The sequence below is a fragment of the Caretta caretta genome, chromosome 9 (assembly GCF_965140235.1).
Source record: "Caretta caretta isolate rCarCar2 chromosome 9, rCarCar1.hap1, whole genome shotgun sequence".
NCBI lineage: Eukaryota > Metazoa > Chordata > Testudines > Cheloniidae > Caretta > Caretta caretta.
Genome location: NC_134214.1, coordinates 28629422 through 28763688, shown reverse-complemented (window position 1 = coordinate 28763688; position 134267 = coordinate 28629422). Strand labels below are relative to the sequence as shown.

The window sequence follows — 134267 nt, the reverse complement described above, 5'->3', positions numbered from 1 at the left end:
ACATGACGTGAAGGCAGACAACTAAATATTGAAGTGCTTGTATATAAATTCAAGAAGTCTAAATGCTAAGATGAGTAAACTTGAATGCCTGGTATTAAATGAGGATATTGATATAATAGGCATCAGAGAAACTTGGTGGAATGATGATAATCAATGAGACACAGTAATACCAGGGTACAAAACATATAGGAATGACACGGAACTCTACTTCTCCCTGCTGCAAGTTCCCTCCCAATGGAGCTATCCTGCAGGACCTAGGTTCCCCAGGGCTGGGTTCTTCCAGCCCCAGCATCAGACGAACACACACACACACACAGAGCACTTCTGAGAGAACCAAGTTAATCAGCACTCTCAAGCTGCCCCCTCATAGGCCCTTGGATTCAGCAGGCTGGGTGGAACAGCACCTCCAAGCTGTCACCCTCATATGCCAGGGGCACAAAACCGGCATAGAGTACGCCTGAGCAGGCTGGGTCGAGCAGCACTTCCAATCTGCCACCTTTACGTGCCCCTAAACTCAGCAGACTGGGTCGAGCAGCACTTCCAAGCTGCCACCCTCATATGGCCCAGGTTCAGTATGTCTCTATCCTGACTTTCACGTTACAATTGTTTGGGTAGTAACCCACAGGATTTTGGGGCGCTGCAGGGATCTTTAGCTTAAGTACAAGGAGCATTGCTGCAGAGCGAATGAGGAAGCCAAAAAACACCCACGAGGGGCTCAGAGAGAGAAGCAACCAGTTTAACCATGAAAGTTATTTATTGCCAGGTAATAACCATAGGGGAGCCAAACAAACAAAACAGTTACAATATTAAATCTAACTTACATTTGATTATAAAAGTCAGGTTTAGAAAACTATAACTGATCACACAAGTCAGGGCCAGAGAGAGAGAGAGAAAGAGAGAGAGAGATGGGTTCTCACCACTCCGTGAAGCTTGAATCAATTGGGGGTCCCAGGTGATGGTGGTAGCTGAGAGTCCGGAGTGCTGGAGACAGGCAGAACCCCCAGCATGATCAGTCAGGAGAAGATGAAGTCCCAATGGAACTGATGCAGATTTTGGATCCAGGCATCAGAACACTTAACTTGAGCATGGGTAGGGTTTTTTGTAGGGAAACAACAGTGGTTCAAGGGAGAACACTAGATTTGTTTATGGGTAAACTGGTGGCTTATGGGAGTATACCAAAGTTGTTTTGTTCAGGCTAGACAATAGGAACTGATCATTCCTGGCTATGGACAGTGTTCCTTGGAGGGAGCTCACAATGCATTTAGGGAGCTTCACTATTTTGGATACCAATAAAGGATTTATTACTAGAATTGGTTTCATAACTACTGAGCTGGGTGGCGTGGGTTCATTAACATCTGGAGCCAGAGATCCCCCATCATGCAGTGCTTCCCTACTTTTCTGGTCCCAGAGTTCAATGTGGTTCTTGCCTTGGAATCTCTGTTCTCCATTCTGTATGCTACTAGAGATGCCTCCCTGTCCCATCTTCTATGCAAATGAGGCTAGGGGAGTTTCCTTAATCCTGTCTCCCTTGTCCCAGGGGTTTAGTTGTCTCCCACTGCCTTTTCATTGCTTTTTGTAAGTCTTTCTTCTGATCAGTTTTGATTCAAGCAGAGGCTGTAGGGGGGAAGGTCTTTCGTGAGTCAGACAGGCTGGTACTGCACCCTGGTTCCCCAAGAATACAGAGTTGATAGGTAACAATGTAGGAAAAAAATTAGAAAAGCTAAGGCACAAAATGAGTTTAAACTGGCTAGAGACATCAAGAGCAAAAAGAAAACATTCTACAAATACATTAGAAGCAAGAGAAAGACCAATGACAGGGTAGGCCCATTACTCAATGACCCTGTGAGGTGTGAGGGTCCCAGAGCCTGGGCTCCAGCCAGAGCCAGGAAGTCTACAGAGCAAAGAAACAGCATGGCAGCCTGAACCCCATGAACCCGAGTCAGCTGGCACCAGCCAGTTGTGGGTTTTACTTTGCTGTGTAGACATACCCTAGACAATAAAGGTACTAAAGGAATATCAGTGAAGATGAGGCCATTGCAGAGAAGCTAAATGAGTTCTTTGCATTGGTCTTCACTGCAGAGTATATGAGGGAGATTCCCACCCCTAAGCATTCTTTTTAGGTGACAAATCTGAGGAAATGTCCCAGATTGACATGTCAGTAGCGGAGGCTTTGGAACAAATTGATAAACAATAATAAGTCACCAGGACCAGATGGTATTCACCTACAAGTTCTGAAGGAACTCAAATATGAAATTGCAGAAGTAATAACTATGGTATGTAACCTATGCTTAAAATCAGACTCTATACCAGATGACTGGAGGATAGCTAAAGTAATACCGATTTTTTAAAAAGGCTCGAAAGGCAATCCTAGATATTACAGGCCAGTAAGCCTAAGTTCAACACCAGGCAAATTGGTTGAAACTGTAGTAAAGAACAGAAATATCAGAAACAGAGATAAACACGATTTGTTGGGGAAGAGACAACATGGCTTTTATAAAGGGAAATCATGCCTCACCAATCTATTAGACTTTTCTGAGGGGATCAACAAGCGGACAAAGGTGATCCAGTTGATACTGTGTACTTAGACTTTCAGAAAGCCTTTGATTAGGTCCACACCAAAGCCTCTTAAGCAAAGTAAATACTCATGGAATAAGAGGGGAGAGTCCTCTCATGGATCAGTAACTAGATAAAAGACAGGAAATAAAGGTTAGGACTAAATGATCAGTTTTCACATGGAGAGAAGTGAATAGCTGGGTCCCTCACAGATCTGTACTGGGACCTGTACTGTACAGAATATTCATGAGTGATCTGGAAAAGGGGATGAACAGTGAGATGCCAACATTTGCAAACAATACAAAATTATTCAAAGCTGACTGCAAAGAGTTACTGTCATAAATATAAAGGGAAGGGTAACAACCTTTATGTATGCAGTAACATAAAATCCCTCCTGGCCAGAGGTACAGACAGAGGTACAGAATCATTTTACCTGTAAGGGGTTAAGAAGCTCAAATAACCTGGTTGGCACCTGACCAAAAGGACCAATAAGGAAAGAAGATACTTTCAAATCGGGGAGGGGGGGCGGAGAGGTTTTGTTTGTGCTCTCTTTGTTTGTTCTCTTTCGGACAGAGAGAGACCAGGGCAGGAAAAAACATATCCTAAATACATACCTGAAATGAGCATCTAAGATTACAAAAGTTGTAAGTAAACCAAGGAAATGCATTAGATTATCTTTTGTTTTATCTTGTAAATTTTCCCTATGCTAAGAGGGAGGTTTATTCCTGTTTTTGTAACTTTGAAGTTGAGCCTAGAGGGTGTTAAGGAAAAGTTAGCACATGTGACTCCATTTTGGTTTGGGGCCCACCATTGTTTAAATGCCAGCACATCATACACCAGGAGGAGTGATCCGTAGATACTGAATCCCTGTGAAAATCCTCCTCCTTGTTTCCAGCCTGCCTTGACTCCCAGTATCTGGTTTTTGTCAGTCTCTAACTCCCTGTCTCTTGGCCTTGATGTGAGGCCTCCCATCCTGATAATAAAGGTTACTAATGCGTGGCTTTAGGACCATGCTGTGTAATTAACATACTGGTATAGCACGAGGAATGCACCAAGCAGGGACAGGTGGTAGATAAGACAAGGGTTTGTTTATTGGCTAAGGTTTCCAATGCACGAGGGCAACATGCTTTGCTAAAAAGTATATAACCTTTGTATAATCTGTATTCAGGGTCCCCTCCTGGCTAGCAGGGGGGCACCACGCTCGAGCGTAATAAACTTGGTGTTTTTTGGGAACTCTGCAGTTGTGGACTTTGTTTATGTGCCTCAGCCTAGATTTGAACTGTGCGTGACCTACCAGGTGTAATTCGTAGCATTTGTGTGCGTGTCCTACCAGGTGTAATTCGTAGCATTTGTGTGCGTGTCCTACCAGGTATAATTCGCAGCAGTTGTGTGCATGTCCTATCAGGTGTAATTCATAACAAGGGGAATCCTCTGTGTTTTGAATTTTTTTATCACCCTGTAAAATTACCTTCCATCCTGATAGTACAAAGGTGTTTCTTTAACTTTTTTCTTTAAAATAAAGTTCTTCTTTTAAAAACTTGATTGATTTTAGTGCCCTAAAAATAAAGGGTCTGATCTGTACTTTTATTAAAGGCAATTGGTTGGTATATTATTCTCAAGCCTCCCCAGGAAAGGGAGTGAAGGGAGTTGGGGGGATATTTTGGGGAAATAGGAACTCCAAGTGATCCTTTTCCTGAATCTTTGTCTAAATCACTTGGTGGTGGCAGCAATACCATCCAAGGACAAGGAAAGGATTTGTGCCTTGGGGAAGTTTTTAACCTAAGCTGGTAGAAATAAGCTTCGGGGGTCTTTCATGCAGGTCCCCACGTCTGTACCCCAGAGTTCAGAGTGGGGAGGGAACCCTGACAGTTACAAAGGGACCTCACAAAACTGTGAGACCGGGCGACAAAATGGCAGATGAAATTCAACATTGATAAGTGCAAAGTAATGCACATTGGAAAACATAATCCCACCTATACATACAAAATGATGAGGTCTAAATTAGCTGTTACCATTCGTTCTTTGAAAACATCTGCTCAATGTGCAGCAACAGTCAAAAAAGCTAAGCAGAATGTTAGGGAGCATTAGGAATGGGACAGATAATACTGAAAATATAATGCCATTATATAAATCCATGCTACACCCACACCTTGAATACTGCATAAACTTTGGGTTGCCCCATCTCAATAAAAGTATATTAGAATTGGAAAAAGATACAGAGAAGGGCAACAAAAATGATTATGGGTATGGAACAGCTTTCATATGAGGAGCAATCACAAAGACTGGGGCTGTTTACCTTAGAAAAGAGACAAATGAAGGGGAACATGATAGAGGTCTATAAAATAATAAATGGTGTCAAGAAAATGAATAGACAAGTATTATTTCCCCCTTCCCATAACATAGGGTTACCCAGTGAAATCAAGGCAGGAGTTTTAAAACTAACATAAGAAAGTACTTCTTCACACAACACATAGTCAACTTGTGGAACTTGTTGCCAGGGGGTGTTATGAAGGCCAAAAGTATAACTGGGTCCAAAAACGAATTAGATAAGTTAATGGAGAATAGGGCCATCGATGGTTATTTATCAAGATGGTCAGGGATGCAACCCCATACTCTGGGTATCCCTAAACCTCTGTGCCAGAAGCTGGGCGTGGATGATAGAAAATGAATCACTCGTAATTGCCCTGTTCTGTTCATTCCCTCTGAAGCATCTGGCACCAGCCCATAGGCACTGACTCCGTGGGTGCTGTGGAGCTGGAGCACCCACTAGGAAAAATCAGTGGGCGTTCCGCACCCACTGGCAGCCAAGCTCCCCCCACCCCCTCCTCGCCTCCTCCTTCCCTGAGCGCATCACGTCCCCGCTCCTTCCCCTCCCAGCGTTTCCCACCCGCTGCCTAACAGCTGTTTGGTGGCGCTTAGGACTTTCTGGAAGGGCGGGGGGAGTGGAGACACGGCATGCTTGGGAGAGGAGGGGGTAAAGAGGCAGGACAGGGACTTGAGGGAAGTGGTGGAATTGGGGCGGGGCGAGGGTGGTGCAGGGGTGGCCAGGGGTGGGGCCAGGGGCAGGGGGAAGGGGTCAAGCACCCACAGGGCAGAGGGGAAGTCGGCACCTATACACCAGCCTCTGTTAGAAGACAGGATACTGGACTAGATGGAACATTGGTCTGATCCAGTATGGCCATTTTTATGTTTTAAAGTACTTGTCTCTTGCAGGATTGGGCCTGTTGACAATAGTTTCGTTATGGGTGCACCAAGAAGTGACACTGAACTGAAGCTGGCTACCACTGCTGACACAACTGTAACTGAATGAGCTGTAATTTGAATCTAAAAGCTATCACTGTAATTGATTAATGTTGAGGAGAATACAGACACAACCAGTTTTTTGTTTCACAACACAAGACTAATGCAAAATAAAAAAAAGAAGAGAGAGGAGGGAGAGTGGACTTTTCAAAAGCTTTTTTGGCTGCATACTGTATAATACCCCCACCATTCAAGGATACATGAGATTTCAATAAAGAAACTCAAAGGATGATTTCTGAGGTCATTAAGGAAATAATGCTATTTAGTGAAACAATGGGTCTTTTGGAAGGGGGATCTATAATGTAACTGTCACTGATAAATCTTCCTGCTAGCTAGGAGAAAGTCACAAATACAAAATTGTGTTTTTTCAGCTGTTTATACATTAAAGTGTTCCACTGGTTCATATAATGATTATCAATTGGACAAGCATTCTAAGTAGTGAAATTAATGCATCAGAATTTGTTGATTGTATAAGGTTTTCCACAATAACTTCAGTTCTCTGTTACAGCCAAAAGGAACATTGACAACAACTAAAGTCAGACTTTTTTTTAAAACTAAAAATTATTCATGCAATGAATGGCTTAAACAGCAACTCTCAGGAAGGACAGTTTGAAAACTGAATTACTCTGCCTTTTAGAAGCCAATTTAGATGAATCAGGGAGCACACTGATGTTTCAAATAAGAAGGTTGCTTTCTAGACATAATCCTGTTCCCACTGAAGTTAATGGCAAAATTCCCATTCATTTAATGGTACAGCATCAGAGTCTTCAAATGCATCTCCACTTTATTAGAAATGTTCAGGTCGCGGATACTCCAGCAAATTTCAACTAGCATTTGTGCCTAGATGCATGCAAGAAAGGGTATGTCTAGATGAGAGATCAGAAGTATGTCTGCATATTTGTCACAGCCTTTTTAATAAAATATCACAAAGCTGTCACAGTAAATTTAGTAAAAGTCAAAGGTTACTAATTTTACCATGACTGCTCCCTGAGTTTTGATAAAAATTACTCTCTTCCTCACCCAAGCAGGGGGCTGGTCATCTGCAGCAGCACCCTTTACCACTGGCTCCACAACCTTAATCCTGGCCTGGTGCAGAGGGGAAGCCCCAGAGGTATGCAGAGGGGTTGCTGGTGTCCTGTGAGGCTGGACCCAGCACCCCACACTTACCCCCATTGGCAACTCCTGTGGCACCCATGTGGGCTGGACCCAGTGACCTGCCCCGGGCATTGCAACCTGGCTCATGGGGTTACAGTGCTGCTCAGGTTTGGCCCACCCCGTCATGAGGGAGGGTGGGTCAAGCCTGAACAGTGCTATGAGCAGACAGCTGGCCCCAGCCCTACAGGACGGGAGCAGCAAGAGCCACTGCTTTGGGGTGAATCATACACACAGAAAAAAGTCAGACAAATGGGAAAATCATGCTCCTCCCTGCTGACCCCCATGACTCATCGGCAGCCCTAATGAGGCTGCTTATTAAAGATGGTCAGAAACATTCTGAGAAACATTTTTTCCATAGGAATTTGCTGATTTGTCAAAATCAGAACATTCTGTGGAGATGGTTTCAACAAAGTTCAGATGGAATCCAGGCAGGGTCTGACAAAACCCTCTCTCCCAGGTGGGGCCTGCCAGGCAGGCAGGTTTCTGTCACAAACCTGCCTGGTTTCCTGCCAGTTCACCCGCCTCCTCGGTGGCTCTCCTGACGAAGAGGGGGAGAGCCTGGCCTTCCTGGCTCCTTAGCAGCCCACCTGGGAGACTGATGGGGAGTCAAAAGGGAGCCCTGGGTTCTTGGCCAATCCCAGTCTCTCTGGTGGTAGGGAAGAGGAAGAGCGGAGCCCTGGAGAGGGAGCAGTAGCCCCCAGGACCTGGCTTTCCACTTCCAAGAACCCTGGGCCGCCATCTCCTCATGCCATCTCCTTCCCCACTTCCATTTCTGGGAGCACTTCAGAAGGAGAGATGGCAGTTTGGTGAGAACATGGCAGGTAACCTGGGCCCCCTCATTGGGATACTTCTGGTTGTGGCTTTGCCAGGATCCCAGGGCTTATAGGATCTGGGTCCCTGAGGCAGCCTGCCATGTGACTATCAAAAAATATCAAAAACCTCCATGAATTGGAATTAACTTTCTCTACCCTTCTCTACCGCTTATCATGCTAATTATGATTACCTTATGCTCTCCTCATCTGTTTGTTGTAACCACCTGTTGTGTTTCATCTTACAGCCTCATCTTGTAAACTCTTTGTGGCAGGGAATTTATTTTTAGTATATATTTGTACAATGCCTGGCCCAACAGGACAGGGGCCTCTAGATGCTGTTGTGATAGAAATAATAATAATAAAACGGTAGCACAGGCATTGACTTCTGTTATTCCTGGTGAATACTCCACCCCCACTCCGCCCCAAGGCCCCACCCTCACTTCTCCCCTTCCACAGAGGCCCCGCTCTTGCTCCACCTCATCTCACCCCGCTCTGCCCTGTCCAACGTCCCTCCCTCGGTCCGCCTCTTCCCACCCCCACTCCACCTCCTCCTCCGATGCCCCACCCTTGCATTTGCCACTCTCTCCTCTCAGGCCCTTCCCCCAAGGCCTCCCCACCTGCCCGCCACTTGCTCCTTTCTGCACTCCCTGAGTGCCTCTCGTGAGCAGAACAGCTGGGCGGTCCGCCAAACAGCTGATCATCTGCCAGCCCTAGGGCCCACCCAAACAACCAATCAGCAGCCAGCCCCGGGGCCTGCCCAAACAGCTGATCAGCAGTCAGTCCAGGGGCTAGGGTTGCCAGGCGTCCAGTTTTTTACCAGAACGCCTGATCGAAAAAGGACCCTGGTGGCTCCAGTCGGCACCGCCCACCATGCCGTTAAAAGTCCAGTCAGCAGCGCAGCAGAGGCTGGACTCCGCACAGCTCCTGAAAGCAGCTATCAGGTCCTTGTGGCCCCTCGGTGCATGGGTGGCCAAGGAGGCTCCACACGCTGCCCCTGCCCCTAGTGCCGGCTCTGCAGCTCCCATTGATTGGGAACCACGACCAGTGAGAGCTGCCGGGGCAGCAACTGCAGGTGCGAGGGCAGCAGACGGAGCCTCCCTAGCCACCCATGAGCCTAGGGCCCGCACTGCAGGGACCTGGCGTCCGCTTCCTGAGAGCTGTGGTAAGCGCCACCGGGCCCCCACACTGTTGGATTAGATTCCGTTCTGTTGTGTTTCCCTCACTCGCCATCTTTGATTTATAAAAGAACAAGTAGTCCTCCATATTGGGAACCCTCCTTCATGGAGCATTTGGTGCCTTTTTCCAAAGAGTGGGAAAGGTAGGGTCATGTGACAGCCTAAGTCTGCCCAGCAACTGCAGACTACTTACGGGTGGGTGCACCCATCACTCTGGGCTGTCCATCAGAGTGGCAGTCCGTCTCCCCCCCACACACACAGCCTGCTGTTATCAGCCCCAGAGCAGACCAGGATTTGGGTGAACCCCCTGCCCCAGCCTGGCGCTCTCTCCCACACCCCAAACCCCTCATCCCCAGCCCCACCCCAGAGCCCGCACCCCACCCGGAGCCCTCATCCCCATCGTGCACCCTAACCCCCTGCCCCAGCCCAGTGAAAGTGAGTGAGGGTGGAAGAGAGAAAGCGACGGAGAGAGGGGGGATGAAGCGAGCAGGGGTGGGGCCTTGGAGAAGGGATGGGGCAGGGCAGGGGTGTTCGGTTTTGTGTGATTAGAAAGTTGACAACCCTACCAGGGGCCTGCCCAAACAGCTGTGGCTAGTGGGTGCTGAGCATCTGCTATTTTTTCCCAGTGAGTGCTTGAGACCCGGACCACCCACGGAGTCAGCACTTATGGATAGTAGGACTGTAAGGCCAAGCCCCCCGTCTGGAATGACCAGTGTAATTGGATGCAACACACAGGAGTGCCCACTGCACCCTATAAAGGGGTGTAGTAGATTTCACAGCTGTTTAGATCCTTCCAGTGCTCTGAGGCATTGTACTTGTCATTGTGCAATGAATTAACTGTAGCACATCTATAGCTCCATATAAAAATAAAACTGCAGGATGCAGGGATCCAGAGTCATTTTCAGCTCTATTATTTTTAGTAAAGTGTTATTGACACTTTCTTCGGAAAATACATGAGAGCAACTGAAGCATCAGTTGCAAGGTTGCTCCCAGCTATAACTGGCATAGTGAAAACTCTCTTAGTCAGACTCATTTACAAAAAATGGAAGTAAAATAATGGTGGATAAGGACCAAATTATCATTATTTAGGCCAAAGAATTTATATTATTGAGTGTGCGGTGAGAGGGGGAAGAAAAATCAGGACTTAGGTAAATTTACTTTCAAGTTTTAATAAATGAAAAATATCTCATCTCTCCCTTCGTTAATCTAGTCCATTTCATACACATAATTCCCACAAGATGGCACTGCTGTGTACTTTTTCCCTCTACCAATACATTTATTGCCTAAAATCTGTCTTTGATGCCAGTGGAGAAATACCTCTAAGTATTTCCTTAAACCAGATTTCTTTTCTTATTTTATCAGTAGCATACACTGTCTTATTTCTATTTGATCAGTGACTACGTTTCCATGCTAATCTGTGCCTTGTAGTAATTAAAAAGTAGGAATCCAACTGTCAGGGTTCCTTCCCCACTCTGAACTCTAGGGTACAGATGTGGGGACCCGCATAAAAGACCCCCTAAGCCATGAGCTTCCCACAGGCTTCTCATGGTCCCTGCCAGGAAATTAGTTCCTGCATCTGTAAGGATGTCAGAGGGCCAACCTATCCTGGCAAAGATGTCTGTTAGTGCCTGGCACACACTTTTAGCCCTGGTGTTGCTTAGAGCTACTGCTTCCGGCCATTGGGTGGCAAAATCCATGAAAGTCAGTATGTACTGCTTTCCTCTGGGTGTCTTTTTCGGAAAAGGACCCAGAATATCCACAGCTACTCACTGAAATGGAACCTCAGTGATGGGGAGTGGCTGGAGAGGGGCTTTGACCTGGTCTTGGGGTTTTCCCACTCTTTGGCATACCTCACAAGATCGGACATAGGTAGAAACATCCTTGCCCATTCCCTCCCAGTGGAACGACCTCCCCAAATGGTCTTTGGCCCTGTTCACCCCAGCATGGCCACTAGGATGATCGTGGGCTAAGCTCAAGAGCTTTTCCTGGTACTTAGTTGGAACTACCAACTGTCTCTGAGGATGCCAGTTTTCCTGGTGCCCACCAGAAAAAGTTTCCTTGTATAAAAGTCCTCTTTCTACAACAAACCAGGATCGATTAGAAGAGTTGAGAGGCGGTGGGTTGCTCCGTACCTCCGTCCAAGCTCTCTGGAGGCTGCTTAGTACATCTGCAGGTGAGGCCAAGTTTCAGCACCCCAGTTTGAAAATGCTGGCCTCTCTGACTGGTCCCTGGTCATTCAATACAGTAGTGCCAACAGCTGGATTAGAACTCAGGAATATCAACTTCGAGCCCCACACTGAATCCATAGGACCAGGCTGCCTTTTAATTTCTGTTACTAACACTCAGATGAATTATATTACAGTTTGAAAACAATAATAATGTATTGCCAACACTACTAGGATGCCAAGACAATTTTCCTTTAAAACTCACTGGTATTTTTGTGAGAATTATGTTTACACTTCGATTGTCAAACAAATAAATAATGCAAAGGAACTCGGAATCTTATAGTTTAGGAATTCACTACTTCTTCCTTATTTGAAGTTATGGGGATCACATGGAGGCACACTGGGAACTCCGAGAGGCAATGTGCAGGGAACAAGCATAATGCCTACTAGAGTAACATGTAGCATGGCCATTTCAACATCCTGTGACAGTATGCAATATGTGTTGCCCTGGAATGGAGTTGAGAGGGATGGATTGTGGCCCTGTCCCCTTAAGGCTAACATCATGTCAAAGATATCAAATCTGGCTGATAACTTTGTCCATGCTCCTCTGCTCTATTACACTGAGAGTTTCCTCTCGAAAGGTATAAACTAAGAGAGGTTACTGTATGGGTTTCATCAAGATCCTGTTCCACTTGCATATAGAACGGCATAGTAGCTGGTGACCTGCTGCACCAGCAGTTCTAGTTCCTGTTGAAGAAAATTAGACTTCCTCCTCCTCTTAAGAAGATGAGTTTAGAAGTTGTATTTGCTCCTGGAATTTCTCTAGATTCTAGGGCCAGCCTCAGAAGACATGTAAATCCCAGAAACCTCCAAATCGGCAGAAGACTTATTTACTGCCACAAAAATAGAGTTTTGGACAGTTTCCATGAGAGTTCTCCTCTTGTGTGACAGAATCCTGAGGAAGCATTCTAGCTTGTCTTTGCACCTGAATAAAGATGTGCATATGACTTTCCTTTAATTAGGTGAAAACTGACTGCTGACACAATTTTGAAAGTGAAATAGATCATTTGTCCTAAATTCCACTTAGATGGCCTTACGCAGTGGCACAGTGTAGATATCAAGAGAGCAAAGTACCATCCCAAGTGCATATCCCCTCTCAATGCAGTGGACTGGAAAAATGCATGGGAAAGCTGAGAAGAGTAAAATAAGGATATTAGCTTTTACTATATTAATCCATGGTGGAAATATGTTCAAAAATGTTGAATTTAGCACTGGAATTTAAATAACAGTGTATTGGGTATTTTGACCAATTTTTATTAATTATTAACAGTAGGTCTCATGATGTGCTAGATGCCTTCCAAATACTCATGAAGGAGGGTTCCAAAGATCACATAATCTAAAAACAGATTGACAAGGAGACAGATTAGAGGAAAAGGAGCAATAGGCAGTTCATGTATAATTCAGTTCTGTTCACTGAAGGCCACAGATCAGAAGTGGGTCTTTAAGCAGGATAATGGCCTTGTGGCTGAGTATCAGAAGGTTGTACCACACATTGGATAGCATCACACTTCTGCATGGATGACGTTATGGAGGTGTGTCATAGAAGGTGTGTCTTCAGCACACCCGTTTGTGTCCTCTTATGGCTCTGCAGGTGCATTGCACTCAGCCCCACTTGGGCCTTTTCAGACAATTACCCAGATCAGTTCAACCCCTCTTTCTGGGGGCTGGTTTATTCACTCATTCTTCAGAGGGTAACTCCACTTATTTAGCAGCTCAAGTTCATACTCACTGAGTCCATGTAGGAATCCTGGTCACTTTGCACCTCTGTTCAGGAGGTCCCAGCCCTCGTGATAGAGCTGAGCTGTATTTCAGACAATCCCTCTGTCCCCCTTATTAAGACAGGAGCCTCTCACCTCTCCTCAATGGAGCTAGAGTTGCACTTTAGGCCAGCTGTAAAGCCTCAGACTGATTGGGAAAAGGGCCAACTGGAGGACAAGCTGTCTCTCCATCCTCAGGCTGGGAGGGTTCAGCAGCAGATCTTCCCCTGCTACTGTCTTCTTCCCACTCCCTACTGTGCTTACAAACTGCTGCAAAAGAAGAGGCAGGATTTATACTTGCCCTTTCTCATTCCTTTTTGGCTGGGTGAGAGGGAGCCTTGCCATACCCTCTCTGCAGGACTCTAGGTCTCAGGTCCTTAAAGATACAGTAACAGGATTCCTTCTAAATGCTACTTCTTTGGGGACCCCTTTCCATCCTCCCCATATCTCCCTAGGTTTTGTGTATCAGACAACTCCAAACTCTTAAGGGCCATGACTTGTGACTGAGGGGACTGACCAGTAAGCAGTACTGCCCTTAACGGGCTGACTACCCTGTAACGATGTGGCCTCTGGCAGGACACAACTGAGTATCAATTCAGGACAAATTGCTTAGAGTAGGACAGTCACAATCCAAGGCTCGGGTCCTTTGCACACCAAACCAGGCAAATGGAGGACTTTGGTTTTTACCCCACTGGCTAACCATAAGTCACACAAGCAATTCCCTTTAGATACTCCAGTTCCCCAGTATCACCACCATTAGCCACTTCTTATGGGGATGAATGGTTATGAAAACCAATACCCCAGTAAAGGAAAAAAGGTTCTCCCGATCCCAAACGACCAAGCCCCAGACCAGTCAATAGACAAGTCAGATCTTACCCACAAATCATGCTGTTGCCAATCCTTTAGAATCTAAAAATCTAAAAAGGTTTATTCATAAAAAGAAATATAGATGAGAGCTAGACTTGGTTAAATAGAATCAATTACATACAGTAATGGCAACGTTCTTGGTTCAGACTTGTAGCAGTGATGGAATAAACTGCAGGCTCAAATCAAGTCTCTGGAGTACATCCACAGCTTGGATGGGTCATTCAGTCCTTTATTCAGAGTTTCAGTTTGTAGCAAAGTTCCTCGAGAGGTAAGACACAGGACTGAAGACAAAAATGGAGGGGTTTCCAGGACCTTTTATATCTTCTGCCATGTGGAAGGACACCCCTTTGTTCTTACTATGGAAAAAAATCACAGCAGCAAGATGGAGTTTTGAGTCACATGGGCAAGTCACATGTCCATGCATGACTCAGTTCTTTTACAGGGAGAGCAGCCATTGCTCACATGCTACCTTGAATGTTCCCAGGAAGATTTCTCATGTGGATTGGAGTCTCCCAAGGTCCATTGTCAGTTAAGTGTTTCTTGATTGGGCACATAATCTGCCAATTCTTCTCAAGAAGCTGACCAAATGCTTCACTAATGCTACTTAGAATCAAACACATTGAGATACAAGTACATAGCCACTATTTGTAATTTCAACTACAAAATTGATGCATGCATACAGATAGCATAATTATAACCAGCTGAAGGGTTCATGTAGAGTTCATGCACCTGGAAACATTCAGGGCACACCCTGAGTGTTGTGTAGGAGCAGTGCCCACACTGCTCCATCCAAGGACATGGACCATGGGAAGTCGCCCAGAGGACATGAACCGTGGGAAGCTTCCTTGGACTGGGCTCAAGGCCTGAGAGCAAGGACTGTAGTAGATAGAGGCTGGTAAATAAGAATATTAATCAAAGTCATATTATTTCCTTTGTTGTTTGCTTTTGCGGTTGGAGTATGTAATGCGCAGGGGGGAGAGAAATAAAAGAGAGGGTGGAAAAGCTGACAGGCAGAAGCCCGTCGGCAGACCAGCCTGCTTGCTTGCCTAAAGCTTTGTCCTGTCTTGTCATTGAACCACAACAACCAGCAGATCATAACCTTGTCATAGACATCTCACACGACAACCTTTATACAATATTTGCTGCAAATATTTAACAGTGGTTGCAACAATGATCTATACGGTCACAGTTCATGTCAGTAATATCACATACCCCCATACAGGTGATTTTGCAAAAAACTGAGAACCAAGAATACAAGGCTGGAAAACTGGCAGAGTGGATGAGACTGGACAATTCAAAGCCTGTCAAGGGAGGATAAATAGGGAGATACAGAGCCACACATAGCTTTGAAGGTTGTGACCAAACCCTTGCATGTTATGTGGTAGCAGAACTGGACCCAGTGGACGAAGCTGATCATATCAGTAAATAAAAAGGAAAGGAAGCTCACAAACTTTTATTTCTCATTTATTTCTTTATTCTCTTATCTCAAAGATGGAAAGACCTTTTGTATATTGCCAGAGAGAGAGAGAGAGCTGGTAAAATATCAGGACCCAATTCTGCTCTCAGTTATACTGAAAGGGGTCTTTTCACTGGTGTAATTGAGAGTAGAATCCAGCCACAAAAGAAATAAAGAGCCAAAGAAAAATTAACAGTACAAATATCAAATGACATAGGGCCTGATCTTCAGCTGATCTAGATCAAGGTAGCTTCACTGATTTCAAAGGCGCTACGTTGATTTATACCAGACGAGGATCTGGCCCTAGTGTTCCGTTGTTGATTTTGATGGAATAATGGAAATAGAAGAAAAAAATCTAGTATACTTTAATCAGAATTTGCAATGTATGAAGATGATAATGGCCTATCAAAATGACACTATACTCAAGGAAATGTTCTTCAGGCATAACTTATCAGTTAATTTTGAGATACTATAGGCCTTTCTGATATAGGCATGTTGTAGAACATTTAGCACATATTGGACCTGATCATCCACTCTGTTATACCAATTTTATACCATTGATTTAAATGGAGCAATATTAGTTTGGGATTTGTGAATGGAGGTCAGACCCATCCTATTTACTTTGCAATGTGGACTACAAAAACTGTACCAGTCTTGGTATGGATAAGTATGCTATGGGCCTGAATCATCACTCCACTCTGGATACTTTTGAGCCACTATAGTGATGCCAGGTAGCCACAAACCCAGATAAATTGACTGGCCATCTAAGCAGCACAAAGTAGCTGTAGTGTATTGGTGAGCTGGACCCAATATATATGTGATTTATATTTGTGCACCCCCAATTTTAAAAACATCCACATTAGAAGACTGAAAAGCAAGCAGGTTAATAAGCAAGTTCTATATTAACAATATAGAACAATAACAAGGTAACACTTTGTCTTTACATGCCCTGCATCCACATAGTGCCTTAATCAGAAACACATGGGCCAGATTCTGAGTTAGCGTTAATCAGCATAGCAGCCTCTGTGGACTTCAGTGGAATTTTCTAGTGACTTCAGTGGGATTATTGCAATTTATTCACTTCAGTTGTGGTCAGTGCTTACTGGAAACAGCTAAGGATTCATCTTCACTTGTTTAATAAAGCAACATGAGAGGTAAACTGAAATATAGCAAATATTATGTGTTACTGATGTTGTTTTTTCCGAACAGCAAAAGGATGTGGTGGACCAATGCCTTTAGGCGATGATTCTGATGTAAGGGTATTTGCGATAGATTTATTCTATAAACTAAGCTCATCTGAAGCAGTCCCTTCAAATTTGCTAGCTGAAAATTAAGGTAAAGTAATTAATATTTTAATTCATGTTTCTTTTTAAAGAGTTTAACAAGAACATTAAAATTAGCAGAGCACTAATTTTAACCTAGTCTGATGAGTATTTCTGCTAAAAATAAATAGAAAAGATCAAATGCAATATTCTGTCTTCTTATAGCAGAAGACATACTTCTGGGATTTAGTGATGAATATAAATAAATATGATCAAATTATTAACACCTTAGTAGAAAAGAAAAAATATGTAAATATTGTTTAATTACATGAAAACTACATGGGACTTTTGTTAATTATTGTACTGAATAACTCCATTCTCCTGTTGACTGCCCATAGTACATCCAAAAATAGTGTCCCTGTATCATGGATAATGATCCAGAAAACAGAAATAAATAAATTCTACTTAATAGCAGAAATTAACAGTACTTAATGTCATGTTATTGACTATAAGGGGAATCTATCATAAAAAGCCAAATTCTGATCTCCATTATACTGATGTAATGCTGGTGTTAATTGTGAGCAGAATTTGCCCCATTACTGTATTGCAAAAATTGCTATATAATTATTAAAATTAAATTAATATGTCTTGGCACTTGTGTTTTAGTTGTCATCTGTTAACCTTTAGTTTCCTTTCTATTTAAAATGCACCTACACTTTGCATCAAGATCTAGATTATATGGTAAGAAAGTTTAATATGCGCAAACTGATTCTGAATCAGTAGTTTCCATTTATTATTAGTGCTCAGATTTGTAGGGGGTCCTCAGTACCACCAGATCAGCTCAAATTTTAGCATCATAAAGGAAGACATGCACACAGTCTATATTTCACACTAGTAACCATCAAAAACATGATGTTTCCTGGTTTACTGTAATTGACTTTATTAACAGCATTTGTGGTATTCTCTATATTTGAAGGGCTAGACTGTGGCTTTTAAGCCACATCTCTGCTTACAGAGCTGTGCAGAGCCAAAATGCCCCAAAGGAGCATTGGAAAGGATTGGTGGATGGTGCACAGGGCCGGCTCCTGGCACCAGCGTTCCAAGTAGGTGCTTGGGGTGGCAGTTCGAAAGGGGCAGCATTTTCTCCGGCCGCGGCGGCAATTTGGCGGCAGCTTATTCCCTTTGCTGCCGTGGCGGCAGCTTCTTCCTTTTGCCGTCTGCGGTGGCAGTTCTTTTCACTGCTTGGGGTGGCAAAACTGTAGAGCCGGCCCTGATGGCGCAGATTAGCCCTCTTGGGTATTGTGAGCGATGCAGAGGGGACTGGGCCCCTGGAATTCCTTACTTGCATACGATCTAGCACGGAATGGAGAATATAATGACCGTGGTAATATTAATTATGGTAAAACAGTAAATGTCACACATTTTTGCCTTTTTTCTCTTTGTGAATTGTCTATGATTTTTGCAAATTTATTCATAAATCAAAAATTAGTTTCCAAATGCCTGTGGTAAATAATGTGTGCTCTGTTAGGAAGCTGCTGTAAATATTCAATTATGATATTCAAAGTCTGAGAGGTGCTGATCATTTTTGATTGGAGGAATAAGTCACAAGTAGTATCTTGTCCAGAGCTTTTGTCAAAATGAGATACATGGGTGAGATAAGAGATTGATGAAGAGACATGTCACCAGACATGTCACCTGCTGTGATGATGTCTTAGAAATGATGTTATGACCTAAACTTTTGCATTTCTAGGGTCTGGCCTAACCTCTTACATCACCTTACCGAAACCCAAAGGCCCACCTTACCAAGTGAGGGAAAACAATAGGATTTGGTTTATGGCCCCAATCCCTAAACCATTGTCTGATATGTTGCACCACCCATAGAAATAACAAACGAACAGCTAAAACAGTGAGAAAGCTAACATAAAAAGGGAGAGGTTTAAAATATATGAAAAGAAACACCCATCTGTACTACCTGCACACATTCAGATGGGATGTTACAGCAATTTCAGAGAAATAAAAAGAAATGTTATCATATCCCCATACATACATGCAAAGCCTATATACACTGTCCTGCATGTATACAGGACATGCGCAAGACATACCTCAAAGTACAGAGACAGGCATATTTGTTTTTCAGCATTGTTTTTGAGAAAAAAACATGTGCTATCTTAAAAGAACTGTATGTGAGAAATACACATTTTTGCTTATTTTCTGATTTGCTGTCAGAGCTACACATTATCTAACTTTAGACTAAAGCTGAGTAATGATGCAAAATGCAGGCTTTGTTTAAATTTTTCTCTGTAAAAGAAGTGATAACATTTTTGACTGTTCTTACCACACACACAGTCCCCATTTTGTAAATTAAACCTGTAACTCTACCATAATTTAAGTTACCCATAGACAGAAATACAAGCAAGCATCTTATTTTATTGTGTTTTCAAATAATAGAATGTACTTTTATAAAAATGATTAAACTTGGATTTAATAAGTAAAATATAAATAGTGTTAAGAGCACTATAGAAAGCTTCTTTTAGTAGTTGTGTAGCAGTAAATACAATCAAAACATTCTCAATGTATCTTAAATGCTTTAGCAGCACATATTTTGCATTATTAATGTCTTTGGCTCATTTAGCAAAATACATATTAAAAATATAAAACATGAGCCCCAGAGGTACAAACTTCTCACAAACACATATCTCACATAAAAATACATACTGGACAGATAATTCTTTTAAAAGGAAAACTGTGAATACCAGGAGGCCAGACTGCTCACAAGAAAAAGCTGGCTTTCTTTCTGATTTTTCAAGGTTGTCAAAAGACCTCATTGCAAGGCTACATCTAGCCTAATACTTTTTGTCTACAGACACTGAGTCAGTGTGGGATTACGTTTTGGGTCCATAAACTCTGAGCAATGCACACAGGTTTACAGACCATCTTCCTCTGCTCACCCCCTCTCTTTATACAAAGGTCTCATTGGATTAACATTTCAGAAACATGGGGAGAAACTGCACACCAGTTTTTGTGCAAAAGTTAATGCACATACAGATTTTACCTAACAGAGAGGCTTTACCAATTTTGCAAATACATACAGGGCCCATATGAACATCAAGAGCAAAACAGTACAAGTACACCCAAATAGAAACACAGGAAGTCAAGTTAGACATAAACATCCACATGAGTACAAAAATGCCACTTGTAGATATACATGGTTTTATAACAATGACTTCAGAAAAATAATAAATTTACACAAATTAATTTAAAAACAGTTGCACCAAATCCTTTGGTTTCCCTTTGCAGGTAAGCAGGGTGTGTTTGGTTAACACTTAGATTGGAACATTCCTTTTCTAAAAACATCAATTTTTTCATTTACAGATCGTTTTACAAATATTTTAAAACACCTTTTTTCTTTCTTTTTACATGTTAACTTTTTCATGATTTTAGCTGTATTTCTTCATCATTTCTATTGGTGGTGCTGCTTATCAGTCTATTGGTTTCTCTCCCTAAGTAAAGTGGGCCTTTGGGTTGGGGTTCAAGTGGCAGGGGTTAGTCCAGACACTGAAAGAGAAACAGTTTAACGCTATTTCCAAGACATCGTCATTTCCTGTGAAATCATAGCCAATTACATCACTTCTAGTGAGGATGTCATCCTTATCGTCTCTCCCCATCAGTCTCATTTTGTCATTAATTAGGGGAAAGATACTACTATTGCATGATATCAACAAGCATAACTGAGAATCTGGTTTCCAGTGTGAATACTTGAAATTTCAAGTTAGAAATTTCCTCTCTATGAATATTTGCTGATATTTTCTTGAAATTGGTTATTTCCATCAATTATTCTACTAGTGAATACATTCACTAAAATATTCAAAAGGAAATGTACACAGTGGAGGTTATGAACAGAACTGAAATTAATTCTGTTTTTGTGATTTTTCGCTCAGTTTTCTGAGGTATTCACTCAGCTCTAGTTTACCTTTAAATGAAGAGCGCTTAATATCTACAATAAGGAAGTTAGGTGCCTACGCTCTTTGAAAATCCCATGAGGCATCTAACTACATTTAAGCACCTAACTACATTTAAAAATCTGGTCCTAAGTCCCATTTTCAAACATTAATGAGACTTTTAGGCATGTAATACGCTACAGCAGCACATTACAGTGCTGCAACTGTACCACTATAGGCCTTCAGTGTAGATATACACTACAGTGATGGGAGAGGTTTTCCCGTCACTGTAGTTAATCCACCTACCTGAGAGGCAGTAGCTAAGTTGACATAAGAATTCTTTTGTCAACCTAGTGCTGTCTACACCGGGGTTAGGGCAGCATAGCTACATCTCTCAGGGGTGTGAATTTTTCATACCCTTCATAGATGTAGCTATGCTGATGTACGTTTTCAGTGCAGACCAGCCCTTAGGCACCTTTTTTGATTTTTGACACTTAGCCACTTTTGAAAATGTTTACCCTTTGTCAAGGTTCCCTCCCCACTCTGAACTCTAGGGTACAGATGTGGAGACCTGCATGAAAGACCTCCTAAGCTTATTCTTACCAGCTTAGGTTAAAAACTTCCCCAAGGTACAAATTTTGCCTTGTCCTTGAACAGTAAGCTGCCACCACCAAGCGTTGTAAACAAAGAACAGGGAAAGAGACCACTTGGAGACGTCTTCCCCCAAAATATCCCCCCAAGCCCTACATCCCCTTTCCTGGGGAAGGCTTGATAATAATCCTCACCAATTTGTACAGGTGAACACAGACCCAAACCCTTGGATCTTAAGAACAATGAAAAATCAATCAGGTTCTTAAAAGAAGAATTTTAATTAAAGAAAAGGTAAAAGAATCACCTCTGTAAAATCAGGATGGAAAATACTTTACAGGGGATTCAGATTCAAAACACAGAGGATCCCCCTCTGGGCAAAACCTTAAAGTTACAGAAAATAGGAATAAACCTCCCTCTTAACATAGGGAAAATTCACATAAAACAAAAGATTAATTAATCCGCCTTGCCTGGCTTACCTATGCTGATTGCAATATTGGAGACTTGGATTAGGATGCGTTGGAGAAGATGGATTTCTGTCTGGCTTCTCTCAGTCCCAAGAGAGAATAAACACATAAACAAAGAGTACAAACAAAAGCCTTCCCCCCCCCCCCCGCCAAGATTTGAAAGTATCTTGTTCCCTTATTGGTCCTTTGGGTCAGGTGCCAGCCAGGTTAGCTGAGCTTCTTAACCCTTTACAGGTAGCAGGATGTTGCCTCTGGCCAGGAGGGATTTTATAGCACTGTATACAGAAAGGTGGTTACCCTTCCCTTTATATTTATGACACCCTTTAATATGTTATCTATCTGGAATATAGAAATATAGTGTTGTTTAATCTTCTCTGTATATTTTAGAAGAGAAATGAATGCCAGCAACTTCAGCAAGGAATGCGACTTTGAGCATGCTGATACCATAATGAAATATTTCCAGATGGTGATCTACATACCTACTTTCATTCTTGGTTTGATTCTCAATTTGCTAGCCCTATGGGTTTTCTGCTGCTTCTGGAAGAAATGGACAGAATCATCAATCTACATGATAAACCTTGCTCTTATGGATCTTCTTCTTCTTTTCTCTCTTCCTTTCAAGATGTACTACTCCATACAAAATAGGCACTGGTTCTTGTGCACATTTATGGAATCAGTCTATTTTGTCACTATGTATGGAAGTATTTTCCTCATTGCCTGCATTAGCTTGGACAGATATATTGCTATCAGGCACCCTTTCCAAGCTAGGATTTTCCGATCCCCTAGGAGGGCAGGCATGACATGCTGCTGCGTTTGGGTTGTAGTTTGGCTTGGCAGCATCCCCATGTATAACTTAAAAAACACTGACAATTTCAGATGCTTCCACAATATGTCAGATCAGACATGGAGCATGCCAGTCATCCTTTCTGTTGAAATCTTTGGATTTCTCATCCCATTTACTGTGATGGTTTATTGTTCTGTTAAGATCATCCAGACTCTTCTAAAAGATAAAAACCAACAAAAAAAGAGGGCTGAGCAAGTTACCAGTGTATGGATCATTGCAGCCAATCTCACCGTGTTCATGGTTTGCTTCACACCAGTCCATCTGGGGATCTTTCTGCAGTTCCTGGTAAGGCAGCACATCATTGTGGACTGCAGTGTGAAACAAAGCATTAGCCTCTTCATTCAGGTGGCAATGTGTTTAGCCAATGTCAACTGCTGTCTGGATGCTATCTGTTACTACTTTACTGCAAAAGAATTTCGCAAGAAAACTTACTTCAGGACTTAGCAAAACCTTTTTCTGTCTCTCAGGCCAGTACTGGATGATTGAACTTCATGCTAGAGAATAATGTCATTTTCTCAGCTAAAGCTTGTCAAATAGATTTCTCGCAAAACTGAAGTTTATTGCTTTTAAATAAGATTACCCAAGTAATCTTGTGTGTGTGCACGCCTGTATTTGGGGGGAGTGACAGAATGTGGGCATGCATGCAAATGTGTCTGAGAGCACATATGCGCATAGAATAATATTGTAAGCCTTGTAAAACCTAACATCTTTCTTTTCTTTGAAACAAAACAAAAAGAAAATGTAAAAATAAAGAACAAAAACAAGATGGCTCAGAGGCATAATAGGAAAGAATTTTATCATCTCAAACTGTAAGATGTCTGTTAAAAATCTGAAATAAACTTGCTAAAGTAGAAGAACCCTTGTAGTACAAGTGTCCATTGAAATCTCTCATTCATCCTAAATCGACCTTTACTGAAATAAACAGAAACTGTTAGGGATGGATCAAGAGCAGAACTATTTATCTGAAGCTCTTCTCCATCTTTGGAGGTAACTGTGAGCACAAACTAGACATGCATTTTGAGTGTGCGCTGCACTTGGCTGATTAAAAAAAAAACTTAAGAGTCCTGTCAAAAAGTAATCATCATGACCAGTATAAGTTATCTGGTCCTGGCTTCATATAGTGACGGTTTTCAGAATATCCAACAGGAGCAACATTAGTTTGGGATTTGTGAATGTCTCATTATCAGAACTTTTCAAACCAGAGTGGGATGTTTCTGCAATTTTGGCATGAATTGTCCATGTGAAAAAATGAGACTAGTGCTCTTAATGAAACACCATATAAAAGGAATTGTGGTGTAATCTAATGTATTTATACTTAAGGGCCTAAGGCAAAGATATAGAACAATACATACAAGAAATTTGCTGCCTGCCTTCGCATTGTTTAACTTTGATAAGAGTATTATAAAGGCATATGACTCATGCTGCTAAAATCAAAGGGACTTTCACTGATGGAATCTATTTTTCATGACCTTTTAACCGCATCATAACAATTTGCTCTTCCTGACTATTCACATAAGAAGTTTCTAGTCCTTGGAGTAAATCATTTTTTTTCAAATTTGAAAAGAAATTGATTTCCGTAAAAGGGCACAACTGTGCTGTTTTTAAAAGAAAATTGTATAGGCAGTTGATCAGTTGTATTGACTAATGCATATGTGCTGCTGCTGTGTATATTTATGCCTGTATTGGATGCATATACGTTTGACCTAAGATGTGTTAGCCAATAATAGGAGAATGACTATAACTAATACATACAAAGAGCTCTATTGCACACAAAGGGCTCTATTGTAACTTGTAATTGGGGCAGACGGGAGAGTTTCTCTGCATTGGCAGATCCCAGAAACAAAATGTGGCTTTCTTAGTGCTGCAGTTTCAGAAACTCCTATTCTTGAGGATATTATGAGTCATTTCTGTCTGCATCAGCCATGTCACTTAGCAAATTGTCAGCTAAAGATTTTTGTGGGCAATAGGGTATTCTTCCTTTTTAAAAATTAATGCCTATTTTTATTTTAATTATAGCATTAGAAAACCATATCTTCTTTGAATTTCTTGGGATGACTCTCCAATGTCATAACACTTGTGGGCTCATTTGCATCCTTCAGACTGAATTACTGCTTTCAATGCCTGTACTGGACATTTTCTTTTGAAAACAGTTATAAAAATTAGTCAGATTGCATTCTCCAGGATGAAAATGGGGACTTACAATTGTGATGGTAGAACACAATTGAATCGCCAGAAATAAACTCACAAGAAGGGAAGAAGAGGCCACCAACTCCACAAATTTCAGACAACTAAAAAATAATTTCTAACTATAATCTCCTTCACCCTATCCACTTTATTCCCTGAGAAATCCCATGAGTTCCATCACTCCTCTTTCAGACTGTGTAATTATCTGACAACTTATATTACAATTTAAATAATTTAGCACTCTTTTTAAATAAAACATAACATTTTAAAAGTTACAGTCATAGAACAATATTGATCCTTCTTTTAAAAGTTTTGTTTATTTTGAAAATTAAATTGAGAACCATCTGTTTGAAAATTCTTTTCTTATTTTGCTTCAAGAAGATCTTTCCTAAGTGTTGCTGGTATAAGTAGCAAAGATACTGGAGGCTCTTTGTAAGCAGGAACAGCAAAACTGAAGAAAGCCCGTGTTTCTCAGGATAAATAAATAAATAAAATCCTCTGGCAGCCAGGAAGGACAATCTCTGACGCGAAGCCAATGATCAGAGCTACTGCATCTGGTGTCAGAGCCACGGCAGAAGGGTTCTGGTTTGTAGATGATTTTTTTACTTATCACCAGAGCAGCAATACCTGTTAGGTTTAAGGGGGGTAGGTGTACAGATTCAGCAGGCAAAGGAAGGAAATATTTGGTTGCTCTCATAGTTACAGGGAGAATCTTAACTTCCGGAGCTTGCCATCACCAGAAAGAGGACAGGCTGGACATCCATATATTCATACCACTGGCCAGAGAGTCCAGGTTGCACTCGGTCCCCCAAATGCAGATGGAAGTTTGCAGGTTGCAGAAGTCCATAATCAGAGGAGCCTCTTGGGGAGATTAAGAGAACTCTATGTACAAGGATCTGCAAGGATTGTGGTCCTATCTGTAGTGAGAATTCAATTTAATTTTTAAAATTAAAAAAATTATGGAATTCTATGTTTATTGTGTCTGAATGTTTTGCTGATCAGATTTGCTTAATTTATGAATAAAAATATAGTTTTCCTAACTGCTAACTCTACAATTTCAGGGCATGATCTGAAAGTCAGGCAGAGTTATTTCTTTGTTATTCATGATCATCACCAATAAGAAAGATTTTGCTGACCAACAGTACTTTTATATAACTCCCTTGTCTTCAAATTATGTCTTCAATCACACATGTAGATGAAAGCAGAATGTGGCCCCGATTTATTTCAAAATCCATAGCAGTGCTGAGTATTTATGACCAATAGGAGTTTAGAATAGTCAAATCTTTTCATCACTAACTTAAGCAGATCTGGTAGTACTATTCAGCAAGGAGATGCCATTTTTGCATCATCACTTTTCAGAGATGAACTGCACTTTTAGAAAAATAAAATCAAGATCAGTCTTTGTAGCTAAACTTTCAATTTTTTTAGTTATTATTTTGAGTATAGCTTCTTTTAATGTAAATTGTTGTTAATTGTTGAAAAACTTATAAAAAAATAAAATAGAGAAGCTCCAACCCCTGAAATCTACAACTATTTTAAGCATGTCATTTTAATAGAACATATTTGATAAGATGTTTACAGCTCTGTAAAGTTTCAGGGTTTTGTAGTTGTGTGTGAATTTTTTTTTTCTGCTTGAACCCCAGACACACCATTTCCCATTTTGCAGACAGAGACAAACGGAACTGGCTGCCCACAGTAACCGGCTGAGATCAAGACTCACAGAGGCAGACTTCTAAAGTACAAGAATACCTCTTTTGCTCAGCTCAGCAGTCTGAAAATTCGTAAGAAACACTTTTGAATAAACTTTGACATTAAAAACAAAAAAACACACTGGTCTTTCTGAGTCAATGCTTTTTCCCATTTGAACTTTCAGGTTGCTCTGAGCAAAACGAGAAGAGCTTTTTCTTCTAATGTTTATTCCTAACACATTCTGCCATATATAGTCACACTAGGAGCCTAAAATTCTTGGACAACAGAAACTCCCACTAGGGTCTGTGCCAGGTGTATTAAGATGTTAATGAGGTATAATCCAGATGAAAAAATCAGGTGATGACAGAAAAAAAGTAAGGACCCATTTAAAATTTCACATTTCAACTCTGCTTTCGCCTGCAATCTTGAATAAAAGTTGATTCAAATAACTAAACACTTTAATAACAGTCTGTATTTGATCTGAATTCTTTTGGATAAGATTACTTCTGGACTCGCTGTGATAATGCTGATGAAAAGCAATTTTATTTGTACCTAGTAGTGTGCTTAATAGATTCATTTACAGATTTTAAGGCGAGAAGGGACCATAATGATTGTTTAGTCTGACCGCCTGCATGACAGACCAAAGAATCTCACCCCTTAATTTCTATATCAAACCTCTGTTTGAGCTATAGTATATCTTTTAGGAAGATTTAAAGACTTCAGGAGATGGAGACTCCACCATGTCCCTTGGTTAGTTGTTCCAATGGTTAATCATCCACACTGTTAAAAATGGTTTCAGAGTAGCAGCCATGTTAGTCTGAATTCGCAAAAAGAAAAGGAGTACTTGTGGCACCTTAGAGACTAACAAATTTATTTGAGCATAAGCTTTCATGAGCTACAGCTCACTTCAGCTACAGCTCACTTCATTGATGAAGTGAGCTGTAGCTCATGAAAGCTTATGCTCAAATAAATTTGTTAGTCTCTAAGGTGCCACAAGTACTCCTTTTCTTTTTACTGTTAAAAATGTGTCTTATTTTTAGTTTGAATCTGTCTAGCTTTAGCTTCCAATCCTGCATTTCATTATACCTAGTTCTGGTAAATTTGAGAGCCATCTGCTATCAGAAATCTCTTCCCCTTATTAGTAGTTGTTATACTTAACCTTTTCTTGGATAAATTAAATAAACTGAGCTTCTTCTCTCATAATGAGGCATGTTTTCCAGAGACTGAATAATTTTTAAGCTCTTTTCTGAGCCCTTTCCAATTTTTCACAATCCCTATTGCAGTGTGGATACAAGAGATGAACATAGTATTCCACTAATAGTCTCAATAATGCCATATACACAGGTATTACCACCTCCCTACTCCTACTTACTTATGCAACTAAAGGTCAATTTATGCAACTAAGGGTCATGTTCACCCTCGTAGCTATAGCCTGATACTAGGTGCTTGTGTTCAGTTGGTTATCTGTCATGACCCGAACCCCCTCCCCACAAGTCCTTTTCAGTGTCACTTCACTGCATTCCAAGATACAGTCCCCGCATCTTGTAAGCGTGACCTACATTCTTTGTTCCCAGATGTATTACTGTAGCATTTGGCTGTAAAACGTATGTTGTACAAATGAGCCCACCTTTCTCTGTAATCCGGATTGGTCCGTCTCACTGACCTGTTCCCAGCATTATTTACCACTTCACCAGTTTGTTTCATCTACACATTTTACCAGCAATGATTTTATATTTTTTCCAAGTCATTGATAAAGATATTGAATAGCATAAGATCAAGAACAGATCCCTGTGGGACCCTACTGGAAGCCCCCCAAATGGATGATGATTCCCCATTTACAATGACTTTTTGTGATCTATCAGTTTTTAATCCATTTAAGATGGGCTATATTGATTTTGTATAGTGCTAATTTTTTATATTAGAATGTCATGTGGGAATAAGTCAAATGCCTTACATAAGTCTATTATATCAGCACAGTTACCCTTCTTAACCAAACTTGTGATCCTGACTACCTGACCTCCTCTCCACCCATGTGCCATTCAGCTGAGACACTTTTGCTGACTACTGCTAGATTTGATAATCTGGGGGCAAGGTGTTCTTAGTGGAGGTTCCCTGACTCTAGAACTCACTTCATCAACTGGTCAAAAGAGCCAAAGAGTATTGATCTTCAGAACACAGTGAAAGGACCATCTATTTTCTCAGGTATTTCTATCTGAGGTTGGTTATTGTGTTGAGAGTGTATCGTTAATGGTGGATGACTTCCAATATTGACACTAGTTAACAAGTATTTTTGTGATGGGTGCTTTTACAAGGTAAATAAATATGTATAATGAAAAGGGGCACTGTCGAGTACTTTAGGCCCAAACAAGTGTATATTTTATATATAATGTATTTATATTGCTACATTCCTCTCTTCTGTTCCTTAGGCATACAAGTTACATTAATTCTTGTTTTATTAATGCTTAATTCTTAAACTCCCTGCCTGACTCACCTCTTCATTTTATGACCATGTAAGTGACTTAATTCCACTATGCAACTCATGTGGTGAAACAGTGTTTTAAGGGAGGATCTAAGTGTGTGTCAAAGGATGGATATCTTTTCCCTACCTAGCATCACAGCATCCTTCAAGCTGAAAGGTGCTATTACAAAGAGAGGTGCTATCTCTGTTGTCTTTGCTCTTTACACAACAATATGAGGAAACCACAGGCACACAGATTGGTTCCAAAGAACCGTGTTTATTAACTCTATACAAACATGCAAGGCCTAGTTATGTGTTTAAGTAATATGCACCTTGGCAACCTTCCAGCAACTTTTAAAATACAGAGTCCAGTTAGTGCCAGTAGAGGGCTCACAACTATTTAAAGGTATACTACCCTGTTCCTACAGCCTACAGCCATTAGAGTGAGAACTGTGGGAAGCCTCCCTTATGAAGAAGGGAAATGTCACCATTACAGAAAACTTGAAAGTGGCTATTATAGAGTGAGGTGAAGAGTAGCTATTGTTACACAGAAAGGGAAAGTGGCCATTACAGTTTGTTGATGATGCCTCCTAGAGCCCAAGGCCTGCAAGGTCACACTATTGCCAACTCTTGCCACTTTGGGGGGAGTGGTTGGATTTCAGAGGGTCTCAGAGCACTTCTGGCAAAGTTCAGCCGTGCTAGAAGCTGGTGCAGTCTCTCCCCTCCACTGGCCAGTCTCACAGGAGGGTTGGGGAGAGGTACAAGTAAAGGACCTGCAGCTCAGCACAATTTCACCCCTTCCTCCCTTCCTATGAGAAAAACGGAGAGGCTGTCACCCCTGCAACACCCAGCCTAGGGAGAAGCAGAGTGGGTGAAGAGCTTCTTCTGGAGATGCCCCTCCCAGTCTGGGAAAGTGGAGATAGGGCCCTGCTGCAGCCCCCAGGTCTGGAAGAGGGGGCTGAAGCACTCCAGAGGTGAGGCTGGGGGGAGGCTGAATTGAGGGGGGGGAGCAGAGTGGTCAGAACTGAGAGGGGGTGAAGTGATGGGAGCACAGAGAGGCTGAACTGAGTGGAGTGGGAAGGGGGGGCAGCTGAACCGATGGGGGGTCAGGATTAATACACCTAACCAGCACACGTGGGAGAGTGCGCAGCTCTAATTAGTGCGGGCAAGGGCACTTCAAGAATCAAAATGGAAAGACCAAAAACACAACACAGGACTGTTTGGTTTTTTTTCAAAAATCACATCATATTTGGGCCAACGGTCATTCTGAGACATGCTACCAACTGCCTCAGACCCACGTGGCAGAGGAATGCGCCCAGCCAATGAATGGGAAGGGGGCGGGGCGCGAGAGGCTGGCCGCCAACCAATGGGGTGATACCACGTGGAGCCAGAAAGCGCGAGGCGAGGGGCGGCGGCGGTTAGCTGTTCACAGTTGGCGCGTCTAGCAAGCAGAGGCGGACGTAGGCAGGCTCGCGGTTTTGAGGCGTCCCCCGTTCACGAGGCACCATGGTGGGGAGCGGGAGCCTCAGGGACGCGGGGTTTGGACCGCAGGGTGCCGCGGGGGCGGAAACCAGGCAGTCAGCTGGAGGGAGCTGCAGGCGGGGTTGAGGGGGATGCTCTGCGTTTAGGGAGTCGCGGCGGCCGTCAGGTACAGCGAGAATGGGGAGGGGAGCAGCTTCCGCGGGCGTGAAGCGCTTGAGAGGAAATTGGGGAAGTATGGGCAGTCAGTGGGACGGTAGCAGAGTACGCAGCCGCGAGAGGAGGCTGTTGGCCTTTGGTGGTTGGCGCCTCGCGCGAGGCAAACGGGGAGTCTGGGTTGTGTGGCGCGCTGTAGCATGGTATGGGAGGACTGAGGCCGGAGCGGAGCACGTGAGGGGGCCACGAGGGCAGAATGAGGGGAAAGTGCGCGTGTACGGGTATCTGCGCGCCAACCAAACGCCTGTATTCTGCGCTTCGGGAAAGTGCCCCTTTTCCCTACATGGGGAGGACCGCGCGCGCAGCCAGTCGTGGGAGTCTGCCCGACAGCCAATGGGGTTATTCTACGTGGGGCCTAGAGGCGGTTGGCAACTTGACGCCTCCTGAGGCTCTGGATGAGCACGGTCCTGGGGCAGATTCGGTATTTTGAGACAGAGGTTTTTGCGTCATGGTGGGGAGCCATTAGGGCAGAGATCGCGAGGACTTGAAGCTGGGCCAGTGGTGTTGAAAAGGGGTTTGGAATAGAGTAGTGAGGGGAGCACTTGAGCATGAAAGCTCTTTGGGGAGTTCAAGGATCTGGAGTGAATGAGGTGGCAACTGGGGTGAAATAAAGGAGAATTTGAAGAGACAAGGAAGCTATGGTGGGGCCAGGTGGAGAAGAGGGGCACAGGCACAGTGGAGCCTGCTTTTCTCCCTCCCAAAACCTATGTACTCCCTGATAAAGGGCCTTGGGGCCATTTAGCTGTTGGAGGAGGCTGATTTAAAGGTGTATGGGTGTGTGGTACAGAAGTGAGTTATGAGGTGATAGTTGTAGGATTAAAGGGTGCTCCTGAGCAGGTAAAGTGACATTCAGGGAGCTGAAGGATAACATTTCTAGATAGAGTAAGAGAAGGAGATTTGCTGCCCGGTGGGGAGGGGAGAATATTTCTGAGCAAGTAGTGGTAAACATGCATGAGATTTGTTTAGATACAGCACGGAAAGTTAATGGGAGATTAGGAGATTTGGTTCAGGACCCTCAAAGGATCCAGTAGTGGAGCCACAGAATAAAGAATTGCCAGGCAGATGACCAGAAGGAGATTTAGTGTTCATAGTAATTTTGATTAAGCTAAGAAAGGGTAACTTGTTGGGTAGATTCTGATATCCTTTATCTAATGCATCATTAGACAAGAGATTCAAGGTTTTGGGGATCATTAATATATACATTTCTTCCCTGAGTATATAATATTATTCAATGAAAAAAACATGAAAATTAAAGAAAGGTGTAAAGGAAGCTAACAGGAACACTTATCAATGATAATATGCATGCAGCATGCTGGAGGGGAAAGATGAGATAATTTAGTATTTGTACAGCTAATTTCATTCATAAGGGTTAAAACTGGAAGATGGAGGAAATTTTGCGCAATACTTTATTATTTAACCATTGGACCAACTTACCAAGGTTCATGGTGGATTCTCCATCACTGACAATTTTTAAATCAAGATTGGATGTTTTGTCTAAAATACATGTTTTGGGAATTATTTTGGGGAAGGTCTTTAGCTTGTGCTGTGCTGGAGGTCAGATTAGGTGATCACAGTGGTTCCTTCTGGGCCTAGAGTCTGTGAAATGAATCCGTTTGTTCCCCGTTTTGTCCTCTTTTACAGCGTGAATGTATCTCTATCCATGTTGGTCAAGCTGGTGTTCAGATTGGCAATGCATGCTGGGAATTATATTGTCTTGAACATGGAATCCAGCCTGATGGTCAGATGCCTAGTGACAAAACCATTGGAGGTGGAGATGATTCATTCAATACTTTCTTCAGTGAGACAGGGGCTGGTAAACATGTGCCCAGAGCTGTATTTGTGGACCTTGAACCAACTGTAGTTGGTATGTATATGAAGTTAAGAGATCTCTTACTTAAGAGTACTTCGCTATAATTTGTTTTTCCATTTAGTTTTTCAAATGAAATGAGAACGGTGCACCTTTTAGATTGTGATAGTCTTAAATGGACACTGTAAACTTAAAAATACATTTCTGTCTGCATATTTTTACTGTTAAGTTAATAAGACTATTGTATTTAAAAGAGGCTGAAATGTTTTCCCTTTTAATTTGTGTGGATAGCAAAGATGAGGAAACACACTTTTTAAAAAAAAAATTAGGAAAATATGAAAATCCACAAAATATTGGTTGGGGGTTAAGAGGCAGGTATTGTACTGGAAATTATATTGACTGTCCATTAAAGTACTTTCAACTCATGTAGTAAAAAAAATCATGTTTGAAATGCTGTTCTTATGTACTTTTTAGAAACCATATGTCCGAAAATGCTTTTGATGCAATGAGTTTTGATGCAATGAGTTGTTTGCTGTTTATTTTGTCTCAGACATAGCTGGGAAGATACACAGTTGTAAAGACCTTTCATGAATAAGGTCATTTGAAGTGCACTGGTGGCATCTGAGGAGCATGTAAATGATACCTTGTTTATGAAGGTGATTACTACAATGCAGTAGTCTCCAAACTTTTTACACCCAAGATCACTTTTTGAATTTCAGGGCAACCCAGGATCTGCCCTGCCCTTTCCCCAAAGCCCTGCCCCACTCACTCCATCCCCCCTCTCTGCATCACTCTCACTCTCCCCTACTCTCACTCACTTTCACTGGGCTGGGGTAGGGTTTTGGGAGGGGGTGCAGGCTCTGGGCTGGGGCCAAGGGGTTTGCAGTGTGGGAGGGGACTCTGGGCTGAGCCTGGGGTAGGGACTTGGGGTGCAGGAGGGGGTGAGAGGTGCAAGCTCTTGGAGGGAGTTTGGGTGCGGGAGGAGGCTCTGGGCTGGGGCAGAGTGTTGGGATGCAGGAGGGAGTACAAGGGGTTGGGTTGCAGGAGGGGGTACAGGGTGTTTGCTCTGGGAGGGGGGTCAGGGCTGGGGCAGAGTGTTGGGGTGCAGGAGTGGGTGGCGGTGCTGGCTCTGGGAGGGGGGTCAGGGCTGGGGTTTGGGGTGCATGAGGGGATATGGGAGCTGGCAGTTGGGGTACAGGCTCTGGGAGAGGAAACAGGGCTGGGGGTTGGGGTGCGGCCTCCTGCCGGACAGCACTTGCCTTCGTGGCTTCCACTAAGACAGGCTCATTGCCTACCCTTGGCCCCATGTCACTCTTGGAAGGGGCCAACATGCCCGTGGAGGGAGGGGGAGCGGGTGGAACGAGGCTCCTTGCATGCTGCCCCTCTCTGCACTCACCACGCCCGCAGCTCCCATTGGCCACTGCTCCCTGTTCCTGGCCAATGGGAGCTGCAGGCAGGAGCAACGTGCTGAGGGAGGACCCCCCCCCCAGCGGGGCCATGCTGGCCACTTCGGAGAGTGGCATGGGGCCGGGGCAGGCAGGGAGCCTTTCCTAGCAGCAGCCCAGCTGTGCTGCTGGAGATTGCAATTGACAGGGAAATCCTCTAGGATCCACCAGCTGATCGCCATTGACTGGTTGGTGACCCCTGCTATAGTGGCTAATAGACCAATTATCAGACCAGATTGTAACTTGAAATAAAAACAGTTTGTATTTTTAATGCATCTTTCATTTGAGGATTTCAGGTTACTTTACAAAAGTAGGTAAGTAGTGGAATCTCCATTTATAGAAGGCTTTCCATCTAAGGCAGGGATGGGCAAACTTTTTGGCCTGAGGGCCACATCTGGGAATAGAAATTGTATGGCGGGTCATGAATGCTCACAAAATTGGGGTTGGGGTGCAGGAGGGGGATTGGGGCTGGGGCAGAGGGTTGGGGTATGGGAAGGGGTGCAGGCTCTGACTGGGGATGTGGGCTCTGGGGTGGGGCTGAGGATGAGGAGTAGGATGCTGTAGGCTGAGATTGAGAGGTTTGGAGGGTGGGAGGGGGATCAGGGCTGGGGCACGGGCTTGGGGAGAGGCTCAGGGGTGCAGGCTGCGGGCAGCGCTTACCTCAAGCAGCTCCCAGAAGCAGCAACATAGCCCCGCTCCAGCTCCTATGCATTGGGGCAGCCAGGAGACTCAGCTTTCCACACTACCGCCTCCCCAAGTGCCACCGCTGCAGCTCCCATTGGCTGCACTTCCTGGCCAATGGGAGTGACACTTGGGGAGGGGGCAGTGTGCAGAGCGGAGCCTCCAGCTGCCCCTACATGTAGGAGCTGGAGGAGGGCCATGCTGCCGCTTCTGGGAGCTGCCCCCGACCCTGCTGGAGCAGGGCAAGCCCCAGATCCCGCTCCCCAGCAGGAGCTGGAGGGCCAGATTAAAATGGCTGTTGGGCTGGATCTGGCCCCCAGGCCATAGTTTTCCCACCCCGATCCAAGGCATAGAAAGGAGTGACTAGACTAGGGTCAGACACGGTTAATGGCTAAATAGGTAGAACTTGTGTGTCACAGGAATGTTATGACCCAATGCCTTCAGCCTCCTGGGAAGCACACCCTCATCTGGGTTATTTCTCTTGAGCTTGGCTTCCTAATTTTTTTATTTTTTTTTCAATAAAAAATATTTTTAAGGATCTTTATGGAACACATCCTTTGAAAAAGCAGCTCCTTAGAGCTTGACTGATACAGGAAGCATTGATTTCCTTTTGAAATGTCACTGCTGCTGTTTCTCCTTGCCACAAGATGGAAATCACTACTTCTTAGCTCCTCCCTGGTGCCCTACCCACATCAACGCAGTAGTAATATATTGCTTTTAAAATCGGACTGAAATACAGCATTGGGAGCTGTTCTAGGAATCCCAGTTTGCCTTCCTCAGTTATGAAGATTAAGTACAGTGGCCTGGATGAGAGGCAGATGCAGAAGTAGTAAGACAAATATAGGGGCAAATATAATGACCAGTTTTGGATCCCCTTGCTTATATAAATCTTCTAAGATTATCACTTAAAAAAGAAATATAAAAATCTTCTTTTCCCCTTACCCAAATTACTTCCATCCTTTAAAACAATGTGATTTTTTTAAAAAAAATTTTACTGTTGTCACAGCATTGAACTTCCATGGTTTAATGTATATCTAACCGACTCCATTACTTAGCGTAACTATTGTCCTCCATGCTCTCTAAAACGATTACATACTGTTTGAGCCACTTACAAAATAATAAAAAAAACCTATTCTTAAAACCCTTCAAACAAACTGAAGTAAAATGTGAGATTTTTCTCTCATTAGAATATAGAGCTGTGTGTGTGAGGGGAAGTACAAAGTAGGTGTACCAGAGTTTGCAGTTGAGAAAAATTGGGCTTTGCATCTCCTATTCATGTTAATAGCATCTTTTTTTGTCCATTTGACATCTATGCTGAGCTGCAGGCAAAGTTCAACTCGGTCTCTATCAGCTCAGTCTCTACCAGCAATCTAAAGACTTGGGATGGCTCCCAGGGTAGGTCCCAGAGTTCCCGGTGGTCACAGGGAACATCTGCCACAACCACCTCTTTGTATGTACATCGTATCTCCTGAGCAAAGGTACTGAAATTGTCAGGTCTTTACAAGAGGTGTGTATGTATATATGTATGTGTGTTTATAGCAGGGGAGGCTCTTTATGTCCTCTTCCCCTTCCCCACCCGCGTGCACCTACATAAATGTCAAGTAAGACGTAGTGCTGAGGTAGCACACCAAAATTATCCACAGAGAATGGAATAGACCAAATTTACATCTGAATATTTTGTATTTTTGTAGATGAAGTACGTACAGGCACTTACAGGCAACTATTCCATCCTGAACAGCTCATTACTGGGAAAGAGGATGCGGCTAATAATTATGCCAGAGGCCATTACACCATTGGAAAAGAGATTGTTGATCTAGTGCTAGATCGCATTCGCAAGCTGGTAGGAGTTCAAAGAGCAAGATCAGTATTTAAAATATTTGCATCAAATCTATCTCTTGCAGTACATAATTGTGAAACTGAAGGTTATGTAAATACGTAAAACTGAAGGTTCTGGTGTGTTTCTTGTACACCCAATCCTTTCTAGTTACAGAGTGTGTATGTATGTGTATATGTACGTACAGTCTGGTGAAAAAAATTTCCCTGGAACTTAACACCTCTTTCCCCCCCACCCCCCATTTACATTAATTCTTACGGGGAAATTGGATTCGCTTAACATGGTTTTGCTTGAAGTTGCATTTTTCAGGATCATAACTATATGTTAAGTGAGGAGTTACTGTACATCCGCACACCATCACAAAAAAAGTCTATACTGGCTATCTTTTTCCCCATTTATACCTGTAAAATCCTTTTGTTTTCAGTAAAGCTGCACAAATGTAACTAAGGGCAGAATTTGGCCTTGCATTTGGGATTGGCTTAATAGAATAGAATCCATTTACACTCTCATAGCTGTGGGCCATAATTTGCTTTCATTTACATTGGTGCTACTCTGAATCAAATCCTTGGACCTCAGTGACCGTTCCTTCCCACTTTTGTGTGGCTTTTTTTTCTCTTCTAGGCTGATCTGTGCACAGGGCTGCAGGGATTCCTCATCTTCCATAGTTTTGGAGGAGGCACTGGCTCTGGATTTGCATCTCTACTCATGGAAAGGCTTTCTGTTGATTATGGCAAAAAGTCCAAACTAGAGTTTGCAATTTACCCAGCACCACAGGTTTCTACTGCTGTAGTGGAACCCTACAACTCCATCCTAACTACGCACACAACATTGGAGCATTCTGACTGTGCCTTCATGGTAGACAATGAAGCCATTTATGATATATGTCGTCGCAATCTAGACATTGAGCGTCCTACTTACACCAACCTAAATCGACTCATTGGGCAAATTGTCTCATCCATCACAGCTTCACTGCGTTTTGATGGAGCTCTCAATGTAGATCTGACCGAGTTCCAGACCAATCTTGTCCCATACCCACGAATCCATTTCCCACTGGCAACATATGCACCTGTCATCTCTGCTGAAAAAGCATACCATGAGCAGTTGTCTGTGGCTGAAATTACCAATGCTTGTTTTGAGCCAGCCAACCAGATGGTAAAATGTGACCCTCGCCATGGCAAGTATATGGCCTGCTGTATGTTATACAGGGGTGATGTTGTTCCCAAAGATGTTAATGCAGCCATTGCCACTATCAAGACTAAGCGAACAATTCAGTTTGTGGATTGGTGTCCAACTGGATTCAAGGTATTTAGAAACTTGTCACATTGCTTAGTTTAGGAATTGTCAGTAAAACATTTGAAGGTAGTTTTCATACTACAGTGCAGTAGTGTGCACATTGTTGTACTATTCATATGTCAGGTCACATTTTAAATATGCACGAGTAAAGCCTGTAAAAATGAGTAGCTGCTTCCGTAATTTAAATTTGTGATCAGAACTATATTTTTACAGGTTTTTTTAAGTCATAACCTACTAATATGGTACTTATCTAAGTGGAATTACCTAGGAATGTGGCTATTCCTAGGTAATTAACTGATGCACTCAAGTTCATTTTCAAAACAAATGCCAATTGTGTAATTAAGCTAATTTGAGGGATTAACATTCTTAGATCCAAGTTGTTAAAGGAATATACAATAGGACAGGGGTTCTCAAACTTTTTTGTTCTGAGCTCTCCCTCCCCCCAGGCAATAAAAACTCCCCGGCCCACCTGTGCCACAACAACTGCTTTTCTGCATACAAAAGCCAGGGCCCCATGACACAGGAACCCCCACAAAGCTACTACATTGCTTAGGCTTTGGCTTCAGCCCCAGGCAGTGGGACTTCTGCTTTCTGTCCTGGGCCCCAGCAAGTCTAATTCTGGCCCTGCTTGGCGGTCCCCCGAAACCTGCTCGAGGCCCCCTAGGGTGGGCTCGAGGCCCCCTAGGGTGGGCCCCAGGCCCCTGATTGAGAACCACTGCAATAGGAGAATGGTACAAAATACACAACACTCAGTGAATGCAAATACAGGATTTTGATCCACTTTTCTTTTTCACGGGGTTTTAAAAACTTCGCCATTCAATGTATTGAGAAATGTAAATTAACCACAGACCCTCTACCAGCCAAACAAGTAACGTTGCCTGCCCCTCACATACTACTTACTCTAAATAATGCTTCAGAATCACTTTGTCTATTGCCATAAACCACAAGTGTCTTTTTAGTGGATGATTGGTACACACCTCTGGATGATTATGGCGGCTGACTTAATCCTCCTGATAGTGCATAAATTACTTAAGAAGTACTCTGTGGGCTGGCTATTGCTATTAGGCCAAGATTTCCTAACACCCCCCCCACCCCCCCAAAAAAAATTGGGCTTCTAAATCTATATTTTTGGTTCCTAAATACATGTAGAGTGTAAGCACTCTGAAAAATCAGAACAACTCTCATTAAATTAATTAAGGACTGCTTGGTACTCAGGATTTTTGAAAATCAGGTCACTTATTTATTCAGGTGCCTGGGTGGTGACTTAGCCTAATAAAAGATAGGATACTATTAAAAAATCTTGCCCTGAGAATTTATCTACTTTAACATTTCAGCTATCAAAAGAGATTTTTTTTAAAACCAGGTCTTTAGGGGAAGCAGATTATGAAATTGTAACATGGTTCCTTACCCAGGTCAGCATCAGGTTCTCAAGCCATGTCTTGGTTTACTTCCTTACCCATGTCAGCTCGCTAGTGGTTCAAACCCAGCACCTGGTGGATGAATATTTAGCTGTCAAGCCAAATCAAGTGTCCATTCATTGCAGGGCATGGAAGACCAAATGCAAAAAGAGCCTTCAGCCTTTTTCAGGGTTCAGTAGTCTTTCAGTCCATCTAGCTTCAGAAGTCTCCTTGGTCCTCCCCAGCCTGTTAGTTATCTTCCCCACAGGGTCTGTCCTGGTGTCCTCTCCAAAACCCTGCAAACTGAACCTGGTATTTGAAAAGGAAGGTATTCTTTCTGGCTTATGCAGCATCACCTATAGCAAAGAGTCTGCTGACCAAACTACCCTTACTTGTCCTTGACCCAACCCCATTTTCTTCAGTGGTGTTAGACACATGTAATAGAATTTGGCCCTGTAATTGGGATTTAGTTGATTCCATTGATGAAGCACAAAACAGCATAAACTAGCTTTTTCACTCATAGCTGTGCTAACACTGCAGGCTAATGAGTAAACAATAGTGACATCGTTATCACAGAGTAAAAAGATAGACTGAGTTCACAAAAGAACCCTGCTGGTGAAATTCATTTACTCAACATCAAATAAGAGTCAAATGATGTGACCCTTACTCAGCATGAGCAAGGGGGCAGAATCAGGGCTGTGGACAAAATTCGGTATTATGATAAAAATACACATACTGGTTCTTAGAAGCTGAGAAGTTACTTGTGATGACATATTGTTGCCAACTCAAAATGAGGTTGTGTTTAGTGTTTTTCTTAAAGCTCCAGCTGCTGAAATGATATTGCATGAGAATTTCAACTTTCATTTAAAAAAAAGTCTAGCCTTTGTGGTTTCAGAGACTAGCTCAGAAATATGAAGCAAGTGCACACTAAAGTCTCAAAATAGGAGGCAGATAAAAATAACTCAACAGTTACAATTTGATTTTTTTAAGCCAATCTCATGATTTTCAGAAGCTGGATTTAGGATTTTTGAACATTTAGAGTTGGCAATACTGTACTTGCACAGTATTGTCCGCGTGTCTTAGTTTGCTAAATAAACTATGAGAAAAATAGAAGAAATGGACACTTTGAAATACTAATTTAAGGTTGCTGTTTTTGTTTCCTCAAAGGTGGGCATTAACTACCAACCTCCCACTGTAGTGCCAGGAGGCGACTTGGCCAAGGTGCAGCGTGCTGTGTGTATGTTGAGTAATACAACTGCTATTGCAGAAGCCTGGGCACGTCTTGACCATAAATTTGATTTGATGTATGCTAAGCGTGCCTTTGTACACTGGTATGTTGGAGAAGGGATGGAGGAAGGAGAATTTTCTGAAGCCCGGGAAGATTTGGCTGCACTTGAGAAAGATTATGAAGAAGTGGGTGTAGATTCTGTGGAAGCAGAAGCTGAAGAAGGGGAGGAATATTAAAAGATAGTCTAAAGTCAGAAAATGTTTATGTCAAGAGGGTTTGTTTTTTTTAACTCAGTTCACTTATTTGGTTTTCAAATAAAAGTTTAAATGTTATAACAGTATTTTTGGTTCAGTGATTATTTACCAAAAAAATTACAAAGCAGGAGTATTTTTAGGCTAAACAGTTAAGTAATAAAAAGTGTACTTCAGAAGTACTTGTCAAGCAACAAGAAAAGGATGTGGCCTGATGGTAACGTGGAGTTTTGTGCCAACTAAAATGGAAATAACCTATAAGGTACATTGAAATGGTGGTTTAGCATGCCCTTTGCTGCTTCTGAAGTAAAAAGCTGTGCATTTACAAATCTCAAAAGATGCAGTTTAGCAACAGTGAAGACCCAGCAAAGTGACTGCTAGAGCTGTAGACCCTGGCGATCACATTTCAAACATCTGAGGGGGCGAAGTGGAGAGGGTGATAGATAGATAGATTTTTATTTTTTATTTTATTTTATTTTTAACAGGAAGAGGATGGGGGGCAGAGACCATATTGTTTCAAGTAGAAAGGAATGGGGGGCAGAAACCATATTGTGGATCACCACTACTATCCTCATTTCCTTCTGCTGCCTTCATTCAGGTTGGGACAAGAGTTCAAGATGTCCCTAGCTTTGTCTGAACCAGTTTACTCATCTTTCACAAGCACCAAATACCTTGACAGAGGAAGACATGGAAATGTCATAAAAAGAGAAGTGTGGGCCAGACTATGGTTGCCCTATCCATGGGTGTGCAAGAACTTCTGCCCCCAGCTCCCTCGTTCTCTTTGAGCAGAAGCCAGCTGTAGATGCAGTCTCTGCTGGTGTCCCTTGGAATGCAGATTATTCCAAGGGAACAGGAAGGAGGGTCAGTGTCCTACTTCCTGTCTGCACACCTTGCCAGTTGCAGAGGGGAATGCATGCTACCTCAAGGATTTTTTTTTTTTTTTTAAAGGTTCATTTCCCTTGAGCCTAATATCTGGGCACTCCAGAAGGCAGTTTGTCACCCTGAGGCACAATAGCCGCAACAGCTAAGAACTGAGCTATTGTGCAAGTTAAAGGCTTAGATATTAAAAACTTGGAAGTTGAGAATGGTGAACAATAAGGCAGAATCTCTCTGGCCTGAGGTGGCATAGGATTCTTACTGTTTCAAATAAATGGGAGATGGCCTTCCTCTCTCAACTAAGGAAACATAGACTAGTGGCTTATGATCAGACCATCCTCCTTCAGCCATGGTATATTTTCCTTTTTTCCTCTTAAATCCTTCTTTTAACTCACTGAACCCTGCACCTGATGTTGGAAATGGGAGGGAATCATTCAAAGCCCGAAGTCATCAATACAGTTGTCTCCAAAGGGGTATTCTAAAAGTAAATCCATATGTGTGCACAGAAATGTGTACATGGAGTCACTTCTCACATATTCCTCCCAAGGCCCAAATTACAGAATTTCATTTCTATTTGTGGATATAAACACAGTAATTACATAGCTAGGTATTTAGTGGGTAATATGTTCAGGGATACAAGTATGGAACGTTGTCCTGTTATGCATGAACACCCTGGTAAGAACATTGAGTAGGTGTTTGTTACTTTGGTTACATATAGAACATTACGGTCTGGATTGTGATGAGCTGCATAGATGTGCATTGGGAAAAAGGATGCAAGAGGCATTCCCTCACTTGCATTTGCTGGGGACAGGAAGAATCTCAGTACTTGCGTTACCAGAGTTTGGAACTCCAATGCCATTATAAACCCTCTCCTATGTAATATACTACCCTAGTTTTGGTTCCCCAAAAGCCTGGGAAAGGCCCCTATAGGTGTTCTGTGATCAGAACTACAGTGGCACTTCGTTGAGATCAACAGGCATTGTCTGCACATTTCAGAGCATTACATCCTCTGATCCACTCCACATGCCCCTGACCTGCACAAATTGGCATAATTTGCAAGATATGGATTTTTGAAACCGCATTTTTCCTGTGTAATGGGAATTCACAGAAGAATCAGAAATGTACATAGTTGGTTAAAAGACCACTGAATAGTATTGTATATAAATAAGTATTTCATTTTACGTTTCTGCAGTTACTGTAGATGTTGTTACTAGGGCTGTCGAGCGATTAAAAAAATAAATTGCGATTAATTGCACTGTTAAACAATAGAATACCATTTATTTAAATATTGGATGATTTCTACATTTTCAAATATATTGAATACTAAGTACAGTACTCACTTTATATTTATTTTTGATTACAAGTATTTGCCTTGTAAAAAACAAAAGAAATTGCATTTTTCAATTCACCTAATACAAGTACTGTAGTAAAATCTCTTTATCATGAAAGTTGAACTTACAAATGTAGAATTATGTACCAAAAACTAACGGAATACTTGTGGCACCTTAGAGACTAACAAATTTATTTGAGCATAAGCTTTCGTGAGCTACAGCTCACTTCATCAGATGCATTCAGTGTACAAAAAATTGCATTAAAAATAAAACAATGTAAAACTTTAGAGCTTACAAGTCCACTCAGTCCTACTTCTTGTTCAGCCAATCGCTCAGACAAAGAAGTTTGTTTGCAGGAGATAATGCTGCCCGCTTCCTGTTTACAATGTCATCTGAAAGTGAGAACAGGCGTTCACATGACACTTTTGTAGCCAGCATTGCAAGATATTTACGTGCCAGATGCATTAAAGCAGGGGTGGCCAACCTTAGCCTGAGAAAGAGCCAGAATTTACCAATGTACATTGCCAAAGAGCCACAGTAATACGTCAACAGTCCCCCATCATTCCCCCCTCTCTCCCATTCCCAGCGCCTCCTGCCCACCGGCAGCCCTGCCAATCAGCACCTCCCGATCAGCTGTTTTGTGGTGCGCAGGAGGCTCTGGGGGGAGGAGTGGGGGAGGAGCAAGGGCATGGTAGGCTCAGGGGAGGGGGTGGGAAGGGGTGGAGTGGGGGCAGGGCCTGTGGCAGAGCCAGAGGTTGGGCAGTGAACACCCCCCGGCACATTGGAAAGTTGGCACCTATAGCTCCAGCCCCAGAGTCGGTGCCCATACAAGGAACCGCATATTAACTTCTGAAGAGCCACAGGTTAGCACCCCTGTATTAAAGATTCATATGTCCCATCATGCTTCAACCACCATTCCAGGGGACATGTGTCCATGCTGATGACAGGTTCTGCTTGATAACAATCCAAAGCGGTGCGGATTGACACATGTTCATATTCATTATCTGAGTCAGATGCCACCAGCAAAAGGTGGATTTTTCTTTTTTGGTGGTTCGGGTTCTGTAGTTTCCGCATCGGAGTGTTGCTCTTTTAAGACTTCTGAAAACATGCTCCATACCTTGTCCCTCTCAGATTTTGGACGGCACTTCAAATTCTTAAACCTTGGGCTGAATGATGTAGCTATCTTTAGAAATATCACATTGGCACCTTCTTTGCGTTTTGTCAAATCTGCAGGGAAAGTGTTCTTAAAATGATCATGTACTGGGTCATCATCTGAGACTGCTATAACATGAAATATATGGCAGAATGTGGGTAAAACAGAGGAGGAGGCATACAATTCTCCCCCCAGGAGTTCAGTCACAAATTTAATAAACACATTATTTTTTTAACGAGCATCATCAGCATGGAAGCATGTCCTCTGGAATGGTGGCTGAAGCATGAAGGGACATACGAATGTTTAGCATATCTGGAACGTAAATACCTTGCAATGCCAGCCACAAAAGTGCCATGCAAATACCTGTTCTCACTTTCTGGTGACGTAAATAAGAAGAGGCCAGCATTATCTCTTGTAAATGTAAACAAACTTGTTTGTCTTAGTGATTGGCTGAACAAGAAGTAGGACTGAGTGGACTTGTAGTCTCTAAAGTTTTGCATTGTTTTGTTTTTGAGTGCAGTTATGTAACAAAAATAATCTACATTTGTAAATTGCACTTTCATAACAAAGAGACTGAACTACAGTACTTGTATGAGGTGAATTGAAAAATACTATTTCTTTTATCATTTTTACAGTGCAAATATTTTGTAATCAAAAATAATATACACTTTGATTTCAGTTACAAGTAGAAAAAATCCAAAATATTTAATAAATTTTAATTGATATTCTATTGTTTAACAGTGTGACTAAAACTGTGATTAATCGCGATTAATTTTTTTAATCGCGATTAATTTTTTTAGTTAATAGTATGAGTTAACTGAGATTAATTGACAGCCCTAGAAGTTACAGTCATTAACTAAATTAGCCATTACCAAATTATTTATCAGTGAACTATTCAAATAAAGATTATAACTTTCAAAAGGAAAAAATAGGACAAAAGTGTGTAATGGAAATGTTCTTGGAGTACTGCTTTCTGAACAGCAGATGTCCCTACTGATCTGATTTTCCTTCGATGACAGGCCACTGAAAGATTGCTAGGTTTAAGATGTCCCAGTTTTTAAAATTCCATATTAATTTTTATTATTTTCCCAAAAAAATAAAAGTAGTGAGCCAGTGGTTCTCTCGACGCATTTAAGCTGATTCTACTAAAGCCCATTGAGGTAAATGGAAGGGTTTTCTTTTTACTTCTAAAGCCTCAGGTTCAGGACAATAATTCTTTTCCCTCACCAAATGGATCTCTGGGAATGGAGAACCTCAGCCACTTGGAGCTGCGGGGGGCCATGCCTGTGGATGGTCAATGTAAACAAAATGTCTCGCGGCCCACAAGCGGATTACCCTGGTGGGCCGTGGGCCGAAGGTTGCCAACCCTGTTATAGACACTAACTTTTCACATGGTAATTTAATTTTTTTTTTTATTAAAGCTAATGTTAAAATTATATAATTCACAGGTTAAGGAAAGAGTGTCTGTACATCTGGGTATAGGGCTTAAATTGTCCAAAAGTACAAAGTTTGATTTAAAAGTCATACAATACTTATACTACATAACTTGCAATAACCTAAATTTAGGTTAATAAACTTAACTATACAGTTTAGATATTAGCATCCAAATATTTGGGTACATCACTCATGAAAGGTTATAGAGAGAGTAGCTTGTGGAAAACAAATATAGCAATGAGTGCAGTTTGTCCATTAGTGATTGAGTCTAACATTTAGGATAGGTTGTCCTTCGGTAGCTACAATCCATCAGAGAAATATTCCAGTTATTTTCTTGATTTCGCTTCTCAACAGTACTTCAGCTCATCACTCCTGGTATTGCTGATGTCCACTGATGTGTTCTAAATAGATATCCCTCGACCACCTGATGGCATCTGATACCATGAGTTGCTACACTGAGTAATCACACTGTTAAAAAATAGAATACCAATTTACATTTATTATAAATATTTGTGGATGTTTTTCTACATTTTCAAATATATTGATTTCAATTACAATACAAAATACAAAGTGTACAGTGCTCAATTTATATTATTTTATTATAAATATTTGCACTGTAAAAAAGATAAAAGAAACAGTATTTTTCAACTCACCTCATGCAAGTACTATAGTGCAATCTCTTTATTGTGAAAGTACAATTTACAAATGTACATTTTTTTCACATAACTGCACTCAAAAACAAAACAATGCAAAACTTTAGAACCTATAAGTCCAGTCAGTCCTACTTCTTGTTCAGCCAATCACTAGGACAAACAAGTTTGTTTACATTTACAGGAGATAATGCTGCCCGCTTATTTACAATGTCATCTGAAAGTGTAAACAGGCATTCACATGGCACTGTTGTAGCAGGCATTGCAAGGTATTTACATACCAGATATGCTAAACGTTCATATACCCCTTCATGCTTCGACCACCATTCCAGAGGACATGCTTCCATGCTGAATTTAATTTGGCATTCTATTATTAACAGTAGGATTAAAACTGCTATTAATAGCGACTATTTTTTAATCTCGCAAATGAGGGTTTTTTAAATTATTTGACAGCCCTAATATTTATCCTTGCCTCCTTTAACTGTTTTCTTTTTTAAAGTGGCTGGAAATACATCATTAGACAAATTAAACTCAGGATTTTTTCATTATACTGAAGTTTCCTTTGCAAAGGGGCTTCATTCAGTTATAATAGGCTTTTCAGATCATATCCCATTAAGGGATTAGAGAAAACTTTTGAAATGTCATGTGAGAGCAAGTGCAATTCATGTTGATTTATGGAGAATGCAAGGATATATAATCATATGACTCTCAGCTGAAGATCCTAGTGACTATCTTGGCTGTAACTGATTCTGTATGCCTGAGGCATTGGAGAAAACAATCTAATCTTTTGTTTCTATAACCAGATTTCTGGCACAAAAGGAAAAGCTTTAAAAGCCAGAGGAGAGAAAACATATTATGGACATATGAAGATGTTTTAGGTTCTGTAAGTGTCAGTAAAGCAATTATAAAGCCATCCAAAGGTAAATTAAATGTATTTTAGAGGTACTTGTAAATATTTATTTGCTGAGTACACAAGAGCTAGAACATGCCTAACAAAGAAAAGAATGACTGCACTGAAAAACTTGCCATTTCTTTGCTTTTAAGTTCTAAAATTCTCATCTGTGCTCCTCATTGTCCAGACCTCTGAGTCTAAAGAAAAGTTGGGCTTCTGGAGTGTTTAATTCGTCAATGAGCAGATACAGAATACTTTCTTTCTACTCTATTTTATTCACAAATATTTTTGCCTTTCAGTAAAGATCAAATAAACAGCAAGTTTCACACGTGATTCCATTTTTTGAACTCCAGCTAAAGACCTGTGTCTCCACACCTTCATTCAGCAGCTTTATCTTCGTTTGTTTCAAAAACACTATTTCCAACCCTGCCTCAGACATATCAAAAGTCCTTTTGTGTTTGGCCTATCACTCAGAAGTATGTCTCTCTACATCTGCCTCAGCAAGGGGCCAGATTGATGTGTACCTGTCAAGGCACAGATAAGCACACACTGACAGATGTGCTAACACAGAGATATACACCCGCGGCCCATGCTGTGATAGGCACCCTATAACACCCACACAAATGCGGACACTAAGAGCTGTGCAAGCACACTGGTGCGCACACAGATATACAAACACTGACAGGCACGTTGACACAAGCGAGGGCACTGATATGCACACTAGCACCCGCAGATGTAGATCCACACACGATGTGTGTACTAGCCCCTGTGCGCAAACGCTCACACGGACGCGCATTGCGAACACACATGCACGTGTAACTGATACACCCACAAAAGCGTGCACCCCCTAGCTGAGCACATCGGGACGCACATATCTACCCTCCCTAGGTCTGTGCTCGTTTGGGCTCCAACGCAGATGCTGTCCCTTTGGGAAGCCCCGGCCGGCGCCGCAGGCGCTGACGTCGCTCCCCACCTGACCGGGACAGGGCGGCGCACGTTGCGGAAGGGGCAGTCTCCCCTGCTCTCTCAGTCTGCGCGGGTGGAGTTGGTGTCTGGGGGTCCCCGGGCTGCAGCCTGCCCTGGGCCGTGGAATGCGGGTTGGTTCCGGTGCCCCGCTCAGGAGGGCGCCATGGTGCAGCTCTACAACCTGCACCCGTTCGGCTCGCAGCAGGTGGTGCCCAGCAAGCAGGAGCCGGCGCTGTTCTGCTGCGGCCGGGGTGCGCTGCTGGTGGCCTGCGCGGCGGCCGGCTGCAAGGTGGAGGCGTTTGCTGTGGGCGACCAGGAGCTCTGCGAGCCGCTCGGCTGTTTCAACACGCTGGGCCGGGTGCTGCACATGGCTTACAGCGAGGCGGGTAAGAGCCGGGACTGGGGCGGCACCGGCTCCGTGGGGCAAACTCCGGTGTCCCCACAGGGCCGTCGTGTCCGGCTGTCGCCCTGTGGGGACGCGGCGGGAAGGTGGGGTGGCTCTGCGCAGGGGGCACAAGGTGATATGCCCAAAGCGATGTTGTCACAGGTTCTGGGTCCTGTGAATGCAGTTTCATCTTGCAAAACTCAGGGTGGTGCTGGAAACGACTGGGCCAGTGGCAACCTGGTGGGGCCGATGGGGAAGTACAGCCCTTCCTCAGCTCTATGCCACTAAAAATGACTTGGTTCTTTTGAGACAAGGAGGCTGAGGTAGCTAGTGTCTTTTATTGGACCAACTGCTGTTGGTGAGAGAGACAAGTTACACAGTCCTCTTCTTCAGGCGTTGTTTCTTCTGTCAGTTCCACCTTCCACTCTTGGTTTTTCAGTTGCTTCCCCTGTTTATTGAACAAGCCCCCCCCCCCCCCCCCAGCAAAAGGATATTGTATGGTTGCATCTGATTCCTCCTTTGTTGAAAATGATGGGGATGGATGGGAGGGGATTTCAGGGGACTCATGGCACAGATCTGATGGCAGGATCAGGGACTGGATGAGCTCTCAAGTGCCATAGAAAGAAAGGTTAGAAAGGGCCATTGAATTCTAAGGACTCTACTTTTGCTCTATGAGCTAGAGCTATGGGACCAATGGAGCCATGGGATACAGAACTGAGTGACAGGTTTCAGAGTAACAGCCGTGTTAGTCTGTATTCGCAAAAAGAAAAGGAGTACTTGTGGCACCTTAGAGACTAACCAATTTATTTGAGCATGAGCTTTCGTGAGCTACAGCTCACTTCATCAGATGCATACCGTGGAAACTGTAGCAGACTTTATATATACACAGAGAATATGAAACAATACCTCCTCCCACCCCACTGTCCAGTGAGCAGTGGATGATTTTGCCTGCAGAGTGTGTGGAAGGAGGCAGGAGTGCTGGAGGAAGTATGCTTAGTGTTCTTATGCCTCTCTTTTTTTAAGAGGTGAAGTGTGTGTACTTTCCCTAGCTTTCTGAGCATTATATCACATATAGTGGAAGTGTCCTTAGCCAGATCCCAACTTTCCTAGCCATCTTTGAGGTATTAACTCCTGCTGACTTCTCTTCCTGATTTCCTATTGTCTTCACCTAGCGAAGCATTGGCTGGCTGACTCCTAATGAGAGTGCTGGGGGATGGAAAGGGAACCAACTATTAGGTTTTTGTGTCGAGCCCTAAAACTTTGTCTTCATTCCCTTTATTCTTATGGTACTTGGGATGTGCTTCACTCTGGCTAAGAAATGTTCAGCTCAGATTTCTCAGGATTTTAAGCACCATATTTTCACACTATTACCTCTTTTGGAATCTTTCAAACAAGTTTTTGACTCCTCGGAAAACTTCTTGCAGTTCACCATTCAGCCTAAAACATACACCACTGCCATGAACACCTTGATCATTATAAATCTTTGTTTGTAGGGTAAACATATTGTCTGTTAAGTGTGAACCTAAACAGGAGACTTTTTTTTTTTAAAGTGTATGCTGCCTTTGCATAGTCTGCTGAATTTATTTTTAGTAAGAGGACACACACACCCTTTTTTTTTCTCTCGCTCTCTCCAGCTCTCTCGCTCTCTCCAGCTCTCTCTCTCTCTCTCCAGACTGAACTCTTTCCTCCTAGCTGAGTTTTTCCCATGATTAAAACTAAAGATTGAACTACAGAGTGGTAAGATGATCATCTGCCTGGAAAAGGGCAGAGGTGTTGACTACACTGTTCTTTACTGTAGCCTTGAATTCTGTTTCAAAAGAGGTCTTTGGAAACTTTACTTCTGGTTAGCAAGAAAAAGTAATACTAGGATTAGGGAATAAAAGCACTTGATCCTACATTCCTTGTGCACCTACTGAAGTCTAGATTCAATGGTAATTTTTAAAAATTTTCATAACATATGTACTAGTACACTTTCTGTAAAGTTAACTGAGATACTCCAGATTTATATAAACTTCTCAAGTGCATGCTGGCCTAGATAATTCACATTAAAAGTATTGTAAATTTATTATTAAGTACTGCTGACAATAGCACAGAACTCTGGCAAACAAATTGTATTTCTTTGGGGTAGGAATCCTTTACCACTACATTGCTTTTATGATGACGTAGGAGTTTATAAAATTAACTGTGCTTATAGTTTTAACCCTTTTTATTAATGACAATTATCTGGTAACAGGAATAACATTTCAGACAGATTTTACAAATTTGCTTAATTCCATAATTCTTTTAGTCAAAGTGCATTGGATTTAGCAGCAATAGGATGCAAACAGCATAAATTATTTCTCATCTATGGGTTAGTATTACCACAGTATTGTTGCTCTCTTTTCAGGAGATTATTTGGTGACAATAGAGGAGAAAAACAAGGCCACCTTCCTACGAGCTTATTTGAATTGGAGATGCATGTCAACAGGGAACACTCGAGTTTGTGTCCGGATGATGGGTCACAAGATGGAAGAGTCATACAGTGAATCTTCTAAAGTCCAGATGTCAATTGTGGAAATGCCTCTTTCAGATCCACCATTGTGCATTTCGTGTTGTCCTGTAAATGGAGATCTTCTTGTTGGCTGCAAAAATAAACTGGTCATGTTCTGCTTGAAATATCATGTCATAAATCAGGATCTGACTGTACTGGATTTTGAACTCTCCTTAATTTTGCACATCGATAATGTCACCCCTACAGAAGTAGCATTTTGTGCGGGGTACATAGCTCTAACAACAGAGTTGGATGTTTTAATCCTGAAGCTGGAACCTGTTCATAAAGGTGCAGATAATACTGATCTATGTGCAGATAAAGTCAAAGCACCAGAAAAGCTTGTAGATGAAGGTAAATACGGAATTTAATTTTCCTTTTCATAAATTTTGAGATTGACTTGTATTAGTTTCAAAGTGTGCTCAAGGAAGTTGGTTGCTCTAAAAAACTTTTTCAGAACATCTTAGAGGGACACCATCAGTTTAATATTGCATTTGTCTGAAAATTTTATACCTTTTGTATTTACACGGAACACCAAAATGATTATGCCTCAGTCCTGCAAACACTTGCACACATGCTTAGCTGTTCTTCGTTGAGACTACTGATATGAATAAAGGTATGCACTTGCATACATGCTTGCAGGATCAGGGCCTATAACGGAAAGGAGTCAAAGCAAAAGACTGAACTAATATTTTCATATTTGTCAGCACTTTGTGCATAGTCAGCTTCAATGCTTTCCTGTTTAGTCAGTTGCTGAAAAGATCCTATAAACATCAACAGGATGCCCTAAAATCTTTTATTTTAAAAGGAATTTTAAAATACAAATAATTCAGGCTGCATTGCATAAAATTATCAGAAACTAGAATTTTTAAAAATTAAATCATAGTGTGGGGGGCAAAAAGGCAAGTTGACAGGTTTCCCATTTAAATTTCTCATAGCTTGCAAGGATAGGTTTGAACTTCCTCAGATGACAGGAAGGATGCCTGTAGTTCTTCTGTTACTTACAATTAATTGGCAATTTCAGACCTCTTTCTGGGTCTTTTGAGCACTACTTGCTTGAGGAAAAGTGATGCTAAGACCACATTCAGCATTCCATTCTAGTTGCTTCTCTCAGCTCAGTGTTACTTGTGTTAGGGCAGACACACTTCTGAATGCTCACACAATGTTTATATAAAAATCTACCACTTTCTCCAAAAATCACACTGCTCTTTCTCTATATTGGGAAATATAGTTGTTCTCTGTCATTACCCTGGACTTTTAGGTTCTCTAACATTTAAAGATTGAAAAGAACCAACAGTTTTATTACCAAACCAAAATCCCTACAGTTTGAGGCTGATACGAATTACGTCTCTGCCCTTGAAGTATTTAACTGAACACTCTCTCATCTTATTCTTCTGTTGCTGAGATTTGCATGATACCGGTTTGGAAAACTGATACAATATTTTAATTGTTTAAGGTGTAAAAGATGAAGTTCCTTCAGCCTTTTCTTCCCAGCTTGAGTCGGATGACTTTGTCATCTGTCAGAAGCCCATGGAACTACTTGGGGAGGAAAGCAGACTATGCGAAGTACTGGTAACACTGGAATCAACAGGGTTAGCTAAGGAAGACACAGAATATTTCCAAGTGCGGTACCTCCTATACAGGTAATAAAAATTGCACTTGACACTATATGGCATGTGTGTGCCTATATCGTGTTGATATTTTGCCTTTGGGGGGGGCATGAAATAAGCCATAGTTCATTTCCTGTACGGCAGAATCCTTTTAAATAGAGCAAAGCCTGAATAAATGGGTTTAGGTTTAAGGAAATTGCTCTGAAACACTGAGGGAAGGTATCCTCAAACCCATCCCTGTCTCATTCCTCAGGGCTTTCAAATCCACCTAGCTAGCCTATAGTCAGTTTCTGCAGGGAATGTGGCCTGCTGTTCCATTCCACAATGGAATTGCGGTGTATATAAATCTTCTGGTTGTGTTTCAAATATCCCTACTTCACATCCCGTCTCTGTGGGCAGTGTACAGAGCTTCCACAGTAGCTTCTCTTGTGTTATGGAGAAGGGTACTGAGACCCTCCCTGCATTGGCTTTGCATTGTCTCACTGATCCTAGAAATGCATTCTGTCCACAGTGTTGGAACCTTATTCTAGTTTTGGCCCTTTCTTGGTAGAGGCTACATATTCCAATCAACAGGGCACTGCTGTTGACTTGCTGTGTGACCTCAGTCAAGACACTTGGGGCCTGACTTTCAAAGGTGTGGACTATGTTCAGCTTTCATCAACTGCAGCTGGATTTGTATGTGCTCAGTCCCTCTGTTTCCAACCAGAAAAAAGAGACAATTAACCCTGCAGAACGTTCTGAACTCATGGGATTAAAAGCCCTAAGTAAAAGGGCTGCTATTTCATTTTATTAGCTATCAAAGCTATTGGGCAAGCTGAATTATGACAAGAGTTCCTGCTCAACAGTAAATTCCAAAGTAAGACATTGAAGAAAGTGATTGGCAAGCTGGAGAGGAGAAAGAGAAGACTAGAATCTGAGATGGAAAGTACTGGCTGTAGTTCAGATGAATAAAGAAAACAGGGGACTAGTATAGTTAAAATGGGGTGCAAATCCATTGCTATGTCTTGCTTACTTATTTCCCATCTCTGGTACCCAGAGGTTTTGTTGTAAACAAGCAGATAGAAATTATCCTGTTTAGAGGTCTCTTGAGGCTGCTGTGCATATAGTGGTGGAACCTGTGTGTGTCATATAGTTTCCATTATTGTGTCCCCCCTGCTGACAGTTGCTAAGGCTCTGGAGTGGTCTCTTTTCTCAAACTAGCCCTCCATCCAGGTCACTTTAAAGTGTCCTCCCTCCTGGGATATCAACGTCCCAAATGGACAGTATCCAACTTGACACCAGTCATCAATACAACATCATCTTCCCCTTCAGGTTTCTCTTCCATTCCACTTTTCTGTCAGAGTAATGGCTCCAGGGCTTCTCCTGGGAATCTTTACCAGACTGAGTTGTTCTGCTGAAGACACCCAGAACTATAAGCCATTTTTCTACCCCGTCTGTCTCAGCAGGTGAGAGCTTTGCTGATGCTAAGCTGTGTGTCAGCTCCCTGACATACCAGCTTGTCTGCCTTTCAAGACTTGATCAGTCTACCTGCTGGGCAGGTAACATACAGAGAACCCCAGTTTCTGTGTTCTCCCAGAGGCATCTCTCTGCAGTGTCACAGTCCCTGTCACTGTAACATAGAAATTAGTGAGTTTGCTGTCTCTAGAGAGACAGTGTACACATCAGGTAGTTAGGTTAGCTGAAGAGTCACACTTCACTTTAATACACAGCATTGAGCTGGTTTTGTAATAAAACAAGAATAAGTTTATTTATAAGAACAGAGGTTTGAGTGGTACTAAGCAAGAGAAAAAGACAGGTATGGTTACAAACAAAACAAACATGCTCTCTAGTGACTAAAACTTAATTCTAGCAGTTATATATTTGCCTACAACAGTTTCTCACAGCAAGTTATCAGTGACTAAGGCCAAGAGGATCCAACTTTCACAGGATCAGAGTGCGCAGATTCCTCTGTCTCCTAAGTGAAGGAAAATTACATGGTAAATGTTGCTCCATTTATATTACCCAAAGTCCACTGTCTCTGCCTTAAGAGCCATAAAGGTGTCCTGAGGTGCAGATTCTGTCCCCTGATAAGATCACTAAGTTGTCTCCTCTGCTCATTAGCTTTGTTTACCTTTTATATTGTGACAAAGCTCTGTCATTGTCTCCTTGGGTCCCACGTTTCCTGGCAGATTTTGCTAGCCTCCGAGGCTCACTGTGACCCTCCACATAGCCCTTCTCTCTCTAGAAGCAAGGGTCACAGCCTACTGAGCCATTTTCATTTCTCCTAAGCCAGCAAGGGAGGTGAGGAGAAGCTACCCTCCCTTGCACAGTCTCTGTTGTCTCCCAGTCTCAGTGATTAATCGGGGGGGGGGCAAAGGGAGGGAGCGTGTGCCCTCCCTCTACTCCGGGCTCTAGCCCAGGGACCCTAATAATATCAGCTATGGTAGCTGACTTTTTAGAAACAGGATGCGTACAATTCCCTGGGCCACTTCCTCAAGATCCACTTCACCCTTACTTCAGGGCCTCCTTCCTTGTGCCTGATATGGTTTGTACTGCTCAGTCTCTCCAACAGTACAACTTCCTCCTACAGCTCCTGACACACGCACCCACCTGACTACCTGGGAGGCTTTTAACTAGTTTCATCCAGCCCCTGATTGGCTTCAGGTGTCCCAATCAGCTTAGCTGTCCTCCCTGCCTTCTGGAAAGATCTTAATTGGCCCCAGGTGTCTTAATTGACCTGGAGCTGCCATTTGCTTATCCTGGTAACAGGGATTTGTTTAGCCTGTGGATAATATATCTGTCTCCCATTACTTTATTATAGCCATCTGGCCTTGCCCCGTCACTGTATGTAAATGTACTTTCATTGTCCACTACCTATAGTAAAGCCAGTCGGACAGGCAATCCACACTTGTTTGCCTAGCCTTTGTCCGGTTTGGTGTATACACTGCCTCTCAAACACATTTTTAAAATCTGTTTCCAGTACACACACACACACACACACACACACACACCTGTACACAACACGCAGTGATTTTTCTTCTTATTATTTATTTTTAGGGACCACTGTGTCACCAGTTTACATATGATACCTTACATGATCCCTTTTAGATATAGGTTTTAGAGTAACAGCCGTGTTAGTATGTATTCGCAAAAAGAAAAGGAGTACTTGTGGCACCTTAGAGACTAACCAATTTATTTGAGCATAAGCTTTCGTGAGCTACAGCTCACTTCATCGGATGCATACTGTGGAAACTGCAGAAGACATTATATACACAGAGACCATGAAACAATACCTCCTCCCACCCCACTCTCCTGCTGGTAATAGCTTATCTAATTACCAGCAGGAGAGTGGGGTGGGAGGAGGTATTGTTTCATGGTCTCTGTGTATATAATGTCTTCTGCAGTTTCCACAGTATGCATCCGATGAAGTGAGCTGTAGCTCACGAAAGCTTATGCTCAAATAAATTGGTTAGTCTCTAAGGTGCCACAAGTACTTCTTTTCTTTTAGATACAAGTTATGATAACAATGTGGTGTGGGTAGCAGAGTGTCAGGCCTGATATGACTCTCAGTACGGTGAGCCCTCTGTGAGTTGGCACTGAGTGGCTCCCAGGGTCACACAAACTCAAAACCCAAACCAAAAGACATAGAAAGAAACTTTTATGCCCCTTTCCCAAAGCTTGAACTTTTAATCCATCCTGGCTCATCCCTAGCTCTTCATTCTTTTGCAGAAAGCCCCTGAGAGTCAGCAATACTTCCTGAAGTCTTGGCCCGAGGCTGGATCCCAAACTCCACTCCACTCTACCCCCCCAAGGCCACCTGCCTATGGGTTGGCCTTCTCTCAGGCCCACTTGCTGCCCTCTCCCATCAGGGCTGGGGTGCAAACTCCCTCCTGCAGCTCCTCTGCTCTCTAGTACTCTGAGAGAGACTACAGCATTCTTCCCCTCTCATGGCAGTCACCGTCTATTCTGAGCATCTTCCCTTTATGGAACCCACCCAGCTCCTCTCCTAGCTGTGACTCCTCTTTGACTGCACCTGCCTATCCTCCAAGGACAATCAGATGTGTTAATTGGGCTCACAGACCCCCATCAACCATTTCACCACCTGTGTGGGGAAACACTCCATCACACTTAGCTATATTAGAAATGTTAGTAGTTGGACTTCTAAGAACATAGTGTTTTTAATAACTAATGAAGTCTTAGAACAACAACTATATTTTCTACAGTTATTGATGTTTACTTGTCCTAATTAAATGTCTTGCAGTGGTTTCTCATTGATATCCTATGTTTTTTCTCTAGACGTTTTACTCCAGATCTGTCATCTTTCGTCTTCTCTATTGAAGAGTCCAAGTTGCACTCTCTTCAGCTACTGCCTATGTATCAGACAGGTAAGTATCTGCATATACACAGACTGCATGATTTTTTTGCCACAGAAGGTCTAGGAGAAAACGTGCTTTGTATTCTCCTTCTTATACACGTTCTATTTTAGCAGTTACAAACTTTCATGAAAAAATTACTTCCTCCTTTTCAATGACTTGTGCTGAGCTTCCATTAACAAAAGTGGAGCCCCATACTCTCTTTAATGTTGTCCTCCCAAAGTTTATGCAAAATTTAATCTGTAGAGCAGGGGTCGGCAATTTATGGCACGTGTGCCAAAGACGGCACACGAGCCCATTTTTAATGGCACACTGCTGCCTGCCGGGGTTCCTGCCGGGGTTCCGGCAGGCAGCAGCGTGCCATTAATAATCCGGCCTGGCCTGGCCTGGCCTGCTCTTCTCCGCTCCCCGACCCCTCCCGCGGGGGCAGGGGGCAGAAGCTTGGTCCTGCCGGCTCCCCTGCCTCTTCCTGCAGTGTGCTGGGTTCCTGCCCCTCCCTCCCTCCCTCCCTCCCTGCCAGCCTGCTCGTTGCTCCCAGCGGAGGCAGAGAAAAAGCGGGGGCAGGGCCTTGGGGAAGCGGGGCATATCCCCTCTGCCCTGAGCCCCCCTCACACACACCCAGCCCTCTGCCCTGAGCCCTGCAGCCCCGCACGCCCCCAAAGCCCCTGCCCTGAGCCCTGTACCCCCCTCAAACACACCCAGCCCTCTGCTTGACTCCTTCACCTCCCCCCACGATCCCAGCCCTGACTCTGGCACCCCCACACATACCCAGGCCCCCCACACCGCATGCCCTGACACCTGCACCCCCCTCACATGCCCCCAGCCCTCTGCCCTGACTCTTGCACCCCCCCACATACCGAACCCCCCCACTCCATGCACCCCTCACATTCCCACCCTGAGCACCAAATGGGAGCTCCTGCACCTCCACCCCCGCCACATTCCCACCTGCACCCCTCCCACCAAATGGGAGCTGCCCAGGTAAGCGCTCCACAGCCAAACCTCCTGCCCCAACCCTGAGCCCCCTCCCTCATTCTAGCTTCTGGCCAGACCCTACACCCCAACCCCCAGCCTGCTCCTTTACCCCCAGCCCTGTGCTCAGTGCACTCCCACCCTCAGCTCAGTGCAGAGAGAGAGGAAGAGAATGGCCAGAACCAGGGAGAAGGTAGGTACCCACTGTATGTGGGCAGGGCCAGGACCGCGGGTCCGGCAGCCGGGATCCCAGCTGGCAGGAGCCGGCGAATGGAACCCCTGAGCGGCAGCGGGCTGAGCCGCTCAGCCTGCTGCCAGTCTGGGGTTCTGGCTGCCGGCCCCTTGCCAACCAGGTTCCCGGCCGCAGGCCCCACTCAGCCCACTGCCGGCCTAGGTGAAGGAAACCCCAGATCAGCAGCGGGCTGGCAGTGTAAGATCAACATTTTAATTTAATTTTAAATGAAGCTTCTTAAACATTTTGAAAACCTTGTTTATTTTACAATACAACAATAGTTTAGGTATATATTATATAGACTTATAGAGAGAGAGAGAGACCTTCTAAAAAACGTTAAAATGTATTACCGGCACACGAACCCTTAAATTAAAGTGAATAAAGGAAGACTCGGCACACCACTTCTGAAAGGTTGCTGACCCCTGCTGTAGAGTATTAATAAAACCATTGATTTAAACTTAATCTTTCTGTGTGGCAAACTGACATTTTGTGGCACAAGAGCGATGCTCACAAAGGTTGTTTAAATTACTGTTAATGTTATGATAAGATGCTAGGCTACCTATAACAAACCGTAGAAACTTCATGTATGTAGTTGTAATGGAGTAAACGTTCCAAATACCGCTAGATATGAATGTAAAGTACATGGTAAATCAAACATTAGCAATAGTTGTGTTTTTTGTTATGTGCAGGAAGTTCCATGGCAGTCGATGGAAAAACTGCAGCCAAGAAAGAATTGCTGAGTGTCTTCTGTTTTTTCTCCTTGCCGCATGCTGGGTATCTCTATGCCGTTGGGAGCTTAGTAGAGCTGCTTTCTACCTATCAGTACTCGGAAAAATCTCAGCAGGCAGTTCTTACCTCACAATTCCTACATGTTATTACAAGGTACTATGTTATAACTTTGATTCTTATGTTCCCTGATCTTATCTGCTTTTCATCATCTCCCTAAGTAAGTCGTCTTCACACCTTTAAATGCAACTTCCTAGGCTTGCTTATATGACAGTGCTTCTGCTTCCACTCTATGGCTCAAACCACACAAGGGAAACTTTTGAAAACATGTGTACTCTGGCAATAACTAAGCAACCAAATCTTCTTTTTAATCAATATTGTCATTTCTCTGCCTTAGTAACAGCTTGCAGTGTTTCACAGTACGATGCAGTGCAGCAGCAGCTCGTGAGGAGGATCCATACATTGATACAACCATGAAGGTGCGCTCCTAATAGTCTCATGACAGATGCAAAACTTAAAAAGCAAATGTGGGTACCAAAAGGGCATTTATCTTCCTCACACTGCTGTATGCCTTCTCTTTACATCTTACTTAATTGCTTCACCTTATAGAGCCTAGTAACACAAGAAAGCATTAATGGTTTGACTTTAATATTTCACAGTGGTACATTCCTCTGTTCTACTGGGTGTGGAAGTTGTAGCTGAAACATGATCTACTATTGCTCCTTAAAATCCTAAATCATTAACAGAATATTTATGAAGGCTTTACAAATGTGTATTTATTTATTGTAACTTTTAACTAATAATAATAATGGAATGTAAGTGCCTACTTTCCTGCCAAGACCTGAATTCAGGTTCAAAGTTCACCTTGTGGCAGCTGATTACTTTTCTGAAGCCTAAAGTGATGTAGAAAATATACCCGGAAGCCCTCTCTTCTCAGCTGTTTTTTTGAGGTGTCCTCAGCTGTTGTAGGAGAAACATAGGCCTCTGAGTTTGAGTCTTTGCAAGTAAGGTTTTCAATCCATTAGAGGCTTAGACTTCCCATTCTTCAAATTGTTTCAGTTATAAATTGTTGAATTATGCAGGACTGAATTAATATCTATATGTTTATTATTAGGGCAGAAAGGTTGAAGCATGTTTTAAGCATATTTTTGGGGACTTTCCTATATGCTTTTAACATATATTGGTTGGCATGTAGGTTGCTGAGAGAGGGAAGTTGTAGAGCTCTGAACAGGCACTATACTAGGGATCGGCAACCTTTGGCACACGGCCCTCCAGGGTAAGTCCCCTGGCGGGCTGGGCCAGTTTGTTTACTTGCTGCATCCGCAGGTTCGGCCAATTGCGGCTTCCGCTGGCCGCAGTTCGCCACTCCAGGCCAATGGGGACTGCGGGAAGTAGTGGACAGCACATCCCTCAGCCTGTGCCGTTTCTTGCAGCCCCCATTGGCCCAGAGCGGCGAACCACGACCAGTGGGAGCTGCGATTGGCCGAACCTGCGGATGCGGCAAGTAAACAAACTGGCCCGGCCCACCAGGGGGCTTACCCTGGTGGGCTGCGGGCCAAAGGTTGCTGATCCCTGCACTATCCCGTGAAATAGAAGGTGTCTTTCAATATGAGAGTGTCTTTCATATAAATGGTGTATGCGAGTCTGAACTGTGTGTGTGTGTGACTAAAATAACCTAGTAAAAATCTTGGCAATTTCTCTAAGAAGCACATAATCTACTTGATTGATAGTCAATATAACCAGGTATAGTTGCTTGACTAAGTGGATTCACTTTATGCCTATTTAATCCTTTGGGAATACGCCATCTTCTCATTCTCCTGAAACTGTTCATCCAAAATGCTGTTCAGGCAGACTCATTTTGCCTTAGGCCCAATATATAGGATAAAATGGTGCTTAAATGGTAGGTACAAACCAGTTTAAGAGTTTAGCGAATCAGGAATTAAGTGTTATATTACAGAATATTGTGTGTAATGTAAGTGTTTTTGTTAGTTTATACACTATAGGCATCTCATGTTGGGTTCCTATAGTTAAGGTTGCCTGACATTTTCTGTTATAAGACCCTGTTGTCCAGGGTGGATTGTTGTATTTGTGGTGGGTTTTTTTTTTTTTTAAATCACTGATTTTAATCACAATTTAAATCAGCAAGCAGGAAACTTATTTATGTAATCAGTTTTAATCTTGTTTTGCATTTGTTCTCATTGATGGGTACAACCATGAAAGCATGTTGATTTGCAGCTAATACAGACTTTACACTAAATTTGGTACTTTTTGCTAATCAGGCAGATGCACAGTATCTATACATATTTCTTTAAGCAGTTTATATAGCTGAATAAATGCATGTTAAATCTTAATGTTTGCATTTTTATTATGTTAGAAAATAGTGAATGATGCACTTATTTACTACATGATGATTTCCCCCTTCAGGACTTGTGTTAATCTACAATTGGATGAGAATTGGAATTGCATTAAAGTTTCACAAAACCAATATTTTAAAATGTGCTAGTTACATCAAGCTACCTTAAATGTGCGGGGTACACAAGAAAAAGTATGTTTATCAAAAAATGTTTTTGCATTTAAAAAACTGATTTAGTAAACAGTTAATAATTTTCTTTGTAATTAGTTAATGGACTGTTTCTGGTTGCCATGGGCCAGATTTTCAAGCTATTTTGGGCACATAGTAGTGTTTTTCAAAAATGTCTAAGCAGATTACACACCTAACTGTCATTGGAAGCGGTGTAACTTAGGCCTTTTTGAAAATACTACTAGGTGCCTAAATATCTCTGAAAATCTGGCCTCCTGTCCTTCAAATTCTGAGATTTAGTAGATCTGCCCTTTTTCTTCATGGATTTTATTCAAACTGAAAGAGGAAAACAAGTTTTCCTGCTTTTTTTCAGCTAGTCTAAATGAAGAAAATATTCTGTCTGGTAGATAAACTGAAACCAAAAATAATTAAAATCAAAATCTTTCCTCAACACAAACTGAAAATATTTACATTTGGAAAATTGTAATACCAGTATTTGCTCCACTGTAAAGACCGAACATAACATAAATACTTTCTTCAGTACATGCCATTGTGACATATTCATGAAGCTTGAGTTGACTTCAAAAGTTAGGTGTCTTCCCCTGATTCGATATGATTAAAAAGGCAGTACCCTTTAACTAATTAAAAAAATTGAGGCAGTCTCATTGATACTAACTTTTTTTAATTTGAATGATAAATAGTTTTATAGTGAGCTTAGTCCTTAACATAGGCTGTCCTAAATTTCAAATGTATTTTTTATTTAGGTTTATTTTGAAATAATAAACCTCTTTAAAAGTCATATTTTAATGTTGTATACACCCTGTTGCTTTCAGTGCCTTGTATCTTTGCCAAATTTAAGCCCCATTCAGGCTGCAATTTTCTATGTGGGGTGCCTCAGGCTGACTTTTTTTGGGACACTTCAGCTAAACCTGTTCAGCTAATTCTAAGAATAAGGTTAGGGAAATAAATGTTTTCCCAATGTTTTTAAAAAGGGTTGGTTTGTTTGTTTTTACAACCCTCACTCTATTAGCAACCATAATTCTGGCATTTCCTAACTTTTGAGTTCTTGGCTTTGTAACAATAATGTTCTTTTAATTTAGTTTTTTATCTAATTTTAAATACATAAACTGTTAAACTGTTTAAAGTGTAACTTTATGAATTCAGATTTTTGTTTCTATCTTGTTAATTATTGACCCTTGGGTTCTTTAACCCTGAAGTAATTCTTTCCTTTACAGGCTTGCCCACCTGTGTCTCTAGATGTCTGTACATTAAGAATGCAGCTTTTTATAGGGCTGAAAGCTATTTGTCACTTCAACAACCATGTAATTCTTCTGACTAAGGCAGATAGTGAAGATATTACTGAAAGAAGAAAGCCTCCAAGAAGGGTCCTGTAAGTGCCGTATTTCAGTGTTCCATTTCATGAAAGAGGCAATTTTGGCTTGTTAGGGTAAGGAGTGTATATGAAAGGGCGGTTGAAAATATAATTAGTCTCAGGATGAGAATAGTAATCAAGATTATAAATTTTTATTGAGCCTTAACACACCAGATGAAATGGTCCTTATTCTAATGGATTGTCTTGTAAAATTGTGGAAAGGGTAGAGGAAGGCTTATAAATGTCTGTAGCCTAGTGTATAAATTACTCAAGATGCTGAAAAATTTAGTACCCTCCAAAGAGGCAGTGTGTTACGATATGAGAAATAAATATGCTTTTTATCCCTACTTTCTTTACCTTAAATACACATTATAGATATATTTGTGTTTCTGCATGACAAATGCTAGACTGCTGAGATAGATGTATCACAGCACAGAACAAGGTGTAGTTCTCATACAGGTTTTGGGGGCATATATTGCCAAAGATTGGGATGTATTCTGAGGAGGACCGTGTATTTCTGTCCCAGAGAACAAAGTCTAATGCATCATTGTAGTGAGGTATAGCAAAAATAGCAGAAGTCATTGGGCCAAAATATGCTCGGTTGCACATATGAAGTCATTAGGGTTGCAAGGTTCTAACTGAAAGCGCAGTATGATATACTACTTTCTATATTGCAGGGGCTCTTACTAGAGTTCTCTGCCACAGCTATCTGAACTACGCATTTATCAATCAAATTGACTTAGACATGTAACTCTGTATTTCAGCAGCTATAGTCAGTTGAAAAGAAAGGTGTCTAAATGACTTCACATCATATCACATAAGAAAATGGCATAAGTACAACTATCCAAAAATAGCGAACTAAGTTGTGACCTCCCAGAATACTAGAACTTCAAAATATTAGGGACCTTGCCAATACCTGAGATGAAAAAATTAATTTTCAAGGGTTTTTTTGACCCCTGTAAAAGTTACTAAAGTGGTAGAAGAGTGCTGAATGCTGTGTGAGATGCATGTAAAATCACAGGTACAGATCCTCAGCTTATATAAATCTTTAGCTCCGTTGAAGTCAGTGATGTAAATTGTACAGCTAAGGATCTGTCCAGCAGTTCCTGCCCACAAGACCTTATAGCCTATGGACTTGTCTACACATGGAGTTATTTAGGGATAGCTATTGTACTCCCTATCTTTATCCAAATTAACTTTCAGATGTAGACAAGATCTAAAAGATATCTATGCATGTGTGTGAGTTGTTTCTGATTCTGTTCGCTTCATGCAGATATTAGTTTAGTGAGTCAGTGATATAAAGCTTTTATGTTCAGTCACATAATTTTTATTTGGACAGCAATGGCTCCATTCTTTTCCTTCTCTCATTTCAGTTCCAGAAAGGCTGACAGTGTCAAACTCAAGACTCCACCCGAGTCTGAACCTGGCTGGAATTTATATATTGTGAACACTATTTCAACCATTCAGCTTTATAAAGAAATGGTATTGCTCAATTCCTGTTTGATTATTGGTGATAAAAGCATCATGTTGTGGATTAGATATCTGAAATACTTCTTTGCTCAAGATATCCTATCATGTATTCATGCATATACATGTATTCATGAAGCATGTAATCTATCATGATTTAAAATTGCTTCTGCCAACTTTAAAACTGTTTATAAACATTCTGCCTTGTGGGCTAAAGACCTAAGTATTTATTTAATTTGTTTTAGGTAGACTACAGTAAGACATATGAAAATGTAAGAACAGAGAGTTGCATCCATCTTCTAAGTGAGGCTCACTTGTTAGTCAGAGCAGCTCTAATGGACCCCAGTCTGATAGACTCAGAAGAGAAAGAGAAGCTCCTGGCAGCATTCAGAGAAAGTTGTGCTCACCTAGGAGACTGTTACAGCAGGTTTGTATTTTGAAAGGTGTTAATTTTGGGTTTCCCAGGATGGCCTCCTAGGTCAATTTTAAGAATTTTAGGATCGCTTGTTTTCTTCACCATTTTACACTTGCACTGCATATACAATCTCTGGGCTGACTGTAAAGATTTTCATCTCAGTTTGGTTTCTCATTCATTAGACTTGTAGTCTTAGCTTAAGTATGGAGTAGAAATATGTAGCAGCCTGAAACACTTTACAGATCAGGGTGAAATCCTTTTTTTTTCTGTAAGATTATTGCTGCAAAGATCCCCAATTCTTTTTTCCCCCATTGCTTTCAGGTTTGACATAAAGGATTCCCATCTTGCCCTGCCTTACTACAAGATGTCTGGCTTATCCATAACTGAAGTTTTGAAGAGAATAGACTCAGTGGTAGAGGGTGGAACACAGAAATACGAAAAAGGATTTATCTTTTACTTAAATCATTCTCTTTATGAAGATTTAAATGAAGAGTTAAGCAAAGTAAGAATAGGAACTTTCTCTTTAATCTACTGCTTATTTCCTATTCCGAGGAACTTGGGACATTTATAAAGGAAGCATTGCTTAAATTTTGAAATCTCCATATCTGTTGGTTCATGATTATTCACCTTTGCGTGTGAGAGGCACAAGGGGGATCCATCTTAGTTTTGCCGACCAAATATAAACAAGACATAATTTCTGTAAACACAAAGAGATTACCAATGACATTTCCTGTTCAGGACTCTCCTCAGAAGAATGTATTGTAGTTTTTGTGGTCATGATGCGTAAACATTTGCTCGAGACAGGGTTCCAACCAAGGCTGGGGATACTAACATGCTAGGAAAGTCTCGGTCCAAACTTTTTTTGCTACCCCATCAATGTAATGAACCGAGCCCAAGCCACATCTCCAAATGACACCTTTAAAGGGTGCTGAAACTCCATGCCTGCTCTCCCAGCCCTGCAGAGGAATTTTGGTCGAGTTGACAGAATGTCTCTGGGGACATGTTGTCAGGTAGAGTTTCTTTCCCCTACCGCTGTGGCTTACCAACTACAGTATGCCCCTATGTTTGAAAGCAAGTCTGTACCATTTCTACACATCAGCAGTTAGATTTTTATTTATTAATTCCAATGTATATTCAGGAGGCTAAGATTATTTTAAATGGCTTTTATTTTAATAGGAATCAGCAGCCAAAGTGCTCCAAATATTCTATCTCGCTGAACCAAACCAGCTGCCCCATGTGCTCTGCAGTTCCTGCATGAAGAATGTATGTCCCTTGATGGCAATGGAGCTTTTGCAGAAAGTGGAACTGATTGTGCCATCAGTGGTATTGACGCTAACCAAAGCTGCCATGGCTCTGAAAAAGGGAGACCTAGAGGCATATAAAAATGAGATGGACTGTTTTACAGAGGTACAGAATGCTGCTCATGTAGTCCGCTTCCCATTTAGTACCAGATTCTCTGTTAACCGAAACCAGCTGAATTGGGTCTCTCATGGCAGAGGGAAATCTTGCTCTTCCCCCAGTCACTTAATGGTCTTTATTGGGCATCTGGGAGGATGTGGGTTGAGGGGTTATGTGTTGGGTTTGTTTAGGTTGTGCTCCAGGGAAGCTAGAATTCCCATTAATATACACATGGGCATATAATTAAACTACTACTTTAATATTAAATATTATTAAAATTGAAATATTTAATCACAAAACACGTAAGTGTTTCTAAATCAAAGTACAGTAAATAAATTAAATATTCGTTGGAGCATAGTAGCTTCTGCAGCCCCTGTGCTCCCCCCACCCACCCGCCCTCCGTGGAGCAGAGGTTGCATAGTTCCACCTGACCCTTGGTTTGCACACCAAAAGTCCTTGGTGTTTGTGTGTGAAGAGCTGTGGGCAGGATCTCCATGTCATGGCTGTAGAGTTTCCTGTATCCAGTCCACTGCTCTCCGCTGTTTGACTGTAGTCAAGGCACTTTGTCCTTATTAAGAGAGGAGGAGAATGTGCTTTGGTGCAGTTACAGTAGGAATCCTGTTTAACGGAAGAAAATGTAGTGCAGCACAGCTTGATATCAGTCGTCGTCGGTATGGATTTACAGACACTTTGAAGGGAGGTCATTATACTCTGACTAAATCTGACCCTGATGTCAATGTTTCAGTCCAAATCACCATGTGTGAGGTTAAATGCCACAAACTAGTAGTTGTTAGGGTTGGTCAGGGCACTTAAAGACGAGTATTGCAAGAGAGCAAGAGAGATTGGACTGTGTCAGGCTCTTGAGTGAGCTCATCCCTTTTGTTTTTTTAAATCCGGTTTAAAAATGGCTTTGGAAGGGAAGTCAAAGTGTCTAATTTTGGGGAGAAAATAAGGCCATGAGTGCATCACAGCCTGGGGTTGATGCCAGAACCATCACTAAGTACATGCTCAGCCTTGATTTCTGAACTGCAGAGTATGGAGGTTAGGATATGTTAAACATCAGCTATAGTGTTGTTCAGCACCACCTGCTGTCTCCTCCGCAGCAAAGCATGATCATCAGTACTTTTGCATCCAGTTAGAAAGAGATGAAGTAATATAAATGAGGAACAAGGTAGGTCCTAGAGAGTAAAGAGAGCCTCAGACCCCAGGTTAATCTATGATCATTTATGTTTGCTGCATAAACAGCAGCAGCTGATGAATAAAAAGTACTTTTCCTGAATCTGTCTGAGTTGCAAAGATGCCTACTCTTTGACTCTCTGAAAGTCTTCTCTTGGAAAGTGCAAGCCCGTTTAAGCCCCCTGGAAGCAAGGGGTATTACAATATATACTGCTGCAAATTAATTTTTATTATTCATGGGTAGTATTTTCAAAAGTACCTTATTGATTTGGGAGCACAAGTCTCATTGAAGGCCATTTGGGTGAGGTTTTCAAAAGCGCCTAATGCATTGGTTTTGGTTTACAGTCAAATCTAGTTTTCTCTGTGTGTGTGTGTGTGTGTGTGTGTGTAGTGAGTAAAGTTCAGACTCATGGAACTGGAAGATCCCTAAGATGGAGCAAGAACAAAGGGAATAAAGTCTTACAACATTAAGGGTAAATTATGGAGGACCAGTGCAAAGTCCTTGTGCCATATAAGGCACATGATGGGCCTGCAACCCCGGCACACCTTGGATGTCAGCCATGTATAGGGCAGCACTGTGGGCTACACATGGCTGAGATCCAAGATTCTACAGACCCAGTGGCCTAAGTGTCCACGCAAGTGATGCAGAGTATCTGCAGCCATTTCTCCTGTGCATAGCTTCAAGTAGCAGCTTTAGGGAGCTGCACTACAGCCCCATGGTTTGGCCCAGTGAGAAGGAATGTAGTCCACTCCCCATATCCTCCCTGCACTTCACCTACATAAGCCAGACTGCTTGAGTAAGCCCTCAGTTTGGGAAGGATTGAATTCTTTGCCTAACTTGTAAATGGCTGTGTCTGTAGATGAGACTGGCATATGGCTTTATTGGGGAACCAAGACTTCTGAGGCAGCAGAGAGAAGGGCGGATTGTTCCAACCGAACTTGCTGTTTACTTGAAGGAGACGCGGCCTGGGTTGCTGGTGGCTTCGATGTTGGCTTTACATGAAAACAGTAAAGTTGAATTGGAAGAAGCAGACTCTTACTTTGAGGTTTGTCTGTTTGCAGGGTTGTTGCTTTTTTTTTTTTTTTAGCTTCTACAAAGCCCATGCCTGGTGTTAACAACTAGAGATGACCAAAACAATCAGAGTGGTCCTCAGAGTTACAACAGGAAAAATGTTATGAAAGCTCAGCTTGACCAAGCTTGACAGAAATTTTAACTGGAGTAAGAAACTGAGTTTTTTGTGAACAGCCCAGCCATTAAATTTAGCCAAAGAAATACATTAAATTCGTCTTTATGTTCTGCAACCATCAGTTCAATGAAGCACACATTGATCTTGGAGACTGGGATTTTCAAAGGCAGCTAAGGGAGGTAGGCATCCAGCGCCTATCAAAATTTAATAGGAATTGGGTAAATAACTCCCTTGGGCCCCTTCTGAAAATTGCAGCCAGGATTAATAACATAGCATACAAATTCTTTTCTAAAGGATATCAAATCAGATGTGACGCTACATAATCTTCTATGTACGTATTCAAAACCACTTTACAAATGAAGTATTAGTCCTCGTAAACCTAAGGGAGGCTGGCCTATCCTCACATTACAGATGGAAAAACTAGAACAAGTGGCTTATTCCTGGCCTCAAAAGAGACTGTGTCAAAGCAGAAATTAGAATTAAGGAGTTATTGCTCCACAGATCTTGACTACTCTTCATTATAAGGGGATTCGCTCATTTTAGAGCCAAATTACCTCCATCCCAACCACACCTCCAGGCCTTTTATGATCTCACTTCTGTCATTCTAAATATTCATCCTATGTAGTCACTCATGAAATTAAAGATCTAGCTAGTGTAGTTAAGGTTAATGTAGTTGGTTTCAAGTTTAGGGGTTCAGTGTAAATGCAGTAATCAAGGTTCCCAACCTGTCCGGCCAGCATTTAAAAGCCCAAGGAAAGGTTCAATGGTGATGGGGTCCCCCTTGGTGCAGTCCTCCAAACTCCTCACAGAGCCCTATGATCAGCTCCCACTGCCAAGTGAACCGGGGAGTGCTTCCTTTAAGTTAGCCCCAACTCTCTGATTAGAATGACTCTTCAAAGGGGACTTGCTTAGGTGTGGATATATTTTAGATGGCTCCAGCATTTTGGCTCTTTAAACATTTTACAGTGTGACCACCATTGATAGCGGAATAAAGACTCATGAAGGAACGTGTTTCTTGCATACCAAATCTATTCATTACGGAATCAAGAGTTTAAATATGTTGCATGCACTTCTGCATTGTGCATCGCCACAGTATCTGGGATCACATGTACTAGAAATACATCAGGATTACACAAAAGCAGGAGCACACTCAACTATGACGAGTAGAGGGAAACTTAATCTTGTCCATTGAAACTTTTTTTCATTCAGACTTCTGTTGCTGTTGCTATTATCTTACCTTAGCACCTAGGAGCCCTAGTTATGGACCGGGACCCCATTGGGGTAGGTACAAACACAGAACAAAGATGGCCCCCTGCCCCAAGGAGCTTACAATATAAGACATGACCAACAAGGGAGTACAGGTAAACAATGAGACAATGTAATAGTCATCTTGATTTTCATTAATATTTGAATCTTCTGTGGTGCTCAGATGCTTTGTGGGAAGAATGAAGATACTACCCCTCAGCTCTTAGTAGACTTCTGGGAAGCCCTCCTTGTAGCAGGCTCTGAGAAAGAAATACTCCAGGAGGTCTTATTCAAGCTTACTTCACAGTACATTTGGAGACTATCGAGGAAGCAGCTTCCTGATACCAAACCACTGAAAACAACAGAGGATCTGGTAATTATACACTGCATATACATTCGAACGAGACAGACAGTGCATGTAAGGTTTCAGAGTAACAGCCGTGTTAGTCTGTATTCGCAAAAAGAAAAGGAGTACTTGTGAGACTAACCTGAGAGACTAACCAATTTGTTTGAGCATAAGCTTTCATGAGCTCCTATGTGTGGTAGGAGAGGCTTCTAACTAACAAATGTGAAATAAATCATTGGACCGCATTAGGCTTCAAGGCATACTTAATTCACCTACTCTAGTTTGAATATTTACCCAAGATAGAAACTAGCTACTTTTCTAAAATGGCACCCTTTATTCAGAGATTTCCTTCACTGGAATGGGTTTCATATGTGACCATATTGATTTGAAATTTTTTTTCTAGATAAACTCCTGTAATCATTATGGGTTAATTTTCCCTTGGGTGACCTTCATAATGTCATTGGGACCTGCATGTGATAAGTATCCTGAAGATCTTTCAAAACTACAGGTATGCAGGGGGCAGTCAGGGGCAGGGGTTCCAGGAGCAGTCAGGGGACAGGGAGAAGGGGTGGTTGGATGGGGCAGGAGTTCTGGGGAGGCAGTGAGGAAGGGGGGGGTTGGATGGGGCAGTCAGGGGCAAGGGTTCTGGGGGCAGTCAGGGGACAGGGAGAAGGGGTGGTTGGATGGGGCAGGAGTCCCGGGGGGACCATCAGGGAACAGGGGGGGTTGGATGGGGCACGGGTCCCAGGGGGGCCGCATCAGGGGGCGAGAAGCAGGGGTGGGGGGCAGACAGGGGATGGGCCATACCTCGCTGTTTGGGGAGGCACAGCCTCCCCTAACCAGCCCTCGGTACGATTTCCGAAACCCGATGCGGCCCTCAGGCCAAAATTTTTGCGCGCCTCCCCCGCCCCAGCTTGAGGAGCTTGAAACATCGTGGGGATCCAGAGTAGCAAGGGTTTGTATTCCCCTCAGAGCAGTCCTAGTGGGTAGCTGCTGGGGATGGTGCTCGCTAGGATCTGTGACAGAGGACCACATAATAAATTGAGTAATATCTCCGCTGTAGGGAAAAAACTAGTTTTAAATCAAGGGGGATAGGGGTGAACTGTCAATACCAAGGCTGTGTACTTTCTTGTAGAGCAATGGCAGCTCGGGTGACTGAGTACAGGAACTACACCAGGTTTAGTGGAGGCCTTGTTTACAATGATCAAACAATCCTGCATAAGTTCTTAGGTGATTCTGGTTCTTAGGGTGGGCAGAATTTAGTTCGCACTGGGTCTACATGAAGTAAGACAGTTTAAACCTCTTGCTAAACAGTCCAGCATGTTACTGATGAATATAGATATGATGTAAAGCTGTTGTTAAAACAATACCTCTGTCAGTCAAACTGAACTATGAAAGAGGAATGGTGCAAATGATGGGAGAGAAAATAATCAGAGAATTATGTAAATAATGGTCATGTATACTTACATTCTACTCAGTATTTTTGGCCTAATTGTTTAACCAAGCAATATCAGAAAGACTTAAAACTATTTCTTTTTAAATTAATTTTGTGTGCATGTGAGCATTTTGTCTGTTTTGACATCCAAATGGTAAGTTTTCCTCTTCTCCTCAGTCTCTTTTATGTGGTCCATCAATCGACATAGCTTCAGTTCTGCCATTCTTGGAGCCATTATCCGAAGACAGTAATGCTGGTCTCAGTGTCCATGTTCTTTGCACTACGGGGGTAGGAGACTATGAGAAATCCATTGACCAGCTCCTAGAGAAGTGTCCTGAAGCACTCATACCCTATGCCCAGCATGAGCTGAAAGATGAAAATCGGGTGAGCTTTTAAAATGCTAATCTAGTAATTTATTGTAGTCTTTCTTTCTCTTTCTTTTCAGTAGTTGTTAGCTGTGCATAGGAGAACTTGAACTACACTGCAGAGATAATCAAATGGCACCGATTTCTATTAAAGTTGAAACTCCCATCCCCAACTCACTCTGAACCTGAAACTGCTTGCATTGAATTTTATGGCCAAATTCCCATTAATGGGAGCAGGGTTGGACCGTCTTTTCCCAAGTGTTACAGCACCGAAGGTCATAAATACCTGTTGCTTAGATACTTGCAGTGCACAAGTTTAATGAGACAAGATAGGAGTTTCATCCTTACCCTTAAAATTCATAGATTTCATTGACTGAGTTCAAGTCACATTCATATAAATGTCCCATTTTTGCTTTTGTGTTTTTATGAGGGTAGTTCTTACTGCAGATGCTCCTGGTCAAAGTTACTTAGAAATATGGATTATATATGACATTTTATTATAGGCCCTCTTTCTGAAAAACTCTTTGGGCTGAGGTTTTCCAGACTGGTTTCATCCTGAAGTTGTGATATTTTATTTTATATTAAGGTTGTGGAAAAAATGTTCAGATGGCTGAGTTACTTGCTAGCAGAGAGGGGAATAATACACTGATCTGCTGTAAACAGAGAGAGCTGAGTATATTTTAGCTTACAAGTAACTCAGAAGTAGCTGAACTTTTCATGTGAAACTTGCCACAATAAAAAGAAAAAAATTATTATTAATGTCTGAAAATGCCATGATTAAGTATGTTCCCTGCTCCCTAATAACATCCGAACTGTATACTTATTGCCTAATATTCCCCCGTGGCCTATAATATTTGAGGAAGAGCTTGATCTCTCCAATTCTGGTCAAGGCTCCAGAAGTACTGCCATGGTTTTCCCCCACTCCCTGCCAATTAACTGCTAACATAAGACTAGCCATACTGGGTAAGACTAATGGTCCATCTAGCCCAGTATACAGTCTTCTAACAGTGTCTGGTACCAGATGCTTCAGAGGGAACAGAAGAGGGCCATTATCGAGTGATCTATCCCTTGTTGTCCAGTCCCAGGTTCTAGCACAGAGGTTTGGGGACACCCAGAGGATAGGGTTGCATCCCTGACCATCTTGGCTAACAGCCATTGATGCGCCTATCCTCTTGAGCTTGTCTATTCTTTTTTTAACACAGTTATATTTTTTGGCCTTCACAACATCCCCTTTCTATGAGTTCCACAGGTTAACTGTGTTGTAGGAGGAAGTACTTCCTTGTGTTTGTATTAAATCTGCTGCCTATTAATTTCATTGGGTGACCTGTGGTTCTTGTGTTATGTGAAAGGATAAATAATACTTCCTCATTCACTTTCTCTACACCATTCATGATTTTATAGACATCGATCATATCCCTCCTTAGTCGTCTTTTCTAAGCTAAACCATCCCAGTCTTTTTAATATCTCCTCATCTGGAAGCTGTTCTGTACCTCTAGTAACTTTTGTTGCCCCTCTTGTTACTTTTTCCAATTCTAATATGTACTTTTTTTGAGATGGGATAACCAGAACTGCATGCAGTATTCAAGGTGTGGGCGTAGCATGAAGTTATATAGTGGCATTATGATATTTTCTGTCTTATTATCTGTCCCTTTCCTAATGTGTCCTAACACTGTTAGCTTTAACTGCCACTACACCATGAACAGATGTTTTCAGAGAACTAGTCATAATGACGCCAAGATCTTTCTTGAGTGATAACAGCTAATTGAGACCCCATCATTTTGTATGTATAGTTGGGTTATGTTTTCCAATGTGCATTACTTTGTACTTATCAACACTGAATTTCGTCTGCCATTTTGTTGCCCAGTCCCCCAGTTTTATGAGATGCCTTTGTAACTCTTCACAGTCAGCTTTTCGACTTCACTATCTTGAGTAATTTTGTATCTGCAAACTTTGCCACTTTGCTGTTTACCCCCTTTTCTAGATCATTTATGAATATGTTGAGCAGCACTTGTCCCAGTACAGATCCTTGGGGGTCTATTTGCCTCCCTTCACTAAGGCAATAGTTCAGTTAATAGTGGACATAACTTAAGGCGGAGACACTCCAGCAAGTGGAAATGCCGGAACCCCAGTCAGTACAGTACAGCTGGGGCTCATGTGTGCTCCCTTTTGGCCCTTGATCAAGAAGTGAAACAGAGAAAACCAATATCTGGGGTAATTGTAGCCTTGCAATACTGCAGGCAAAGACTAAGGGAAGAAGAGAAAGAGACCACAAAGTTTGAAGAGAGATGGATAGTGTTTTCTTTCCTCCTCTCAGTCTTTGTAAACATAAAATTAATAGCTTTTTGCATTATTAAAATTTAAATTGTGTATTCATGCAACATTAAGATTATTTGCGGTGGAAGGGGTATGTCAAGAAACATAAAAGCACAAAGTTCTCCTAGAACACTTTTTTACCCACACTGCACAGGGCTATAAAGAGAGACTTACCTTATTTGTTAAATCCATAACCATAATACTGCATTAACTTTTTTCCCCTGCACTAATTATGTATGTTTGTAGTTTGTCTGAACCACATGCACGGCATGTCAGAAACAGGCATAGCCTTATCTTCAGCGGCTAGGGGGTGCTATCATCACTCTAATTTGCTGGGTTAAAAAGGATCACACTGAAGTCTGAAAACATTGCATTTCAAAGCACTGTGCAAACGAATTAATTACTAGGCCCATCTCAACTTACACCACTGTTTTTTGTACCATCTTTGATGTTAGTTCAAAGTACTTATTAAAAATAAATTTGTGTTCACCACCTACTATTCATAGTCACCACTAACTTATTTTTCTTCTGTGGGTTTATTTTTGGACGAATTAGGCTCTCTGGTGGAACAAACTGCTTCCTGAACTTTGTAAACGAACCAGATATGTTGGAGATGACTACTCCATTCTCATCTCATCGCTGAAAGGTAAAGAATTTGATTTACAACTGAAGGCCATACACGAAAGCCTTTGAACTGCATCTAAAGTATTTGAAAGCCGTTTCCTCCAGAAACTGCTGCGGCATGGTATTTTACCATCGTTCAGTTTGGGGAGGAAGATCTTTCTCTACATATAATGTAACTCAGCAGAGACTAGCAGAGCAGTACTGTGAAATGTGCAGTAAGCTTTTGCACACATCCAAAATTTTTGCACACATCCTTATTTTTTTAACTAGGGCTGTCAATTAATTGCAGTTAGCTCACGTAATTAACTAAAATTAATTACGATTAAAAAAATTAATCGTGATTAATCGCAGTTTTAATCACACTGTTAAACAATTTATTAAATATTTTTGACGTTTTTCTACATTTTCATATATATTGTATTCTGTATTGTAATTGAAATCAGTGTATATTTTTGATTACAAATATTTGCACTGTAAAAATGATAAATAAAAGAAATAGTATTTTTCAATTCACCTCATACATGTACTGTAATGCAATCTCTTTGCCATGAAAGTGCAACTTACAAATGTAGGGGTTTTTTATTACATAGCTGTACTCAAAAACAAAACAATGTAAAACTTCAGAGCCTACAAGTCCACTCAGTCCTACTTCTTGTTCAGCCAATGGCTAAAACAAACATGTACGTTTACATTTACAGGAGATAATCTGCTGCCTTCTTGTTTACAATGTCACCAGAAAGTGAGAACAGGCGTTTGCATGGCACTTTTGTAGCTGGCGTTGCAAGGTATTTGTGTGCCAGATGCGCTAAACATTCATATGCCCCTTCATGCTTCAGCCACCATTCCAGAGGACATGTTTCCATGCTGATGACGCTCATTTAAAAAAAAGTGTTAATTAAATTTTTGACTGAACTCCTTGAAATGTATGTCCCCTGCTTTGTTTTACCCGCATTCTGCCATATATTTCATGTTATAGCAGTCTCAGATGATGACCCCAGTACATGTTGTTCATTTTAAGAACACTTTCACTGTAGATTTGACAAAACGCAAAGAAGGTACCAATGTAGCTATCTTTAGAAATCTCACAGCACTCAACCCAAGGTTTAAGAATCTGAAGTGCCTTCCAAAATCTGAGAGGGATGGGGTGTGGAGCATGCTTTCAGAAGTCCTAAAAGAGCAACATTCCGATGTGGAAACTACAGATCCCAAACCACTAAAAAAGAAAATCAACCTTCTGTTGGTAGCATCTGACTCAGATAATGAAAATGAACATATATCGGTCTGCATTGCTTTGGATTGTAATCAAGCAGAACCCATCATCAGCATGGACACATGTCCCCTGGAATGGTGGTTGAAGCGTGAAGGGACATATGAATCTTTAGCACATCTGGCATGGAAATATCTTGCAATGCCGGCTACAACAGTGCCATGCAAGTGCCTGTTCTCACTTTCAGGTGACATTGTAAGCAAGAAGCGCGCAGCATTATCTCCTGCAAATGTAAACAAACTTGTTTGCCTGAGCAATTGGCTGAACAAGAAGTAGGACTGAGTGGACTTGTAGGCTCTAAAGTTTTTTACTTTTTTTTTATGCAGTTATTTTTTGTACATAATTCTACATTTGTAAGTTCAACTTTCATGATAAAGAGATTGCACTACAGTACTTATATTAGGTGAATTGAAAAATACTATTTTTTTTACAGTGCCAATATTTGTAATCAAAAGTAAATATAAAGTGAGCACTGTATTTGTATTCTGTTTTGTAATTGAAAACAATATATTGGAAAATATTTAAATAAATGGTATTTTATTGTTGTTTAACAGCGCGATTAATCATGATTAATTTTTTTAATCGTTTGACAGCCCTACTAATTATGCATGACAGGAATTAAAGATTATTACAGATATAAATACAGGTAAAGATATCACAGAATTATCCGTTGAAAGTAATGTGTAATTACTCATTTCCATAGCCAAACCAGGTGAAAGGAATGCTTGGGGAAATAACTGCCTGGCTTGTATTGAGAACTGTACTGGTGTGCAGAGACTCTAACGACAGTAAGGATGTCATAGCTGGACTCTTGGCTGAGGGAAGCCATGGTGTTGCTTGTGGTCACTGGGATTACACAAGAGGAAGCAGTCAAGTGTTTGTTCTGGGGGATTTGGATCCTTAGCCAAAGGAAGTGACTTGTCTAAATGTTTGATTTTCCTCTTTTCCTGAGACTGGAACTTTTTTTCCCTTTTCCTCTGGAAACTTGGCTGAAGGGCAGTGACCAACCATGGCAGCTGCCATGGTCCCCTTACTCATTGTTATGGAGGAAATAAAAATTAGACTAGTGGTTTGACTCTTTCATAGCCAGTTCAGAATGATGAATAAAATTAGTCATTTTTTTCTATGACAAGACCTTTTACAACATCTGCACAATGTGTGACTAGAGGAGTGTCACTACTGGGTTGCCATAGAGTGCATGGCAGCAATCACTGTTAGAAGCATAAAAGTGGTAAACTTCTGTTGTCAGATGCTCACATTATCCTCTCATTGTAATGGATATTAATTGGCCCAGGAGAGCCTACAATAAGATAGCTTTGTCTCATGGGCTGCTCCCAAAGTACCAACTACTGTGTTACACCATCCGCTCCATTTTAATGCTTCCTTTCAATTTTATACAGCACTGAAGGTGCTAGATGAGACCCACCTAGGATTTGGTGTTGTACGTTGAGGTGATTAGTTCAGATAGACGTTATAATGGTGTGTGTGTCAATACTTCATCCATAAACAACCCTGAATTGCTACCCTCACTTCTCAAACTGTTCCCCAGTTGCCAAATGTATCTGCTGCTATTTGGGTCTTTCTCTTAAATCTACTATAATCACAGTATTTAAATATTTTGCTGATTTAGTGACGTTAAAGATCAGCTCTATAGTGCGTTGCACTTATACTATGTTTAAAATCATCTATATTTCTTTCCCTGTGCAGAAACTTTATCAGTGGTTGCCATGGAACTGGAACTAAGGGATTTCCTTAATGTTCTACCGGAGGATGGGACTGCAGCATTTTTCCTGCCACATCTACTTCAGTGCAGCAAAAGGAAATTGGTGACTTAAACACAATGAAAAATGTGGACTTGAAAGCACTGGAATAAATAGGCAAAACTAAATGGTGGAATTGTACATGAAGTATTGTGGGAGTCCATCTACTTGCAAACTACCTGGGTATATTGTAAAAACTGGCCTTATATTGTATAATAAGAAGACAATCACTACTTGAGGTAGAGTATCAATTTTGTAAATGAAAGAAAAGCGTTCCCAGTGATAAAATGTCACTGATACTGGCAAATCGAAAGAATCCCTGTTTATCCTATGGAACTGAATATTGTGTTATTCAGCAAAATAGTTGACGAAGTTCAGACATTTCCTGAGTGAGAATGTGTATTCTTAATGGAGAAAAATATAGCCAGAAGGAATATTGTACTACTTAAAGTTGCACAAAATTCTGTCCCACTATAGTGTTCATGTAAAAGGTGAAGCAGGGAATGGAAGCTGTCACTCCTGGATCCCATGTCTTCAGCTAGTTAGGCCCCAATCCACAAAATACGTAAGCTCATGGGTGTCTTTAAGCATGTGCGTAGTCTTATTGACTTGTTCTTCCAACTGGAATTTCTGGAGACTTGTCATGGACTTATAGATATGCACATGCTTGAGTAGTTCAATTGAATTCAGGTTGGAAGAACAAGTTAAGGGGACTGCTTGCATGCTTAGAGTTCTGCACATGGACAAGACTTTGCTGGATCAAGTCTTATTCATCAAATGTGTAGAAAGTGGTTCCCAAGAGAAATAACTATCTTTCTGTAAGTAGGTCACAGATGTTTTCTGCTGTTCATTTCCCCTTCTCCCATCACTATATTCAGTCTCTAATGGACAACAAGCATCTTCACCTCTGGTTCACTTCTTTCCAGCTACATTATTTTCTAGATGGCCCACCAAACTAGCTGTCTTATGTCTTTGTTTTTACCATGTATTTTGAAAAGGGGTCTCTCAATTACAGAGTCATTTTTTCCCCTCTGTTCTGAGTCGAAAGACCAAGAAGGCATTTCAACTGCAATACAATTGGGAAAAAAACTACTGTCATAATGATTGTATGAACAGTGATAATTAAGGTTGAGTATTTCATTTTCATTGTATTAAACTGTTTTCCAATATTCAATGGTAAGAGAAGAGTTCTTTTATACAATGTTACTAACAACTCTATTCTAAACAGCTGTGAGCTAATTGCAGTCAGACTATCACAATAGGGATCAACCATCTGAGAATCTAATTAGCTGACTAATTGGATTTCATATTGCAGTAGAGAGAGCCTGGAGTGCTGGGCCTGGTGCAAGATTTGAGGCCTAACCCAGAAGCTGTGAACCAGTCAGGCCACATATTAAAGCAGATGCTTACAAGTCCACTGTCCAGTACATGAACTTGGCAAAGTTTTTGCTAGTGTACTAGACGGAATGGCTAGGGACAGCCCTGGGTGTGAAAGATGTATCTGTCAGGAGTGTGGATTTTTCACAACCCTAAGAGATGTAGCTATGGCGACCTAATCCTTGGTGTAGACAATGGTAGGCCAATGGAAGAATTCTTCTGTTAATCCACCTCCCCAAAATGTGGTAGCTAGGTCAACTACAGCAACGGGCGAACCTCTCCTGTTAGTGGAGTGAGTGAGTGTTTATATTGAAGCACTACGGTGGTACCACTGTAGTGTTTTAAGTGCTGGTGTATGTACCCTTACGCTCCCAAACCGCCGTTAGGAAGTATCCTCCAGATTCTAAATACTTAATTTAGGGCTTATCTGCATGAAACACTTCACTGCAGACACTCACTGCAGCAATGGGAGGGGCTCTCCAGCTGGCGTAGCTAATCCACCTCCCCACGAGGCAGTATCCAAGTCGACAGAAGAATTCTTCCATCAACCTAGCAGTCTTCACAGAGGGTTAGGTCAATTTAACTACATCAGTCGGATGTGTGGATTTTTTCCAGTCACATAGCTGGGTCGACCTAACTTTTTTGAATGGGACCCAATCCAGTAGGTGCCCTCCGAGTATGCCTGACAGATGGGGTCCTGCCCGTGATTTCGATAGCTGAATGCCTTTCTTCCCTGGATGTGTGGATAGCTCTGGGGCTTAGGTAGGAGATAGGCACATGGATGCCTAGAGGGAGGCAGCATTTGCTCATGCCCAGAGGCAGGAAGTTAGGCCTTTTACCTTGAAAAACTTAGGTGCTGAGTGAGTTTAGGCACCCTCAGTGTTGGATGGGCATTTTGTGGGTCATAGTGGAGCCAAAACTGGGAGTTAAGTACTTCTGTGGATCCCACCTCACCTGCTTCATCGGTTCATTTCCAATTATGTCTGAGACACCTGTGACTCTTGAACTCTGGTGAAAGCAGCTGGGACAGAACTCTGTGAAACAGATTTTATGTTTTAATTTGTAGTCACATAGTGTGGTGGGTGTTCACCCCACACCAGGCCCTGAAGGGGTTAAGGTGGCTAGTGTGGCCAATTAATTGTCTAACCTACACCTGGAGGAGGAGCCAGGTGAAGCCCACCTGGACAGGAACAGCCAGGGCTTGTATAAAGCCAGGTAGCCGAAAGAAAACAGGACTGCAAGGAGGATGGCTGCAGTCTCTGAGGCTAGGGAGAGAGGGGAGTTTGGCTCCAAGGGAAGGGCATACCTGAAGGAGTCTGCGAAAGGCATTTTAGGAAGCAGTGGTCAATTATACAGGAGGGTTTTTTATTTATGCAAAGAGTAATTTATAGGCTATGTATTCACAGAGCTGTTCCAAACTATGATCCATGTGTTACCAGGGTTGTTCTTGTGGGACAGATGATCCTTTCTCAACTTGGTTCACAAAAGGCAAGTGGTCCAGATGTCCTTTCTTAAGCAGTGTTTCATCAAGTAAAGACTTTGGAGAATCCTTGTGATAAGCCAATTCCTTCATTCTGTTCTGGCTGTTTTGATTTTATGTGTGAACTGCTCAAACATCCTTGGGAACAAAGACTGTTGCTCTGCAAAGGGGAAAAGTGTTTCTGTAAAACCTCATATCAATGCAACAAGCTATTTTTCGTGTGTAAGAGAAGTAACACAAAAAGATTTGTCAGTGCACCCATTTTCGGGAGAAGTTAGGATCCAAATCCAAAAACCCACCTTAAAATGCTGGGAGTTCACACTGGGTTGTATGTTGTGACTTGAGTCAATCTCTGTATCATTATGAGGGATCCATTTTACTACGTAGGTGTGTAGGGTAAAATCTGTTTTACATATTTCACAGTATATTGTGTAAATCAACTTTTACTTTCTGTACGAGTCTGGTATAAGCTATACTTGTACTCTGTTTTCTAAACAAGATTTATTTACAAAAGTTAGATACATTTTCTGGTATTCATGCTAAATCATGTACACTTTTAAATATAGATCAAGGGTTAAAGATGCTTTATTACCTAGTTTCTGGTATTTTTAATTGTGGTGTTTACTATAAACTTAACATCTTTTACCCCTTTCTAGCACAGGAAAGTTTTTAGGAGTGTTTTTTTAAAAATGGTGCTCATTTGAATTCAAAATAAGATTTAATCATTCCTCAAATATCTGCTCATGGTGTTTGTTTTAAATAGGAAAACTTGTTTTTAATAAGGGCCCATTCTGCAAACCCCTTTGTCTTTTGTGAGCAATCGCATGTGAGACAGATTTTTGTCTGAAGGATCAGATCTCAACTCTCATATCTGGGGAGGGGAGGGTGGATAGGAAAAAACTTCACTACTATCTTCCTTTTATTATGTTGATGGCCAGCCTTCTCCTTAACTAAAATACCCTTCCAAGCATAAGAGATTTTTCCTGTTTCTTTGATCTGTTCTTCTGCCCATTGTCATATCCTGTACCTACAGACCCCTCCCAGACATTCATTTTCTCTAGTTTTGGGGGTGGGGTGGAAAGGGGAATCAGGCTTTTTGTAAAACAATTATTTTAAAAGTTCTATATTCTTTACCTTCCAGGCCCAAGCTAACCTTTTCTATATGATTAACACTCCCTTATGAAAACATACTAATTTTAAAAAAATTAGTTTTATAGGGGCTTTTCAATTTTACATAACAGCTATGGGGAAAATATTTATATAAAATGCATGAGAAGGCCTGTAATACTATAGAAATGGCATTACTTAGCTGTGGCAGCATTCTGTCTCCTAAGTAAGAGTGAACACTGAAGGGATAATATTTTTATTATACTTTCACTGGTGTGAGTCTGGTGTAATTTGACTGCCTGTGGGCCTAATTCTCTAAACACTTCTCCATGTGAGCAGTTCCATTGACTTCAATGGAATTATGCATGCATTTATGGAAAGGGCATGTGCCTTGGTAATTGCAACCTTGGGGCCTTAGCCCAGATTCACAAGTGTAAATGAAATGACTATCTAAAGTGTATTTTTACACTTTAGATCATAACGGGTGCCTTGTTTGTTTGTATTACTGTAGTAATATCTTATCTCCCTTTGATATACGTAAGAGTTAGCAGGAAGCTTTTGCTAAACCTTAATTGTAAAAACTTCATTTAAGAGTTTGGATTTTTGTTAGAGATCATTAGAAACCAGGGTAATGTTTTCAAAAGGGCCTAAATCTCATTGAAAGTCAAGAGAATTTAGGTGCCCAAGTCCCCTAAAACTAATCCAGCAGTGCTTAGAAAATACATTTAAAATGGCATATTTTATAAGACAATTCATGAATTCTATATGCTCCACCCAAATATTTGACATTCCTGTTTACAATAACTTTTTTTTCTTTTCCTTTGGCTTAGAACTATAGTAATATCTCTCTCACTTGGGAATATATAAGCTACAGATTGATTAAAGGTTTCTGGTACAGGGCCAGAAATAGAAGTTTGTTGCCAATGGAATTGTATGTATTCAGCTGCTTGTGGGATCAAGTCTTTTATCTGCTTTAGTTGCCCCTGCTTACACATGGAATGAGATTCTCACCCCTACTCTGGGCCTTTTAATGCCTGAGAAGACTGTCAGAAAGGCAAAAAGAGGATTTAAAATCCTGTGATGCATCAGGGAATTCCTCCCTGGATGCAGGAACTGAGAATGACAGCTGCAGGCTGTGTTCCAAGGCTGCCTGTGTAAGCCTTAATGTAGGGGTTGTGTTGGGGCAGGGCCTTGGCATGTAGCACTGTGGAGATTCTGGGCAGTGTTACCCACAGGGCAGCCAAAGGGGGCTGCTGTAACTTATTGGTGGTATGATAGTGCCTAGGAGTCCCTATTGAACTACGCACTGTACAAACACAAAATAAAACTGACAATCATTATCCCAAAAAGCTTACTTAGATAACTGACCCCTTCTCCCCTAGGCTGTCTAAATTACACTGGGGGCTGCCCTGGCCCGGGTTTCTGGAGCACTCCAGAATCAGGAGTGCAGGGGTTGCTTAAAGTTACCTTAACATGCCCATCTCTCTGGCTGTGAATTCTGTGCTGCACCTACAAGAGCACAGAATTTCACCCAGGGCTAAATTTGGTCCTTTGTAATACACTCAGGCCTTCTCATCTCTCTTCTTCCCCATGGGCCTGATAATCTGCTGCTCAGCACCTCTTGGGATATGGCCTATATTCAGTAATACATCCTTAAACATGTCCCTCTGATTGATCTAGGTTAGCCAGTCTTACCTTCTTTCGGGAGCACTGTGTAGGTAGTTTCCATGCCACCATGGATATGGTCAGTCACATGACAGTGCAGTAACCAGGTGCCAGGGTACTTTGGAAGCATTTCCACAGTTTGAAATGTGCCAGGGAAAAGGTCAAAGACATCAGCCCGGTAAATTCCAGTGCGCTTCAAGGGGAAAAACAACAATAGCAATTACACCTATGTAATGGATAAATACACAGTGCTGTATCGATAGATGGCTGTACAATGGGCTACATTCTCCTCAAACTTACACAGGTGCTCACACTCTCACAGAAGTCATTCAGTGTTCTTAACAGGACTTCTAATGGGATTAAGATAAAGTTTTGGCCCAGTATGTTAGAGAGACAAGGTGGGTGAGGTGATATTTTTTCTTGGACCAACTTCTGTTGGTGAGACACAACTTTTGAGCTTACACAGAGCTCTTTCTCCAAGTATGTCAACTCCAAAGCAGTCTCACTTCACAGAGCCATTAATTCATACGTTCATAGATCTTCCTTTCAGAATTTTTAACTAAAAAAATTTAACTAGGACAACCGTGAGAGGGGGTGGGAGAAGCACAATTTTCATATCATGAGTGTGGCAACTTGGAGATAAATTGTGGAGGTAGCATGAGACACGTACCTATACTAAATCCCATCATCAAACGTTATCTTGTCTTCTCTTATATAAATATCTTGGTCTGAGCAAATATTTTTTATATATAAATACTGTAAATTCAAGTTACAGGACTGTGGCTTAAGATTGTAACATCTCATTCCCTCATAATCCTCATGAAAAGAGTGAACACAGTAAGAAATGAACATAAAAGGAATTTTACCTTATAATCAAAGCTATGGCCATGGAAATGTGCTGTATGCATATCTACTTCATTCCCCATTCCCATCAGGTACCAGCTTACTTTATCTCCAACATGCATTGTAAGACCATGTAAGTTTCCAAACAGTTTTCCATTAATGGCTGGGGAAAGGGGGATACAAAACACATTTTGTATTGTTATCTAGGTTTTAATGGCAGAGGAATTTGAGAGTTTAATGCTAGTGGTAGGCAATCAGAACTACTTTGAATGTCCCTTAAAAAAAATAAAGGCACTGACTGAATGTACTGTCCCTATCAAATAAGAAAACCTATGAGGATAGGATCTGATGATATGATACATCCCACATTTGCTCAGTGGGAAAAGAGGCTAGAGAGTGCTCTACCCTAGCATAGGGATGATACTGTGAGGTCTTGTGAATCTTCAGCTCCTGTAGAACGCAGAATCGAAGCTCTCAGGAGATGCTCAGTACCTTTCAGGATTAGGCCTTATATTAGCACTTGTTGTTCAACCCAACATGTTGAAATTTAACAACTGATTTTAGGGATTAGAATTTCAATGTGGATAACTTTATGGGTAAAAATAGAATATGATAAAACCATATTTTGTATTTCAGTATTTTTATTTAAATGGAACTTAAGCATAGGCTTAAGTGCTGTCCTGACGAATAAGGGTTCTTGCCTGTCTGAGTAAGGCTTGGGCCTGATAACTGGACATCCGTTAAAGCTTGGAAAGTCACATATACACCCAGAACCAAAAGATCACAGATTTCAGAAACAAATTTGACAGCCACAGATTTCAAAGATACAGTGAAATGAAACTGGGAAACGTACCATGCATTTTATTGCTTTCAATAAATTCCTCATCTTCTTTGTTTACTTTGTCTGGATTGGCAGAATAAGTTTTGATATTTTCATCTAAGTACCAAGACTCGTTTTCATCAAAAACCATAAAAAGAAGAGCAAATTCAACTCTCTTTTTCAACAGAAATGTGGGAAAATACCGCTTGGGACAGACAACAAGCGTCCCTATTAATCCACTGTACGTATCCTGAAAACACAAAAACAAAATTCTCATGGGTGTCTTATCTAAGTAGAATGGGCTTTAATAGCGGAGTGGAATACTCATGAGTAACAACATCACTACCGAGACTGAGAATGCATTTCTGCTGGCATTTGGTAATTGACAATTGAACAAGAAAATCTCACAGATAAAGAGGAGGGTTATTCATTTAATCCTGGGGCAGCACAATACAGCATAAACAGCAACTGTTTCTTCTCTCCGTCTATTGTAGTTGGTGCTAGAGTTAATGTTACAAAACAGCTTCAATTTTAATCCTGTTTTAACTTGCTTGTCTCTCTTTCCAAAATTCATTAGAGATATTTTTGTACTTGGTCTCCATTCAAGGGTGACTTCAACTAAACACACATGCAATAACCCTCTGTTTTCAGATTATTTTTTTTTTTTGCACTATTGTGCTCAATTTGCATGTGACAGTTTTCCATGCAAATGACCAATTACATATTTGCTCCATTAATGTAATCAGCTCTTTCACTTTCAAGGATTTTTAGGATGGTTGCTTTAAATATTAGTTTAGGCTAACCAGTACTTAATAGCAGGAATGTAGTGAAATTACAAACCAGTAACTCAGTATGGAATTATTATGCCCTTTAAAGTAATAAGTCTGTCTAAATAGCAGCGGTAGCAGGGGCTTTGCTTTCATCAGAGAAAACAGCAAATGGAAGAGTTCAAACTCCTTTCCTTTTCACTGTAAAGGAATTTTTGTTTAACTGTCATTAGAAACGTACCTTAACTTTATCCACAACTGAGTAATAAGCCCAAGGAATACAGGAGGGATCACCTTTCCCAGAACCAGATCGGTCAGGGATTTTCCAGATGTAGGTTCTTGTTTCACCTGAATTAAGTACATATTAGTGTATTTTAAAGGTGTATTCACTTTGTTCATCCAGTCCACAACTTTATTTATTCAAAGAAGCTGATGGCAACTGATTCAAAGGATGTTGTCAAGGATTTTAGGTCTAAAAAATTGACCAAGTTGATGGGGTTCTCCCCCATCCTCACTTGACAATGAAATCATGCTTTGCAGGATATTTTAACAAACAACCCAGTGCATGATACAATTCATTGCCCTTCAGGAAAAGTTATCTAAGAAGTTGTCCTGAAACAGATGGTATTTTAATTTACAGTTTATTTTTGCCATGAACTTCCTCTTCTTGAGTGCAGCTGTGGCTGACTCATTTATTGTTATTTCCCTTCTGCAGATACTTCAACTCTTGCTCAAATCCCTTTGTGTGATGGCACTATTCAGTTCTGCCACTTCTTAGCAAAGGAACCCTGCATTCTATGAAGAAGACAGAGAACCCAGAATAACTTTTGAAATAACAAAGATTGCATAGGCCAAATCATGCTGTTCTTAAATTGCCAAATCTATTTTCTTCAATGGGAGACTTGCCTGTTTAAGGACTGTGAAATGTGACGGCAGGATCTGGCGCTGTATTTCTAAGGCCAAGTCTACACTAAAAATTTACATTGACCCAGCTGCGATGCTCAGGTTGTGAAAAATCCAAACTCCTTAGTTATCGGTCCTAACCCCTGGTATAGATAGCGCTAGTTTGATAGACAAAGCCTTCTGTTGACTTAGCTAGTGCTTCTTGGGAGGTGGATTAATTATGGCAACAGGAGAACCCCTTCCATCACTGTAGTGAGTGTCAGCACTGAAGTGCTTTACCAGCACAGCTGCAGTTGTCCCACTGTTGCATTGTAAGTGTAGCATAGCTTAAGATACAGCGCAGTAATTGTAAATGAGGAGCATTAAATGCTAATTAACTAATAGTTCTATGAAAATATTATATCTGATTGTATTTTCATGAAAGCAATACCACCTTAGTAAAATTGCAGTGGCTGAGTGGAAGAAGGGGTTTTTTGGGTCCCCCCCCCCAAGCCTTTATTAAATAGCTTGAAGTTTGCTGTGAGCACAGTGGAGTAAGTGATATGGTTTACCTGGCTGAGTTACAGCAACAATGGAACTGTCCGTTTTCACTCCGTGGGCATGTATAGAATAAGGTCTCGTGGCCAAATTCTTAAAAACAATTGTAACTTTATCGCCAACATTTGCGAGAAGCAATGGACCTGTTGGGTTGAAAAGAGAGAGAAATCTTTCCCAGCTCGAAAGATGGTCACACTAGTAAAACTTCTTGTGTTATGTGTGAACATGCAGCAGAAGTAGGCATGAGGTCTCTACTCTAATACCTAGCCCAGGAAAACTGAGTCCAAACCTGGTGAATTATTCATTATGGAAAGAGTAGATTCAGTAAGCACAAATAGTGTGTAATAATTGTAAATTGTTTATTAGACTCAGATTAAGGCCAGAAGGAACCATCCTGATTATCTAGTTTGACCTCCTGCACATCACAGGCCACAGAACCTGTCCCATCCACTCCTGCAATAGGCCCATAACCTCTGGCTGAGTCACTGAAGTCCTCAAACCTTGATTTTAAAGCCTTCAAGTTACAGATAATCCATCATTTACACTAGTTATAACCAGCAAGTGACCATGCTTCAGGGGAAGACAAAAAAACCCAGGGTCTCTGCCAGTCTAACCTGGGGGGAAATTCCTTCCTGACCCAAAGTATGAAGATCATTTAGACCCTGAGCATGTGGGCAAGACCCACCATTCAAAGCCCCAAAAGAATTCTCTCTAGTAACTTGGAGCCCTCCACATTTAGTGTCCCATCTCCAGCCACTGGAGATATTTGCTAATAGACACAAATGGTATATGCCATTGTAGGGAACCTTATACTATCTCCTCCATCAAGCTCAGTCTTGAAACACGTAAGGCTTTTTGCACCCACTGACCCCCTTAGAAGGCTGTTCCAGAACTTCATTTCTCTAATGGTTAGAAACCTGAGTCTCATTTCAAGCCTAAACTTGTTGATGGCCAGTTTATATCCATTTGTTCTTGTGCCAACATTGGCTCTTAAATAACTCCTCTCCCTCCCTGGTGTTTCTCAAACCCCTGGTCTACACTGCGAGGGGGGGTGGGGAATCAATCTAAGTTACTTAACTTCAGCTACGTGAATAACATAGCTGAAGTCGACGTACTTAGATCTACTCGCCGCGGTGTCTTCACTATGGTGAGTCGACTGCTGCCGCTCCCCCGTCAACTCTGCCTGTGCCTCTCGTGGCGGGGGAGTACAGGAGTTGACGGGAAAGTGCTCGGGGATCGATTTATGGCATCTAATTGACTCTCCCCCCCGCTGGATCGATCACTGCCCGCCAATCAGGCGGGCAGTGTAGACATACCCGCAGATGTCCACGTGGGCACCAATGATACTGCCAAGAATGACCTTGAGCGGATCACTGCTGACTACGTGGCTCTGGGAAGAAGGATAAAGGAGTTGGAGGCGCAAGTGGTGTTCTCATCCATCCTCCCCATGGAAGGAAAAGGCCTGGGTAGGGACCGTCGAATCGTGGAAGTCAACGAATGGCTACGCAGGTGGTGTCGGAGAGAAGGCTTTGGATTCTTTGACCATGGGATGGTGTTCCATGAAGGAGGAGTGCTAGGCAGAGACGGGTTCCACCTTACGAAGAGAGGGAAGAGCATCTTTGCGAGCAGGCTGGCTAACCTAGTGAGGAGGGCTTTAAACTAGGTTCACCGGGGGAAGGAGACCAAAGCCCTCAGGTAAGTGGGAAAGCGGGATACCGGGAGGAAGCACAGGCAGGAATGTCTGTGAGGGGAGGGCTCCTGCATCATACTGAGAATGAGGGGCGATCAGCAGGTTATCTCAAGTGCTTATATACGAATGCACAAAGCCTTGGAAACAAGCAGGGAGAACTGGAGGTCCTGGTGATGTCAAGGAATTATGATTGGAATAACAGAGACTTGGTGGGATAACTCACATGACTGGAGTACTGTCATGGTTGGTTATAAACTGTTCAGGAAGGACAGGCAGGGCAGAAAAGGTGGGGGAGTAGCACTGTATGTAAGGGAGCAGTATGACTGCTCAGAGCTCCGGTAAGAAACTGCAGAAAAACCTGAGTGTCTCTGGATTAAGTTTAGAAGTGTGAGCAACAAGAGTGATGTAGTGGTGGGAGTCTGCTATAGACCACCGGACCAGGGGGATGAGGTGGATGAGGCTTTCTTCCGGCAGCTCGCAGAAGCTACTAGATCGCACGCCCTGGTTCTCATGGTTGACTTTAATTTTCATGATATCTGCTGGGAGAGCAATACAGCGGTGCATGGACAATCCAGGAAGTTTTTGGAAAGCGTAGGGGACAATTTTCTGGTGCAAGTGCTAGAGGAGCCAACTGGGGGGGGAGCTTTTCTTGACCTGCTGCTCACAAACCGGGAAGAATTAGTAGGGGAAACAAAAGTGGATGGGAATCTGGGAGGCAGTGACCATGAGTTGGTTGAGTTCAGGATCCTGACACAGGGAAGAAAGGTAAGTAGCAGGATACGGACCCTGGACTTCAGGAAAGCAGACTTCGACTCCCTCAGGGAACGGATGGGTAGGATCCCCTGGGGGACTAACATGAAGGGGAAAGGAGTCCAGGAGAGCTGGCTGTATTTCAAGGAATCCCTGTTGAGGTTACAGGGACAAACCATCCCGCTGTGTCGAAAGAATAGTAAGTATGGCAGGCGACCAGCTTGGCTTAACGGTGAAATCCTAGCGGATCTTAAACATAAAAAAGAAGCTTACAAGAAGTGGAAGGTTGGACATATGACCAGGGAAGAGTATAAAAATATTGCTCGGGCATGTAGGAATGAAATCAGGAGGGCCAAATCGCACCTGGAGCTGCAGCTAGCGAGAGATGTTAAGAGTAACAAGAAGCGTTTCTTCAGGTATGTTGGCAACAAGAAGAAAGCCAAGGAAAGTGTGGGCCCCTTAATGAATGAGGGAGGCAACTTAGTGACAGAGGATGTGGAAAAAGCTAATGTACTCAATGCTTTTTTTGCCTCTGTCTTCACTAACAAGGTCAGCTCCCAGAATGCTTCGCTGAGCATCACAACATGGGGAATAGATGGCCAGCCCCCTGTGGAGAAAGAGGTGGTTAGGGACTATTTAGAAAAGCTGGACGTGCACAAGTCCATGGGGCCGGACGAGTTGCATCCGAGAGTGCAAAAGGAATTGGCGGCTGTGATTGCAGAGCCATTGGCCATTATCTTTGAAAACTCGTGGCGAACGGGGGAAGTCCCGGATGACTGGAAAAAGGCTAATGTATTGCCAATCTTTAAAAAAGGGAAGAAGGAGGATCCTGGGAACTACAGGCCAGTCAGCCTCACCTCAGTCCCCGGAAAAATCATGGAGCAGGTCCTCAAAGAATCAATCCTGAAGCACTTACATGAGAGGAAAGTGATCAGGAACAGTCAGCATGGATTCACCAAGGGAAGGTCATGCCTGACTAATCTTCTTCTATGATGAGATTACTGGTTCTATGGATGAAGGGAAAGCAGTGGATGTATTGTTTCTTGACTTTAGCAAAGCTTTTGACACGGTCTCCCACAGTATTCTTGTCAGCAAGTTAAAGAAGTATGGGCTGGATGAATGCACTATAAGGTGGGTAGAAAGTTGGCTAGATTGTCGGGCTCAACGGGTAGTGATCAATGGCTCCATGTCTAGTTGGCAGCCGGTGTCAAGTGGAGTGCCCCAGGGGTCGGTTTTGTTCAATATCTTCATAAATGATCTGGAGGATGGTGTGGATTGCACTCTCAGCAAATTTGCGGATGATACTAAACTGGGAGGAGTGGTAGATACGCTGGAGGGCAGGGATAGGATACAGAGGGACCTAGACAAATTGGAGGATTGGGCCAAAAGAAATCTGATGAGGTTCAATAAGGATAAGTGCAGGGTCCTCCACTTAGGACGGAAGAACCCAAAGCACAGCTACAGACTAGGGACTGAATGGCTAGGCAGCAGTTCTGCGGAAAAGGACCTAGGGGTGACAGTGGACGAGAAGCTGGATATGAGTCAGCAGTGTGCCCTTGTTGCCAAGAAGGCCAATGGCATTTTGGGATGTATAAGTAGGGGCACAGCGAGCAGATCGAGGGACGTGATCGTCCCCCTCTATTTGACATTGGTGAGGCCTCATCTGGAGTACTGTGTCCAGTTTTGGGCCCCACACTGCAAGAAGGATGTGGATAAATTGGAAAGAGTCCAGCGAAGGGCAACAAAAATGATTAGGGGTCTGGAACACATGACTTATGAGGAGAGGCTGAGGGAACTGGGATTGTTTAGTCTGCAGAAGAGAAGAATGAGGGGGGATTTGATAGCTGCTTTCAACTACCTGAGAGGTGGTTCCAGAGAGGATGGTTCTAGATTATTCTCAGTGGTAGAAGATGACAGGACAAGGAGTAATGGTCTTAAGTTTCAGTGGGGGAGGTTTAGGTTGGATATTAGGAAAAACTTTTTCACTAGGAGGGTGGTGAAACACTGGAATGCGTTACCTAGGGAGGTGGTAGAATCTCCTTCCTTAGAAGTTTTTAAGGTCAGGCTTGACAAAGCCCTGGCTGGGATGATTTAATTGGGGATTGGTCCTGCTTTGAGCAGGGGGTTGGACTAGATGACCTCCTGAGGTCCCTTCCAACCCTGATATTCTATGATTATGTGTTTACAGAGAAGAATCACATCACCTCTTGGCTTGTTTAGCTAAGGCCTGGACTACATGGTGGGGGGGTTCGAAGTAAGATACGCAACTTCCGCTACGCTATTCGCGTAGGTGAAGTCAAAGTATCTTAGTTCGAGTTATCTGGCTGTCCTCATGACGGTGAGTGGATCGCGGCGGCTCCCCCATTGACTCCGCTTACTCCTCCTGCCAAGGTGGAGTACAGGCGTTGATTCGGAGATCGATTTATCGTGTCTAGACGAGACACGATAAATCGATCCCCGATAGATCTGCTGAGCCGGCGGGTAGTGAAGACGTACCCTTAGATCCTTAAGTCTCCTCCAGTAAGGCACGTTCTCCGTTACTCTGATCATCCTAGTAGTACTTCTCTGCACCTGATCTAGTTTGAATTCATCTTTCTTAAACATGGGAGACTAGAATTGCACACAGTATTCCTGGTGAGGTGGTCACCAATGCCTTGTACAACGGTAACAACACTTACCTATCTCTACTGGAAATACCTCACCTAAGACAGACTAGGATTGAATTAGCCTTTCATGGCCACATCACATTGGCAGCTCATTATCATCCTGTGACTGACCAGTATACCCATGTCCTTCCACTCCTCCTCTGTTACGTCTGATTAAGTCCCCAATTTATAGCAAAAAGTCTTGTTGTTCATCCCTAAGTGCATGACCTTGCACTATTTAAATCTTATCCCACTCCTATTACTCCAGTTTTCAAGGTCATCCAAATCTTCTTGTATGATATTCCAGTCCTTCTCCATATTGGCAATACCTCCCAACTTTTGTCATCTGCAAATTTTATTGGCACACACTGTCTTTTTGTGTCAAGGTCATTAATAAAAATGTTAAAGATTTTAGCAAACCTACCCCTGTGGAACTCCACTAGTAACCTCCCTCCTGACAGTTCACCTTGCAGTATGACCCACTGTTAGTGTTACCAGGTGTCCGGTTTTCGACACCTGGTACTGACCAGGCCATTAAAAGTCCCATTGGCAGGCTCCCTACCTGTCTGCGTGCGGCTCCCTGCAAGTGGCGACATGTCCCTTGGCTCCTAGGTGGAGGGGTGGCCACCTGGGCGGAGGTAGTGCACAGAGCCGCCTGGCCATGACTCTGCTTAGGAGCTAAGGGACACTTCACCATTTGCGGGGACCTGCCTGATGTGAGCACTGCCTGGAGCCCGCACCCCTCACCTCCTCCTGTGTCCCAACCCCCTGCCTCAGCTCAGAACCCCCTCCCACACTCCAAACTCTTCTGCCCCACCCCAGAGCCCACACCCCCAGCCAGACCCTGCACCCCTACCTCCTGCCCAAGCCTGGATCTACCTCCTGCATCCTGAGCCCCTCATCTCCGGCTCCAGCCCAGAGCCTGTACCCCCTCCCACACCACAACTGCACCCAAAAGCACAGATTATAATGCAATGTGATAGTTGAAGGTGTATGACAGCAACTTAAAAACAACTGATGATTTCAACTAATGGACACAGCTGATGTATTACTCTGACCAATATTTTCAAACCTGTGTCCGACGTGACTCACCTAAGTAGGTAGCCTAACTTTCAAAGGTGCTGAGCATCTATAGCTCTCATTGAAATCTGTATGGATTTAGCTGTCCAATCTTAGACCAAATTTGAAAACAGTGCTGTATGTACCTTAAATATAATGCATGCGTTCATAAATTGGGATTTCCTCTTCTACTGCAAACACAGGTCCAGTCTCACTTACATCTATGTAAATCAGGACTAATTACGTTCAAGTCCGATGGAGGTATACTGGTGTGAGTAGGAGCAGGCCCAGTGTTGTTCTGCTTACTCTCTAGTTTGTCTTGTACAGTAGAAATCACTGTATTCGGATTCATAAAGTCTGCATTTCTGTCAGGTCTAAATTTATTATGACCATACCTAAAATTTCCAGATGCTGCTGCTCCTCTGCTCTTTCCTTGGGAGTGCTGAACGTGCTGTCTGTGTATTCCCTATAAACAACTTTCTTGTACTTCGAACCAATGAACTTATCTTCTTTATTTAAAAATGGATTTCCAGGGCTAGAGGAAAGGAGACAAACTCAGGAATTCAATAAAAGCCTCTATGTTCCTACAGCATCCTTCACAACAGTATGTCAGGACCCTGTACAGTTAACCATAATAAAATAGCAAACACAGCTAAATACTACAGTAAACGTACCACTGAATTGGCTATTTCTACTGTACAAATATTTTTTGTTGTGATGTGCCTCTGGATCATAAAGAAAACAGCCATTGGGAAAAAGCTAGAATCTCAGCAGAGATCAGGAGGCCTACAACTACAAAGATTCAAATTCAGCAGGGTACTTACGCAGGTGAGCATTGACTTCAATGGACCTGAACGACTTGTGTATTTAAACAGTGGGTCCCTGCCCACGTACCCAGCTGAGCTGAGACCCTGGTCATTTTGTTTGGGGTTAGGCTGATACAGAAGCTGTTCTCGCCAGAAGCGGCTTTGGCACCTAAACCACCTCACTCTTGGAGGGGGGCTCCCAGCTTTGGATCACAAGCAGACATGGGTGCTGCCACACCCCTGGTTTGAAGCGGTTTCTATTATATACAGGGTTTACGGTTTGGTTAAATGGCTCTCAGCACCCTCACAATGCAAATTGTTCCAGCATCCCTGCAAGCAGAGAGAGGTGCCTCGCTGCAGCCTGCAATTCAGTGCCTGTGACACTTTCTCAGGGTACCCCGGACTGTGGGTCACCATGTTCCCCCCATTTGAGCACTGGCCTGCTAAACCCAGGGTTGTGAGTTCAATCCTTGAGGGGGCCATTGAGGGATCTGGGGCAAAAATTGGGGATTGATCCTGCTTTGAGCAGGGGGTTGGACTAGATGATCTCCTGAGGTCCCTGCCAACTCTGATATTCTGTGATTCCCAACCCCCCACCTCAGTGAGAGAGTCTTGCTGATGTTAAACTTCATACGTGGGTCAGCTCCCTAACACTGTCCGTTAGCCACCAAAACAAAATCCTCAGGGCTCTGCAAGCCCTTGCTTTGCCTTGGAGATTAATACTTGGTGTATTCTAGGCCCCGGACACCTCAGAAGCGTCTATCCCCCTGTTGTGTCCAGTCCCCTCCACAGACACTCTCAGTAATTATCAGGTTTGTTAGTATACACACACCAGCTTCTTTGATTCAACTGAGTATCAGCTCCATTATAACACCTCAGCACTGTAATCTGTTTATACTGAAAGCAAGTATAAGTTAACAAAGATTAAGATTTTAAGAGTGAGAAAGGGTAATATGAAAAGGAGTACTTGTGGCACCTTAGAGACTAACAAACTTATTTGAGCATAAGCTTTCGTGAGCAGTAGCAGTGTGATACCAGCTTTCATTTGATACTTTAAAAGATGCTATTTATGGATGAATGCCATGAAAGCAATGTGTTAGTTGTAGTGAGTTTGTCAGGCCAATTAGGAGTTGCTGACAGAGTAATGCAGTTGGCACCACTGGGCCTCTGTGTCACAGCACTGACCCTGTGGGAGGAGCATGGCTTAGGACCCCCCTTGGTGGCATCTCCTATTGGCTAGCTTAGATGGCTCCCCACACTGACTTTTGTGGATCCCATATTTAGGTATCTATCTCTTCCCGTTCATTGTACAGGGAACCTGGGCAGCTATAACTCAGTCTTTGTGGATTACAGTAATTTTCAAGGTGCCCAAAAATTAGGTGTTGCAAAACCTAAATCCCTTTGTGGACCCAGACCCAAGTGTCCCCAAGGATAGGAAGAAGCCTGCAGAGCTCTGCATGGACTGAGAATTGCTGGAGAACAGGGTAGTTAATTGAAAAAACAATGAAATGGTGGGTGTGGGGACAGCTGAATGAAAATATGAACAAACTAACAGGTGTAAATATAAACAATTACTTGGTATATTTCAATAGCCTTGCCTGGAATTGGAAGCCGGACAAATGTTTAGTAGGCAGTGAATACCACGGCTGGGACTCAGTCACAAAACACCCTAGCTCTCACTGACATGAGCTCATAACTGGGACAAACTAAACAACCAGCTGACTGAGACAATAAGAATAGTCGGAGTAGTAATCCATCTAGGCTAAGGCTTCATAGTGATGCAGGTCTGGTTATGGGGTAACAGTTCTCCTTAAAATAAAGGAATTTTTACATATGTGGGAAGTAAAGAAGAGAAGGGTCATTCTCCTTGGTAAATGTTTACCATCTAAAGCCTGCATGGGGTTCTCCAAGCAAGTAAGTAAGATGTTACATATAAGTGTTTGTGGCATTATGTACCTCAACACCCCGATATTCACCAGTGTCATGTAATTATGATATATGTTTTGTACAAAGTATGTCATGTGAGGTGTTATAGAAAAGGTCATGATCTGCTGAAACCTACTGTTCTGTCAAAATATGTATATCATTAGTGGGTATGAAATTCAGATTTTGCTGTATGGTTGTTGAAATATGTTGTAAGTTTGGGAGTCTCCATTGCTAGTTCTTTAGTGACAACAAAGGTGGTAAGCCACACCCCGGCAGGTGTTACATGACCATTAATCAGCAGGGGAGTTGTAAACAAGGGTTTTTACAATTCTGTAAAAGAAGCACCACACAGTTGGGATTGCTCAACCCTGTGACACAAGGCCCCCCAGGACATGCCTGGGCTAGTTTCTTTCCAGGGCTAGTTTCCTCCCGCCCACCACCCATAACCAGAACAAGTTAGGCCTTGTCTACACTGGCACTTTACAGCACCGCAACTTTCTCTCTCAGGGGTGTGAAAAAAGGGGAGCGCAGCAAGTTTCAGGGCTGTAAGGTGACAGTGCCCCAGCACGGGTAGCTACTCCCCTCGTGGAGGTTTTTTGTGTGTGTTTGTTTTTTAAAAGAGCGCTAGGAGAGCTCTCTCCCAGTGCTATGCCGTGACTACACCAGCAACGCTACAGCGCCTTAGTGTTGCTAGTGAAGACATATGTTGGTGATGGGGTTTTTGGATATTCATTATTACCTTTCCTCATGGAATTCATGCCTCTCATGTTCCCATGTTCTGTTGGGAGAATAGTCCCATTCAACTTCCACTGCTGCAATACAGTAAGTCTTTTCATGCAAGTATAGCGATGGAAACGGATTCCACCAATCGCATTTTTTCACTTTGTACTTCTGTTTCATGCCCCCGGTGTAGTGATCTGTTGTCAAGCACTCCACTTCAAAAACCCCTAGAGAGAGACAGACAGAGACACACACATAACAAGCAAGGAGATTAAAAGAAAACCTGCACAGATAGGAACCCTCAATCTATGTGTCCTCTATGTCTGTGCTGTATCACCTGTGTTGATTTAGACTATAAACTCCTTGAAGCACAGACTATAAGCTCTAGCAACATGCAAGGTGCTTGTCCAATGGTCCTACTCAGTAGTAAAGTTAAACACGTGTAAATACTGGCAGAATTGAGGCCTTAGATTGTGCTAGCCCCCAGCCCTCTCACAGAAATAGGTACCGAAGGAAGGTCCCAATCTCTCTGTTTAGCAATCAACCAGGAGAGGAGTCCAGCAATTTGGGCACCTAAGTAGCTTCCCACTACATACACAACAGTTGTAAGTGGTGGGGGATCCCCCCGCTTACTGGTTAAAGCTGGTTGTCTAGGATGTAAGTTTAGTTTTTACTCCCTCTGTGCCAGAGGTGGGGGAAAGGATTTGAGCAGGGGTCTCTAACCTCTCAGGAAAGTGCACTAATCACTGAGCTATGGGACATTCTGATGTGGGACTCTCCCAGTTTGTCCTGGTGAAGCTCTTTCCCTATAGCTAAATAATGAAAGAGTGATTTGAAGCAGGGGTACTGGAGCCAGGGTCTCCCACTTCCGAGGTGGATTTCCTAACCATAAAGTCATTTTTTCTCTCTCTTTGAGACCCATTGAGTGTTCCATTGTGAATAAATACTTAGTAGTCAGAGGCTGCCTACCAGATCTGGCCCCGTGGACAACATAGGCAAGTGAATGCCTGTCTTCCCTTGGTTTGTGGATTGTTCTGGAACTTAGGTGGGCGACGTTCCTGCCCAGAGACAGAAACATAGGTAGAGGGAACTTCTATCCTGAAAACTTAAGTCACTGAGTGAGTTTAAGAGCCTACAGGGTTCATTGTGATCCACAAAACCCTGCTGGAGCCAAAACTAGGATTTAGGTATCTAAACCCAAGATTTAAATGTTTGAATCTGGGCGTTAGGTGCCTATGTACCTTTGGATTCGGGCCAACATCTAAAACTGTTCTCAGCTTTATACCTTCTTTCAGTCATCATGTTCTGTAGTAAGCAATGCTCCACAAAATGGCGGTCCTCACACTTTCATTCTGGGGACCACTTTGGAACAGAATCACCTTCTCTTTGCCTAGCAACTCATTGTCTGGTTCAAATTGACTAGATTGTGGCCTGACCTACACAGTCAGGCAAGGATGTAAGGAGATTCCACTTCCCGCTCTTCTGTGCCACTGCATAACCTCCGGGCACCTTGGGTTTGGGGTCAGAAGGACCTGTATACTAACTACCCCCCTACAAGCAAGAAGGCAAGGAGTGGGTAGAGTTTTGATTCCAGCTGTGTGCTGGCCAGCACAGCCTAGCTGGTGCAGGGAGAAGTGGGGGAAGCAATCTATTATTAGTAATGGGAAATAGGGAACAGGGAAAGACTTGTATCTGCCTGAGATATGATTCCTTCCCTGTGCTGCTTCTGGGAAGCAAAACTACACACACCTTTCACAGGGCATAATGTACAAGCACAATCTACTGCTAAAATGTGTCATTTTGCAAAGCACTGGGAGGACTCCACTGGCTACTGGTGGTCCATGGTTCATTGTCAGAGAACTACTGCCATAAAATGATTAAACAATGAATTTCCTGGTCTAAGCTGCTAATATTACTTTTGCTATGGTAGATGACTATATCAGAGGATGGTAAGGATGGTCATTTATTCACCTTCAGAGTCAGGCTCCATAACAGCTGTAAGAGTGGTGTGTGGAAACAGGTTTGTTGTATCCCTTCTTGTTCCTTTAGTTAGGAAAGTGTTTTCTGAGAAGTAGATCCCATGAATATCAACCTCCGATCCCAAGCCAATCAAATGCCAAGAAACAGTGTTTCCTTTACACATCTCAAGGCCAGGCTGGTTTCCATACATATATCCATTAATAGCTACAGAAAGTTGTGAAAACCAAAAGTATTCTGATTAGTGCATGTAACACATTCTCTGTTGCATCCATATTTAGTAACATATGTGGGATAATGTGATTTCCTAGTCTGGCAAAATGTATCATTGTCCTCTTCTATCACTGTCAGAACAAAGCAACTTCTAAACTTTCTAGTTCTTATAAATCAAATATTCAGTAACTTTGAATTACATACTTTATTTTCTTTGGAAGTATGAGTCTGATATGAAAAGCCATTGGGAAAATGGAACCTTTTTATTCAACAGATCAGCTTCCTCTGTGTATTCAGGAACACATTTGCAGATTCTACTGACTAAAATACAGTTTCACTGCTTTATACTTCAGCTATCACTTCAGGGCTAATACAGCTAAGAGAACGCAACGGATTCTATTCCTTCTTGGGTATTAAATGTAATTAAAGGTATGTCTTCACTAGCAATGTTAAAGCGCTGCTGTCCACACTCCCACTTTACAGCGCTGAAACTTGCAGCGCGCGGGGGGGCGTGTTTTTTCACACACCCATAAGTGAGAAAGTTTCAGAGCTGTAAAGTGGCAGGATAGACCAGGCCTACGTGTCAGTTAGCTACACCTGTGCAAACCTAGCAAAGGCAATGGAGCTGCACAAGTGTCACGGAGGGCCTAATTTCAATGCAATGGGAGTTGCACAGGTGTCAATGAGACCAAAATTGGCTTGCTGAATTTGGTGATGAGGCACAAAAAATAAACAAATGCTTGATTCACAAGTCGCACCTAGAGCATGCAGAGCTAGTAATTTGGGGAGGGGGAGAAGAACACATCTTGAAATCTAAATGTATTTGATCTAGAAGCTATTGAGGGACAATAAGCATGAAACTCCATCATGCCATTGTTAAAGACTCAGTTTGTCAGCTGGGGCTGAATTGGGAAGCAGTGGCCGATAGATAAGCTGTTTGAAGATACTTTACTGTACATTAGGGGAGTTGTAGACTATAACAGAGTACAAACACATCCTCAAACTGTTACTTAAGTGACCTTTATTCACCATACAATGGATCCACTATAAAGATGTTAATCCTCAATGAACGCTTAATATTCAGTTTGCATTAATTAATATACAATAATATTCTTCCTATATCTACACCGGTTGGTTAAACTGTACCAAGTATGATCTTGTCCCTTGCTGCAATCTGCTAGTGAGACATTTTTAAATTGTATTTATACACTGTTGTACTGCAAAAGAGCTTTTTACAAATAAGTCCTTAAAAATAATTGAACCACATTTTCAAAATAGTCTCAATGAAGCCTCTAACTTTCTGTATAGAAACATGTAGAAGTGTAATTCTGCACTCACTATAATTTGCTTGAACTGAGATAAGGAGGAGTGAGTGTGTGTGAGAGAGAGATACTGACAACATGCTGTATAAAGTACACCTCTACCCTGATATAATGTGGTCCTCAGGAGACAAAAAATAAAATAAATAACTAAATAAAATAAATCTCACCGCATTATAGGTGAGACTATTATATCAAACTTTCTTTGCCCCCTCTGCCCCCTGTTCCTTGTTCCCTGACAGCCCCCTACAGAGACCCCCTGTCCCTAATCATCCTCAGGACCCCACCCCCTACGCAACCCCCCTGTCCCCTGACTGCTCCGACCCCTATCCACACTCCTCACCCCGACAGGCACTCACCGGCAGGAAGCGAAGCAACGTGGCCCCAGCCCGCTCCACTCCACCACCTCTCAGCCGCAGCGCTCCGCTTCCCGATGCCGGTGAGTGCGGGGACGCTGGGGAAAGGACATCCCCCGTACTCACCTGTGGCGGGAAGCGGAGCACAGTGGCTGGGAGCTGGCGGAGTGGAGAGGGCTGGGGCCAGGCTGCTCCGCTTCCGCCGCTGCCGGTGAGTGTGGGGGGGGAATCCCTTCCCCCAAGCCCCCTCCCCCCGAGCGACACAGCTGGGGTCGGGACGAGGGAAGTGGAGTGGGCTTCTCCCGGGCCACTCTGGGACTGCGGGGCCCCCAAAAGTGCCCCCCCACAGCTCCTGCCTTCCAAACTCTGGGGCGGGAGCCCCTGACCGCCCCCGAGACCCTCTGCCCCTTATCGAACCCCTCAGCCCCGGCCCGGCCCCCTTAATATGCTGCTCAGAGTAGCATGTCAGAGCTTTACCGCATTCTATGCGAACCCGTGTTATATCGGGTCACGTTATATCGGGGTAGAGGTATATTTGCCTATTTAGTTATAATAAAGTTAAGTCCTTACAGTGCATCTTGTTGGACTCCTGGAAGTCCTCATCTTCCTTGTCAATGTCATTAGGATTTATTAGAAACATCAAAATGTTATCATCCAAATACCAGCTCAGATTCTCATCAAACACTGTAGCAAGTAGGAAAAACTCCTTGTCTACATTTTTCTGGGGATAAGAACCAGGGCAAACAGAAAAATGCAAATGAGTAAACTAAAGGACAGCAAAGGTCTTCTACTGGTAAGTTACTTTGTGAATATAACTTACCATAAGGGAGAGCAACATAAATATGAATGGATGGATGGATAGAACCTTTCATCTGAGGAACTCTAAACTCTCTAGCCATCTTACCTGGTCTGTAGCTACCCACACGCTTCTGTCAAACTGTCCCATTACTGACCTGCAGAGACCACCTCTAGAGATGAGGAGGAACCTCAGTATCTATATCATTCAAATCCCTGGACTCCCTGCTGAGATTTGCCAGCCAGGATGCCACTTGGTGCCAGTGGTGGTGGCTTTGTGATGTGTACGTCAGCCCATCAGGAACTGGACTGGACCCCACATTTCATACTGTCCAACATACACCCATTAAATAGTGACAATCTTTAGTTACTGCTTACCATGATCTAGAAATAGCCCATTCCCAGTTCTCTTCTGCATAATCCCACCACCCCAAACAAACAAGACAAACATCCTCCCACTCACCCCCACAAAAAACACCCCAAAGGAAAGCATGTTTAGCCTGGCAGGCTTTTGAAGTCACAGTTCAGGAAGGGAAAGCAGATTGGGTTGGAGTGATGTAAACACTTTCACTTTCTCCTTGAGTTACCTGTTTCCCAGAGGGAAGCAGAGTTCCTTTCCTGCATACTAAGAGAGGGCCCACAAGGCCAGAGCTGGTGTCTTTGACTGAATCTGCAGCTGAATAGTAAAGCCAGGTTAAGCAATCTGGATCTTCCTGGGTGGGACCCACATCTTCTGACACCTTCCACTCGTACGTATATGTAGCACCAGGACTCACGTGTGAAGACGGCGCTTCAGTGCCTGTTATAAAATCAGCTTTAAAAATCAAGCTTAATAGCTAACCTCCCGGTCATAAACACAATTACTTTTATCACAAATGCATCAAAATATGCAATTGCTTGTTCTCTGCAGGAATCTGCTGGCTTCCATATTCACCTCCAGAGATGGTATGGTACAGTGTGCCCTCGCTGCCCTTGCTGTAGCTCACACCGTGAGGCTGAATGCTGAAGGGGTGGCTACCATTGTTCTTGAAGGTCACCCTGATGATGTCACCCACTTCTGCCTTGATTACAGGTCCTTGTAAAGAGCACAGATTTCAATGGTCAGACTGTTTTGATCCAGGTGGGACATAAAGCTGAAGGACTGACACAGGACTTGTGGAAGACAGCAGAATCTTTTACCTCCTTGAATCCTTTAACAAATATACCCCGATCTTAGCCAATTGTAAAGTGCTAGAATACACTGCTGCATGTACAGCTGCAGGGGGCACTCACTGGAGTCCAGCACAGGCAGCTGGGCTCCAGCTTTCATTAAGGGAGAAGCTATGGGGACTGGATGATTGTGGGGGCAGAGAGAGGCTAGACAGGGAGGAAAGGAAGGCAGAGGAAACTGAAGGGAAGATAGGTACAGTGGCAAGAAGGGTTGTGGTGAGTGTTCTCTTCAGCTAACCGTCGCCCCAGAGGGTACAGGGAAAGATAGAGGTACTGTCTGAACCCTCTCTCTTTTCCATTTAATTCCCAGCAGGCGTAATTCTTCGTAGGCAACAGCACATGTAACCCCAACCCTATAATCATTTTGCTGCCCAAGCACATCCTCCATCTCCTCCTGGTATCCTGCCCATCACAGACACCAGCTCTACCGCTACCTCCCCCCATTCAGTTCATGTACTTCTTCACTCACCCCTCAACAGAAGTAACCCAGTCAATGGAAGCATCACCTGCCCTCCTACCATTCATTCTTTTACTCTGTAGCAGATGCCATGCACCACCTCCCTGCTCATTCATGGAGCTGACTTAACCCTCAGTGCCAGTATTATTTGTCATTTCCACCCTTTCTCCCATATGAAGCTAGTAGCATTTGTAAGCTCTGCCAGTCAAACGAGTCATGTTCAAGGGCCTTACAAATGCTGCGGGTTCGGAGAGGTAACAAACTCCTCCAGCTTTGCCTTAAATTGTTTTACACAGTCTCACCTAAGAGTCCAAGATGTTCTTCCTCGGGGAGCCTTTTCTTACACTTTGTGAAGGTGCCATCTGTGTACTCCTTATAAACCGCTTTTTTATAAGAGCCACCAATTCTTTTTTCATTTTGTTCAAAAAATGTCTGAGACTCACTGTTCAGAAGAAATTTGATAGAAACAACTTTTAATAATACTGTGCTCTTAGCTAGTGCTTTCATCAGTAGATCTCGAAGTTCTCGAAGTACAAAGGAGGGCAGTATCCGCCCCGTTTTATATTTGGGGAAAATGAGGTACAGGGAGGTGAGGTGACTTGCTCAAGGTCACCCAGCAGAAGCAGAGCTGAAAATAGAACCCAGATCTTCTGAGTCCCACTTTAGAGATAGATCATATGATAGCTTGATACAGCAATTAAAGGAATCATGAGTAGGCAGAAAAAGCCTACCAGACCCCTACATTAAATTCTCTACAGCTTGTCTTTCTTTTCTGAGATCCTGTCTTGTTAGTCTAATGCACACAGTGCATTAGAAGACCCACAAACAATAGTTTCTGGCCAGTGCTTTGTAATTTTTATTCTGGTTTTAGGAAAAAAGGTATTTTTATTATGAGTTACACAAGAACACAGAGAAATAAGACTGTAAAAACAATTAAACAGTTTGCAGATTTCATGAAAGCTTACTCTGGGATTTTTTTTCTTAAATTGTTATTGCCCTGTTCATTCAATGATCTCACAGCACTTCACAGAGATTAATTAATTAAGCCTCAGCTCAGGAAGGTAACAAAGTGTTGTTAAACCCATTTGATAGATGAAGAATAGAGGTGTTAAATGACTTGACTAAGGGTATGTCTTCACTAGTTGCGGCGGCACTTTGACATGGCTGTGTAGTCGTGGTACCAACTCTGGGAGAGTGCTCTCCCAGCGCTGTAAATCCGCCCCCCACCCCCCCGCACTGTTTACACTGCCACTTTACAGCACTGAAACTTGGAGCACTCAGGGGGCTGCTTTTCCACACCCCTGAGCAAGAAAGTTGCAGCGCAGTAAAGTGGCAGTGTAGAGAAGGCCTTAGTCTTAGCTAACAGAATCATATCTAGAACAAGGGGTAGATTCTGAGCTGGTATATGTTGTTTGCTGATTTCAATAGACCTGTGACAATTTACACCAGCTGAGGATCTGGCCACTGATTCCCATTCTCTTACCACCCTAGACTGATGGATGACCAGTCCTGAAATTTTCAGGGACCCTGATTGTCTATATATGGTGATACAACATTTCTTCATTCCAGTGTAGTTATTAATGCTAAAATGAAACTTGCTTCAAGGTCTCAAGGGAAGTAACAGGCATAATTGTTATGGGCTATATATTGCAATCAATGTTTAAGAAGCACTGAAAACAATGGGGTTTTTCCTTAAAAATCAGTGGCTCCTTATGACGGTGTATATTTAGCATGTTCAAACCAAATCAGTTTTTGTAAACAAAGCTTGTTTGCTTGTAGCAATAGTCTATAGCTGCTCTCTTACTTAATAGGAGGTATTTACCTGTCAATAACTAATTGTTGTCCTGTAAAATGGTTTATTGCAGATGGACCATAGTTCCAGATAATTTCCTCAGCTGCAAGATAGTAATGTCTTACATTTGTATATTCACTGTGATCTGTTGTAGGTTTTTTACAGTCTTTTACTTCAAAAATGGCCTGCATACCACCTGGGGAAGGGAGGAAAAAAGGGAGATACAAATACAACAAACCTTAAGCGGAGTGGGAGGGGATTTTATGTGAACCCTAGTTTGTTTGTTTTTTTTCTTCTCTCATTTAAAATTGTCTGTTTCCTTCCCCTGGGACTCACTGTTGCAAGTTATACAAATCACAGACAAAAGCAAGCTACAAGCAAGCCACACCCAAGCCAAATTAGTGCATAGTATGCAATGCAGGCTGCTATGTGCTGGTAAAGGATGTCTTTGTTTTATGAAGGCACAGTTCATATTAGTGACAAATAAGATTAGGATTGAGTGAAAACAGACTGTCAGATAGCATTTTGCCTAGGCTGAAGCATATTAAATTGGCTCTGCTTTCACTCAGAACTTAATTAGTGACTCATTTGTGAAATTCCTAGGCCTTGTCTAAACTAGAAACAGTTTGCAAGTATAACTGTACCAGTAAACCCTCCTAGGGGAGATGGAGTTTATACCAACAAAAGAACTTAAACCAGTTCCCTGAAGAACTTAAACCTAAGCTATACTGACAAAAGGACTTTTTTGCCATTATAACTGCATCTACACCAGAGCGTTTACTGGCATAGCTACATCAGTTAGGAGTCTGAGGGGTGGGGTTTTTTTTGGGAGTGCCTGATATAGCTGTGTCAGCAAAACATTTAAGTGTAGACCAGGCCTTAGATGGGAGAGAAGAAGCCACACAATGGGCCGTGAAGTACGGTATAAATCTTCATAATATATTTATCACCTGATATTTTTTCCATACTTTGCATTGAGTATACATAAAGTCCTGATCCAAAGCCCACTGACATTAATGGAAGTCTTTTTCTTTTTTCTTTTTTTTTTTCTCCCCTTGTTCAGTGGCATTGATAGATCAGAATGATTCTTCAAATTACAAGTAGGTCCTGTTCATACTGCAAAAGTGCTGAGCACCCAAATGGCTCCCATTGACCAGCTGGATGCTCACACTCTTGAAAATCAGGCCACTTATTTAGGTGCCTAATGTTAATAATATAGGAGCCTATCTTTTAGGCTCCTATTTTTTTAAAAAAAATTGGTCATAATTAAAACACGTCAGGAGAACCACACTGAAACTTGATTCCTCAGCATAGTTGAGTATAGCGTAGACTAGTCCCCCTGAGAGATTACCAATATCAGGCTAAACTATGAGTGGGACACGATTAACTCAGATTCTAATCAGGGATTTTTTGATCAGGGATTTATTTTGGAAATTCCTAGTCAGAGAAGGAGAGAGAGCCGTGCAAAGCTCTGGGCTGAAATAAATAGCATGTCATGCTATAGTTAATAAATAATGGAAGCTATAGGAATATAGAGAGAGAATGGAAATATTAACCCTGTCTCTGATAAACTAAGGAACTTTCCAAGGAACATCTAGGTTAAAATGTGAATTTACCTGCCTCCCCTCCACCCTTTAGGAATAAATTACTATGGCCTTGCCTGAACTTGGAATGAGCCCCAATTCAGCCACTGGTGGCCAGCAACCAATGTAGATAAAAGAAGCTACGATTCACACTGGCTGAGCTTGCCCCGTTTGCAAGCAGAGGTAAACTTATCCAGTGTAAATCATGGCTTTACTCATCTACATTTGGAATCTGAATCAGTTCCTGCCCACATATTACTGAATCCAAGTAGTGACAACATGTTCATTGACTTCATTGGGCTTTGGTTCAGCCCTTAGCGTAAATGCATTCCCAGATGAGCTGCTGAGAATGTGAGATGGCTTTGTTAACTAGACTGTGATATATCAGATGGTGTTCTTCCGAATGTCAACGTTCACACAAAAGTGACTCAGTAAAGGGTAAGCTCAGGCACATTTAATTCAAATGGTTAGATCATTCCAATTCTGGCTCAGGTCTTGTATCCACTTATATAAAGTTTACTGTGGCTCTTCTGTTTTTTGTATCATGATTATGGCATGCCAAATAAAGCACTCAAGTATGCTTCGCTCACTTGTAGATTGTAAGATACAACAGACAGTAACTTATTTCATACCTTCTATGTGATCATTGACTTGGCAGCTAAGCAGCCATTCCCCAGGGTTCTTCGGCACCATAAGAGCGTCAACAAACGTAGCAGGGAAGAGACTGATGGAGTCAACGCGGTGATTCCTTTCTGTAAAAACCTGTCCATGGAAATAGGCTGAGTGGACATCAGCTTCATTACCCATGCCAAAAAGATGCCATTTCACTTTGTCTTCTTCACACATGGTGAGATTGGGAAGATATCCATACATGTATCCATTGATTGCTTAAAAAATAAGAAATGCTATTTATTATATACTCACCATCACAGGGCTCACAGACCTTTGTGCAAAAACTTGTTATCTTGCCAACTATGTAACACTAAAATCACTGCCACTATACTATTAAGGTAGAGATGAGCTCTAACCAAAACTGATTCTGAGCATCTTTCACATTAGGCCATGGGGTTCCAAAACCTGAATCCATATCTGATCTGCATGGCTAGTATTTGCAGTGTGATCATCAGTCCTTTTCATGAATGTTTAGTTCAGGACAGATTTAAGGCTAGCTTCTGTGGTGACACTAAGCAGCACCGACTGTGTTTTGGAGTACAGTATAATGCTTGGGGGAAGGAAACAAAGCTCTGCTTACAGTGGTCTGGGAAACTATGCTAGTACAGATTCAACAGCAATTTGAGCAGCTTGGTAGGTGACTCAGACCCACTGTATATACCCTTTGTCACAATTACATGGTTTTGGTTTTCCCACACCTCTGGTCCTGCCAGATACTTGCTCTTTTTGTTTCTAGTATGAATAAGTATTGCCCCAAACCTGATCACACTAAAATCAGTGGCAAAACTCCCATTGACTTCAACAGGAGCAGAAGCAGGACCTAAACCTTCACTTTTTATATGAAAAGATCTAAAAAGAATAAAGCGCTTAATTAAACATACGACCTAGCTATCGGTCACCTTTTAGAGACTAGAAAAGGAATGTTAATGGAATACAACATGATGAACAGTTCTTTAAAAAAAAAAAATAAAAAATCTTACAGTGCATTTTATTGCTCTCCTGGAAGTCCTCATTCTCTTTATCAACACTGGCAGGTTCGGAGCAATATTTCTCAATATTGTCATCCAGATACCAGCTTAAATTTTCATCCATCACAGAGAACATAAGGATAAATTCAGCATCAATGTGTTTATCGCTTCCCCCATCCAGTGTGCCTGAAAAATAGTCATTTTCATTGACTGGATGGTGAAATGCTCCTTTCCTCAATTCTTAGCTATAGTAACATTAAGGTAGATTTTTACCGGTTGCCTTTAAATAAGAGTTGGTATGTCTGTCTCCTATAGATCTTTCTAAGAGAAAGATAATGTAGAGTGACACTACAAAAAGTGTTTTGATAATAAGTTATTGCTCATTTCTAAGGCCAAATATGAGAGGAAAGACTTTTCACCAGATTTTGCTTTAAATAAAATCAAAATAATGTATGTGTAACTGGTAGGTTTCACGTTACATTTTATATATGTGCAAACCCCCACACTCAATACCTTATATTCATATTATGCTTTTCATTTCAACTTACTCCAAATCACTTCACAAGCTATATCAATTATTCAACATGCACAAATTCATACTATACTCAGGGATTCCTACTCAAAGGCAGCGGACTCTGGGATGAAATACAAACGCTGTTTAAAAGCATATAGCAACATTACGCATCAATATCTATCTCTTATGAAAATAGAAACCAAGTTTCACTTTTCTGCTTCCTGCTGTTTACATATTTTATATCTCTTACCTTTCCTGCAAGTTATCAAAGGTCCAACAAGCCCAGAGGCAACATCCTTTGGGGCATCTGTGTGTGAGTGATAAATCCTGGTCATACAATTACTATCTCCCTCAGCAGGACCATGATCTTCTGTTACATCCCATCTGTACGTATACAGTTCTCCAGGCTTCACAGCATCATCTTTCTTTAGCAAATCTTTGGTATTGTCAGGATAAAAAGCACCTAGGGTACATAACATTCAATGCAGTCAATGGTAACATCTCCTTCATGGTTTGGAATGAGATTGACAGATTACAAGCAAGATTGTGAGTGCTTTAGGTAAAGCTACTGAAGATGTCTCTTGGACATTTTATACTCTGTAAAATGGAGATTGTGCATGATCTAAAAGAAGTCAGTAACACTGCACCTGTAATGCTTTGACATTGACTAATTGTGGCAGTAACATAGTCCAGACTTCCAAATGTAAGTGGGGGAATGGTCCTGCTATTGTGGGAAACTTTACTGGCTTCTGCACTACTCCGGTGAGGTGGGATAGTGAAAGGATCTGAGTCCTCTCTCCCACTTCCTTTACCCAGAGGCCTCCCTGCCCTTGAGGGCTCCCCTTCCACTCTCCTGTCTGGCAGAGTCCTCGTAACCCGGCTGGGCCCCGGATTTCTGTGGGGCTCGACCCCCCAGCACTGCTGCGGTCACCTAGCACAGGGGCTAGGGTGTCCCCACTCTGGGGTACTCTCTCTGCACTGAGCACTTCCCTGACCCACTGATCAGTACATACAATTTAAAGAAAATGCTATTAAAAGTTATTTAATCCACAATTAATTAAAAAAGAATAAGGAAAAATGGGAAAGGTCAAAGGAAAACATCACCCCCCTCTGTGGTAGGGAACGTTACAAACAGTGTCTCTGGAATGTCAGGGCAGTTCACAGTCTGTTCCTTGTAGGTCCCAGGCCTCCTTCTCAAGCCCTGGCTCTGCTGCAGGGATGCTGCGGGTTGGACACTTGCTCTGGGGGTGGCCACACATCTCAGGGCTTTGGGTGGTGGGACCCTTCTTCTCAGCATCAGCCCCCCGTCAGGTTAAGATCCCCCTCCCAGTCTGGCCTGCAAGAACCCTTGGCTGGGGGAGTCTTTCTGCGCTGGGCCCTTTGCCCAGGGTACTACCTTGGCTGGCTCCAGTTGCTCACCACACCTGGCTCTGTGGCTGCAGCCCTGCTCCCAACTCTGACCTGCTTCCTGACCTTCTTTTCTGGCCCCTCTGGATCTGGTACTGCTCTGCTCCCCAGCTCAGCTTGGGCCCCTGCTTTCTCCTTAGCTCGGCCCCACTCTGTCTGACCCAGGCAAATCCAGTTCACACAGAGGACAGGACGCCCCTGGCCTCCTGACTCCCTGATTAGCCTGCCCGCCCTGTCATTCAGGCTGATCTGGAGCATTGGCCCCTCCCCATTGTTCCTGGGGACTGTCAGTCTCAGGGTCCTGATTTCCCATCGACCCTTCCCCTTTTAGTACTGGGAGCTAGCCAACCAAAACACCCCCACCGAATGTTAGTATGGGGGCAACAGTCATTGACTTCAATAGAACGGTGACAATTTTCACCAACTGAGGATTTACACCTGTGGCTCAGTTCCAGCTCGAGTTATCTCTGGCATTTGTGATGGGTGCTCTATTAAATAAGCACTAGTCGCATTAAAGTCACTACAGTATTCCACCAGGATTTTGCCCTATAAATCTAAGTAACGTACAGTAGCTTCTAGAAATGTCTTGAGTTATACCTTTATCATTACATATTAAAGAGATAAAATTCACATTGTATTTTTATTTGAAGTTAAATGGGTTTCCATTTAGTGTCCATTGCTTAATCTCTTTTTCCATGTTAACATCAATTTTATTCAAATTACCTTAGTAGCCCTGTGTCTCACCTATCAGCCTTGTTTGCTGAAGTGTTGATCAAAAATTGTCCTCTTTGCAGATCGATAGGACCTTAGTGGGTTCCTATTCATTTCATATTTTGGCCCTTGTAAAACCTTCCCTGTGATCTCGGAAATGTCCCTAATTGAATCTTATCTTCTTTTGATTAAGTCCTCTCTTAAATCCTAATTCTATAATCTTTACTTACTTGAGCAGTCTTCATTGCTACAAGGAATCCCACTGAAGTCAATGGGACTTTTGAAGTACTGATTAAAATCTGGACAGAATCAGCTGGAATTTACCTTCATTTTCTTTAGTGTATTTCACACCATGTGGATGAAGAGTATAGGATCTAGAAGCAAAGTTTTTCAAGTGGACGATAATGAGATCTCCAACTTCTGCCTTGATAATTGGGCCTAGGAACCCCAACCAGGAAGGCTTCTCAACTGTTTTGTTAAAGGAGTTATCAGTGAACTGTGTGTAGACAGCTTTTTTGTAAGTGCTTCCTATTCTGTCCGGGCCTCTTTGGAGAAAAACTCTGGCCTGTCTGCAGAGAAAACAAACACAGCCCTGTCAGAATACACTGATTCTTGAAAATGAATCTGTTAAAATGCCAGGGATATTATTATTTGTATCATGATAGCACCCCGAAGCCCCAATCATGAATCAGGGCTCCATTGGCTAGATAGTGTACAAATACATACCGAAAAGACAGTTCCTGCACCAAAGAGCTCGCAATCTAAATAAGGGAGAGACTAAACATTTGATACAGATACAGATCTTTCTACCTACTGTTCATAGGGGGATGATAGTATTTTCTGAGTTCTTTTGGTATATTCTGAGTTCTTCATACATGCTCAAAGAAAATGAGGGACGGTTTTCAACTTTTTTGAATATATCTTTGTAGCTCCCCCTCTTTACCCGGTTACCTTCTTTAATGCTAATCTGCTTACAAGTTTTGATGGACAGGTCTGGGTTCTTCTGGATCCCGCCACCCACTCAGCAGGGTGTATCTTCTTTATTTTTTCCCCATGAATTTATTTGGCGGTGCGCCTCCATGCCCCTTTGCTCCTTCCTGGCAGGGTCACCAGGACAGCTTGGGAGGAAAATTGTAACCACAGGGTAATCCCCACTTACTTGCCAGATAGTTGGAGACTTCCAAGAAATAACACAAACACATACCATTTTTTCAACACAATAATTATATTAAACAGGAGACAAATATAACTTAACAGGGTAAAACACTATTTTTAGTGTCACCAGTGCCCATGCTGCTAATACCTGTGACTTTCCCCAGTCACGTGACTTGATGTAGCAAATGTAAGATTAGCGTCCCATTGGTATGCGTACTTTGTTGGGGCCCTTGATGACCTAAGACCACAAAATTCTTCTCTGCAGTGGTTTAGCAGGGTGGCTGATTGGGTTCAGTACAGCCCAAAGGACTCACAAGTGGGAGAAGGTGTTAAATCCCTCCACAGGTTTAATATGCAGCAGGTTATAAAATCCCCAAACCCTTACTCCCTGGCTTGAGAAGACAGTTCAGGGAGTAGGGGGTCCCCAAAATGAATTCCCTGACTGACCAACTAAAAGGTGGTGCATTCACAAACTCCATGAATGACCCTCAGGTTCAGAGATGACTCTGGACTCCTCAGTCACTGCAGAGGGGCTGATCTCTGCTGGCAGGGATCCTCTTCAGGCAGGAGTCAGGCTGCTTCGGTCCCAGGATTTCCCCTCACCACAAAGGGGTGCAGGGCTCAAGGTGCAGGTTACATAACTGTACTAAAATCCAAACTGTCGTCTCCTAGCCCAGCATCCAGACACACTCACAGCAGGCAGCAGCCCTGGACTAGCAGCCAGAGCAGAGCTGACCATGTGGTGACTGGTCTCACCTAGGGAGCTGGAGGGCAAACTCAGCCTGGCTGGGGAAGTTTCCCAGGAAAACTCTACAAACTAGGAGTCATCAGTAGAGAAGGAAATACCCAGCTGAGAGATCTTGTTTTCAGGTCCCTAGAGGCCAGTTTTCAGGGTGGAACCCTGTATGCAGGCCTGGGACTCACACTGGGAGTGGGAGCTCCCCACACAGCCAGTCCTGCCCTTGCCCTGGCTGGCTCCACACTGACTCAAAAATGGCTTCTCCCCTTTCCTGAACTCCCTGGGAGGGGCATCTCGCTCCCTACTGGTTGCCGGGCAGACTCTGCGTTTGCTTTGACTCCCCCTCCCTACCAGGAGCTGCCAGCAGACAGAGCCCCAGGAATCTAGGTAATCTCCTTGGGGGTTCAATTAATCCTGAATCTTAAACTGAAATGGGTTATTTTACCTTAAAGCAAAACTTGGCTAAGAAAAAAACCCTGAATCTCCTTGTCCCATGCAGGAATATAAATACAAGGGAGTTTGGCTCCATCTCTTCTTATGTTTCCATAAATACAGTGTGTATGTTGCTCACAAATTACATGGAAAGTACATACACGTTATTGAAATAACATATTACATTTATACCTTAATTTCTTTAAATCTCATTACAAATGATAAAACTGTTACTTCCATTATTAGGTTACGGTAGCTTTTGAGTCCCTCGAAGTGGAGAAGAGATATTACTCAGGTGTAGAAAGAACATTAAGGATATTCTTTATTGAGGTGGCTGATACAGGTTTGTGCCAGTCAGGGAGAACTATAGATGTATCTCCCTAAGTACTGGCCTGGGTCAGGTATTTATGGAAGAGATTACAGGCTATAGTTGGGGAAATTTTGGCTCAGTTGGATGTTGTTTATGTGATGCAAGTATTAGCATTTATGTACTCTTAAATTCACTCCTGTTGGCTCCACTGAATAAGGACAACAGGACTGTGTCCTTTGAATTTGTGAGTTTTAAAAGGAAGATGCCCTTTTGCAGGTTCCCTATTTTATTAGAGATGATTCAAAACTTTTTCTCTAATTCTCCTTGAGTTTTGATAGCTTATATTAAATAGGAACCAGATCCAAGCTGCCCCTAGTTTTTTGTTTTGCAAAATCATCCAAGTTAGTATGCCTGGAGAGATGGTATAAAACCTAAACTTGTTTCAGTGTAGACTGGCCTTGAGAATGAGTAAGCCTGGCACACACACTGAAGGTGTGACAATTGAAAGCAAACTGTGAGCCCCTGATCCTACCATCACTGAAGTTGGCAGGAGTTTTGCCATAGACTTCAATGTCATCGGTGGAAGGGGAAGCAAGCAAGTGTATTTTTAAAAAGCCTCTGTCTACAATGGCCAGGGAAACTGCTAGCACTGACTCATGTTTGATTACATGATTGTCAACATGGTGCTAATACTGTTAACTAGGATATTTAGGCCAAATCCTGCAACGCTTATAGCCCATGTAATGACTGCTCGCATCAATTGCCCTAGTTCAGAGATGGGCAAACTACGGCCCGTGGGCCACATCCAGCCCGCGGGACCCTGTGCCCAGCCCCTGAGCTCCTGGCCTGGGAGGCCAGCCCCCGTCCCAGCCCTTTCTGTTCCCCCTCCGCTCAGCCTCAGCTCACTGCACTGCTGGCGCAATGCTCCTGGGCGGCCGGGCTGCGAGCTCCTAGGGCAGCGCAGCTGCAGAGCTGGGCCTGACCCGGTGCTCTGTGCTGCGCGGTGCGTGGCTGGCTCCAGCCAGGCAGCGCAGATGTAGTGCCGCCAGCCACCGGTGCTCCAGGCAGCGCAATAAGAGGGAAGAGGGGGTTGGATAGAGGGCAGGGGAGTTTGAGGGGGTGGTCGGGGCGGGGGTGTGGATAGGGGTCGGGGCGGTCAGAGGGTGGGGAACAGGGGGGTTGAATGGGGGCAGGGGTCTCGGGTGGGCAGTCAGGAAGGGCAGGGATTGGATGGAGTGGCAGGGGGTAGTCAGGGGCAGGGGTTCCGGGGGCAGTTGGATGGGGCAGGAGTCCCGGGGGGGCAGTCAGGAATGAGAGGAGGGGTTGGATGGGGCAGCAGGGGACAGTCAGGGACAGGGGGGTCCAGGGGCTGTCAGGGGACAGAGAACAGGGGGTGGTGGATGGGGCAGGAGTCCCGGAGGGGCCATCAGGGGACAAGGAACAGGGGGGTTGGATGGGGTAGGAGTCCCAGGGTGAGAAGCAGGGGGGGTTGGATGGGGTCAGGGGCCGGGCCATGCCTGGCTGTTTGGGGGAGGCACCGCCTCCCCTAACCAGCCCTCCATACAATTTTGGAAACCCAATGTGGCCCTCAGGCCAGAAAGTTTGCCCGTCCCTGCCCTAGTTGTTTCAAAAAGACTAATTGCTGGAGTAAGGATTATTCTGGGAGGAATCAATCCCCTAATTAGGAAAACGTTTGACATTCTGAAATTCAAAATTCGTCTGATTTCTACTCCTATGTGTAATTTTGCTTGTACAAAATCCAAAGCATTTATCGTGGGGCTGAACCCTGGGTAGGCACAATTTGTTCAGTCTGTCAATCACACAGCTTCAAAGGACTGATAAGGAGCTCTGTGTAATTGGAGAGCACAGACTCAGAGCAAGAGGGTGAGTTACTGGAAGTCAGATTTCAGGAAGCTTTGCCAGACACAAATTAAAATTAGGGAGCATGTTATGGCTCTTCTTGGACTGTATAAATAATTAGTGTTTACTTGTAAGGCTTCCTGTTGATAGTTGCATTGTGTTCTTTTCTTTCTCTCCCCTAATAGATAATAGGATTCATAAAAACACACTCTCATAGCCTGAGGGTTCAGGAAAAGAGTGAGAGTTTAGGAGCAGTTGAAAATGAGATGGGCCAAATTCATCACAAATATAACCCTACTGAGTTGAGTAAATTTATACCAGGGATGGATTTGGTCCTCTGTAGTTTGTCACAAAGCAAATAAGAGGAGTGCAAATGTGTCATCTGACAGCATTGCTCAGCATTTTGCTCTTCAGACTTCAGACCATTTACTCGCATTCCGTTTCCCATCCAGCTGTTTGTTGGATCACTGGCTTCATGCTTCATGCCTATAGTTCTAGGAAAGAGAATGAGACTAATCGATAGTATCCCATGCGGGTTATGTCTGAAGAAGGAATGTTGTTTAGAGTGAAAAAATTCGAACTCTTCCACCAAAAACCCCAAAAGAAAGTTTCCCTTATTTTCTTTTTTGATTCATCTTTTTTCTATCTTATTTGATGCATCTCTTTTTAATTGTCCATATTTTTGCTCAGTCTTAATTTGTCACCCTTTTAAAATATTTCACTTTTTATTTTTTTCTCTAAAATTTTCTTTCTTCAAAACACTTAATTTCTTATTCTTCCCCACTGACTATTTATATGCTATTCAGTGTTTTCTCTTTCCTTTCTCCACCTGTCCCAATGTTACCTCACCATTGTCCATCCTCCTCATTACCTTGGTCTTCCTTTCACTCTGTACAAACACCCTCACTCTTCAGCCCATTTGGGGTAGAGGAAACAGTACTTATTGTTCTTCTGACAAATGAAGGTGGTGAATGTCTTAGAGGGTGACTGACAGTGAAATTGCGGATGTCACTCTTCAAATATGCATGAGTTCACAGCCCCATAGTTCTAGGATGTCAGACTTTTTGAGATTTATCTTTCTTTATCAGTTAGAAGCATGAAATCATTCCACATGCTTGTGTCAGTATGGCTCAGTTCATTGCATCGTATATAGCCAGTTTAAATCCCTCATGAGGACTTGGGCTCCTAGCCAGTGCTGATGCTGCATTGCTGTACTTATGCTAGCCTTTTCTTCAGCTGGCACTCTCAACCCCTGATATTTGTTGGGGTTCAAACAAAAAACATAAATCAAAACTCTGCCAAAACTGATGAGTTGCACTCAGTTTTAAGACTAAAACCATAAACATGCCCAGGTGCATTTGGAAGATTCATAAAGTTCTCCATGAACTTAGTGTGAGGTTTCAAGTTTACAGCAAAATGTAAAAACACACAAATTTGATGTGGTCTCAGGATCTGTAGTGAAAGTTTCCATACTCTGCAGAAGTAGGTGAAAGCTTTCATGCCCTGACAATATCCCTTCCCCTCATTAAGACAGGATTGAATATCTAAAGCATGTGTATTATATACTAATATTATTTGTATGGCAGTACTGCCCGTTGTGTTAGGCTCTGAACAAAATGATGGTCACTCCCTCATAGAGTTTACAACTGAAGTAACAATCCTATATACTAGGATTCTGAATAACTGTGTCAAATAATCCATCATAATGGTCTATGTACATTACAAAATATGGGATGGTAGTAACCATATTAAGTCCTTGTCTCTGTGGCAAAAACACTAAAGAAGCAGTTTGTTGCTGACCTGCAGCTGGTGGGTTCTTTTATTTCAGATTCTGTTTAGGTTCCAGATGTAGTTATGTGAGTGAGATGTATTCTCACACTTGTGGCTGATTTACACATCTGTGTGTAATCATCTTACCAACTATTGCATGTCTTGTGCTACTCTTATCCAACTCATCACTTCATGAATAACGTTGGAATACCAAAGTGTCTCTGCCATATGAGAAACAAATGTTTTTTTTCTACACTACAGTGTAATTCTAAAACTGAATAGTGCAGAAACTCTTATGACCTTAGCAGAAAATCTCCAGCAAAATTGTGAAACCATTAAACATAGGAATTCAAGGTGATCCAGAAGAAACATACAGCAAATGTCAGGGGATTGCCAACAAAATATACCAGACTCTTAAAACAGTCTGCAAAATCTATTTACAGTAGACTTCTTAATAGTCCTACTTCTATTTTCTCTCCTTCTGAGATGCTTTTCCGTTTCCCCTCCTTATGAATTATATCTATTTTTGACTAGACCCTGTCTCTTGTATCTTTTTCACTAGCACAGACTAAGGCCCTGCTCTTGCAGTGAGCCCTGTGTGTGTGGAACCCTGTGTCCACAGGAAGCGCCTCTCTGGAGGAATGCAAGGGTCTGCCAATACAGAGCTTACTTCAGGATCTGCAGTTAGTTTCTCTCCTACTTATACAGTGATTGATCCTGGTCTCTTAGCATTTTGATGTCACATACAGGAGCAGGATTCCATTGTACTGGCAGACAGAAAGGAGAGTCTCAATGTTAAAAATAAATCAACAGAAAAACATCTACTGTGTAAAAGGAATTGTGAACAAAATAATCTGAAATTAAACCAATGATGTATATCTCAGTACAAATGGGATTAACTAAAATAGTCAAAGCTCAGAGACAGCTGAATAGCACAGCTTCAGTGCTGTAAAATTCTGAGTTTTCACAGCCACCATTTAAAAAAAAAAATCCTACCTTAAGTAAATATATGCACATGCAGCATCTTATCTATTTATTGAGAGATCGAAATTACACATCATGAGACATTCAGGGCCTGATCCTGCCATCCTTAATCAGCAAAGGCATCTGTTGTAATCGTACTGTATTCCAATGGGAGTTTTGCTGACGTGAATGGGCGCCTAGTCTGAGAGGCTCTTCTTCCATAAATACAAATGAATTTTTAACATGTTAGGAAAAACAGAAGACCCCTTACAAGCCCTGTAGAAAATGACTAGGAATAAGGATCTGATTCACAAGCCATTCAGAACAATGGGAATCTTTTCATTGACTTCAATGGGCTTTGGATCAGTTTCTAAACCAGCAGTGTCTACACCAACCATTATTGTAAAGTCAAGAGCATTTATATGTAGTTAGCACAAACTGAATGTTACTTACTCTTCTTCTGAAAAAAGCTGCCCAGATATTATATTTTTATTCCCAGGTGCATAGTTCCAAATGGTCTCTGTAATCCCAATGTAATACTCTCTGCTCGCTGCCCAGACTTGGCAACCACAACAAGCCAGCAAGCAGCTTACTAAGAACAGCTTCATTTTGCAGTCATAAACCTTGCTGGAATGATGGAGTAAAACATGAGACCAACACTGTGTCTCTTTATAAGATCAGTCCCCCTCCCACTCCCCAGTATGCTTTGATCAACAAAAGAAAAGGTTGCTCAACGCCCCTATGTTGTCAGAGTAAACAAACGTTTGGATTCCAGTAACTAAGTTGGCTCAGGTGATGTAAAGCAAGCAAGACAGTTCCTTCTTCTTTTTTTTGTTTTACCAATCTGATATTCATGCAAATTAGTTTATGTGCAATCCAGATGATAAATTTTGTGGATCAATTTTCAAGTGTTTCTGATTTAAGGGGGTCCTCAATGATCACAGTGACTCTGAAATCATTCAGTTCCTATGTCATCTAAGTAAACTCTTTGCTTTTCCTCTTAGTTTTATTCCTAATACTTTAAGAATATCGGGGGAAACTCCAAACTGGCATCTGTTTTCATTTTGATACTGTCAACCCTGTGCTTTTCTTCAGTAATGCAATCAGAAGAGAGCCAGAATCTGTGGGTTGGTCATGTGGGAGCAATGATTCTGCTGTATGGCCCCCTACCCCTTCTGAACCAATGGAACTTCCTCTTCCTCCCCTTTGTAAGGTTGGGACTCTATAGCCCAGGCTCTTATGGAAAGAGTGGGGGAAAGAATTGCTAGGGGGAAGGACCTGGTCCCCTCCAGGTGACAGCTGATATCTGAGCACAGCACTACCCCTCCATTAATGTGGGACTAATACCTACAGTAGCATTAACCTACATTTCATGACTGCAATTCCCAAAAGATGTGGGTTTGTGCAGGGTTGAGAATAGCTAGCTAGCAGGAGAACAGCCCCTGCAGAAGCTATTCCACTGTGGGGGAAAACTAGAGTTTCCCTTCCTCATGATTGCCCAGGATATTTGGGATTGGGGATGTGGGACCTTTAACTACTGTGCCCCAGAAGAAATATAGTTGTGAAGTCCATGGGCTGAACTTCCCAGGGTTTTCTGGGCCCATTCTTTCTCCTGTGAGCTTTCCATGGAGGAGGAGGGCTATATCTTTTGTTCTTATTCTTTTCAAAAGTAAGGAAAAAAAACAATTCTGCAATGACAAAAAGCATAACACATAGCCCGTGTGCAGGATAGCTTGTAACTGCAAGATACAAAGTATGTACAGAATGGTCAAGATTATCTGACCTAATGGATTAGTCTAAATCTACATTTTCAAAGGTTTGGCCCTGCAAAATTTGTACACACCTGTTGTATGAAAATCCCACAAAAGTGGCAGCTCCAGGTGTGGTTTCCAAAAGCACTTAAGTGAAAGTCCCATGGTTCTTGTGCTTTTATGACACCAGGAGTATGCAAAAGGGGAGGCAAGCAGGAGCATGGGCCCCAGGGCTGTGGCGGAGGCGGAGAACATACCCCTCCAAGCGTGGTCAAATTTAAATCCCTGAGTACGCCCCTGTATGTCACTTGGACATTTTTGAAAATCTCCGTTCACATTCAGAAACAGACACAAGGACACACTTTAATAACAGCACTTCCCATTGCATAGAGGCCAAAAAAGTTCAAATGAGATTTTATCAGCAGCTATTTTGCTACATTGCAAGGCCAAAATGATTTATACTCTTTCAGATGGAAAATTAATTTTCCAGTATATTGGGTAAACCTAGCAGGTTCCTTTTTCATTACATGCCAATCTGAACATTGCTTTACGTGAACTGGTCATAGAAAGAGCAAAGTAGCAATTTTAATCACCATTCCTATACAGGAATTCAGAGCACGTTTACACAAATAAAATACTCAAATTTGCTTTTTGCAAAATACCTTAAATAACAGCTCTATTAAATGTAGGATTCACTATCTAGTTCTCTATATGGTACACAGCAAAGGAGCAGCAGCGAATTTCAAAGCATAGTCAACTAACTTGGGCTCATGGGGCACACGGTGTAGGGCTGGAAATTGGGCGCAGGCTGGAGCCTAGACTCTAACGTCTACACTGCTGAGACCCAGCAGACTTCCCCACTGGGTTGCTCTGGAAGCAGAGTGATTCTGGTGCTCTGTGTGACGCTGTGGAGCTCTGCTTCACTCCCAATGCAGGCCTGGCCTGTGCTGAACACCTTCAATCTAGTCCTTAGTGAGGCATTCTCCATTGACTCAGTTTGTTTTACTGTGACTCTCTGGGGCAATAGAGGTATATTACTGGACAGTTTGAGCCCATCTACCTTCAGGTGCAACTTCCATTGATTTCAAGGAGAAATTTTGGTACCTATGCAGCTGAGGCAGATATTCCTGCAAAAGGGCTCAGTAGCAAATAATTGTGCTGGCTTTTTTACCATTAGGTTTCAGAGTTACTGCTCCATTTATATGGGAGCAATTTGCAACTTTTTTAGAGCTACAACCAGGATTAATTTGGCCTGTTGTGTCTGTTCACACACTTGGGCAGTCTGTATCACATGTATCATTTTATGTTCAGTGGTCTTTCTTCACAAGGGAACAAATCTCTTCTCCCTCTTTTGCATATCAATTTTGTTTGCTGACTCTAAGGTCCATTCTCCCAGCCTAGACCCAGTTTTTTCTGCTGTCAGCACCGCCGAATCAACATGCTGCAGCTGCGGAAACAGATCACTGTTGCCAACTTTCACGTGGTAAATAACCACCCTGACTTTCACAATAAGCCAACAATCAAGCTAATCCCATTTCAAAACAAGGCCAAAACAAGCCATTCTCTAAGAACCCCAACACTCTGTGACTAGATTCCCCCGGGCGTGCAGTCTGGGACTATGGTAGACCCACAGTGCACCCCGACTCTCTCCCCCCTTGCCCCTGCTTGCCGGGAGCCAATAAAAAAAAAGAAGCAATAAGCTACAACAAGCAACAAGCCAAAAACTAGCCAACAAGCAACTCACAAGCCAATTAAGCCAAAAACAAGCCCAATTTCTGTGTTTTTTTCCCCCAGGGGTTTGGCATGTCTGAAACAGATGTTTACTTTGCCTCCTGTACCATCAATGAAGTTGCCAGCTATGTCCGGAGTATAGAATTGCTGTTAGCATTGAATAGGGGAATAGGCACAAAGTAGGAAGAATGCAGACTGGATTTTAGCTACCAGGCAGATCTAGCAGTGCTGCTAGTTACAAAGATCTAGTTTGGGGTTGGTAATTGGTTAGAGAGGTTTTCACCTCTAGGTAGGGTGACTAGATAGCAACTGTGAAAAAAAGGACAGGGGTGGGGGGTAACAGGTGCCTATATAAGAAAAAGTCCCAAAAAACGGGACTGTCCTTATAAAAACAGGACATCTGGTCACCCTACCTCTAGGTCATTAATCCAAATCCAGCCTTGGTTTATCATCTGATGGCCTGTTTTAGCCTAGATCTCAGTGGACCCTGACACAAGTAAGGGTCATTACCAACGGAGCATGGAGATGCTTGCATAACTGCTGCCTATTCGGTGGATAAAGAGAAGATTCCATTCTCCAGAGCTGTCAAGCCAGCTCTTTTCATGAGCAATATAAAGTCACATGTCTTTGTCTGAAACTACACAGATGTGAAATGGAAACTTCTGACAGAGTAAATATGGACCAACAAGATGTTACCATGCTGGAGGGACACAGTGAGAAACAGAGACAAGGGCTCCTGTATAAGCTTGAAAGCTTGTCTCTCTCACCGACAGAAGTGGGTCCAATCAAGGATATTATCTCACCCACCTTGCCTCTCTAAAAAAAGGAGTACTTGTGGCACCTTAGAGACTAACAAATTTATTTGAGCATAAGCTTTCGTGAGCTACAACTCACTTCGGACATCCGATGAAGTGAGCTGTAGCTCACGAAAGCTTATGCTCAAATAAATTTGTTAGTCTCTAAGGTGCCACAAGTCCTCCTTTTCTTTTTGCGGATACAGACTAACACGGCTGCTACTCTGAAACTTGCCTCTCTAATATCCTGGGCCCCACTGGGCTACAACAACACTGCACACTGTGAGAAACAGTCAACCGTTCTCAGTGGTGCTAAAACAAACCATAATGATACCTACAAATAACATCATTGTTTCCTATGGCTTATGGGTCTCCTATCTGGCTCCATGATCTTCTAGTCTCTTGCTCATGTCTTTTCCCAGACAAACCCATGTCTTTTTGTTCCATACTTAGAATAATTGCAGGAGTGCTTGAATAAGGGCGGTGTTCAAAAGATATCAGTAAACCATTTGCTGTAAATGTCCTTTAAAGTTTCTGGTCTCATTCAATTCAATAAAACCTCTCTCAATAGCCACTGCTTGCTTATCTCATTAATCAACCCAGAGCCTGAACAGAATACCTTGTTTATTGTCTTTCACCAATACAAAGGAGGCTTTTACCTAATGAAGGCTTTGCAGTGCTGGGGGTTTCTGTTCTTGAGACACACCACTCATGTGATTTCACAATCAAAGATAAATCATTAAGAACTTTTTTAAAAAAATCTACAAAATATAGCAATTCCATTTCATCTAGGGTTGAAATCCAGATTAAACAACATATTCGGTTGGAAAAGGTTTTTATTTTCAGCACATTGGATATAAATATTTGGGGGGGGCCAAATCAAACACCTGTAACTTCACATATTTGATTGCTAAAACAGTGTCCCAGTGTTATTCTAGTCAAGGGGGAAATGTTCTGGTCTGGGAAAATTTTCTGATCTAAGGAATGCCAAGTGGGCAGCTTTATATTTTGCCAACATTCCTTTCCACCATGCACCTCTGACCTCCCATTCCACCTTGGAATGTGATCTTGGGGACTAAACCCTTTGTGACATTAGGCACTGAGACCCCTACAAGATGACAAGCCCTTACAGGTGTGAAGCAAAGTCTCTTCCCTCATTAAGAATGGCCATCCATCTGGTGCTCTTTTAATCGCCCTCTTTTATCCAAGTATACCCCATTCCTCTGCTCTCTAATTACCCTAGGACTTCAGCTATGAACACCAGCATTGTGAACTGATCAGTCAACCACATACCTCATTGTGTATTTCCAGTTCCAAATCAGGCAGCAGCAGAGAGACACACACTCACACACACACACACACACAAAGGAAGCATAGTACTGTGTTAAACATAAATTACTTAAAAAAAAAAAGGGAAAGTAGCATTTTTATCTTCATAGTAAAGTTTCAAAGCTGTATTAAGTCAATGTTCAGCTGTAAATTTTTGAAAGAACAATCCTAACGTTTTGTTCAGAGTTACGAACATTTCAGAATTACGAACAACCTCCATTCCTACATTTATTCTGCTGTAATTCCCCCTTTTATGGAAAATTCCTGTAGAATATAATGGGAATTAAACTAGTAGCTGTCAAGCTGTCTGGAGTGTCTCAGGAGCATGAGTACCAACCTCAGGGCAGACTGTTGAGAAGCAGGCACAAACCCCAAACTGGTTGTGAGTTCTAGACTTACATTTGATCTATCAAATGTAAACTCAGGTACTTTAATGGCCTACCCATGGAGTCATAGAAAATCCCCTTTGAACTGCTATATTCTTTTTGCCTTTCCTGCTGACTTTTATAGGCTCAAAAATCTCCTCCCAAATGAGGTCTATATTTAGAAAGGTATTTGTAAACTAGATTTTTTTTTCTCACGAGATTTAATGTTGTCCTAAGGGCTTGTCTACTTGGTGCCAGCAAAGCATATGAGAGGGGAGTGATTTATAAAGCACTTTAATGTGTCTCGCTCTAACTGTTCCATATAGACTAGAAAGGTGTGCTTTTCAAACAGGACTGTGTTAATGTGAAGTAGGTTCCTTTTTAAAGTGCAGCAGCATTCAGCAGGGTCTACATGGGGCAGTTAGAGTAAAACACACTAGTGTGCTTTACAAATCAGACCCCTCGGGTGTGCTTTGCTGTGCTGCGTAGGCAAGCCCTTTTAGTAATTCTCCTAAAATATGTTCTAAAGGGATTATTTGGCTTTGAGTATCTAAAGATAAAGAAACCAAAACCTGTTATTAGGTATGTTGATGATACCATGTTAAGCATAGCTGTCTTCCAAGCAGTTGACCCAGGTCTTTAAATCACGACTGGATATCTTTCTAAAATATATGCTATAGCTCAAAAAGAAGTTATGCAATGCAGAAATATTGGGTGAGGTTTGGATGGAGTGGTGAATATTGGGTGAGGTTTGTGGCCTGTGTTATGCAGGAGGTCAGGCTAGTAGAAGATCTCTTCTGGCCTTAAAATCAAGTAATTTTCTACTGATCAAGAAATTGAGGCCTGACACTATACACTGATGTCAATGGAAAGACTCCCCTTGACTTACTGAGGCCCTTGGAGACCATCTGAAATATTTATAAAGCCTAAATAAGGAGACGAAACAGTGGAATCTATGAAAGCATGGCAGCTTTACAGCACTTTCTTTATTGAAAACTAGAGATTTCTGTGTGAAAGCAGTTTCATAGCACTCATACAACACAAACTGGATGGCAAAGCAAAAGAGACACCGTTATCATTGTCATTCAGGATTAGCTGTGGTTAAGAAATGGATGTCGTATTTAAGAAAACATGGGAGAGCTTATATTTTAGCTATCAAAAACCATTTAAGTGAATCTAAAAGTACATTTCATGAGAGAAGTGGGTGTGAAAAAGAAATCCGTGGAAAATTAGTTTTAATGGCACCCACAGATCTGCTATGTAGAACAGTAAACGCTGGAGGAGCGAAGCCTGGCTGGCAATGAAGCGTTCTCTGCTACATTCAGATAATCCCCGGCTGTCAAAGGAAATGGGAAGAAGTCAAGGAGACTTGTAGCATTAACTCTCAGTATAACTTACAGTTTGCACAATGGAAACATCCACATGATATTAAATCAACAGAGCTTCTCAAGATAAAACAGGTTTCAGAGTAGTAGCTGTGTTAGTCTGTATTCGCAAAAAGAAAAGGAGTACTTGTGGCACCTTAGAGACTAACAAATCGTGAGCTACAGCGCCCAACTGTGTCATCAGTGAAGACAGAAGCAAAGCTCCTATTGATTTCAGTGGGAGCAGTACTGGGGCTCCAGGCAAATCAAATCTGTCTATTACCTGAGTCCCTGGCAAGCAGAGTGTTATGTTGGAGTTCAAATCCCTGAAACAGTGACATTCCCATTAAAGGCTGTTAAAAGGAGATTTTTATCTCCATTTACTCCAGACATCTTCTATTTATTGAATGGTCCTTTGTTTCACTTCTAGTGAGTAATGTAAATTCTGTTGATTTCAACATTTCATAAAGTACAAACTAATGATTTGTAGTTTCTCTATACTTCTGCTCAGTCAATGTGTTTTTTGTCTATGTCAGCAGATGCTTTTGCTTTATAGGCCAAGGTAAACTTGCTAGAGTTTTCCTTCCCTTCTAGAAACACTTGCCAGTGCATTTTGATACGACAATCACTTGCTGTTTAATAAAAGCAAAACAATCTGGAGGCTGAGCTGAATGATCTGCCCACGATGAACATTGTGGGCTGCATAAGAACACGAAAGGCTTCGAAAGCCTAATGAATGTGGCCATTCTTGAGCTAGCACTTCCAGCTCTACCCAGCCTCCAGAGCAGACAATGAAACCTATCATACACTTTTATAACTTCTGGCTGCCATGCTGAAAATATTATTTCACACCGTAATGCCTACTAGTGGCACCACCTATTTAAACTAAGGTCATTCAACGTTATTTTTTATTGTAGTATTGTTGTAGACCAGGAGCCCTTTGTGCTAAACCCTCACTTCTGAAACAGGGATTTCTTGGTCATTTTAATAGGGCTCTGCTGATATGTCCCACAGAACAACATTATGCACATTGACATAAAATACATACCAAGTTCTTGAGTGCCAAAACCCACCAGGTTGTTTCTTACTCTCTCAGCTATGAAACCCACTTGATGTTAAAGACAAACTTGAACTTGTTCCTAGGAGGTAGATGCTCAGCACTCTTCACTGACACCAAAGTCCTGTATTCTCTCTATATTAAGTACTGATGTTTAATTTTCAGGGTCATTTTATTTAACCTTCACAGCCCCACATTCCCAATCAGAAGAGTTTAAGTGAGAAGCCTGGGATCCCTGCATGTTGTATGGAATGCAAGATGAATTTGAATAGTACAGTATGTTGTTAAATGCACTTGACTACAATGCCTGGTATCTAAACAAATCTAAACAAATTAGATTAGGAAAGTAATGTTTCAAATTCATAAAAAACAATGGCCAGATCCTCAGCTGGTGTAAATCGGCATCTGAGTGAAGTTGATGGAGCAATGCTGATTTACACCACCCTAAGATTTGGCACAAGGTCTTTTGTTACCTGTATAAAGACAGAGTAGGTCCCACAGAGTATCTGTTTTAATTCGGCCATCACTTTAAGAAAGCAGATGATCACTTGAAGTCCACTAAGGGCTATGAGAATAGAGAATAAAATGATGTTCCACTCCACTACGTGCACGGGTTCAGTGCACTGAGACCAGGAGCTGTACGCAATGAGGTAACTACCAGAGAAACAGAAAAATGGGGAAATTAGACCAGTTTAATGCCTTGAAATTTAACACTCAATAATAATAATTCTAATAGTAATCATACAAAATAATAAAACCTGTTTGTTCTGATGTCCTGGAGCCAAATTCTGGTCTCAGTTACACCAGTGTAAATCCTAAGTAGCTCAATCAAACCCTGTGGTGTTACTCAAGATTTACAATGGTGTAACTGAGCCCAGAATCCAGATCAGAATTCACAGAATGCATCTTCTTCATTCAATTCACTGCATTTTTGTCATGGAAGTGTTAGAAGTTCTGCATTTTCTGCTAATGATACAAACTGAATTTAAACAGAGACTATTTAGGTCCCTTCTATTTCATGAGTATCACTCAAACTGCAGTTGATTATACTTTAGCTGAAGTTGGAGTTTTTTAACCAGCATAGATCAGTAATGCCCAAATAATATTTCACTATGACAAGAGGATGGAGTGGTGACTGGGGGCACTGCCTAAGGGAGTATCACCATTTGTAATTCCCATTTGGCCTCAGGCCACCCTCTGTCTCCCTGCTAGCCCTATAGAGTATGTCATTCACCTTCTCTGTTGTATCATCATAACAACGTGAAGGAGATGCAGTATTGCCATCCTCAAGAGATCAGAAATCGTGAGTCAGATGTCCCTCTCCATCCATGTGTGATAATTTCAGATTGAAAAGTCAGCCTTTAATGCACGCAACTGCATGCCTCTCCCTGGCTGCTCAGATGGAGACACCACTTACCCTCTCCTCACCCTGAAGAAAGGAAATGGAAGGCAGTTCCCCTATTGCTTTCTTGACTCTCTCCCTTCCGAGTTTATTCCCTTTGATAAAAGAAGGGCTGGATGGTAAATAGTTTGAGAACCACCGACCCAATGAACGCAACGTTATTCACACTAGTACATAGAATTTATTTTATTTTTTAGAATTGATGAGTTACAGATTACATATCAGTCAAAGAACTTCTAACTTGTATCAGCCATTCATACAGGTGATGATGGCACAGTACGAACAATATAGGATTGATCTAGCCATTAGCAAGAAGCAGCACTTCCCTGATACCGTGGGAGTTGGCAATACTGGAGATGGCATGGTCTATTATTGGTTCCAAGAACCATCACTGTAGTCGTATTTGTGAGGTTTTTAATAGGTTCAGTGCTGGCCTCCATTTCTCCTTTATTAATAAATTACACAGTTTGGGCTGAATCCAGAGTCCCTCACTTGGCATCTGGCCCTTCATGTTCAAATCAGGCTTTTTTTTATTTATGAATTAAAAAAAACAACAACCCAACAGAATATTACCATTATTAGTATGTGTCTCAATGGTGTCACCATAACATAGAAATAGAGAATACACCACATGTGTATAAGGATCCACTTCTTTTGTCTCTACTCTAAACTGAAGTCAGTAATTCCTATATTTTAGAGCAATGGCTTTCAACCTGTGGTCTGCAGACCCTTGGGGGTCTGCAGACTAAGATTTTCAAAGGGGTCTGCACCTCCATTCAAAAATTTTTAGGGATCCACAAATGAAAAAAGGTTGAAAACCACTGTTTTAGGGAACAATCCCATACTTGCTGAGGAATTTGGCTTTTCATCTTCTTCTATCTAGGATTTCATGACTAGTCCAATGCTTAGTGTACTCCACTGGAAGTTGGAAGAACTTGACTTTATCTTGAAATATTTCCATATTAAAAAATCTTATCCTTGAAAAGGAGATGGTTTCAAACTTCTGCATTCAAAGCAGTCACAGGTTCTAGATCTGCACTTCACATATGCTTAGGAGCTTTGATATCTCACTGGAAGATTAGCCAAATTAGCTGAACATTAAACTTTCTCTGTAAAGATGCAAATAATTTTTTTTTCCTTTGTGTGTTCTGCTCAGAAACAAATTTAAAATATGCAGTATTCATTGTGGAGCAAAGATTTTTAAAAGCTAAGAAAATACATATGCTGTGATAATGGGTAAATTTATTTTTATCTATAAATTACCTCCAAAAGGACCTTTTTATCTTTTTTCTGTATAGTTTCTTATAGTAGATATAAAGATGTTTCTTACCCCCCTGCAGTGTCTTTGAAGATATAACCCCAGCCAGCTGGAGTATTGCAGAATGGGCCTTGCACTAAGCCCAAAGTAGAGATGATGACATTATATCCCGAAAAAGCAATTCCAAGCAGGGCTAACACAACTGAAATGAAACTCTGTATAGAAGAGAGAATAAATGTTATCAGCATGGGGGTTTCACCTAATCAGAGCCAACCACCAAACAACATGCCCTGGCTCCTTTGCCAGGTTTGTACCTTACAGGCATAGTTGTTCAAAATTCAATAGGAAATGGGATCAGGACAACAGTGAGACCCATCCCTGGCAACAGCATTTTCTCTTTTGGGATTGTGTCCTCAGGGGAAATGCCAAATTTCTCCAGAGATAAGACAGTTTTATTCCCATTGGTTTTTAAAATGTACTTTTGCAAACGCATTGTAGCAGGCCAGGAGGGCACTTCAACACTCATAAGACTTGTTTGCATCCCAATCAGCATTTACGCAGATTCTTTATTTTCCATCTAATGTAAGAAGGGGGTGTGAGGAGGTGAAGGAGCAATTCAGCAGGGGAGAGAGTTGAAAGACAACAGTCCAAGGCCATCAGTGTTCTTCCTTAACTCTTTTGTTTCCTGGGGACTTCACCTGTGCAGTTGGAGGAAGCAACTGGACTTGTGATGACCCGTGGGGTTGTCTCTACCCTCACCCAGGGTTCTGTCCTAATACAGAGAGAGGAAGGAACTAGCCATAAAGAGGAAGTCAAGGTTTGGCTGGGGAAATGGGGGAGGAGGGGAACTCAGAATGAATGCTGAGTAGAGAAACAAAAGACAAAACCACGACTCACCCTGTACGTTTTGTTACAGCTCTCGCTCTGGCAGCATTGGTAGAACGTGTCACGCTCCAGTGTTATTAGAAGTGCTGCTAACAGAAGCATCTGTAAGGGGGAGACTGTAAGATGAGTGGAATAACTGGAGATCCCGCACCTGATTCTCTCCTGCCCGTGCCCAGTAAGTGTGAAATGCCACCAGTCTGAACTGGTAGCACTTTACACCCACTTTGCACAGAAGTATATGACTGCTGCAGGTACATGGCAGGGGAGAGTCAGGGCCCTAGTAAGACATGACTGGAAATTTTGCAGAAAAGAACTAATGAGCTTCACTTCTCTCTCTGCCAATCCTCCACATGCAGCTTAGGACTTTTCTCAAAGTTTTAAGTTATTTGACATTGGTTGGGTAATTTCACCAAGTAAATCTTGGACTTAAGTTCATAATAGTTTCCAGCATTTAAAAAAAACGTATCCAAGGGGCCTCTGGTAAGGGCCATATGAGGAAGGGAAGGGATGGCCCCTCTGGGTTGGAGGAATGGGGAAGGTGGGAGGAGGAGTGCTAATGTAGACAAGGTGCTGGCAATATCAGCATTTTAAGCACCATGTTGTGTAGATCTGCTTAAAATACTAGCAGCCATCTGGATTTCTGCCTACACTAGGACTCTCATGGATGATCCCACCGTTGGAACTGAACCAATAGTAACTACAATGGGAAATTTTAGTAAAAATACCCTGGTGTAGGCACAGCCTGAACCTCTTGCTATTCGATTCTCTGTTTGTAAAATGAGGACAATGGTAACTCTCATGAACTCCCAATGGAAGGGCTCTGAAATGGAAAAGTGCTAAATGGAAGTTTTGAAATCTCTATATAGGGTATTTCTAATTTTTGTGGTTGGTGCTTTTCAAACCTCCAGCTTATCAGTGTTTCTCCATTTGAGTTTCTGGGCCTCCAGTAAATTTTCTCTGATCACCACAAGTTTGACATTTTTCAGACTGATGTAGAACATGCACAGTGATAGTTTCAAAATTAGGTCTCATCTTTATTCATTTTACATCTTTCCCTTTTTAATGTATCAGTAGAAAGACCCTACCAAATAGAATTGACATTAATAATATAAGATACCTGTCTAAACACATAAGAGGGCTGTGGCTTTTTAACATTGTGTACTATGTTCATAGGAACTAGCGGTGCTGGGGGTGCTACTGCACCCCCTGGCTTGAAGTGGTTTTCACCATATACAGGGTTTACAGTTTGGTTCAATGGCTCTCAGCACCCCCACAATGCAAATTGTTCCAGCACCCTTGACTATGTTACCACAGATAAGAATATTAAAAATCTGTTAGAAAAAAGTTACTGTGCGTGATCTGCCACTGACTGTAATTGATTGACTTGTCTAAGTTTTTACACAGCACCAGAGCTTTACTGATTAGTGGCCATAGCACATCGTGGTATAATATGCACAGTATCTGCAGTCAGATTTGCAGTTACATATATAAGAATTTTCACTTTTAGCATAACTCCCAAACCCAAGTAGATGGTTAGCCAATCCCCTCCCACACACTACTGCACAATCTTTGCTTATATGACAAAAAGCATGGAAACCCACCTCCCAAAATCATGTTAAAAAAAAAAATCACGTACATGCCAATTTTGTTCAGCTGTCCATGATCAATGCCCTTGATTTTTTAAAGCTGATCAAATTTACTGCCTATAAAATTAGCTAAAATAATTAATCTCCCCTTTAAAAGCAAGATCATGACACAATCACACCTTGCTGCAGGGTTATCCCTACAGATGTGATTGTGCTAACATCATTTGCTCTAGCATACAACTCAATAAAATCCACAGAACCGACACTTACCATCACACCAGAGAAACATATTCCTTCAAAATACCACACGTAGTTGGTGAGCTGGTTACTGGTGGCGTATGAAGTTTTCCCATTAGGGAAGTATAACAGGATATTAACAACAATACTCCAAAGTGCAAGAGGTATCAACAGACAACTCAAACAGCCTCTGCATTTTTGTAAACCCATCTCTTAAGGACTTTAAATACTTTCACTATTCTAAGCCCACACAGGGCTACTTCTTTTAAAGTTGCAAAACCCTGCCACCTTCTTGTTTTGATGCAGTCATTTTGTATTCATGGGAACCTAGTTGCTGGGGTATGGTTCCAGTCAAACAATCCCAGTGCTAAAGTAAGTGCTTTACTGTTTGTGGAACAAAGGGCAAAATATCACTGGCTGAAGGGCTAGTCTATCTCCTGTGCTGGAGCGTGTGACTGTTTCTTTGTTTCCCTCTAAGGGCTATTCCTTGGGGAGCTTGAGATTCAAATGAGTGTCTAGAAGAATCAGGAAGGAACACAACCCAGGGTTATAACAACAACACATCAAGCATGTGTATGTCACTTTTTCATCTTCTAAAACACATGGTTTAGAAATATTAACAAAGTAATGTCCACAGCACTCTGCACACAACATGCCTCGCAGGTAGGCCCTGGACTGTGAGACCTTCCAAAGTTTACTATGTTCTGAGGGGCAATGAAGTATTATTAGAACTAACATATTTCACGTACTTTATGTTGTTATCTTACAGCACTCTTGTGAAGTAAGCCGGTATCGCTGTTCAAGAACTGGGTTCTATTCCTGGCTCACTTCTGTGTCTGTTTTATCCCCCACTCCATTTGTCTTTTCTGTCTATTTAGATTGTATGCTTTTGGGGGCTAGGGCTGTTTCTTACTATATGTATGTTTGGGGTTTCTAAGTGCTAAGTAATATCAATTATGAAGAATAACTTGAGCAATGGGGAAAGCAAGGCACACAGAAGATAAGGATGGTCTCGTGGGCAAGGCACTAGAGTGGAACCTAAGAAACCCCTGGGTTCACTTCTTGGCCCTGAGACACAGATTTCCTGTGTGATGTTGGGCATGTCACTCATCTTCTTTTTGCTTCAGTTCCTCCTCTGTAAAGTGAGGCTAATAATGCTCCTCAGGGTTTGTGAGGCTAAATGTATTCATGTCTGTGATGGGGCCCATAGAAGTCTCTAGGTAGAAAGGCTGTGTATTACCTGTGGCTGCAGAGAAAACCAGGATTACAGCTCAGCACAGATTGGCCCCTGTGCAATAGCTTTATATAATATCTGTAAACAAAATTATTTGAAGGGGGGAAATTACAAATGAGTGGGCAGGAAACTAAAAACAGCAAACCTTCACTCAAAACATAGCTTGTTTGCAGTCCTGTCCCTGTGAATGAGGTATCTCCTCTAATAGCTTATGTAACCCTTCTGCCAGGTGGTGCCAGCAGCAACTAGGGCCGGGTTCAAAATCTAGGGATCCTTTTCCATTTATACAACAGAGAACCAGCTCGAGCCTCCACCCAGTAACCTGGGAAATTTACACACCATCCCTGGGCACCTCTGAGAGGCAATACTTCCCCACTTGCAAGCACAGAATCTGAGTGTAGAAAAGAAACTTTTAATAAAAGGAGGAAAGTAACTCAGCATTAATTTGGAAAAACACCGCAAACAGGGTTCATAAACATAAACCATGAGTAAAAGACCCACCCCTAAATAGGTTGGGCAGTGTCCTTTTCCCCTCATGTTCTTAAGTCCAGCAACCCAATAGTCCCTTTCACATGCCCAACCCTTCTCTGCACCCCACTCACAGTTGCTGTCCTTGGTCAGTGCAGACCCAGATTCAGAGATGTATCTGCAGAGTTCACCTCCCTCCCTGGGTGGGGTAAAGAGGTACCTTACTCATTCCGCTGCTCGGGTACACACTTGCCACCCCTCTCCGCCAGCTGCTCCGTTGGCCGATCATCGCACCTCTCTGTTGCACCAGCCACTCGTTCTCCAGCTGACTGTCAGTCACCTTCTGCTGCCACCTGCCTCTCTGCCTATGACAGCTGCACATCAGTCTCTAATTTTCAGCTCTTTGCAGGCTGGGCAGAAACACTGCCTCATCTCAAGTGATTTCAGCTCTCAGTGATTTTTAGCTCTCCTTTTTTTGCACAGACAAACAGTTATTTCCCACCAGGTTAGAATCCCCCTACCCCTTGTCAGAGCAATATAACATACCAACATTGTTATAAACTGAAATTTCAAGAGGATACAGTTTCTCGATTGCTTTTTTGACTTCGAGCTGAGTTCTGGCAGTTTCCTACCACAACTGATTTCAGCCCTGATTGGGTATTTAACATAACAAATAGGTTCCTAATGAATCCTATTTAGCTCTATTTTTTTAACAGTGGGGAGGAACAGGTTAAACCAGTCTAGGGAGAACCCTGGCTGAGGCTTTGCAGTCTCCTGGCTGGGGATACCTATCCCCACCCCTCTTACTTTCACAGGGCTCTGACTTTTGAGCCCCTGGCTTAACAGGGTTCTTTCAACTGAGGGTGGCCCCCTCATTTGGGACAGGTTAAGCACAGTCCTGCTTTCCTGTATTCCTACAATAATTACAACATTGGTAACCATATTTCACTACCCCTGCATTCAGTACTAAGGTGATTTGTACCCAACACCAGCCAGAGTGATCACTTTGACACCACTGTATTTACTGAATATGTAAGCAGAGCAGGAGCAAACTGTATTTGCATAAACAAATCTAAAGTTTCTCCCACTCCCAGCTAGCTGTCAGGGAAACATTCATTCTGACCCTGCTTACACTTGCAATGCTGTAAAAATTT

At 42.4% G+C, this 134267-nt stretch overlaps 5 protein-coding genes and 1 long non-coding RNA gene across 9 annotated transcripts; 3 read left to right on the top strand and 3 right to left on the bottom strand.

Moving 5' to 3' along the window:
- The first annotated feature begins 21949 nt into the window (after positions 1 to 21949).
- Positions 21950 to 22843, top strand: LOC125642772 (G-protein coupled receptor 55-like). Its single transcript, XM_048864547.1, has one exon. The coding sequence runs from the start codon at positions 21950 to 21952 to the stop codon at positions 22841 to 22843; it is 894 nt and encodes a 297-aa protein (XP_048720504.1).
- A 7285-nt stretch (positions 22844 to 30128) lies between these two features.
- On the top strand, positions 30129 to 40450 carry LOC125643037 (tubulin alpha-3 chain). Its single transcript, XM_048865098.2, has 5 exons — positions 30129 to 30239; positions 32067 to 32289; positions 36050 to 36198; positions 36814 to 37494; positions 40050 to 40450. The coding sequence occupies exons 1-5, from the start codon at positions 30237 to 30239 to the stop codon at positions 40344 to 40346; spliced, it is 1353 nt and encodes a 450-aa protein (XP_048721055.1). The 5' UTR covers positions 30129 to 30236; the 3' UTR covers positions 40347 to 40450.
- A 4666-nt stretch (positions 40451 to 45116) lies between these two features.
- Positions 45117 to 47695, bottom strand: LOC142073176 (uncharacterized). Its single transcript, XR_012669882.1, has 2 exons — positions 47569 to 47695; positions 45117 to 45623 (listed from the first exon to the last, which is right to left on the bottom strand). It is a non-coding gene; the product is annotated as an uncharacterized LOC142073176 (long non-coding RNA).
- A 2-nt stretch (positions 47696 to 47697) lies between these two features.
- HPS3 (HPS3 biogenesis of lysosomal organelles complex 2 subunit 1) lies at positions 47698 to 78524 on the top strand. Its single transcript, XM_048863956.2, has 17 exons — positions 47698 to 48049; positions 50435 to 50929; positions 52032 to 52218; positions 56461 to 56549; positions 58428 to 58620; positions 58862 to 58943; positions 62221 to 62375; positions 63731 to 63839; positions 64070 to 64251; positions 64561 to 64741; positions 65416 to 65646; positions 67674 to 67859; positions 69430 to 69618; positions 69995 to 70099; positions 71204 to 71410; positions 74260 to 74350; positions 77303 to 78524. Exons 1-17 carry the CDS (start codon positions 47827 to 47829, stop codon positions 77428 to 77430), a joined length of 3033 nt encoding a protein of 1010 aa, XP_048719913.2. The 5' UTR covers positions 47698 to 47826; the 3' UTR covers positions 77431 to 78524.
- A 1552-nt stretch (positions 78525 to 80076) lies between these two features.
- CP (ceruloplasmin) lies at positions 80077 to 118313 on the bottom strand. Of its 2 annotated transcripts, XM_048863958.2 has the most exons (19): positions 118106 to 118312; positions 110748 to 110992; positions 108556 to 108768; positions 107804 to 107977; positions 106784 to 107038; positions 104599 to 104764; positions 103079 to 103218; positions 102045 to 102185; positions 101698 to 101909; positions 100886 to 101036; positions 98422 to 98634; positions 96470 to 96677; positions 93394 to 93533; positions 86869 to 86997; positions 85656 to 85762; positions 84681 to 84897; positions 83851 to 83990; positions 83015 to 83177; positions 80077 to 80372 (listed from the first exon to the last, which is right to left on the bottom strand). In XM_048863958.2, the coding sequence occupies exons 1-19, from the start codon at positions 118258 to 118260 to the stop codon at positions 80302 to 80304; spliced, it is 3240 nt and encodes a 1079-aa protein (XP_048719915.2). In that variant the 5' UTR covers positions 118261 to 118312; the 3' UTR covers positions 80077 to 80301. The 2 variants fall into 2 exon arrangements, with proteins under 2 accessions (XP_048719915.2, XP_048719916.2); XM_048863959.2 differs by lacking the exon at positions 80077 to 80372 and having other exon boundaries at positions 83001 to 83177; positions 118106 to 118313.
- Positions 118314 to 124574: 6261 nt separating this feature from the next.
- TM4SF18 (transmembrane 4 L six family member 18) lies at positions 124575 to 133510 on the bottom strand. Of its 3 annotated transcripts, none has more exons than XM_075132187.1 (5): positions 133339 to 133510; positions 129601 to 129704; positions 128776 to 128918; positions 126517 to 126697; positions 124575 to 124958 (listed from the first exon to the last, which is right to left on the bottom strand). In XM_075132187.1, the coding sequence occupies exons 1-5, from the start codon at positions 133493 to 133495 to the stop codon at positions 124944 to 124946; spliced, it is 600 nt and encodes a 199-aa protein (XP_074988288.1). In that variant the 5' UTR covers positions 133496 to 133510; the 3' UTR covers positions 124575 to 124943. The 3 variants fall into 3 exon arrangements, with proteins under 3 accessions (XP_074988288.1, XP_048721085.2, XP_048721084.1); XM_048865128.2 differs by having other exon boundaries at positions 129601 to 129690; positions 133334 to 133508; XM_048865127.2 differs by lacking the exon at positions 133339 to 133510 and adding an exon at positions 131445 to 133200 and having other exon boundaries at positions 129601 to 129690.
- Between the last annotated feature and the right edge of the window lie 757 nt (positions 133511 to 134267).

Coding starts and splice junctions, on each gene's coding strand:
- LOC125642772 (XM_048864547.1), top strand. CDS start 21,950: ATGAATGCCAGCAACTTCAGCAAGGAATGCGACTTTGAGCATGCTGAT.
- LOC125643037 (XM_048865098.2), top strand. Junction 36,199..36,813: donor TAGATCGCATTCGCAAGCTG/GTAGGAGTTCAA, acceptor TTTCTCTTCTAG/GCTGATCTGTGCACAGGGCT. Junction 37,495..40,049: donor GGTGTCCAACTGGATTCAAG/GTATTTAGAAAC, acceptor GTTTCCTCAAAG/GTGGGCATTAACTACCAACC.
- HPS3 (XM_048863956.2), top strand. CDS start 47,827: ATGGTGCAGCTCTACAACCTGCACCCGTTCGGCTCGCAGCAGGTGGTG. Junction 58,621..58,861: donor TTCCTACATGTTATTACAAG/GTACTATGTTAT, acceptor TCTCTGCCTTAG/TAACAGCTTGCAGTGTTTCA. Junction 69,619..69,994: donor TGAAAACAACAGAGGATCTG/GTAATTATACAC, acceptor TTTTTTTTCTAG/ATAAACTCCTGTAATCATTA.
- CP (XM_048863958.2), bottom strand. CDS start 118,260: ATGAAGCTGTTCTTAGTAAGCTGCTTGCTGGCTTGTTGTGGTTGCCAA. Junction 83,991..84,680: donor TGAAAGCAATAAAATGCATG/GTACGTTTCCCA, acceptor CCCTTTCCCCAG/CCATTAATGGAAAACTGTTT. Junction 83,178..83,850: donor GCCATAGCTTTGATTATAAG/GTAAAATTCCTT, acceptor TTCCCCTTGAAG/CGCACTGGAATTTACCGGGC.
- TM4SF18 (XM_048865127.2), bottom strand. CDS start 131,621: ATGGGTTTACAAAAATGCAGAGGCTGTTTGAGTTGTCTGTTGATACCT. Junction 129,691..131,444: donor TATGTTTCTCTGGTGTGATG/GTAAGTGTCGGT, acceptor TCCCCCTTACAG/ATGCTTCTGTTAGCAGCACT. Junction 126,698..128,775: donor TTCAAAGACACTGCAGGGGG/GTAAGAAACATC, acceptor TTTCTCTGGTAG/TTACCTCATTGCGTACAGCT.